The sequence below is a fragment of the Hibiscus syriacus genome, unplaced genomic scaffold (assembly GCF_006381635.1).
Source record: "Hibiscus syriacus cultivar Baekdansim isolate YM2019G1 unplaced genomic scaffold, ASM638163v2 tig00002793_pilon, whole genome shotgun sequence".
In the NCBI taxonomy this organism is placed as follows: Eukaryota; Viridiplantae; Streptophyta; class Magnoliopsida; order Malvales; family Malvaceae; genus Hibiscus; species Hibiscus syriacus.
The window spans coordinates 313,902-458,080 of NW_024061944.1; the positions used below are offsets into that span (position 1 = coordinate 313,902).

At 34.6% G+C, this 144,179-nt stretch overlaps 6 protein-coding genes, 2 long non-coding RNA genes and 2 pseudogenes across 12 annotated transcripts; 6 read left to right on the plus strand and 4 right to left on the minus strand.

Annotated features, from left to right (window-relative positions):
* Nucleotides 1–15,469: 15,469 nt before the first annotated feature.
* On the plus strand, nucleotides 15,470–16,738 carry LOC120150001 (dof zinc finger protein DOF2.1-like). The gene is made up of 2 exons (XM_039162703.1): nucleotides 15,470–15,583; nucleotides 15,898–16,738. The coding sequence occupies exons 1-2, from the start codon at nucleotides 15,557–15,559 to the stop codon at nucleotides 16,618–16,620; spliced, it is 750 nt and encodes a 249-aa protein (XP_039018634.1). The 5' UTR covers nucleotides 15,470–15,556; the 3' UTR covers nucleotides 16,621–16,738.
* A 6,000-nt stretch (nucleotides 16,739–22,738) lies between these two features.
* On the plus strand, nucleotides 22,739–39,301 carry LOC120150050. Its single transcript, XR_005518499.1, has 3 exons — nucleotides 22,739–22,750; nucleotides 32,920–32,928; nucleotides 39,159–39,301. It is a non-coding gene; the product is annotated as an uncharacterized LOC120150050 (long non-coding RNA).
* Nucleotides 34,553–36,374, plus strand: LOC120150013 (tetraspanin-3-like). 2 transcript variants are annotated; one of them, XM_039162719.1, is made up of 3 exons: nucleotides 34,553–34,587; nucleotides 34,675–35,205; nucleotides 36,015–36,374. In XM_039162719.1, exons 2-3 carry the CDS (start codon nucleotides 34,693–34,695, stop codon nucleotides 36,357–36,359), a joined length of 858 nt encoding a protein of 285 aa, XP_039018650.1. In that variant the 5' UTR covers nucleotides 34,553–34,587; nucleotides 34,675–34,692; the 3' UTR covers nucleotides 36,360–36,374. The 2 variants fall into 2 exon arrangements, with proteins under 2 accessions (XP_039018650.1, XP_039018643.1); XM_039162712.1 differs by lacking the exon at nucleotides 34,553–34,587 and having other exon boundaries at nucleotides 34,603–35,205.
* LOC120150028 (phosphatidylinositol transfer protein 1-like) lies at nucleotides 36,578–39,506 on the minus strand. 3 transcript variants are annotated; one of them, XM_039162731.1, is made up of 12 exons: nucleotides 39,385–39,477; nucleotides 39,171–39,289; nucleotides 39,047–39,077; nucleotides 38,818–38,966; nucleotides 38,470–38,561; nucleotides 38,348–38,355; nucleotides 38,178–38,249; nucleotides 37,835–38,002; nucleotides 37,380–37,475; nucleotides 37,091–37,216; nucleotides 36,721–36,906; nucleotides 36,578–36,683 (listed from the first exon to the last, which is right to left on the minus strand). In XM_039162731.1, exons 2-11 carry the CDS (start codon nucleotides 39,188–39,190, stop codon nucleotides 36,838–36,840), a joined length of 831 nt encoding a protein of 276 aa, XP_039018662.1. In that variant the 5' UTR covers nucleotides 39,191–39,289; nucleotides 39,385–39,477; the 3' UTR covers nucleotides 36,578–36,683; nucleotides 36,721–36,837. The 3 variants fall into 3 exon arrangements, with proteins under 3 accessions (XP_039018662.1, XP_039018674.1, XP_039018668.1); XM_039162743.1 differs by lacking the exon at nucleotides 39,171–39,289 and having other exon boundaries at nucleotides 39,385–39,506; XM_039162737.1 differs by lacking the exon at nucleotides 39,385–39,477 and having other exon boundaries at nucleotides 36,721–36,913; nucleotides 37,104–37,216; nucleotides 39,171–39,363.
* Nucleotides 39,507–58,430: 18,924 nt separating this feature from the next.
* Nucleotides 58,431–59,850, plus strand: LOC120149252. The gene is made up of 4 exons (XR_005518462.1): nucleotides 58,431–58,562; nucleotides 59,368–59,444; nucleotides 59,536–59,607; nucleotides 59,684–59,850. It is a non-coding gene; the product is annotated as an uncharacterized LOC120149252 (long non-coding RNA).
* Nucleotides 59,851–60,645: 795 nt separating this feature from the next.
* LOC120149352 lies at nucleotides 60,646–64,199 on the minus strand (annotated as a pseudogene).
* Nucleotides 64,200–66,642: 2,443 nt separating this feature from the next.
* LOC120149361 (vicilin-like seed storage protein At2g28490) lies at nucleotides 66,643–68,365 on the plus strand. Its single transcript, XM_039162167.1, has 5 exons — nucleotides 66,643–66,967; nucleotides 67,048–67,229; nucleotides 67,312–67,392; nucleotides 67,481–67,855; nucleotides 67,943–68,365. Exons 1-5 carry the CDS (start codon nucleotides 66,643–66,645, stop codon nucleotides 68,363–68,365), a joined length of 1,386 nt encoding a protein of 461 aa, XP_039018098.1.
* A 31,233-nt stretch (nucleotides 68,366–99,598) lies between these two features.
* On the plus strand, nucleotides 99,599–115,149 carry LOC120150056 (E3 SUMO-protein ligase SIZ1-like). 2 transcript variants are annotated; one of them, XM_039162769.1, is made up of 17 exons: nucleotides 99,599–99,855; nucleotides 100,011–100,048; nucleotides 100,682–100,762; nucleotides 100,875–100,917; nucleotides 101,527–101,599; nucleotides 101,834–101,996; nucleotides 102,861–102,991; nucleotides 103,968–104,036; nucleotides 104,188–104,275; nucleotides 104,364–104,439; nucleotides 104,701–104,774; nucleotides 105,013–105,120; nucleotides 105,347–105,508; nucleotides 112,630–112,734; nucleotides 112,824–112,904; nucleotides 112,975–114,184; nucleotides 114,474–115,149. In XM_039162769.1, the coding sequence occupies exons 2-17, from the start codon at nucleotides 100,025–100,027 to the stop codon at nucleotides 114,608–114,610; spliced, it is 2,625 nt and encodes an 874-aa protein (XP_039018700.1). In that variant the 5' UTR covers nucleotides 99,599–99,855; nucleotides 100,011–100,024; the 3' UTR covers nucleotides 114,611–115,149. The 2 variants fall into 2 exon arrangements, with proteins under 2 accessions (XP_039018700.1, XP_039018693.1); XM_039162762.1 differs by having other exon boundaries at nucleotides 99,599–99,851.
* A 333-nt stretch (nucleotides 115,150–115,482) lies between these two features.
* LOC120149368 (auxin response factor 4-like) lies at nucleotides 115,483–115,970 on the minus strand. Its single transcript, XM_039162169.1, has 2 exons — nucleotides 115,755–115,970; nucleotides 115,483–115,663 (listed from the first exon to the last, which is right to left on the minus strand). Exons 1-2 carry the CDS (start codon nucleotides 115,874–115,876, stop codon nucleotides 115,483–115,485), a joined length of 303 nt encoding a protein of 100 aa, XP_039018100.1. The 5' UTR covers nucleotides 115,877–115,970.
* Nucleotides 115,971–133,803: 17,833 nt separating this feature from the next.
* On the minus strand, nucleotides 133,804–135,805 carry LOC120148961 (annotated as a pseudogene).
* Between the last annotated feature and the right edge of the window lie 8,374 nt (nucleotides 135,806–144,179).

The window sequence follows — 144,179 nt, forward strand, 5'->3', positions numbered from 1 at the left end:
TTCTATAGCTTATGATGTATATTTATTTTTTAAATAAATTAGTAATATTTTTAATATATATTTATTTAATTTTTTAGTAATTTAATTTTTATTGGATATTTTATTTTTGAATGCTTTAATATTTTTTATATTTTAAATTTTAAACTTAATTTAATTTTTATTTTTTAAAAAATAAGTCTCTAAACTTAAAAAATCAATCCACCTCAAACAATACTAAAAAATCAATTTAATTTATTTGTCATGTTATTCGTCGCATCAACAGTTACCATCAATTCAACATTATAGATTGTCGTATTAACATCGTAAAGATCAAGAACGAAAAATATTGACTAAAAACATATTAAATTTTTTTAAGCTAAAATATCATATTGATAAAAAATAATTCGATATTCACATTATTTAAAAAAAAAATACAAAGCTTCATGTACCTTTTTGTCATGAAAATATAGTTTATTAATAAAACATATTCTTGTCGCACTGTATATTGAGCTAAAACTAGAAGATGATTTATTAATTACAGCCATAGATATTCTTTGTACTGGGAAAGCTGATTGCTGGATTCTTAGCTTCAGCCAAGATGCTACCGTTCTCCATCTCTCTCTATCTCCGTGGCACAGTTTTCCATTATAACTTTAACTTTTTCTTTTTAAATTATTATTACTGTATCATTATAATAATTATTATTAAAATTGTTATTTTGACTGATATAAAATTGACCAGTCAACACACTTGACTGATCTGTCCCTATTGGAATGTGATGTATCCACTTGTCTCTCTACCCTTAGCTCCCGTAGCCCTACCGCATTATTTCCCCCCTTAATTACCCTTAAATCCTAATTAATCAGCAAAACTCACTGACATGAAGGTTTTTTTTTACAATAATTGAAGTTAACAAATTTCCGGCATTTTTACCCAAACATCACCCAAATATTATAATATTACTTGTCGAATATCGTTTTTCTAAATTTTATCGATATAACACATTTTTTATAAGGTGAATTACGTGAAACGTGCTTTTGCTTAGGTGAACCGAATACGCATTTTCTAGAGCGTGCCTTACAAGGAAAATGTTGACATGGTACCATGAGGGAAGGCGTGTTTTAAGAGACACACCTTCCAGGGTACACATCATATTCTCTAAAACCATTTTAAAAAATATATTTAAAAAAATGAAAAATAAAACTACAGAGACTAACATTGTAATTTAATACATATTAATTCTATAAGTTGAAGAGTTTAATGGGGTTAGTTTATATAGGTATATTGGAGTGTTTAGGTTATCTTACTTGACAATGTGGGATAAAAGTTAAAAAGTCTATTCATTAACTTTTTTTAATTCTTTATCTAATGAATATACTTATTTGTTAATTTAGTTTTTATCTTACATTTACAAGAAACATAAAATAAGCACTCAAATATACTTAAATAAACTAATACCGTTAAGCTCTTTAACTCGTGGAATTTATATGTAAAAAAATTTAAAGTATATTTTTTAAATGCTTTCTTGGAAGGCGCATCCTTTGAAAGCGTCTTCTCATGTGGTGTCATGTCAATATTTTTTAATCGGTAAAATTTGATGTTATATTAATGTCAACTCATGTAACGCGCCTTATCAAAAAGGGAATTAGATCGGTAAAATTTGGTTAAGTATATGATAGATAATAATAAATATTTTGGTGATTTTTTTTTTTGAGTAAAAACGTCCAAATTTCCCAACCAGTTATATAAACATATCCAAAATAAAGAAGAGGTAGAGGGGTCAATCATTGTCCGGTTATTGTCTGACAGAAGATGACATGTTAGAATTTTGGTTGGAAACATTGATTTTCCCGTCCATCCAACGATCTTCTTCGCCCATAAATAAGATAATAAATTTAAAATTAAATCTGAAGAAAAGAAAAAGCTGTGGGATGGCTCTATTTAGATTGCTTAGACACTTGATTGATTGATCATCATTTTCAGTGGATGGATTGCATGGGGATTCCAAGTCTCTCTTCCTACTGTTTCCCCATTTCCTTTTTCTTTTATATATATAGAAATTTACTATTTCTTTTAGCTTAAACCCAATCATAGTACAGATTTCGGATTAAAATTATATGATTAAAATTATATGATTTAATTTTATACCTCAAATTCGAGATTTCTTAAGCAGACTTAAATGGATAACATTGGAAAATTTTTATTATTTTCTTTAAGAATTAATGATGAAATCTGGCTCGATGAACTCTAAATTATATTAAATATATGTTTTAAAAATTCACAATTATTTGACAATAAATAGTCAAATATTTTATAGTTATTAAAGCTCAAACCTAAAATCTGTATGATAACAACCATATCTTTAACCACTGATGTCACTTGATTCATGCAATATGAACTCAATAAATATATTTCTTTGATTGCAAATATTTAAATTTAATATCTTAAACCTGAAATAATATTGAAATAAAAAAAGATAGTTAAATCTAAATTTTATGTAATCTATATACCAAAAATATTCTTTTAAAAGATATAAATTCAGCTTTAAACGTCTGGATAAAAAATTATGAATGAAAGTCTCCACTCAAAAACCAAATTATGATGAAATTCATGTTTCGGTCACAATAAAAGTAGTAATAAAAAGTAAAAACAAGTTTTTAGTGGGTTTTTTTAGTTTATAGCAGCGTTTTTAAGCGACGCTAAAAACACTATCAGCGTTAGTAAGAGCGATGCTAAAATGAACGTCGCAAAAGTTAGCGGCGTTTTTTAAACCTAAAATGCCGCAAAAGGTCGAGTTATATAGAGGCGTATGTTCTTTAAAACGCCGCTATATGTTGTGATTTATAGTGACATTTTTGTCCAAAAATGCCGCTAATTATCCTATCTTTAGTAGCATTTTTGCCGCTAATTCTATTGTTTTTAGTGGCGTTTGTAATACAAAACACCGCTATATATTATGATTTGTAGTGACATTTTTATCACAATCGCCGCTATTTGTAAAAGTTTGGCATAGGCAAGTTTCATTGGGTTGCTCTTCATTGAACCCGTAAATTGTTGATCATCACTATCTTAATCCTTAAACTTCAATTAATGCTAATATAATACTATTTTACTAACGAGTTTAAATGTAACACCCCCAACTCATATTCGACCCGAATACAAGTCCGAGATGTTACATTGACTTTTCAAACTTTGATTCTTAAAGAAAAACCCCGAGAATTTAAAACTTTCATTAAAACACAATACTTTAATTTACATAAAAGAGACCACTTAATACGAAATCGACCAGAGCATTCGTAATTAACCACTTATTACATACCAACACTCTATACACAACAAAATACCTACTTTGTCAATTACTTCTGATCTGATTTCTTAGTAATGTTGTTGTCCATTCCACTTCTATTCTGAATCTTCTTATTTCTTGGTACCTACGTGTAAATCACTTACACGCTAAGTCATAGACTTAGTGAGGCAATAAATGAATATGCAACAATATCTTCATGAATATGCATTCTTACCATTTCCTTCATGACATTTCAATATGCATGTATCTATTACACAATAACATATATAATCATATCATGCATGTACGAAACTTACCTTCTTGTACCACTTTCACTTTACTTTGTATTTCAATTGCCCATGTATATTATTGAGAATAGAGGTATGTGAGTACATTGAGGTTGTGCACTAATGCTGTCACCACAGCTCGTATCAATTCCCTCATGGGGCACCGAACCTTAGTTCAGTATTCGTCCCGAAGGACTGTCATATATGTCCCGTAGGACCACTACATCCCGAAGGACTATTATACCCTCGACTCTTGGCATGCCAATTACACCTATAGCTCTCATATCGTATACTATGGGCATTATTCTTATATTTCATATGTTCATGTACTCATGTCATTTCTCTTGTGATCATGTAGCTCCTGTCACTTACTTCATGTCATGTTCTCATATCACATATCATATCACATGTGTATTTGAATCTATTCATATATATATACATCATTTATCTAATCACATGAACATATATATGCCTTATGCATGTATTACAATAATTATCATGTATGCATGTTCACAACAACTATTGTACTATGAAAATCAATATAGGGATTAGACTTATCACAAGTCTTATTCCATTATACTATACATATAGTATGCACTCACCTTAGCTTTGCTTTGATTCGATTCTAATCCTTTGATCGTTCCGGAATAAGCTTACTTTTAGTATCTACATAATCACACATGGATCTATATCAGTATTATAGCTAATATACTCTAATGGTTCACTCTTTAGATTAAGATAAATGCCAATTTCCTGTTTTAATGAAGGTATGCATCGATGCACTACTTGTGCATCGGTGCATAAAATGCATTTGATGTTTTATTATTAATAGAATGCATCGATGCACTAATTGTATTCGATCTTTTTATTTTAAAAGAGTGCATCGATGCACTACCTGTGCATCGATACACCTTCAAACAATTTCTGGTTTTTAACCTTGATGAATCGATGCACTATGAATATGCATCGATGCACTCTGCCCAAAATCCTCTTTTTGAACCCGAAAATTCATTAATTTTGGATTAAATCCTTCATGTTTAATCCCCTTTTTCATTCTTAACTATAGTGCACATCCTTAAACCAATTTATACTCATTTATTTCATCTTAAACCTTCAAATCTTATTCCTCATATGTAATTCAAGAATTACATCAATAATTCAACATATTTGAATTCCACTTTTAACACTTTGTATATCTTAACTAGATTGATGACAAGTCAAATTTAACTTCCAATTCTAGTTATGAACTCTATTCCAAGATTTCATTTATGAACTTCAAATCTTAAATCTCTCCTAACTCCATCATCCTTTGATGTTAAGATAACTTAAGCTTTCCTTAAGCTTAGTTATCATCTAATAATCAAAAACCAATCTTAAATTTAACAATAAACTCAAAAATCAGAAATCTTACCTTTGCTTTGGTTTACACGCACAAGGAAGAAATAAGAAGAAGAGAACTCTGGAAGCCTTGGGTGTTTTCTCCCCTTCCACCCACGTGTATCCTTATATATATATACTTATCCTTTCTTTAATTATTTTTCCTTGCCATTACTCTATTGTCCTTCCACTCCATCTTCCTTTCAATTCCATTCTACACAATAATTTACATGTAAATCTTTATACTATTCATATTTTATTTTAACCACCAAATTCTGGGACTTTACAATTTAATCACTAACCCGGTATTGAGGATGTTATAACTCTCCCCCTTAAGAAAATTCGTCCTCGAATTTTCATTATGCAAAGAGGTAGGGGTATTTAATCCTCATGTCCTCTTCACGTTCCCATGTTGCTTCCTCTACTTTGTGATTCCTCCACAAGACTTTAACCAATGGAATAGTCTTGTTCTTTAGTTGCTTGACTTCGTGAGCTAATATTTGAACAGGTTCTTCCTCATAAGTTAAATCTGGTCGAACTTCAATTTCTTCAGTAGTCACAATGTGGGATGGATCAGATCGATATTTCCTAAGCATTGAGACATGAAAGACATTGTGTATCTTTTCCATTTCAGGTGGCAAAATTAGCTGATATGCTACTGGTCCTACTTTCTTAGTAATCTCGTAAGGTCCAATGAATCGAGGACTCAACTTTCCTTTCCGTCCAAACCTCAATACTTTCTTCCATTGAGACACTTTCAAGAACACTTTATCTCCGACTTGAAATTCAATCTCTTTCCTTTTTAAATCAGCATACGATTTCTGTCTATCAGCTGCAGCTTTCAGATTATTCTGAATTACTTGAACTTTTTCTTCTGTATTCTGAATCAATGCAGGACCAATAACTTCTCCATCCTTAAGTTCATACCAGTTCAAGGGCGTACGACATCTTCTTCCGTATAGAGCTTCATATTAAGCCATTTTGATGCTTGACTGATAACTATTGTTGTACGCAAATTCAGCAAGTGGTAAATACCTTTCCTACGATCCTTTGAATTCAATGACACAAGCTCTTAGCATATCATCCAGAATTTGAATAGTTCGCTCGGATTGACCATCAGTTTGAGAATGAAACACTGTACTGAAGTTCATCCGAGTTCCCAATGCTCCATGTAATGACTTCCAAAACAGTGATATGAATCTAGGATCTCGATCAGAAACTATGGAAATAGGTACACCATGCAAACGTATAATCTCTCTAATATACATTTCCGCATACTTATCCATGGAGAAATTAGTTCGTACCGGAATAAAATGGGCTGACTTAGTCAATCTATCTACGATCACCCAGATTGAATCCTTTTTGTTCGGAGTTAAAGGTAACCCCGTCACAAAGTCCATCGTTATATTTTCCCATTTCCATTGAGGAATTAAAATTGGTTGTAACAATCCTGACGGAACCTGATGCTCAGCTTTGACTTGTTGACAAGTCAAACACTTTGATACAAATTTCGTAATGTCTTTCTTCATTCCCGGCTACCAATATCGACTCTTGAGATCCATATACATTTTGTTTCCTCCCGGATGCATTGTCAATGGACTAAAATTAGCTTCCGTTAATAAATCATTCTTTAATTCATCATCATCTGGAATTACCAATCTTTCTCGATAATACAAGTTCTCATCAGATTTAATCTTGTAATTCGTACCCTCTCCATTCTTTATCTGTTGTATCTTCTTTAAACACTTTCCATCTTTAGCTTGCAATTCTTTAATTCCATCTATCCATGCTGGCTTGACAGTCAGTTCTGCACAGATTGCATCATCTTCTCTTAACGATAATCTAGCATCAAGAGCTCGCAAAGCTGCAAATATCTTTCTACTCAAGGCATCCGCTACCACATTTGCCCTTCCGGAATGAAAATCAATCACAACATCATAATCCTTTAGAAATTCCACCCATCTTCTTTGTCTTAAATTCAACTCTTTCTGATTCATCAAGTATTTTAAGCTCTTGTGATCCGTATACAAGTAGCACTTTTCACCATACAAGTAGTGACGCCAGATCTTTAAAGCAAACACTACTGCCGCCATCTCTAGGTCGTGTGTTGGATAATTCTTCTCGTGCAGTTTTAGTTGTCTCGAAGCATAGGCCACCACCTTGCCTTCTTGCATTAATATGCATCCCAAACCACAATGAGACACATCACTATACACTATAAAGTTCTTGCCAGACTCGGGTTGAACTAACACTGGAGCTTCTGTAAGAATTTTCTTTAACTTTTCAAAACTCTCTTGACATTCTTGAGTCCAAACAAATTTTATTTCCTTTTTTAATAGTTTAGTTAGGGGTAATGCTATGATCGAAAAGTTTTTAACGAACCTTCGATAATAACCAGCTAACCCCAGAAAACTTCTAACTTCTGATACATTCTTTGGAAGTTCCCTCTCCAGAATAACTTTAATCTTTTGGAGATCCCCTCGAACTCCTTCTGCAGAAATTACATGTCCGAGGAATGTCACTTCATTTAACCAAAATTCATATTTAGAAAATTTAGCATAAAACTTCTTGTCTCATAAAATCTGTAAAACAATCTGTAAGTGTGAACTATGATCTTCTTCTGACTTTGAATATATTAAAATATCATCATTAAACACCACAACAAACTGATCTAAATAAGGTTGGAATATCCTGTTCATTAGATCCATAAAAGCAACTGGTGCATTCGTAACTCCAAACGACATCACGATAAATTCATAGTGACCATATCTTGTTCTAAACGCCGTTTTTGAAATGTTTTTCTCTTGAATCTTTAATTGATGATAACCCGAACGTAGATCAACTTTTCAGAACACTGAAGTTTCCTTTAATTGATCAAATAAATCGTCAATTTGGGGAAGTGGATACTTGTTCTTGATGGTCACTTTATTGAGCTGTATGTAATCGATACAAAGACGCATTGATCCATCTTTCTTTTTAACAAATAGAACTGGAGCACCCCAAGGTGATACACTTGGTCTAATAAACCCTTTGTCTAGTAACTCCTATAATTGAATCTTTAATTCTTACAACTCTTTTGGAGCCATCCTGTATGGTATCATTGCAATGGGCATTGTTCCCAGTATTATCTCAATCTGGAATTCTACCTCTCTGTCCAGAGGTAAAGCTGGGAACTCTGCAGGAAATACATCGGGAAATTCTCTGACTATAAGAATTCCTTCAATCCCTTTCTCCTTGGTTCTAACATCCATCACATTAGCAATGAACCCTTGACATCCTTGTAGCAATAACTTCTTCGCCAACACTACTGAAATTAAATTTGCCAATGGATTTCATCCTTCACTAAATACCACCACATCTACCCCTTCTGGACTTCTCAGCGTTACTCTTTTCAATCTACAATCGACATTAGCGTAATAACGATATAACCAATCCATTCCCAATATCACTTCAAATTTGTCGAAAGGTAATTCCATCAGATTAGGAGGGAATTCAATTCCTTGAATTCGTATGGGACATCCTAGACTCACCATATTTACCCGAGCACTGTGTCCTAAAGGATTCGTCACTATCACCTCATTGCTAGTAGTTTCTAATGGAATGTTCAATTCTCCCACTAACTTACTTGTAATGTATGAATATGTAGACCTCGTATCAATCAATACAATAACACCTTTGTCAAACAATAGAAAGGTACCTATTATAATATCTGGGTCATCACAATCCTCATTGGTCTTGAGGTTGTACACTCGAGCAGTGGAGTGTATCTCCTGTTGAGCAGATGATTCCGATTAGCTTCTTCCTCTGCCTCTACCTCTTCCTCTCTGGCCTGCAAAAATAGATCTCTCTGGCTGTGTATATTCACTGGTTAACATTGGACAATCCCGAACAAAATTCCCAGCATCCCCACATCTAAAGCAGACTCCAGAAATCATCCGACATATCCCTGAATAATTCTTTCCACAATGTGAGCATTATCTGGCTTGACTCTGATTAAATCTCCCAGCTCCAGATCCCACTGACTGAGTTTGTCTACCTCTCATCTGATTTGATCCTCTAGCGAAGGATGCCACTGACTCTGATTTAACTTGGGGTCGAAAACCAACATCTCTGCCCCTTTTTGATGGTGCGAAACTCGAAGAAGCACCCGTTCTTTTGACTGTCTGAGCTCTCAAATTTTCAAACCTCTCGTTCTGAGCTCTTTCCAGAGCCTTGGCACGGTTGACTACCTCTTGAAACGAGGATAAATTCAAGATAATTAACATTTCCTTCAATCGAGGACATAACCCCTCTACAAACCACTCACAAGTATCCTTCTCCGTAAGAACTAGCTCGGCAGCAAAGCGGCTCAACTTATTGAATTCACACTTGTACTCATATACAGTGTGATTTCATTGCTTCATATTCATGAACTCTTGCTTCATTTGACGAACAAATTGATCTCCGATGTACTTATGCTTGAATTCTTCTAAAAATAATGACCACGTTACTTGGGCGTTAGACATCCTCAATGAAACATTGGTCCACCAGATCCTTGCTTGTCCTCTCAACAAGGAAATTACTCCATCCATCTTCTCAGCATCGGAACAATGAAGTCCCGTAAGCATGACCTTCACGTCATTAAGCCAAAGTTCCGCAGTAACAAGACCTTCATCGGCTTCCCCTCTAAACTCTAGAGCTCCTAATCCCTTCAACTCTTTCGTAACATTCATTTTCGTAGTTAAAGTAACAGGAGGTTGGAAACGCGTCAATACCGTGTCTAACGTTCTAAAGAATGATTATTTACAGGCATTCCAGAGGATGTATGTTCTTCACTCTGCCTAACCAGGGCATGTGAATTACTGCTTTCAGTGGGTCTATCATCTCCCGCTTTATTCCTAGAACTACCTCGTCCGGACATATATAAAAATACAACCATATAGTTCTATTAGCAAAACAACATACTTACTATTCCATCAGATCAGAAGTTTCCATTATTTTGTTGGTATGTATACATTATCAGACACTCTAGACTCCAGTTTATGCCGAGAATCAACTAAACCGTAGCTCTGATACCATTAAATATAACACCCCTAAGTCATATTCGACCCGAATACAAGTCCGAGATGTCACATTGACTTTTCAAACTTTGATTCTTAAAGAAAAACACCGGGAATTTAAAACTTTCATTAAAAGATAATACTTTAATTTACATAAAAGATACCACTTAATACAAAATCGACCAGAACATTCGTAATTAACCACTTATTACATACCAACACTCTATACATAACAATATACCTACTTTGTCAATTACTTCTGATATGATTTCTTAGTAATGTTGTTGTCCGTGCCACTTCTATTCTGAATCTTCTTATTTCTTGATACCTACGTGTAAATCACTTACATGCTAAGTCATAGACTTAGTGAGGCAATAAATGAATATGCAACAATATCTTCATGAATATGCATTCTTACCATTTCCTTCATGACATTTCAATATGCATGTATCTATTACACAATAACATATATAATCATATCATGCATGTACGAAACTTACCTTCTTGTACCACTTTCACTTTACTTTGTATTTCAATTGCCCATGTATATTATTGAGAATAGAGGTATGTGAGTACATTGAGGTTGTGCACTAATGATGTCACCACAGCTCATATCAATTCCCTCATGGGGCACCAAACCTTAGTTCAGTATTCGTCCTGAAGGACTGTCATATATGTTCTGTAGGACCACTACATCCCGAAGGACTACGTCCCGAAGGACTATTATACCCTCGATTCTTGGCATGACAATTACACCTATAGCTCTCATATCGTATACTATGGGCATTATTCTTATATTTCATATGTTCATGTACTCATATCATTTCTCTTGTGATCATGTAGCTCCTGTCACTTACTTCATGTCATGTTCTCATATCACATATCATATCACATGTGTATTTGAATCTATTCATATATATACATCATTTATCCAATCACATGAACATATATATGCCTTATGCATGTATTACAATAATTATCATGTATGCATGTTCACAACTATTGTACTATGAAAATCAATATAGGGATTAGACTTATCACAAGTCTTATTCCATTATACTATACATATAGTATGCACTCACCTTAGCTTTGCTTTGATTCGATTCTAATCCTTTGATCATTCCGGAATAAGCTTACTTTTAGTATCTACATAATCACACATGGATCTATATCAGTATTATAACTAATATACTCTAATGGTTCACTCTTTAGATTAAGATAAATGCCAATTTCATCTTTTAATGAAGGTATGCATCGATGCACTACTTGTGCATCGGTGCATAAAATGCATTTGATGTTTTATTATTAATGGAATGCATCGATGCATGCCTTATGCATCGATGCACTAATTGCATTCGATCTTTTTATTTTAAAAGAGTGCATCGATGCACTACCTATGCATCGATACACCTTCAAACAATTTCTGGGTTTTAACCTTGATGAATCGATGCACTATGAATATACATCGATGCACTCTGCCCAAAATCCTCTTTTTGAACCCAAAAATTCATTCATTTTGGATTAAATCCTTCATGTTTAATCCCCTTTTTCATTCTTAACTCTAGTACACATCCTTAAACCAATTTATACTCATTTATTTCATCTTAAACCTTCAAATCCTATCCCTCATATGTAATTCAAGAATTACATCAATAATTCAACATGTTTGAATTCAACTTTTAACACTTCATATATCTTAACTAGATTGATGACAAGTCAAATTTAACTTTCAATTCTAGTTATGAACTCTATTCTAAGATTTCATTTAAGAACTTCAAATCTTAAATCTCTCCTAACTCCATCATCCTTTGATGTTAAGATAACTTAAGATTTCCTTAAGCTTAGTTATCATCTAATAATCAAAAATCAATCTTAAATTTAACAAGAAACTCAAAAATCAGAAATCTTACATTTGTTTTGGTTCACACGCACAAGGAAGAAAAAAGTAGAAGAGAACTCTAGAAGTCTTGGGTGTTTTCTCCCCTTCCACCCACGTGTATCCTTATATATATATACTTATCCTTTCTTTAATTATTTTTCCTTGCCATTACTCTATTGTCCTTCCATTCCTTCTTCCTTTCAATTCCATCCTACACAATAATTTATATGTAAATCTTTATACTATTCATATTTTATTTTAACCACCAAATTCTGAGACTTTACAATTTAGTCACTAACCCGGTATTGAGGATGTTACATTAAACCTTGGGTCTGATGGCATTATTTAAGGAGCTAGTCATGACAGTTATTATTTTGCAGTAACCAAAAGCCTAGTTCTCTTAAGCAACATTTTTTTCAGAGCTAGACAATATGAAGGTAAGTAACTTATTAAAGAAAACAATTTATCATCATTAATCGTACATGATATATTTAAAGAATATTAAGTTCAAAGCTAACAAACTAAACTTTCGTAGCTTTAAAGAATATCTTTGCACTCCTTGGAGCCTCCAAAGCTTTAAACAGCCTGAAGTATATGAGAGAAGATTGTTCAGTACATTATAAGGTATCAAGTGGAGCACATAGCATTGCATAACTTAGAACTAGCTCTTACCAAGTTCAAGGATTGGTGGAGAAAATTTCAAATCTTGAAATGCCACATGATATTAAATAATGAAAAATTAGAATCTTGAGAGCAAACATAACTTGGTAAAGAAGAGGGCAAAGTCATCCAAATGCAGGAAGATTTTGTGTACCTTGTAAAAAGAGCAAAAGTAACAATAGGTGCAGATTAAAAGGAAAAGAAAATTGACAAAGAGCAACTGCTTCACCAAAAACTGCAGTTGCTTCTTCAGCAACACCTAAAATAATCAGACATAAAAGTATATAAATATGAATGAATATATGAGAACAATCACTAAATGGTACTAGAATAGGAACACATGAAAAATGAAATATTGCATGAAATAAAATCAAGCCAAACTAAAAGAATCTGTTGAGTAATTTAAGTGGCAATTCACAATACATGAAAATTTTCAATCCACCAGTCAGCAATCCAGCAATCAACAAAGCAAAATTTGATATATAATAGAAAAAATGGCACTATTTCATTAAAGAAATTTCTCAACTACTGGAGGGAGATATATTAGTAATCTAAAGCATACAATCATCAAAAGATCGGTTAAGAACTACTGGAGGGAGATACAGTATATAGAAATTTCTCAACCTTTGATCGTAGAAAGAGTTGCAGTTAAAGTACAAGTGAAATAGGGCGACTAGAAGTTACAAGGCGCTCACTGAAACCCAGAATAACGAATAAAATTATGAAAGGCAAACATAATTAAGGACAATCTCTTTATTATGAAGCATATTGGAAGGTCAAAAGATAGATGGGTAACCTTGATTAGAGCATTGACTGCAACAATTATTTGTTGGATTTTAGCAATTTGTACAGTAAATTCTTCTACGTTCAACCCTTTTGAATTCATTAGTGTGACCTCAACCTGCGATATAAACCATATGACTAAAATGAAGCCAGAAAAATGTACTAAAACAGCAATCAGCTACCTTGCTGACCATATTAGAATATTGTGCTAAATAGTTAAAGGTTTCACAGTGCAGATCAAAACCTGTAAATTAACAATGATCATATATATATATATATAAATTGGTAACCTAACCTACAAAGTTTCTTGGGTTTCTTAGTAATGAACGAATGAAAGCACTGCCATTAAGGGAAGTGTCGAACAAGAAATGGTCACAAAAGCCATTTGACGCAGAATCAAGACATAGAGGGTAACTTAACAAAAACATATATATTTTTAAAATTAATGATCCAAATTCAAATTTCAGAATTTAAAAATTACCTCGACGGTGATACAGAGGCCACGATGGCCAATGATACTTGGAAAAAGGACGGGATCCTGATGGGCGTGGCGGTGAAGGTCACGACGGTGTCGAACGACTCCAATCAACAACATATTTGTTGGGTCTTTACAAACGGCGGGGAACAGAAAATGTTAGGAAAAATAAAAAGTGAGATCGGGCTGAAGGGTTAGGGAGATAAAACTTTTAAAATTTACGACATTTTTAAACCCATACACCGTTAAAACACTAAACTATTACGACGTTTGATATAAAAAAATGCCATAAAAATATCAAACTATTGCGGTGTTTATAGAAAAACGCCGCTATAGTACTACTCTATTTCGACATTCTTGAAAAACACCACTATTAACGAACCCTATTGCAGTATTTGTATAAAAAAGCCACTAAAGTATCACTATGTCACGGCATTTGTTGAAAAAAGCCACTATGGATGAACCTTATTGCCGCGTTTGTATAAAAACGTCGCTAAAGTACTAATCTGTCACATCGTTTGCTGAAAAAAACCACTATCCATGAACCTATTGCGGCGTTTGTATAGAAATGCTGCTTAAAATACTACTCTGTCACGGTAGTTCTATACAAAAACGCCAGAAAATTTATCATTTTGTGTTTTTTAGAATGTAAATTTCACTATATGTTTAAAGCTAGTGATGTTTACTTTCAAAAAGCCGTTAAAAACACTGTTATAGAATAGTTTTGTGCAGTGAAATGAAATTTGTTTTTATAGAGATTATTCAAGCTTGACTTTATAGGTAGCCTAGCTCATGAACGTGGTTGATGAACCTATTGAACCGAGCAGACATCTGCTGCTTAAGATCGGACTAAATCAAAAATATACTAATAATAAATAAATTTGTATAATTCACTATAGAAATGATTCGATTTAAAATAAATTGATAAAAAAGAAACTCATACTAGAAGAAGTATCATTATTTATGGGGATATTTGATTTGGATGTTTTCAAAACAATGGTGCCTTTTTTTATGTTTTCGAAACACGAGGTTTATGCTATACGTGTCCATGTTTTTGTGTGCAGGAGTGATTTGAATAGCAGAGATTTTCAGGGGATCGAATATGATTTAGGACAAGAGCTGCTGTCGGGTGGTCACCACCTCGTATTTTTAAACACGTTCTATCATAAGTTTAGTTTAAACAATTATTTTACAATTTTAATATTTGTATTAATATACTAGTATTAGTCCATCAAACATTTATTTAAATATTTAAAAAATGGAGGGACCATGAGTTAAAATATATAGAGTCCTGAGAGTAGTGAAGAGTGAGGAGTGAGGAGGCCTGAGTCAGATGGACCCCACATCATTGTCGAATCCACGCGAGAAGGGACCCACAAAGACAGGCCCCCAAAGGCCATAGACTACCTTAATCTTAGCTAGAATTTCCTTTCATTGTTTCAGATCATAATATTAAAATGAAATACGAAAATTAATATAAAAATATATAATATATATTTATGGACGTTCAAGACAATCATATACTCATCTCGTACGGGAAAGTCATCATGACAGTTCTGAGGGATTTTTTTTGAAAAAAAAAACTAATTTATTGATCATTTCTTTACTATCTCTCTCATCGGAAGGTATAGTTGAGGCGCTAGCCTTCGCTTTATATATATTTACCTTTACTTTGCTTGGAGTTGCTACCAAACACAACTTTCTTCTCTCTTCTTTCATACTAGGATTATTATTTTTTCTCTGCACTACTACTTCTTCTTCGCTTGTTTAAACAACATCCGAGTTGGATGAATGGATCCTTCAGCCAGACAACACCAGGTATTATGTATTCTGATTGCGACAACTGTTTTTACTTATGTTTTTAACCATGTAATTCCTGCTTTTATTAAGTATGGGAGCTTTTTCTTCTTCTTCCTTTTTTCCTGGTTTCTTCTTGTCTGAATATATATTCCTAAAGATCTGATCTTAAGTTACTTCTTATTTTGTTTATGAAGATGAAATAAATGACATCAATTTTCCAATCAATCAAAACATTACCAAGTATTATTATACAGATCTGATTAAGAGCATCAATTATTTATTGTAATAATTTGATTCAATATGCTGAATTAATGTTTTTTTTTTAATTTCAGGAGATGTCTAACCCTTCATTGGAAAACATGTCGGTTAACTCAAAAGGACAACAAGAGAGAAAACCAAGGCCACAACAGGAACAAGCACTCAAGTGCCCAAGATGTTATTCCACCAACACCAAATTCTGCTATTACAACAACTACAGCCTTTCTCAGCCAAGGTATTTCTGCAAATCATGCAGGAGGTATTGGACCAAAGGAGGAACATTGAGAAACGTTCCAGTGGGTGGCGGGTGCAGGAAGAACAAAAGATCATCATCATCAAAGAGAAGCCAAGATCAACCATTAACCCCCAATACCAACCCACTCATCACTACCCACCTCCCACCTTTGAATTACGATACAAATGACCTAAGCCTCGCCTTTGCCAGGCTCCAAAAACAACCTAGTTTTCCATTAGGGTTTGATGAAATCGGAAACCCTAGCATGAACAGCAATCCCGCCATTTTCGATGCACTCAGAAACAGTTTCCTTGGAAACCAGAACAACCTCCAGAATTTTTACTATGGGTTCGGATATGAAAACTTTGCCGGAGAGGTTGAAAACATGGGGTTTAACGGCGAACTTATGGTACCGCACAATAACGATGAAAGGAGTACTGCAAGCACAGGTACAACAATGAAGCAAGAGCTTTCCATGGCTGACTTTGATTCTGGGAGAGGAAACTGGAACGGCAGCTTCAATTCATCTTGGTATGGAATGGTTAATAGCCCTCTAATGTAGTTTAAAAGAAAAATATGTGGAGTTCTCTTTTTTGTTTGTTTGTTTTTTAAATGTATGAAAGCAGCATATTTTCAGTAGTTTTTTTGTTGTGTACTTAGGAGCCAGAAGGGAGATTTGATTCATCAGAATCATCAGTAATTCCCATGTTCTTTTTTCATTATTAGTGCTGCCATTTTCATTCTATTATTGGTTGATAAGCTAATGATTTCCAAATTTGTTTGCTAGCCAATAAAGGGAATTTTGCAGACCATGCTAGAGGGAAAAGAGAGAGAGAGATGTTTCAATGTTTGTCTGTTAGGTCTGAAGAAACATATGAAAGTTAAGTTAGTTTGCTTTGAATCGGTTGATGTTTCCTAGATATTCTGTCATCATGGCCCCATATTACTCTCAGTTTCTGGTACAATCTAAGAACAAACAACAGATGATTCCATTCACATTATCCGTAATTGATTAATTAATTAAAGTTGGATTATGATCTCTCCTAAGATTTCACTAAGACGATGAAAAGCACTAATCCCAGACAAAATCTTACTTAAGATACGGTCGATCGCCTAGATAGAGCAATTGTCAGAAAATTAGCCTGGGAATTGTACTAAAATAATATTTGTTTATGGACTTCAATCACAGTAAAAATTTTTGACCTCTATAATTTCTATGATACTGTACAGGGAAGCGCGACCTCCTAATTTAGTTTACTTCATTTGTTTTTGAAGTGTTAGGATTCGAACTCTAAACCTTACTTAAATGATTTAGTATTTTATCCCACCAGATTAACTAATTATTTATTGTTATATTCTTTTATTATGTTAGCGTTAAAGGTATTTATCCTTTATTGGAAAAGTGTTTACTTGTTTCTTTATATTTCTAGTTAATTAATTGATTTTTTTTATCATTTTCTAACAAATATTGATCTTAGGGTATGAATGATATAAATTTTAAAAAGTATTTATAATAATTATTTAAATCAATCATCGATTCATATTTTAGGGAATGAATAAAATAAAGTTTAAAATCATTATTATATGCTTAATTTTTATTTTAAAATTAAAAATATCAATTGGAATAATCCAATGAATAATCACCATTAGGACATCTTAATACGAGTACGGACACCGCACATATTTTCAGTATCATTCCTTTGAAACCGATTCATAACAAATCCAGATTTTTGATTTAATTTATTATAATAATATAATAATATAATAAAATAAGGAACTTAATTGATTAAAATATGAGTTTATGTTTGTTGCTTGTTAAATATCCGTTTAAAGCTGCTGTTTTTGGATAATATTTTATGCTTTCGTTCTTCAAAGAGAGATGGGAAAAGGTTAATTAATTAATGTTTTATTTTATTGTGTCACTTTCACATATGCCTGTAAACGAATCTAATGTTGAGGGAATTGTTCGACGGAAATTTGTTTATGTTCGTTTAATGGACATGAACAAGATTTTCTGTTCGTTTAATTAAATGAACGAACGTGAACAGATGGTTTGTTTGTTCATAAACGCTCGTCAACGTTCGGTAATATGTTCGTTCGTTTATGTTCGTTTATGTGTGTTCATTTATATTTAGCCCAATCTCTCTAGACCCATTTAAAATATTAAAGCTCAATAAATTGTAATATGTTACCCATAAATATTTTAAAATTCAATTAATTTCATATAAAAAAAACTCATAACAATTAAATATAATATAATCCTAAAAGAAAAAATATATATTTTCATTTATGTTCGTTTACGTTCGTTTATGTTCATTTATTATGTTCGTTTACATTTGTTCGTTTATGTTCGTTCATTTGTGTCTTTTTATCATTTAAATGAACGAGCATGAACGAACATGACCAAGAAATTTTTTGTTCGTTTATGTTCGTGTTCTTTATTTGTTCGTTTAAAATTAAACGAACGAACATAAACATACCTACTTTCACACTACAAAGTTGGGCCCGATTTAAATTCTTCATGCCCAAGGGGTCAGGTTTAAAGCAATAATAACTGTCGTCTAATCGGTTAGATTTTAAGGTTTATTTAAATAATTATTTTATTTGGTTTGGGATTCGTATTTTGAATTATCTGTTAATAATGTTGAAATGATAGGAAATATTTAGAGTTACAAAACTTTTTTTCCTTTGAATTTGTAATGTATTTTATATAAAGATGATAATTGAGTGAGATGGGTCGATTTTCAGTTGTTTTTGTATTCGATCAAAAAAAATGAGACTCTTAATCTTATCTACTTCGAATAGATATTATATTTCATTTTTGCACGAAACAAAGGAAAATAAGAATTTAAAAGAGGCTTGGTAAAACCATTGGCCAATTGAAAATGTCCATGCACATAATTAACGCAAATTGACCCATTCACAACTTGTTCTCGAACAAAGTGAACGTCAGGCACAACATGTTTAGATCGTGCATGAAACACATGATTCACACTCATCGCCATTGCACTGGTACTGTCACTCCAAACAATCAAAGCCATCGTATTCTCAATACCCATATCAACAAAGTAATGCTTGCAACCACATAAGTTCATACACTACATCAGCTATACCGTGATTCTAAGCCTCTGACGTAGATCAAGATACAAATCGTTGTTTCTTTGAACACCAAGAGATAAGATTATATCCAAAATACACACAATAACTCGACAGAACGTCGATCATCAGAATTGCTCGTCCAATCTGCATCCGAAAAAGAACATAATGAAGCATCAGTCTTCGAAGCACGAAATAACAAGCCATATTCCATCGTGCCGCTTAAATAACACAAAATTCGTTTAACTGCTAACCAATACAACTCACATGGTTGATGCATGTATTGAGCAATACATTTAACATTAAAAGAGATATCCAATCTAGTATGACTTAGATATAACAATCCACCAACCATACTACGATACAATTGAGGATTGTCAAGAGGACAGCCACCATCACGAGATAACTTGGGAGAGGATAACATCGGCGTAGGAACAGTCCTAGCATAACTCATACTTGCACGTTCCAACAATTCACAAATATATTTTTACGTTGATTATGAAGTAACACTCCTTCACAACGATCAACTTCAAGACCAAGGAAAAAGTTCAATTCACCTAGATCCTTCAATGAAATCTCTTTCCCAAGCAATTGTACAACCTCCTCAACTAATTCATCACAATTCTATGTGATGACTATATTATCCACATAAACAAGAATAAAGGCACATCGAGTATCATTGTGTCAAACAAACAAAGATTCATCCGCTTTGGTTCCAACAAAGTTAATACTAAGCAAAAAGGATCGGAGCTTAGCATACCAATTACGAGGTGCTTGCTTCAACCCATAAAGAGTCTTTTTTAGCTTATACAACGAACGCTCCTCATTGGTAGACTCGTGCTTAAAACCAGGAGGTTGAACCATAAAAACATCCTCAACCATGTCACCATTCAAAAAAAGTAGTGTTCACATCTACTTACGAAGTTTCCAATTACTTTGAACCGTCAATGACAACACCACATTCACAGTCTTAGTTTTTACAACCGAACTAATTAAGTCCTAAAAATCTTGTCCAAGGACTTGGGTAAAATCCTTTGCCACCAGTCTCGCTTTATGACGTTCAATCGAACTATCTAGATTTCACATTATATGAAAGAGTCACTTGTACCCAATCGGAGTACTGCCTTCATGTAATGGTACTAGCGTCCTAGTGTCATTATTAATTAAAGCATCATATTCGACAACTGCAGATTGCTTCCATTTGGGAACAACAAAGGCTTGATGAATCATCGTTGGTTCAAGCTCTCCACGACCAACTACTATATCATGAAAAACCTTCGGTTTAAAAATTCCATATTTGCTCCTTGTTATCATAGTATTAGAATTAAATGGCAGAATGGAAGAATTGGCACCACTTCCACCCACTTGATCACAAACCGTGTCAACGTTGGAAATAAACACCAAAGAATTGGTTACCATGTCAAATGAACAAAGTGAATCCTCAAGCCCAGGGTGAACAACAACATCAAGGTCTACACAATAACATTATGATGATGAAGGTCAATGATCACCTCACCACTCGAGTCAACTGCCTCCTCACCACCCAATTCTACGGTTACCTAACCACCCGGTTCAACAGCCACCTCACATACCGAGGCAACAACCACTTCACTACCCAGCTCAAGAGCCACTTCATCAACTAGTGGAGTACAAGAAGAAACCGACAAAACACCATTATCAACAACTCCTGATGGTGTTAGGTATGACTCATAAATATATTGAGAAAGTATCGTAGTGGGGGTTACGATTATGTTAGTTGGAGGCTGCGGCCTCGCGATATGGTACAGGGTTATTTTTGTAAATATATACTAGGGTTTATTTATTATAAAAGGAGATGTAACCTAAACCTATGAGACATTGAATTGAATAAAAATTCTAGCGCCGCCTAAGGCATCGAGGACGTAAGTATATTGCTGAACCTCGTTAAAATTCTTGTATTTTTCTTTTTCCTTTACCCGATTATTCAACAATTGATACCAGAGCTCAGGAGCCAAATTCGAAGCTGCAAAATTTGATGGTCAGGGTAACTTCAGACTTGTATTAATGACTAGTTGGGATTTGCTTTTAGAGCAAATGGATGTTAAAACTGCTTTTTTGCATGGTGATTTAGAGGAGCAGATCTACATGCAGCAGCCTGAAGGTTTCACTCAACCTGGAAATGAGCATTTAGTTTGTAGATTGAAGAAATCTTTGCACGGGTTGAAACAGTCTCCGAGACAATAATACAAACGGTTTGACTCCTATATGATCAAGATTGATTACAAGCGATGTGAGTATGATTGTTGTTCTTTTATTTTTTTGTTATTGTATGTTAATGATATGTTAATTGATGCGAAGAATATGGATGATGTTATCGGTTTCAAAACTTTATTGAGTCAGGAATTTGATATGAAAGATTTAGGTGCTGCAAAAAAAATTCTTGGAATGAAAATTTACAGTGACAGAGACTCAAGGAAACTGTGGCTATCTCAACGGGGTTATGTTGAGAAAATGCTAGAAATGTTTGCGATGAGCAACGCAAAGCCAGTGAGCACTCCATTGGTGAATCACTTTAAGCTCTCATCAGAACAGTGCCCTAAGACAGATAAGGAAGCTGAAGATATGGCAAAGGTTTCGTATTCTAATGATGTTGGTTACTTGATGTATGCAATGGTATGTACTCGTCCTAATTTAGCTCATGTTGTTAGTCAAGTTTGTAAGTACATGTCTAACCCTGGTAAGCAATATTAGGAAGCAATCAAGTGAATCTTTAGGTACTTAAAAGGTACTGTAGGACATGGAATTATTTTTGGTAGTCAGTGGGATAATCCTTTGGTTGTAGGATATGTGGATTCAGACTATGCAGATGACTTGTATAATAGAAGATCTACGACAGGGTATGTCTTTACACTTGGTGGAGGGCCTATTTGTTGGAAGTCTACTTTTTAATCTGTTATGGCATTATCTACAGCTGAAGTTGAATACATGGCAGCGGCTGAAGCAGCAAAAGAAGCTTTATGGCTTACTGATTTAGTGAAGGAGTTGGGTGTTCAGCAAGGTGGAGTTCAGTTGTTTTGTGACAATCAAAGTACTATTCACTTGGCTAAGAATCATGTATATTTTGCTATAACTAATCATATTGATGTAAGGTTTCACAAGATCAGAGAGTTGGTTGCATCTTGAGAGATTTTGTTTCAGAAAGTACATACTGATGAGAATGCCGCTGATATGTTCACCAAGCCAGTTACGACAGACAAGTTCATATATTGCTTGGACTTGTTGAGTGTTTCGAGTTGTTAAAGAAGTAAGGTAACCCAACCCACATTGAATGTTTCCTAAGGGGCAGGATATTCACCAATGTGGAGATTTGTTAGGTATGACTCATAAATATACCGAGAAAGTCTCAGAGTGGGGGTTACGATTATGTGGGTTGGGTGTGCGGGGTTGCGACCCCGTGGTATGGTATAGGGTTATTTTTGTAAATATGTACCATGATTTATTTATTATAAAAGGAGATACAACCTAAACCTATGAGACATTGCATTGAATAAAAATTCTAGCGCCGCCTAAGGCACCGAGGACGTAAGCACATTACTGAACCTCGTTAAAACTCTTGTGTTCTTTCTGTTTTCTTTACCCGATTATTCAACAGATGGTGACCAAGACAAATTTCTCACGATGCTCATTATTATTGGGCAACAATTGTTCCCCTTGATCCGGTTGCAACAAGAACCAATAGCCTCACGCAACATATTTCCAACACTAGGCTCAACAAAAATGTCAACATTCGAACCACCTCTAGAAGAAGTGCCCGAGGAACCAGCAGCAACATTGGTAGCAAAAGGAAATATTGTTTCATCAAATACCACATGCCAAGATATATAGACACACTTATCGTTCGCCAAACAACAATACCCTTTGTGATTCAGACTATAACCTAGGAACGTACACGGTTATGATAGGAAATTAAACTTGTGAGACTGAAATGGCCATAAACAAGGAAAATATCGACAATCAAATACCCTTAAGTGATCATAACTCGACACCTCACCAAACATTTTCTCGAAATGAGACTTACCAAGAAGAACCTTAGTAGGTAAACAATTGATTAACTGTACAACTGTCACAACGGCATACAACCAAAATTTCAAGAGCAATGAAACTTGAGCCAACAACGTCAAGGCCATATGCACCACATGATGATGCTTGCGCTCAACAACCCCATTTTGTTAAGATGTATGGGGACATGTAACATAATGGATGACACCAACATCTTGAAGAACTTTGGACAACCGATGATGCTCGCCTGCCCTATCGCTCTGAGCTTCCTTAATACACACACCAAATTGAGTTTGAACTATTTGTTGAAACAAGAGAAATGCACCCAACGTTTGAGGCTTATCACGCGACAAGTAAACCCACACATATCGAGAATAAGCATATCTACAAACGTAATGTAATGCCGAAACCCATTAGATGATATATAAGGAGGAACCCCAAAGATTCATAAACACCAATTAAAACGATACATCATACTTGGTTTGTGATGCAATAAACGACAATCTATGATTTTTTCCCATTTGACACGTAATACAAAGTGTTTTATTCAACGTATTCCGAAGAACATATTACAAGAATTACACACTCTCATTAACACATCATGAGAAGGATGTCTAAGTCGCATATTCAATACTTCATAATCCATGCTAGTTGCACAAGAAACATGTGATTTAATACGTCTATCCTTCGAACAAGCTAAAGTAGTGTCAAATTCATATAAACCTTCAACCTCTCGTCCTTCAAGTAACACCGCATCAAATTCTCTATCATAAACAACACACTGTTGAGCATGGAACTCCAAAAATACCTCGTTGTATCTGGCAAGCTTAGACTCCGAAAGAAGTTTTCTAGTAACATTGGGCATATGAAGTAAATTATTCAATTGCAAAGCAGGAGTAGATGTAGCTAAAGAAGAACGACCCACACTAGCAATATACAACCCTTTACCATCACCATTGACAAGCTTATCGGGACCATGAAAAGTTGTGTTATCCTCAACAAGTGTAGCTTCGATGGTAATATGATGCGTTGCCCCAGAGTCAACATATCATGAGGAACACTGATTACTATTGTATGGAGTGGACGTAGTACCTCGACCATATTAACCAACCAACGCAGCATGAGAAACCCCATCACCCCTACACAAGAGTAACCACGACCCACAACATTAGTAGCAAAAGTGCACGTATTCACCGAAGGATTTTGAACACCATGAGAAGAATCACTCAAAGCAATCGTGGCACCAACACCCGGACGGAAAGTACTGATCAAACCGATACCAACATCAGTCAACCAAGTGACCAAGCTTTCAACAAAGATGGCATTAGAACCTATTACAGCCACGACCAATCACTAATCATACTCACCATGCACCCAAATGACCGCACACCAGCTGGCACTAGTTGGGATCCACACTATAACAAATTTCAACAACTTCACTCAGCACACACCCCACCTCACTCTTTTAATATTTGCTTAACATATATTAATGATATGTTTTGGTCTATAAAATTTTTGAAATTCTTCTTCTCTATATTTTAAAAGTTCGTCGTTAACGTAAAAATTTGTCTGTACTACCTACACTGAAAACACTTGATTCACTGTAAAAATTATTTGTACAACAGACTTTCCATAAATTATTTTGAGAAAGATTAATTACACTCAATATTTTATCTTACACAACTTGCTACTTAATTATTTTTTGGTACATACAACTTACTACTTAACTAAATCATGTAAAAGATGAACGAACAATAAACTTAGTGTATAAAAATATTCTTTTTCACTTTAAGTATCTATAAAATATTTTTCGCTAAATATAAGAATATAATGTTTTCATTATTATTATTTTAAGTACATAATCCGTCACGGTTGTTAAAAAATCGTAAGTCATTCATAAAGTCACACATATTACGTTTTTAATTTAAAAAATATATATTTTAAAAATAAAAAAATACGAAAATACGAAAAAATCACCCAAAACTTTAAATTCCTAATTTCAAATTTTCATTACAGCCATCGTCGGTCGCTGCCATTACTGCCGCCGCCGCTACAGAACAGAAACCCACCCATCGCCATCATCCGCCAAACCCCAAAACCGATCGTGTTATGACAGGAGCCAAAGCATTAGGGATGAGGGAGAGCAATTAGAACTGAAAGGACAGCAATCGGGGATGAACACGGGATAAAGGGAAATAGGGTTAGGGCTAATGGAATTGGGAATAGGAGGGAATAGTGAGATAATGAGAAAAGAAATTACGGGGGCACCTATACTCACCGGGACAACATTGAGTCCAAAAGAGAAGACCTTGCCCGGCAGCAGTGACCAAGATGGAGCCTAGTAAACAATGGAGGAGAGAAGCCCAACTAAGCAAGCACGTGTAGCCCAGTTACAGCAAAGAGGCCTGCCAGGGAAGAATGACAAAATTAGTTATCTATGCCAGAATGATTATTTAGCAATTGACAACATCAACGTATCCATGATTTTGTGTTAAGGAGATAAATTTAAATTTAAAGGAAGAACTTAAACTTATAAGATTCAATGAGTGAAAATAAATTTTCAACAAAAATTATATAAAAATAATTTAAAATATATGATAATTTTAAATTTTCAAGGGAACAATTATCCATCTATTTTCTCGATCGATTCTTAACTGATAGTACAACGTAAATGAATAAAGTAAAGAAGATTTTAGTCTTTCTAAATATCATGATATAACATTTCCTTTTTATCATAAACGTAAATGAATAAAGTAAAAAAGATAAATTATTTTTTTATTAATTTAAATTTTAAGTTTTATCATAAGTATATTTATGATCTAACTTGTTATTTAATTTATTTAATTATAAGGAATTTTGTCCCCCCTAAAGTTTAGCTTGATTTTGTTGATAAGAGAAAATTAATTAAAAATATCTAATATAAAATTCTTTTCATTTTAAATTAAGATTTATAAAAATAGTATTATAGTTAAATTATTCCTAAAAGTTCGGGTTCGAACATCAATGAGTGCGGAAAAGATAATTGAGCGTCCATTATCAAATGATTGAGAATATTTGGAATATATACTAATTTGTAATCCCTTGGTTTAATAAAGAAACTTATTTAAGTTGTAATTAAATTCTCTATAATTTGTATTTTATTAAAAATTAAATAAATAATTGTTAGAATATTATGCTAATAACATGGAGATTTTTTCTGTATATCGTTATATTGAGTTATGATGTATTTGTAAAACTTTATTTCTTGGCAAAAGTATAACTTTATTAATAGAATAATCTAAAGTTTCATTAAAGGGACTCCAAAGCAATTTTCCTATTACTTCTAATAATGTTTCTTTAATATAGATGATAAATTGATAATTATACATTTATAATTAAATTTACAATTCCATGAGATATTAATAAGTTACAGATTTATTCGTAAAAAGAAAAATAGCGTGCGAGTGATGGGGTAGGTTTAGGGATGGGCCGACCATAAAATTTTACGATCCGACCCGATCCGAAAATATATAACTTTCATCCGACCTAAGCTCGAATTATTTTTTTGAGATAAAATTCGAACCTGACCCGACCCGAAATAATAATAATAAAATTATTATTTTATTCAATAAAAACAATGATTTAATTGAAAAAATAAATATATAGAGGGATATTATTGTAATTATTTCTAAATATATAAGATAAAATAATATTTTTTCCAATTTGGGTCGGATAGTTTTCACCTTAAACCCGAATCTAACCCAACCCGAACCTAAATATTTTTAAAAATCCAACTCGATCAAATCAGATCGAGTTAGAATCCGTCATATTCGAGTCCCATGCCAATCCATAGGTAGGTTTGGATAGAGGTCCACCACGTTATCCATTAATGATAGATGCTATTTTGTTTCGTTCAATCAGACCACATCCGAATCTTAACCGTCCAAAACTGCCACATTTTGTAAGTCACCCTCTACTTTCTCAATTTTCAAACTAACCGCCCCTAAATTATACACATTTTGAAGTTTTGACATTATAATAGATCAACAAAAATAAAAATAAAATAATTATTTTTATAATAAATTTTTATAACATTATATTCAAAACTAATTAATTATTACATCAAATATTAACGATTATATGAAAACTTCCAGTGACCTCTCGAAGAAAATAGAGCCGAGAAAAACCCCTTAATAAAATTTAAATTTCTTCACCGTCAGATCTCACATGGAATGGAGCTTCATACAATTTGTTGAGTAATTTCCAAGTAACTCACTTGAAACGTTTATATGGCAAGTCATCAGTAGCTTTACTCAAACTACGTCACAAGATACCTACTCTAAAGTCAACGAAGCAATTTCCTTTTCCAAGAGTCAAGAAAACAATCTTTCTTATATCAAAATAAAATGATAACTGTTATCTTCACTTACATCACCGCTTCAATTCTTGTGATTAACTTATAAATTTTTATTATTTAACTTTCACATTTTTAATCATTCCAATTTATTTTTTAAAATTTTATTACATAAATTTTAAACCATTATTGTTCTAATCATGTTGTCATTAAATAACTAATAATATTATAACATAAAAAAAAGAAATTCATAAATATATTTTAAATAGACACACATATATTAACAACATAAATCTTTTATATGTGACAAAAAAATTAGATCAGTAAAATAAAATTTGTAATTAAAACAACATCACTACAAGTTCATATAAAATTCAATTTTTTCTCTATTTAAATTTCATTTGTCAGTGATAAATAAATCTTAATTTTTGGAATGTAAGGGGTGTTAATAATGCCCTTAAGCAAGGAAGAGCAATGAAGAGATTAGAGAATCTTGGTGTTGATGTAGCCTGTTTTATGGAAACTAGAGTCAGAAGAATAAATAAGTCTAAGATGTTTACTGTTACTTATGAGGAGTGGCATAATGCTGCAAATTATGAATACATTGATGGTGGCAGAATCTGGGTTTTGTGGAGGAAAAGTCTGGTTTTTTCAGTATTGAGGGGGTGTGACCAAGCCCTCTCGATCATAGGGGATGTGGCTGGCCACAAAGTTGTTATAACAACAGTTTATGGCAGTAACAGTTGTCAGCAGAGGAGGAATTTATGGGAGCATTTGAGGTCTCTGGAGAGGGAGATTGGTTCATGTCCTTGGGTGATTGGTGGTGACTTCAATGCCATTTGCCAATGCCCAAGAGAGCTTTGATTTTTCCACTTTGGGCTCACATGTTTCACTCGACATAGAGGAATTTCAAGAATGCATTGATGACTTGGAGGTGCAGGACCATCCTTATGTGGGTCCCTTTTTCACTTGGTCAAACAAGCAGGAGGGATCCTATCTGGCTAGGAAACTGGACAGGATCATGATTAATACTCGGTGGCTGCTGGATTTTTCAGACTCCTATGCAGAATTTAAGGCTCCTGGTGTGTCAGATCACTGCCCTAGAATCATTTGGACACAGAAGGGTATTCAGGCTCACAAGCCAAAGCCCTTCAAGTTCTTCAATTGCTGGACTGCAAATGAGGAATATTTGAGTAGTGTGGAGGGTTCTTGGTTGGATAGTTGTGGGGGTAACCCAATACAGGTGTTGTTCACTAAACTGAAGAGATTAAAACATGTCCTAAATGAGCTGAACAAGAAGTATTACTCTGATATTTCTGCCAGGGTTGTTGCTAGGAGGGCTGAGCTTGAGCATATCCAATTATCCAACCTGGCTAGTTCTAGTCAATCTGGAATTGAAGAGGAAAGAAGAATCCAGGTAGATTTGGTTAGCCTGGAAACTACTGAGCTGGATTTTTATAAACAGAAAGCAAAGATACATTGGCTGCAGGATGGGGATAAAATACCAAGTTTTTTCATCAAAAAGTTCAGGCTCACAAGAAGACAAATACTATAAGGGTTATCAAGAATGATGCTGGGCAGTATCTTGAAACCTTTGAAGGAATATCATCAACACATTTAGAGCCCCTCAGTTAAAGGCTGCCAACCTGAGTGGTTAAGGGACCTTCTGAATCATTCCTTGCCTGCTAGAGCTTATAATGTAACATCCTCAATACCGGGTTAGTGACTAAATTGGAAAGTTTCAGATTTTGGTGATTAAAAAAAAGAAGAAATGAATAGTATAAAGATTTATATGTAAATGATTGTGTAGAATTTAATTGAAAGGAAGAAGGAATGGAAGGGCCAAAGAGTCATTTGCAAGGAAAATTAATTAAAGAATGGATAAGGATATATATGAGTACAAGTGGGTTGAAAAGGAGAGAACATCAAAGGCTTCCAGAGTTCTCTTCTTCTTCTTCTTTCTTCCTTGTGCGTGTGAACCAAAGTAAAGGTAAGATTTCTGATTATTGAGTTTCTTGTTAAATTTAATATTGAGTTTTGATTATTAGATGATAACTAAGCTTAAGGAAAGCTTAAGTTATCTTAACATCAAAGGATGATTGAGTTAGGAGAGATTTAAGGTTTGAAGTTCTTAAATGAAATCTTGGAATAGAGTTCATAACTAGAATTGAAAGTTATATTGACTTCATCATCTAGTTAAGATATACGAAGTGTTAAAAGCGGAATTCAAACATGTTGATTTATTAATGTAATTCTTGAATTACATATGAAGGATATGATTTGAAGGTTTAAGATGAAATAAATGAGTATAAATTGGTTTAAGGATGTGTACTAGAGTTAAGAAGAAAAGAGGATTAAACATGAAGGATTAATCCAAAATGAATGAATTTTCGGGTTCAAAAAGAGGATTTCGGGCAGAGTGCATCGATGCACATTCATAGTGCATCGATGCATCAAGGTTAAAACCCAGAAATTGTTTGAAGGTGTATCGATGCATTGGTAGTGCATCAATGCACTCTTTTAAAATAAAAACATCGAATGCAATTCATGCATCGATGCATAAGTAGTGCATCGATGCATCCCATTTAATAATGAAACATCGAATACAATTGGTGCATCGATGCATAAGGAGTGCATCGATGCATCCCATCAATAATAATACATCGAATACCTTTTATGCACCGATGCATCAGTAGTGCATCGATGCATACCTTCATTAAAAGATGAAATTAACTTTTCTCTTAGTCTAAAGAGTGAAACATTAGAGTATATTAGTTATAATACTGATATAAATCCATGTGTGATTATGTAGATACTAAAAGTAAGCTTATTCTGGAACGATCAAAGGATTAGAATCGAATCAAAGCAAAATTAAGGTGAGTGCATACTATATGTATATTATAATGGGATAAGACTTGTGATAAGTCTAATCCCTAAGTTGATTTTTATAATATAGTAGTGGTGAACATGCATACATGATAATTATTGTGATACATGCATAAGAAATATATATGTTCATGTGATATGATATGTGATATGACATGTGATATGAGAACATGATATGAAGTGATATGAGATACATGATCACAAGAGAAATGATATGAGTACATGAACATATGAAATATAACAATAATGCCCATAGTATACGATATGAGAACTATAGGTGTAATTGGCATGCCAAGAGTGTAGGGTATAATAGTCCTTCGGGATGTAGTCCTTCGGGATGTAGGGGTCCTATGGGACATAGATAATAGTCCTACGAGACGAATACTGAACTAAGGTTCGGTGCCCTATGAGGGAATTGATACGAGCTGTGGTGACAGTATTAGTGCACAACCTCAATGTACTCACATACCTCTATTCTCAATAATATACATGGGCTATACAATTGAAATGCAGATTTACAGTGAAAGTGATACAAGAAGGTAAGTTTCGTATGTGCATTATATGTTATCGTGCGATAAGATACATACATATTGAAATGTTATGATCAAATGGTAAGTATGAACATTCATAAGTTTATTGTTGCATATTCATTTATTGCCTCATTAAGTCTATGACTTAGCGTGTAAGTGATTTACACGTAGGTACCAAGAATCAGGAAAAGTGAAAATAGAAGTAGCACGGACAGCAATACTACTAAGAGATCAGATCAGAAGTAATTGACAAAGTATGTACTTGGTTATGTATAGAATGTTGGCATGTAATAAGTGTTAATTATGAATACTCTGATCAATTTTGTATTTTATGGTCTTATGTAAATTAATGTATTTTGTTTTAATGAAAGTTTTAAAAATTCCCGGGATTTTCCATAAGAGTCAAAGTTTGAAAAGTCAATGTGACATCTCAGACTTGTATTCGGGTTGGATATGAGTTAAGGGTGTTACATATAGGGTCCTGATTAAGGACATTTCAGATATGGAAATTAAAGAAACCTTGTTCAGACAGGGGAAAGACAAAAGTCCAGGGCCTGATGGACATGCATCTTGGTCCTTCAGGACTGCTTGGGGGATTGTTAGCAGGGACTTCATAAGTGTTGTGAGGTATGTTTTTAATACTTCTTGATTATTATCAGCTTTTAATGCAACTACAATTGTCCTAGTGCCAAAATCTTTGAATGTTTGTATCACTAGGATCTTGGTCACTAGATTGGCCCAATTTTTCCCTGGCATGATCTCAGCTAGTCAATCAGCTTTTGTCAAGGGTAGAAGCATTACTGATAATACCCTTTTAGCTCAAGAGATTGTTAAAGGATATTCTATGAAGAATCTTTCCCCTAGATGTGCAATTAAGATTGACTTGCAGAAAGCTTTTGACTCAATTAATTGGGACTTCATTCTTAATGTTCTTGGAGCTATGGGACTTCCTGCTAGGTTTTGTGATTAGATCAAAGCTTGTGTTGCATCTCCTAGCTACTCAATAGCTTTGAATGGTAGCCTAATGGGTTATTTAAGAGGTGCAAGGGGTGTTAGGCAAGGAGACCCTTTGTCTCCTTACCTATTTGTCATGGTCATGAATGTGCTCTCATGCTTGCTTGATGTTGTAGTTAATAATGGTGTCTTCAAATACCATCCTAGGTGAAAAAGAATATCTCTTACACACCTATGCTTTGCCTATAACTTATTACTTTTTTGTTCTAGCTCTATAAACTCACTGTTGGGAGTTGTAAGTGTCCTTGACAAATTTTATGAGATGTCTGGACTAAAGTTAAATTATTCTAAGACTGAGATTTATGCTTGTGGGATGAATGATGATGTCTTAGAACAGATTCAAAGAGTAATTGGATTTTGAATAGGCCAGCTCCCTGTTAGATACTTGGGGGTGCCCCTTGTGACCCGTAAGCTCTCGGGAAAGGATTGTTCTGCCCTTTTGGTGAGGATTAGGGATAAGCAGAGACAGTGGTCAAGTAAGAAGCTAAGTTTTGGTGGGAGGCTGCAACTCATTAAAACAGTTCTATTTAGCATCTTCAGCTACTGGAGCAAGCAACTTGTTTTGCCAAAAGGTGTGATACAAGATATTGAAAGACTTTGTATGCAGTTCTTTTGGAAAGGTAATGACACATCATCTAGAGGAGCCAGGGTTAGTTGGAATCAAGTATGCTCCCTTAGATCTGAGGGGGGTTTAGGGCTTAGAAGGTTAGTTGATTGGAATAAGACCTGATGTTTCTTACTTGTTAAGAATATTCTTACTGATGAGGGTTCCTTGTGGATAGCATGGATCAAAGCCTATTGTTTCAAGCATGAGGATTATTGGAGTGTTGGGAATAAATCTCATTTCAGCCGGATACTTAGGAAGTTGATCAAGCTTCGCGTGGAGGCCAGAGTTCTGTTTCTTGTTTTTGTTAACTGGGCACAGGTTAAAGGTGGTTGGATATGGGACAAAATCCGAGAAAAGAAGGAAAAGGTGATCTGGCATCGCCTAGTCTGGTTTCCTGCTCATGTCCCTAAACACTCTCTGATCACTTGGATGGCAATCCTTGATAGGCTTTCTACAAAGGATAGATTGGCTAGGTTTGGTGTGGTGACAGGCCTTGGTTGCAGACTTTGTGGAACTGGACTGGAATCAAGAAATAACTTGTTCTTGGAATGCTCTTAGTCGAAAGCAATCTAGGACTCTATTTTGCGTGCTTGTAGGCTACAGCAGCAGAGTTTTAGCTGGGAGGACATGCTTGGCTGGATGTCTTGCAATTGGAAAGGCAAGTCCCTGTTAGTCCACATTCTAAAACTAACATGGACTGGATTCGTTTATTTTAAATGGGAAGAACGCAACCATCGTATTTTTAGGGGATTGTCGCGTTCGCCTGATACAATTATAGATATTATAAAGGGAGTTGTTAGAACAAAATTGTATATGTGTGATATAAATAGAGTGGATAATGTAAATAGGCAATTGTGCATTGATTGGGAACTCATGTAACTGGTTGTATTTGTAACTTGTAGCAGCTTGCTGCTCTCTTTGGATGAATAGATTGATTATCCCAAAAAAAAATCTTAATTTTTCTTACCAAAATTCTTTTATCCTCTTAAATATAAATATAATATTTTTTAATGAAAAATACCTTAAATTTTATTAAACAATAATTATATATGTTATCATATTTAGTGTGTAACGAAAAACATTACTATAATTTATAGTTATTTGATTTTTAACTAAATCATCTTATGTAATAGTTTAATAATTTAACTGAAAATTGCATTGATTTAGCTTTTTTACTTATCGGACTTTCACTGATTATTCACCGTCATATTTTACTTATAATAATTATAAATGTGTTTGTTCAATATGTATAAGATAAAACGTTGTTTTTTATTACAACAACATAGCAAAAAGAACTAATTAGGAATCAAACGTTCCTTTTGAAGTAACATATCAATTTTCGTCGGTGGTTCTGAGAAAAACATAAAACCGACTGCTTTATCTCTCCCAAAAATTGTCAATCCATCAATAACGTTGTTCTGCTCCCTTTGACTATGACAAAAACATCGTTGATGATGGGCTTCCTCTCCATATACGGTTGTGGGAAAAATAATTTTCCCATAAAAGTATCCATTGAATTATTTTTTGAATTAGAATTTTTATTGGTATGAAGATGTCGTACACTCTTCGAATCTTTTTCATTTGTCTGAAGACGTCATGCAGTCGTGGAGTCTTCTCCATTTGCCTAAAGACACCATACAATCGTGGAGTCTTCATATTTAACTTGAAGACGCGTGAAACACTTGACATCTTTTTCAGTTAGTACTATGTAATTCACCATAGATTGAGAAATAATCCCTGGGTTGGATTATATTAAAAAAAATTTCACCATATCATTTACTCATTCATTTTGTCGTTGATGATGCTTTCTTTGACTAACGAGTATATCGTTTTATATATTTAAAAAATTAAAATAGTTTTTTTAGTAATATACTAAAGTATAAGGGTCTTCTTGTCATTTCAAAACATCCACGTGTCGAAAACCCAAAGCGAGTACTTTCCTTAATATAACCATCAAGCATATATAAAATAAAATAAGAAACGCCCTGCATCGAACAAATCCATTCCATTTCATTAACTTCAAAGCAGCTTCCTCTCTCAGTAGAAAAGAAGACCCAAAAACAAAATCCTGTAAAAGAAGCAGATTACACTTCCAAAGAGATCAAATCGGAAAGAAAGAAAAATAGTAAAATGAGAGCCAGCAATCACTTGATAGGGTTACTAAACTTCTTAACGTTTTTGTTATCAATAGTAATCTTGGGTGGCGGAATATGGCTGAGCAGCAGAGCCAACAACACCGACTGTCTGAAGTTCTTGCAGTGGCCGTTGGTAGTTATCGGAGCGTCGATCATGGCGGTTTCCTTGGCGGGTTTCGCCGGAGCTTGTTATAGGAACACCTTCTTGTTGCGGCTTTACCTCTTCGTCATGTTGTTCATCATCGCGGCGCTCTTCGGGTTCGTAATCTTTGCGTACGCCGTGACTGAAAAAGGGTCGGGTCGGCCGGTGGTGAACAAAGGCTACTTGGAGTATTACTTGGGGGATTACTCGGGGTGGCTTAAAGACCGAGTGGTGGATGAACAGTACTGGGCTAAGATTAGTTCTTGTATTAGGGACTCTAAAGTTTGTGGCAAGATGGGAAGGAGTTTTAATGGCGTTTCTGAAACTTTTGACATGTTTTCCATGAGGAAGCTCAGCCCTATCCAGGTATGCAACATTTTCTTGCACTAAGATCCCATTATTCGAATATCGGATAAAAAACTATTTTTATTTTTTAATTTTAGTAAGTTTTTTTCAATAAATTGTTTATGATATATATTAGTAAGGAAGTCATTTTAATTTTGATTAATATTAGTTTTAGTATTTGTTATGGGCAATTGTTTAAATGATTTTTTATCATCGAATTTTTTTAAATTAAAAAGTATTATTAATCTTATCAAATTGTTATAAAATGATATTTTATATTATAAAATATTAGTAAACTTTGATAAATTTAAAGACTATATTGAGGTTCATCGGCTGAGTACTAGAAAAAATTAATAAGCTGTGTTTGATGATCATATATATATATAAGTTAGTTTTAATTAATTTTTTAATAAATATTAAACCCTTTAAACTTGTCAATGTTTACAATAAAATTTAAAAATATATATAAAATAATTAAAAAATCCTTTTCAAATCGCTATTCTATTAAACACCATTATTTTTCATATTGTTGATAATGATATAAAATTCATTGGAGGGTGACTCATCTGGCCTGGTGTTAAACATTAAATCTTAATAAATGCTTACACTGAAATGAAGTTAATATATGATTAAATGATGCCATAAGTTAAATCGAGTTTGAGGGTCATTCATTCATTTAATTTTTGGTGCGTTAATCGATGTTGGATTTTGTGCTAATTATAATACTTTCCTTTGAATCTAATGCCACTGTACATCCATCTTGAACCGACTTTAGAATCTGAATTTCAAGTTAAACCGAGTTTAACCATCGAAACACGTTGTGTCTGTAGTCTGGTTGCTGCAAGCCCCCTTCAGACTGCAGCTTTGTCTATGTCAACGAGACGCTATGGGACACCAGCGGAATGATGATCGGAACCGACACCGACTGCTCCCGATGGAGCAACGACCAACAGCAGCTGTGCTATCAATGCGATTCCTGCAAGGCAGGCGTGCTGGGAAACCTGAAGAAGAGCTGGAGGAAGGTGTCGGTGATCAACATAGTCGTGCTCATCCTTTTAGTCATCTTCTACGTCGTCGCCTGCGCCGCTTTCAGAAACAATAAGAGGATGGACAATGACGAACCTTATGGCGAGGCAAGGATGACAAAAGCACAACCAAGCAGGATTCAGCTATAGAAAGCATCTTAGGAACATTTTAAACACGAATGGAGGCCTTTCCTTTTATTCAGGAAAAATTTATCTATGTGTGCATGTATTTGTGATTTGTGTATGGTTTTTTGGTTTTAGAATACCATTTTATGCCTTGTTTGTGTTTAGACAATCCATATATCAGTCGTTTTCAACTATATATGATAAAAAATGGGTAATGTAATGCTTTTTTTTTTTACAGTTTATGATAAATAATAATTAAAATTAGTATAATTTCTTATAATAAGAAAAAAATATGAATGGCACATATTTCCACAAAATCTAATGTAAAACTTTGGAAAAAAAATGTAAACAATGAAGCTCAATGTTCACTGTCATTACAACGTAGGAACCCCGGTTTTGGGTTTCTGTATATGGTTGTTCTTTAATCCTTTCATGTATCTCTCAACAAAAGAACACGGTATCTGCTTCAAAGTCATGTCTTTACCACTTGCTGTAAATGAGTTTAGCTGTTATCGGGAAAGCTTGACTCGCAATCCTCAGTGTCTGTCAGCAAAATCGGCTTGCCAATTTTCTGTTTAAATGCAAAGGATACCGGTCAATAAATAGGAATCGATACATGCAGACAATGCAGATAACAAATTTTCTTATGAGATTCAGAATATTTCCCCAAATGAAAGGTTTCTAACAGTGAAGAAATGCACAGCAATCACCATGTTCTTCAAAAAGCTGAGCTCCTTAAAATAGAGGAGTCTAACCTGATTTAGTAAGCAATCACCTTGTTGTGCTTCAAGTTCACTTAGTTGTTCCATTGTCATCCCAAACCATTCATCAATCCAACGAAAACAATTCCGGTGACTTTCCACGAAGAGAGCTCTTTCACCCTACATAAGAGATACATGATACAAAATTACTACCGGCTTTAAGTATAAGTGAGCGAGAAGGACTATGGATGCTCAACACTTCCAACAGTTGATTTTCCTTTGATTAATTTTTTGAAGATCAACGAATAGTACATCTAAAGATTGAGGTCTTAAGAAATTTTACCGCTAGCAAAGCCTGCTCAAGTTTACAACCGAATCCCCAATATGGAGCATTTATTGTAACCAATTTATACGCTGTCATTACTGGATCACATTTGTCCTGCAAATATCAATATCACATATGATCTTTGACAAACTAAATTTTGGTTGAAGATGTAACAGATAATTAGATATGGTCCGAAAGATTCCATCAATTAGATCCATTGTTGCATCAAGGCTGAATATCTTTTCTACACAAAAATATATCAAATGTCACATGAATACTATTTAGAGTACCATGCAAGGTTCGTGACTGTGGATTTAGGAGAAGATAAAGGAGACAGAGGGTGTGGAGAAGAACACAAATTCCATGAAGCGCTAATAATTGAAAAAACCGGTGCAGAAAGATGCATTGAGTTGCTTCATCTATCTATGCATGTATTTATTAGATGATTGACTTACAGAAGATAAAATACCAACCTGCCATCCTTCCAAAAGTGGACCGCGGCCGGTTTTTTCAGATTTGAATTTGGTAAAGTCAAAATCACAACTTCCAACCGCATAACTCCAGTAATCTGTTGTCGGTGAAGTGATATCGATGGATTCTACCTGTCTAGCTTTCAGTTGTTCTTGATTTAAACCATGCACCTGTTTGCAAACCTCGCAGTTAAGAGATGCAAAAATACAATTGAAAGGACACTATGCAACTTTCCCTCAAATTAACACTTCCAAAACATTCCAATGATTAATGCCAATATTAGATTCTGGGTTGGATAAGAACCTTACAGAAAATCTAATTAAAATGACTTTCAAAGAAACTTACATTTTCGGATTTGCCATTGTTTTCCAGATGGACTGTTTCGATCGTGACACAAAGCTTGGCAAAGTAAGGGCACTGCACAAATTTGAGACATATGAGCATGCTTTGACAGGAAATAGTAACATTTGACATTAACATCCAGAAAACATGTCCAAGTGAAACCGAAGAGTTACCTTGATCACTGGGAAATATGATATCCATTTTGTAAACAACAGAAAGATAAATGTTAATATAACTTATACAATGAACTCAAGCAACGATAGGTATGGGGGATGATTGCAACGACATTGCGAACCTGTTTTACATCTTGGGTATGCATTCCAAGATTCCTCTTCCATGACGAGAGCAGCTTTAGGTGCTAAAGTCGTAAGCCAAGAAGGTGCTTTGCTGTATAAATTAGTGCAAAAAAAATAAGAAATCAAATAGACAACAAAATATTACAGTATTCCATCTCAATGAATGTTAAGCAGACAAAGCAAAGGCCATAAGTCATACATGCATAATGCAAGCGAATTTAGATAATTTACCAATATAATGTAGCAATGTATAGGAACACCAGGGGATTAAGAAACATATATTTGCTAATGGTAAAGATTCATTTAATTAATATGATCTTGGAAAAGCGAAGGTGATAAAGAATTACCTCTGCAAACGGTATAATTTGGAAGTGTATTGACCTTTTCCATATAAATCATCTTCAAAAGGTCTTTTCTCCAAGACTTCAACGCCTTCAGCCTCATTTGTACTCTGCTGCTGCATCTTCAATACCATGTACGCTTGAGCCACTCGATACTGCAAAACAAAGGGAAGGTAAGAAAACCCCAGAATTCAACATCTTATTTCAATCCCAAAATTTAAAACTTTGAATTTACCTCTTCCAAGGACATAGGCATCACAATTCGGCTTCAAGGTGTCCCCACAAATAAAATAAAATTCATCAGTTAGAGCAAAAAATAAAGAAAAATAACAACGAAACAAACCCAGGAAAACACATACAATTCCTTCACTTGAACCATTTTTCTTCGATTATCAACCTCCTGGGCTAGTTGCAGATAGATTCAAAGAACAAAAAGAAAATGTATGGGTTTTCTTTTTGTCTTTCTTTTGTTTTTTGCCTGGGAAAACAAGCAGATGGGGAGGTAAATAATTAAAGGAAGATAAATGGTTCTGGGTCAAGGAAGACAATTAAATTCTGATGCTTCGAGAATGCAAATAAGGGAATGGCCAGCGAAATATAGCTTGAGGTGCGGATTATGGAGTGGACACCTGGTCATCTCCCAATTACCTTGGCCTTGCCTTCCCATCTTCTACTTCGAGTTTTCTAATTTTAAAGTTTACGAAAAAGGAAACGGCGTCGGATTCTACCAGAAAACGAGGGAAGTGCAACGTAGAATCGATCCGACCGACCGCTGTATTTTTTTTGGTGTTTGGTCGGCCGTGAGCCCGTGACTTATTTTTGCAAGTGGCTAAAGAAAGAAACTTTTTTCCTACGAACATAAGATCGTTTATTATTTTTGGACAGTGATTAAAATTAAGAATATATTGTGAAAAAAAATTAAAGAATGATAATACTTTAAAAGGTTTAATTAGAAAATAACTCTCTAAATTATACCGTCTTTTTAGATAGGTGTTCAATTTTTTTAGATTCATCTAAATATCTAATATTACAAATGTTATCACTTTAGATACTTTGACTCATACCGCTAAAAGACACATGTCACGTTCTTATAATTATAAAATTTTTATTTAAAATTAAAAAATTAAAATATTATTATGTTTAAAATTAATAATTTTTTTAAAAACTTTAAAAATATTCCAAAACTTTTAAACCATAATTTCAACTTCATAACTTACTATGGTCGTCGTCCTTTTCTGTCAATGAATCTCCACTTGACCTCACACCTACTCGACGACCCATAACCCCATAAAAAATCACCAGAACAAGAGTCAATCAACATGTGTATCTAATGAACCCAATGCTACAAATCGGGATCCTGCTAGGGTTAGAGATTTAAATATTTTAGAGATTTGAGGTTTTTTTATAATTTGAGAGAAATTATAATTATTTTTTAAATATAATATTTTTTTTATTTTTTTAAAATAAAAATGATCAAAAATAACATAATATGATACATGTCACGTATCAAAGTTTTTTAAAGGACGTTACAACCGAGTACCTGAAGTAATATTTATAATGTTAGACATTTGAATGAATTAAAAAATATTTAAACACTTATTTAAGAAAGCGATATAATTTAAACACTTATTTTTTTTAATTAAACCCACTTTAAAATTATCGATGAAGTTTAAATATATTCTTTAATTTAGTGAAATTCTTGAAATAATAATATAATCGCTCAAAAAATAACTACTCAATATGAGATAAAAGATTAAATTATACAAAATTTTATTTACTTACTTTAAGAAATAAACTTAATTTTTTAATACATTAAACGTGCTTAACTTTTCATATTAAAAAAATTCTATAGTAGTTAGAAATAATAATATAATTGCTCAAAAATAACTACTCAATATGAGATAAAAGATTAAATTATACAAAATTTTATTTCATAACAGAATTTAATCATGAAGTAGTATTTTTCATCTGTTTGACTGAAAAGAAACTTTTGTTTCTTCTGATTTTCTATACAACAGAATATCGAAGAATGGGCAGTCAGTGGCATCGGATAAGGACAATACCTGTCCCTGGATATCTTCGAGAGGTTCAGACGATATGGAAGAAGCGGAAAATACGTGGAAAATAAACAATACGATGGGTATAACTTTTCGGGATAAGAAGAAGGTGTTTGTTGATAAAGTAGTCAAGTTGAATAAGGAGAGAAAGAGGAGGAATGGGAATTAAGTCTCGCTTCGCTTGAAGGTAATTGTATCTTTAATTAATGTTTGAGCTGGTAATAATTTCTTGGAATGTAAGGGGGTTGGGCAGAAAGGAGAAGGGTAGAGCAGTGAGAAGATTGATTGGTGAGAATAAGCTGACTATTATTTTCATTCAGGAATCGAAATTGGAGTCAATGAGGCCGACATTATTGAGAAAGATTGGGGAGAAGTATTTACGGGGAGTGGTAGTAGTGTCTTCGATTGGTACATTAGGGGATTTGATAAGCCTGTGGGATGAGAATGTATTTATTTTAAAGCAACAACATATCCATAGAAGGTTTATTACGATTCGGGGAGAAGATAAGGAAGCAGGTGTTCAAGGTTTTTTTATAATTGTTTATGGGTCGTCTGTCGAGTCCGAAAAAGAAGACTTTCTTATGGAACTTATGGTTTTCATTGGGCAACTATATGTTCCTTTCTGTATAGGGGGCTTTAATGTGTTTCTGAATCGTGAGGAGAAAATTGGGGTGTCACAGAATAGATATTCGATGCAGTTGTTCATCGATTTTATGATGCAGGTAAATTTGATTGATTTACCGTTATTGGGTAGTCGCTTTACGTGGAGTAATAATAGAGAAGCTTCTATAGAGATTAGATTGGATCGATTCCTTCTAGACTGTCAGTTTACTGCAGTTTTTCTAAATCTATCGCAACACTTACTCCCAAAATCGCTGTATGATCATAGTGCTATTATGTTGGAGAATAGAGGGTATGATTGGGGTCCAAAGCCCTTTATATTTTTTCAATTATTTGCTCGAGGAGGAAGGGTTTCAAGAAATGATGGAGAAAGAGATAGAGAATACACATATAGGGATAAGGGAAAAAAAGGTGTTATGGGCATTCTCAAAAAGATAAAAAAGTCAATAAAGGGGTGGTCTAGCAATGATTATTCAAAGCAAACGAGGTCGATTCTAGAGTTGGAAAAAAAGTTGCATGAGATGGAGGTGGCTTTACAACAGGGGACTGTGGTGGCTTCAAGGGAAGAAATGCTTAAAGCAAGAAGGGATTTGTGGGATCTGTACAGAAAGGAAGAGCAAATTTGGTTTCAAAAATCTCGAGTAAAATGGATTAAAGACGGGGATAGGAACTCGAATTATTTTTATCAAAGCGTTGCGAATAGGGGGAGAATTAACACAATTAAGTACTTAAGAAAATATGGCAGTTTGATTTCAGAACCAAAGTAGATAAAAAACACAATCTGAGATTTTTTCAAAGCTGCCTACAATCAAAAGAACACCCTAGATGTGGCGTCAATTGACTTAAATTTAGCTAGGATCTTGAAAGATCAGAGAAGCTTGTTGGAAAGACCCTTCTCGGAGGAGGGGGTTTGGGAGGCTATTGCGTAGACAGATAGTAGTAAAGTGTCAGGTCCTTACAGTTTAAGTATGGGCTTCTTCTAGAATTTTTGGCCCAAATTAAAGCCCGAAATAATGAGATTCTTCAACGATTTTTTATAGGGGAAAACCGGGATAATGGAATAAATCATTCCTTTATTACGCTCATTCCTAATAAGTTGAATCTGGAGGGGTTAGACGATTACAAGCTGATAAGCCTTGTGGGGGCTCTTTATAAAATGTTATCAAAGGTGCTCTCTAGGAGGTTAAGAGGGTGTATCAATGATGTAGTAGGGTCATCGCAGTTTGTTTTCATCCCGGGTCGACATATTATGTATTATTCTTTCTTGGCAAATGAAGGTATAGACCACTGGAGGAGGAAAAAACTTAAAGGAGTGGCGTTTAAAGTAGATTTCAAGAGGGCTATGATTGTGTCAATTGGGGGATGTTGTTAAAGATTATGAAGAAGATGTAATTTGGTATGAGGTGGTGCTCATGGATATTGAAGTGCACTTCGACGGCCTCTTTCTCTATTTTAGTCAACGGATCTCCGACGGAAGAGTTTAGGATTTATAGAGGGCTTCGACAAGGGTGTTTATTGTCCCTATTGTTATTTAATATGGTCGGGGAAGTGCTAAATTTGATGATGTCTAAGGCAGTAAAATTGGGGCTTTTTCGCGGATTTGAAATCGTGAAGGTAGGGAATTATTTCATGTTATCACATCTAGAGTTTGCAGATGATATGCTAATCTTCTACAATGCCTCTTTGGGTCAGCTGAAGATTGTTAGTAGAGTGCTTCGCATTTTTGAGTTAATGTTGGGGCTGCAGTTGAATTTGGGGAAAACAGTATTGTTGGAATTAACACGGAAGAGTTTGTTATGAAGGAATGGGCAGACGAATTTGGGTGTTCTACGGGGGAGTTCCCAATTGAGTATATGGGTCTGCCTCTCGGTGCGAGGAAGAATTTAAATGTGCTATAGGAGCCGATAGTTCAAAGATTCTACAAAAAATTAGCAGGGTGGAAAGCGACTTCCTTGTCTCTAGATGGGAGAGTGGTGCTAGTGAAAGCAATGCCTAGCTCATTGCCCATTTATTATCTGTCAATTTTCAGAATTTCAGCTCAGGTCTTCAAGACTTGAAGAAGCTAAATTTGATCATGGCCAAGTTTTTGTATTGAGAGCCAGAAGAGAAGAAGAAGATTCATTGGGTTAAATGGTCAACTGTGTGTCTTTCTAAACATTTAGGAGGCCTTGGTATTTCAAATATGAATTTACTGAATAAAATACTCCTTGGGAAATGGGCTTAGAAATTTACGACGGAGAAGGACCCTTGGTGGAAAAGATTAGTGTGTAGCAAGTGTAATGTAGACCCAAGAGCGATTCAGATTGAACTTATAGCAACGAATAGAGCATCCTGGATTTGTGTTGAAAACATTTTGATATTTCGATATAACAAATTAAGTTAAATGAATTTTAAGATTTTCCAAAAAGATTTTCTAAGTATATTCGATATAATTATACGAATATCAAAATATTACTCCAAATCTTTCAAATGTCATTTTTAATCTTTAATCAAGTGTAAAATTAAGTTTTAATCTTAAAATAATTTCAAAACGATTTTACAAAATATTTCGAACCATTTCAAAGCCAAAAATTCCAGATTGCTCAGAGGGAACCGATTCCCCCCAAGGGGTACCGATTCCCCCCTGAATGGTTTGGCTCCGAGAATTCCAGTATGCTCGGAGGGAACCGATTCCCCCCAGGGGGTACCGATTCCCCCCACTGTTCAACGGTCGAAATATTTGAATTTTACACTTAGGGAACCGATTCCCCCTATGGGGTACCGATTCCCCCCACGCTCCAAGCTGTTTTATTAATTGATTTCACACTAAAACGGCTATATTATCTTCATTAATGATCCCCAACGTTCAGAAGTGATTCAAGGTGTATTTAATCAAGCTTAGAAGCCATTGATAAAAAAACAAGAAACATCAAGCAACTAGAATCAAGAGAGAATCAAAGAGAAAACATCAAACCTCAAGTTTGAGATTTTCAAGCCTATTTTTCATTCAGTATTCATTTTGCTTTCAAGAACACTTATTGTGCTCAATTGTATTCATTATTGAGTGTTTTTTTCTTTGTTATAGAATTGTTCAAACAATCTACCTTGTGAGGATTTCCTTGTAAGTTTGCAAATTTGTATTATTCTCTTTGGGAGAGAGTGTTCTCAAGAATTAAGGGTATAATTTTTGAGGGTTTGTAAGGTTACTCTTTGTCCTCAAAAAGAAAGACAAATTAGTGAATTTGTGGAAAATCCTTAGTGTCGATAGCTAAGGTAGTGGACGTACTCTTTGATTGAGAAAGTCGAACCACTCTAAATCGCTGTGCAATTTCTTTCAATTTTCTGCAAAAGCTTCCACAACAAATTTTATTGCCAATTCACCCCCCCTCTTGGCCGATTCCGTCAATCAATTAACTCAATAATTGGCATCAGAGCCTAACTCATTTGAAGGTTTAATTGCCTCTTGAGTCGATTCGGGAAGAGTTACATCGATAATCAAAGTCATCAATGGCCTCTACTTCAAACTTCGACTCCGGTCTCGATTTGATGCCCGTCAACAAGCCTCTTTTCTTCAATGGGGATAATTATGCCTATTGGAAAAATAGGATGATGTACTTCATTCAAGCAAGTGACATGGGAGCATGAAATGTTGTAGAAGAAGGATACTTCAAGCCTCTCACTCATCCAAGATTATGGAGTGAATGAGAGACAAAAATGTTCCAGCTCAACTCCAAAGCCATCCATATCATATTTTGTGCTCTTGGACCAGATGAATACGGAAGAGTTTCATCTTGTACAACTGCCAAAGAAATATGGGACAAACTTCAAGTCACTCATGAAGGTACCGATGAGGTAAAGAAATCTAAAATTAGTATTCTAACGCATAGCTATGAAAATTTCAGGATGAAACCAAATGAAGATATCAAAGCTATGATGGATAGATTCTCAACGATTGTCAATGGTCTCAAATCATATGGAGAGATCATTTCAAATGAAAAGCTTGTGAGGAAGTTAGTCTACTCCCTCCCAAAATCGTGGCAATCAAAGAAGACGACAATCATCGAGTCTAAGGATCTAACGTCCTTAACTCTTGAAGAGCTAATTGGTTCACTCCTCATTCATGAAATGATGTTTGAAGATGAGGTGGACCTTGATAAGATTGAAAAGACACCAAAGGAGAAGGAGAAGAAGAAAAACATTGGAGTTGCTCTCAAATCCACAAAAAATGAGAGTGATTCGGATGAAGATGACGATGACAAGGAAATGACATTGTTTGCCAAACGGTTCAAAAAAATGATGATTCCTTACCGAGAAAGAAAATTCAAACGAAATGAAGGCCTCAAAAATGAACCAAAAGAGAAGGACCCGATTATTTGCTATGAATGCAAAAAGCCGGGGCATGTCAAATATGATTGTCTACAATTGAAGAGAAAGGGTCAATCAAAGAATAAGCACAAGGCTCATATGGCTACATGGAGCGATGAAGAAGGTTCCGATGAAGAGGAACAAGAAGTAGCAAATTTGTGCTTGATGGCATTCGGGGAAGATTCTAAGGTAACCTCTAACTCATCTGATTTTGATGATTTATCCTATGATGAGTTATTATAGGAATATAATGGGTTGGCTTCGGATTATGAGAAATTATTTTTAAAATATAAAAATGATGTTTCAAAATTGAAAAATGAAAATAAACTCATATCCAAAACCAACAACGATCTTGAAAGTAAAATCAAAGATTTGCAAATCAAACTAGAAGAGTTTGAAAAGAAAAATTTGGATTTACAAAATTTACTTTCAAAGGTCAATGATGATCATCAAAAGAAAATTGATGATCTTAAAACTTCTTTTGATAAAGTTGGAACAAAACGTTTTGAAAATGGAGAAAATTCAAAATCCAACTTTGTTAGAAAAAGTTTTAAAAACTACAATCATAGAGGTCCCCAAAGAACCTCTAATGGAAAAATCATTAGAAGTATATGGGTTCCTAAAGAGCTCATTACTACTAAAGATAAGGATATCCTACACAAATGGATACCTAAGGAGACTAGGATTTTTGGAAACTAATGAATATGGACCCAAAAGAATTTGGGTACCAAAAAATTAGAAATTAATCTATGTTTGTAGGAAAAGGAGCATTGCTACAAGGCACGGGAAACAAATCCAAATTCATGGTACCTTGATAGTGGATGCTCAAGACATATGACCAGAGACAAAAATCGGTTCATTGAGCTTAACGCCAAAAATAGAGGAGAAGTGACTTTTGGTGATGATTCAAAAGGTCACATTGAAGGTATTGGTACTATTAGTAATACCTCTTCCATACAAATTAAGAATGTTTTATATGTGAATGGATTAAAGCATAATCTATTGAGTATTAGTCAATTTTGTGATAAGGGATTCAATGTCATGTTTGATATTAATGGTTGTAAAGTCATTGGCATTGCATCTAATCAGATTATGCTTGTTGGTCATAGAATAGGAAACATATACATGGTGCATTTAGATTCTATTGATATGACTAATTTGTGCCTAATTGCTAAGGATGAACACGATAGTTGGTTATGGCATAGGAGACTAGGACATGCTAGTACGAGTGTTTTGCAACGGCTAATTCAAGGTGATTTAGTTCGAGGGTTGCCTAAGCTTAAATTTGATAATGATAAAATCTGTGATGCTTGTGCTAAAGGAAAACAAAAGCGAGTTTCTTTTAAATCCATTAATGACGTATCAACTAGTAGAGTATTACAATTGATCCATATAGATCTTTTTGGGCCAACTAGGACTACTAGCTTGGGTGGAAAACAATATGCATTTGTCTTGGTAGATGACTATTCTAGATATACTTGGGTTCTATTATTAAGTACTAAAGATGAAGCATTAGAACAATTCATCACATTTTCAAAAGTAATCCAAAATGATAAAGGTTACTCTATAACTAGTGTTAGGAGTGATCATGGCACTGAATTTGAAAATCTTGGATTTACTGAGTTTTGTAATTCTAATGGTATTAGTCACAATTTTTCAGCACCTAGAACCCCTCAACAAAATGGAGTTATTGAGAGGAAAAATTGAACTTTAGAAGAAATGGCTAGAACCATGCTTTGTGAAAATAATTTGCCAAAATATTTTTGGGCGGAAGCCACAAATACTGCTTGTTATGTTGTAAATCGAGTAATGATTAGGCCTATTTTAAAGAAAACTCCATATGAAATATTCAAAAATAAAAAGCCTAACATTAGCTATTTTCATCCTTTTGGATGTAAATGTTTTGTTTTAAGCAACGGTAAAGAAAACCTTGGCAAATTTGATGCTAAAAGTGATGAAGGAATTTTTTTGGGTTATTCCTTAAATTCTAAAGCTTATCGAGTATTTAATAAAAGAACTTTAGTTGTAGAAGAGTCTATACATGTTGTTTTCGATGATAATCCCCTTTCGAGGAAGGATTCTTGTGTGAATGATGATGTAGGTATTATAAATACAAATGAAGTTAGACATGACGTTGAAAAACCATCATCAAAGGAAGAAACAAAAGATGAGGTAACTCATGATCCTCTTGAGAATCCAACCATTGAAGAAAGGGAAGTATCTTATCCAAGAGAGTACAACTATGTCAATGATGGTGAGATTATAGGTGATCCATCCAAAGGGGTAACAACTCGATCTTCTCTTAGAAATATTTGTAATTATGTTGCATTTATTTCATTCATAGAGCCTAAGAATATTAAAGAATCATTAAAAGATGAACATTGAATTATGGCTATGCAAGAAGAATTAAATCAATTTGAGAGAAGTAAAGTATGGACATTAGTTGAAAGGCCTAGTAATAAATCTACTGTAGGTACTAGATGGGTATTTAGGAATAAGCTTGATGAGAGTGGTAATATAGTGAGAAACAAGGCTAGACTTGTTGCTCAAGGGTATACTCAAGAAGAGGGCATAGACTATGATGAAACATACGCTCCCATAGCTAGGATGGAAGCAATTAGAATGTTATTAGCATTTGCATGTTTTTATGAATTTAAATTATATCAAATGGATGTTAAAAGTGCATTTTTAAATGGTTTTATAAAGGAAGAAGTGTATGTGGAACAACATCCAGGTTTTGAAGATTCAAAATTTCCGGATCATGTTCTTAGATTGACAAAAGCGCTTTATGGTTTAAAACAATCTCATAGAGCTTGGTATGAAATATTGTCAAACTTTTTAATTGAAAAAGGTTTTTCAAAAGGGAAGGTTGACACTACATTGTTTTTAAAGCATAAAGGTAAAGATTTATTAGTAGTTCAAATTTATGTTGATGATATAATATTTGGTTCTACTAATGATGTTCTTTGCCAAGAATTTTCTAAGCTAATGCAAAGTGAGTTTGAGATGAGCATGATGGGGGATATCTCATTTTTCTTGGGACTCCAAATCAAGCAAAGAATAGATGGCATCTTCATCAATCAAGCTAAGTACGTCAAAGATATGCTCAAAAAGTTTGGACTGGAAAATGGCAAACCTCATGACACTCCAATGAGCTCTTCAACAAAGCTTGACTTAGATGAAGGAGGTAAATGTGTAGATATTAAATTATATTGGTCAATGATTGGCTCTTTGCTTTATCTAACTGCAAGTAGACTGGACATTATGTTTAGTGTTTGCTTATGTGCTAGATTTTAATCATGTCCTAAGGAATCACATTTACTATCTGTTAAGAGAATCTTTAGATACCTTAAAGACACTCCTAGTTTAGGACTTTGGTATCCTAGAGACTCTAGCTTTAGTTTGCATTCCTTTTCTGATGCAGATTATGGAGGATGCAAATTAGATGGGAAAAACACCTCTGGTACTTGCCAATTCATTGGAAATATGCTGATTTCTTGGTTTTCAAAGAAACAAATTGTGTTGCATTATCTACCACTGAAGCCGAATACATTTCAGCTGGTAGTTATTGTGCACAAGTTTTATAGATGAAACAACAACTTTTTGATTATGGAATTGAAGTAGGTACCATTCCTATCAAGTGTGACAATACTAGTGCTATTTGTCTCACTAAAAATCCCATCCAACACTCTAGAACTAAGCACATTGAAATAAGACATCACTTCATTAGAGACCATGTCACTAAGGAAGATGCAGTTCTAGAATTTGTTAATACTTTGCACCAATTAGCGGATATCTTTACAAAACCTTTAGACAAGGAAAGATTTTGGACACTTAGGAGAGAATTAGGTTTGACCAATCTATCTTCACTTAGTGTTTAAAATAATTTTAGCATTTTTTTAGACTAAATGAAAAATGCTTAGAATAGTAATTTTTTGATTGCATTCATTGTTATTAGTTAGGGGGAGTTTATGATTCTTGATGAATATTAACTTTATGTTCAAATATAGTTTAAAGATTAATTTGATTGTTTGAACATGATTAATTTTTCATTGTCCGATTAATTCTCAATATATGAGTTGTCAATACCACTAGAGAAAGTTAATTCAGCATTTTGTGTGTTAAAAATCGGATTTTAGCATTTTGGTACAGAGGGAATCGATACCCTCATGAGGGAACCGATTCCCCCTTTGAAGGGAAACCGATTCCCCCTAGGGGAATCGATACCCCCCTGGGGTTCTGGAATTTAACACGGGTAGAACACCCAAAAATCCTAAAACCCTTTTCTTTCTCTCATTGTCGATGTTCTTCCCCTCTACTCTCTCAAATCTCCATTTTGCCTCGAATCAACGATTTTAATCGGAATTCACTTCAAATATCATCTTCTAAACTTGCTAGCATCATTAAAATTGTGCAAACAACATCAAAATCCACTCAATCTCATCTTTCAAGGTAAATTTTTCTAAACTCTCTATTTCATTGATTTTGAACATAGGACTAGTTTTAATTAGTTCTAGATAGAAATGGTGATCGGGCATTGATTGTTTAGTGATTAGAAACTAGATATTACAACTAATTTCATAAAAAAACACAAGAATTTTCCAAAAATTTTGAAATTTTTGAAATAAAAAAATATTTTTTTTCAAATTATTGTGTTTTAATTGAATTATGTTGTTGTTATGAAAACTATACATATATTGTTTTTCAAAATCTTGTTTTTCAATAGTTTTCAAAAACTTTGCCCATTAGGATTGATTTAGAGAACCTTGAAATATTGAGGACTCAATTGAGTTTTGGGATTGATTGAATTGCATACATGTGTTTTCTAATTTGCAGGTTATACATTCTATTTCGATTTCCTAAACCATGTCCAATCCTAAACGTGCTAGGTCATCATCTAGTCGCTCACATCGTCAACCAAATCCACCTCCAAATCCTCCTCCTATTCCTGAAATTCCAATTCCTAATCCTAATCCAGTTGATCCCAATTTAACTATCCAAAATTCATGCTTCAATCATCCTGGTCCCAGAAATCATCATTTTTGGTATTATCAATATTTCGACTCTTACAAAATTAGAGAAGAACGTATCCCTTCTCGTCAAGCTATGTTAGATATTAATTTTAAATATCTTCCTCTTTTACAAGAGTGGAAATTCGATAAACTTTGTGACCTTGAACCTATAGTTTACCATCAACTTGTTCGCATCTTTTATTCTAATGCTGTTTGTGTCAAAAACCGAGCTCAAACTGAGACCATAGAAGTTCGTTCCTACCTCCTAGGACAATTCTTACATATTAAATCGGCTTACATAGCCAAGGCATTAGGATTAGATAACGATGGTATTTCAAATGAAAAATAAATTTTAGGTTCTCGTTATAAAAGAAGGGATAGTGCGAGTGTCTTAGACCTTCATGAATGTTTTCTTCACCTAATGATTTCTTGGTGGTTTCGACCATCCGAAGGTCGTCATTCTACTCTTAGAGCCTTGGATCTTTGGTGGTTAAATTGTTTCGAAAATAGTATTAAAATAAACCTACCTCATATCATTTTTGCTGAAATTGTTGAAACCGTAAATCTTGTTCCTAACAAGAAACTCTGTTCATCTCTAGTTTATGGTTGCATTTTGAGTAATCTTTTTACTAAAGCCGGGCTTAGAGTTGGTCTAGATGCCTCCTTTCCTCTAAAGAAACAAATTAATCTTCTTTCCTTAACGAGAGCGGGATGGATAAAGGATAAGGAAATCAGTGAATGGGTTCGATCTTCTTAAAATACTTCGGGAGCTAGTTCTTCACGAGCTCCACCAGAAGCTGACGATGATCCCGAGCTTGAACAGTTAATGCGAGACATCGATGAAGCTGAAGATGAGCCCGAGGAGCAAGCACAACAAATGCATCAAATGCCTCCATATTTTTAATCTTTTATGGAGACATTCGATTTCCGATATGCTACCATGGATTCGCGCTTTACTTCTATAGAGTCTCATTTATCCACAATGGGAGCTCAACAATTAGAAATTCTCTGAGAGATGTGCACAAACAACGCTTCGATGAATGAACGTATTGATGCACTCTCACATGAGATGGCTGCTATGTGAGCTCGTTTTCCTCCTCCCGATCCGGATGTTTGATTCTGTGTTTAGCTTTAGAACTTTGAACTAAAAGATTATTGTTTCAACATTTTGAATATTTTGGAATGTTTGATTTTGTGGATTGTTAGACTTTGGATTTGTTTGGATGTTTAAATTTATATATTTGGTTTAGTTAAATTTATTGCATCATTTACATCATGTTAGATATATGACCAATTTTGCCATATCACATTGTTTATGAATATTGATTATGAAACTAATGGCTAATGTTTCTCTTGATTGTGATCTTAGCAGCTTAAACTATAATCAAATTGGCTAAATGATTTTAAAAACCTTGTTTAAAATCTTTTACGAGTCTTTTTGATTTAACAAAAAGGGGGAGAAGTGTTAAATGTTTTAAATGGGAGAAGTGTTAAAGTAAGGGGAGTAATTTTTCAAAAACGTCGTTTTTGATTTCAAAATCTTAAAATTATTAAAATGTTTTGTTATATCAAAAAGGGGGAGATTGTTGAAAACATTTTGATATTTCGATATAACAAATTAAGTTAAATGAATTTTAAGATTTTCCAAAAAGATGTTCTAAGTATATTCGATATAATTATTCGAATATCAAAATATTACTCCAAATCTTTCAAATGTCATTTTTAATCCTTACTCAAGTGTAAAATTAAGTTTTAATCTTAAAATAATTTCAAAACGATTTTACAAAATATTTCGAACCATTTCAAAGCCAAAAATTCCAGATTGCTCAGAGGGAACCAATTCCCCCTGAATGGTTTGGCTCCGAGAATTCCAGTATGCTCGGAGGGACCCGATTCCCCCCACTGTTCAACGGTCGAAATATTTGAATTTTACACTTAGGGAACCGATTCCCCCTATGGGGTACCGATTCCCCCACGCTCCAAGCTGTTTTATTAATTGATTTCACACTAAAACGACTATATTATCTTCATTAATGATCCCCAACGTTCAGAAGTGGTTCAAGGTGTATTTAAGCAAGCTTAGAAACCATTGATCAAAAACAAGAAACATCAAGCAACTAGAATCAAGAGAGAATCAAAGAGAAAGCATCAAACCTCAAGTTTGAGCATTTCAAGCCTATTTTTCATTCAATATTCATTTTGCTTTCAAGAACACTTATTGTGCTCAATTGTATTCATTCTTCAGTGTTTTTTTCTTTGTTCTAGAATTGTGCAAACAATCTACCTTGTGATGATTTCCTTGTAAGTTTGCAAATTTGTATTGTTCTCTTTGGAAGAGAGTGTTCTCAAGAATTTGGGGTATAATTCTTAAGGGTTTGTAAGGTTACTCTTTTTCCTCAAAAGAAAGACAAATTAGTGAATTTGTGGAAAATCCTTAGTGTGGATAGCTAAGGTAGTGGACGTAGACTTTGATTAAGAAAGTCGAACCACTCTAAATCGTTGTGCAATTTCTTTCAATTTTCTGCAAAAGCTTCTACCAAAATTTTTATTGCCAATTCACCCCCCTTTTGGCCGATTCCGTCAATCGATTAACTCAACAATTTGGAAAGGAATTCTGAACAATTGCGAGAAGGAGGATGAGTTTAGGCAGTGTTTTCAAAATAATTTAAAACTTCATGTTGGGAATAGTGAATCTGTAAGGTTCTGGTTAAACAACTGGTTGGGTGGTTTCCCTCTGAAGGTGCAATTTCCGAGAATGTTCGCGTTAGCAGTTAATAAGGTGGGAACGATTGCCGACTTTAGATGTCGAGATTAATCGGGATGGTGCTGGAACATTCTTTTACGAAGAAATCTTGTTGATTGGGAGGTTGAGAATAGACAGAGCTAGCATCATTGTTACATAATATTCATTGCTATGAGAAGAATAATGATAGATGTTTATAGCAGGGGAATGAGAGGGTATTTATTCAGTAAAGTCTTGTGTGAGGCTATTGTATGATAGACAGACTATTAATTTTAGTAGGACGAAGAAGGTTTGAATAAGGTTGGCACCCCCGAGAGTGGAAACCTTTGTATGGCAAGTAATTCATAAGAAATTAGCTGTCAAATCAGAGCTTGTTAAGAGAGGCGTTGAAGGTGTGGAATATGTATTGTGTCCTATCTATCGACTTGAAGTAAAAACCATTTCGTATTTGTTGGTAACTTGCAAGTTTGTGTGGGATATTTGGTGGTCCTTTTTGCGGCTTTGGAATGTTACAGCGGTGATGCCATGTAATTCGGAGGACCTTATTGTGGCTTGGATGGAGTTAGTTTGTTTCTCTCCCATTTGGTCGTTAATACCAGGCGCGATCATGTGGCCAGTATGGAAATGTAGGAATGGATTAGTTTTCAAAGAAGGTTCTTTCGATTCAGTGTAACTGGTATTTCTAAGCAGTTTTAGATTGGTTTCTTGGTTTGTGGTGAAATTTCTTGATGCGAAGAAGCAATTTGATAGCTTAGTGAGCAATTCATCCTTGGCGGATATTCAATGGAAGATTAAGAAGGTCATACCCTCTCACCTGCTTAATCCACCCTTCCCTCAGGTTTTTTTAAGATTAATATTGACGGGCCAGTGGAGAAGGAGTGGTTTAGAGGGGGTATTGGCGGTCTTATTCATGACTCGAATGGTAAGATGTTAGGTTCTTTCTTAGAAAATGTGGGACTTGGTCCTCTTATATTGGCTGAATTGATGACAGTTAAAGCAGGATTAAGATTTTTCTTTGGGAGGGATTGGGGATCTAAAGGAAGATTGATTCTGGAAACATATTGTTTGAAGGCATTAGAGTGGATTAAAAATCCTAGTTCTTGCCTAGCCTTGTTCGAATCTTTGGTAAAGGAAATTTGTACAGTGGTGGCAAATAAAAATGTTATCCTAAGGCACACTCAGAGATGTTGTAATTGGAAGGCTGATGAGCTTGCAATGTCGGGTATTGTGTAATTATGTGTAGTTTTTTTTTTACTATTTTGGTATGTTTAGGAAGTTTAAGTTGTAATAAAAGGTGGTAAACTTGTTCCAAATAAGGAGGTCTTAGATGAGCTGGCAGTTTAAAGTGGGTTGTTTTTGAGGTTGTATTTTAGTTATGTATGGGTGTATTGAACTTTGGATGTACTTGGTTTTACATGAATAAAATTTTTGAGGTACTCTTTTACTCCTTCCAATGTTCGTCAAGCTATTTTAGTAGCTTGATGGTTATGAAGGAGGTTTTTAATGAGACCTCCCATTTTTATCAAAAAATCTTGATATGGTTCACAACCCTCGCTTCAGTTAGACAAATATTAGGAATGCTACTTCCATGTGTGTATGTGTGGAATAAATTGTGTGATTAATGTTTATCAGAAGGAAATTGTATAACATGGTGCAACGAGCATTCCATAACATTTTGTTTGGTCAACGTGTTCCACCAATTTAACTTCTGTATCTACTTTATCCATTTGGAGCATGAATGCCAAGAACATTATTTATTCCTTGTGTTTATCAATTATTGCATAGAATCAAAATTTTAACATTGACTTGTAAGCTGGCAAATGTTGGTATCTCTTTAGCATTTTTTTTGTTTGCGATATAAATTAGATGATTTACTTTTAAGAAAAATCTGTTGTAAACAAACCTTTCTTGCTTTTTCCGATTTTGACAAGTTACATTGGCACTTCAAAAATGGAGTGCTTTATTTGGGGGTTTAATCGAAGTACATTGGTTAGATGATGTGTTATTGGTTTGATAAGAATTACTTGACGTGATCGAGGTTATGCTATTTGTATTAACATGATGATATTGGCCCAAAATTGCTGATGAGCGCAAGAAAAAACCCTATTCTATAATTCTTGCTGATAAGAATACACCAAATGAGAAAGTTTGGGAATAGGCAAGCCCCATTGTTTGACACATTTTTACTGTGCACGTTTTCAATGGAATTAACAAAAGATAAATATGAGTTTGGTTTGACAGCAGCTACTTTAGCACTGTATTGTCAACTTTTGATAAGGAACTCGTCCATCATATGCTTAATATTCATTGTCATTTTCTTATTTTATAGCTTACCATTAGATTAACAAATTTTATATCCTCACTCATCTCGATCCTTCATACGAAGCAAAGCCTTATTATATCCTATATGCAAATGATGGTATATCTTGATTCTTATATTTATCATCAAAAAGTTTATATGGATGAATCGACACAGCTTGAAAGATTAGCTACCCCAATGTGATTACATTTTGATATTGTCCTGTATATGATACAAGAAATACTAGTCATAAATATACATATTATAGATGATATTCATGCCTTTTAATGGAGAATATATTCGCTCGCAATTGAATCGGTTAAGAAGTTGATTTAGTTTGACTTGAGGTATCTTCTATGTCAATAACAATCACAAATCTCCAATTCCCTTTGTCTTTAGTTTGTTTGTTTGATTATGGATGTACTAAGGAGTTTTGTTATTATTAGTATTGTGTCACTGCCCAAATAAAGCAGCAGGGAAGTAAACTTATGATTTGGGCTTTTGAAAAAGTGAAAGCTTATGAGATGTGGCTTAAGGCTTCCTTAAAGAAACCGATGGAGACTGAGAGCCATAGAGGGAGAACTGGTTTTAATTACTGGTGGAAGGAAGGCTACCCAAAAATCAGTAATGGGTATAGATATGGCTGCTTTACCGTATACATTGAAATCTTACTAGAGAAGATCCATTGGAAGAGGTTTGGATCTTTATTTTGCACCCACAGTCAGGTTATTGATGCCTTCATTCCAACCAAAAGAAATTCAAAGGGGGTTCGATTCGGGTTATTCGCTTTGCAACAATTGGAGAAGCCAGGAAAGCGATCTCAAACATGAATGACTCTCGCATTGAAAGTAGCAAAATTAGAGTTTCTTTGGCTAAATACAATCCAAGACATTCTTTTTGGAGAAAGTCTTCGCCAGTTGTTCACCAAAAGCTTGACAGGGAAGTTGATACAAGAAATAATCTCTATACAGTAGACGATATTGTTGAAGAAACTAAACTTCAAGTGTTGGGTAACTGTCTAATGGGGTGGTGCAAGAATTTTATCAAAATCGACAATCTTGCTAGCCAAATGCAAGACAAAGGACTCACTGGTTTCTCGTTAATGAGAGCTGCTGGGAATGTAGTTCTAATGATATTTGAGGACTCTGCTACGTTGAGAAGAGTGAAGAATGAACAATCAGAGACTCTTGCAGAGTGGTTTTCTAGAGTTGAAGCTTGGTCAGAGAGTCTAGTGGTGGAATGCCGTCGAGTGTGGGTAGTTTGCGAAGGGATCCCTTTTCACGCTTGGAATTGGGGTACTTTCAAGAACATTGCAGCTAGGTGGGGCAAATTATTAGCAGTTGACAAAAGCTCTCAATTTCCTTATCTTTTGATCGGACAAAAATTCAAATCCTCACAAAGACTAAAGCGAGAATTGATGAGTCGTTGGGTTTGAAGGTCGGTGCTAATTTTTTAAAATCATGGTGCTTGAAGTTGAGTCTTCCTTCAAACCAAAGTCTTGGATCCCTGAGGAAGTCGATGATTCATTAGATTTGATTTGTTCTCTCGGGGCAACGTCGGAGAAATATCTGTCAGGATCATCGGTGTTCTCCTCATGTTTAAATTGTCCCGTCGAAGATGTTGCAATTGAAGTTGCTAACATAGAAAAGGTTTCACTCATGAAGAGTGCCAAAAGTGATGAGAATCCGAGTAACAAATTTGGTGAGGATGATCTTACTAAAAGCGGGTGTGCCAGTGTTAGGTTAGAAATGTCTCATTCCAATTGTTCAAATTCAGAGTTTCACTTAATGGGGATGTAGATCAATCAAAATTAAATATTGTGGAGCATCTAGTTAATAAATCATTTGACCATTCTGATGGAGTTAGCCCTAGAGCCTCGAAAGATGTTCTTATGATAGGTCTCATTACTTCTCATGGTTTATCCGGTGACGCAATACAATTAAAGGAAGATACCCCAACAATGCCCCCTTTCCCTGGAAAATTAGGAAAAAATCACATGGTGAAGAAATGCAAGCAAAAGAAAAGAGTTCTGAATTAAGTTGCAATGACACATTGATTGATGGGAAGGAAGTGTGGTTTTGTTTCATTGAAGATAACTTTACGAGCTGAACTGTTTTGGTGATTTTGGATCGTGATGGTAATTTGTGGAGTTCCCTTCAGAGGCGGATGTTTTCGTTATAATGGTTGCAGGTGTTGTTTTTCTGTATGTTATGTCATTATGTGTTGGGTTGTTTTTTCTTTTTGATGGAGGTTTATCTTAGGTATAGGGTGATTGTCTCTGGATTCTTGTTGTCGAGGAGGCGAGAGGTTTAGGTAGTTATGGTTTTTTGTAATGGTGTATATCCCCATTTGAGGGTATTCCGTATTTTCATATGTATTTGGTGTTTTATTCAATGAAATATGAGGTACACTTTTTTTCCTTCCAATGTTCGTTAACATACTTCTTAGTATGTGGACGAATACGAAGTGAGTTTTTAAAGAGACCTCCAACTTTTATAAAAAATAAATAAACTTATGAGATGTTTTAATTTTCTGATTTTGCTATAATTACGTAAGAGTTAGTTTTTTAGGACTTTACAAGTATTTATTTGACTGTCCTTTTTGTATATGCCAGATTGAAAACATGAGCCATAGCACCAGAGCTTCAGCTGTTCCTATCATACCTGATTCTGAAGGTTATATCTTATGCCAATAAATTCCCCCTCCCACTCTCCCTTGTCTGTTGTAAAAGTTAAATCATCTATTGTTTGCTGGTCTGATATATTCTGTCTGCGTATGGTTGTCTTAAAATTATCCTTGCTATTTCAAATCAATCTTCTAATTTAGGGTGGTATACAGATTAACTAATCCGCAGGGGCGGAGCATATAAGGAGCCAGGCTCCCCCAAAATTTGGAATATGACCGCTCAATTTTTATTTTATAAATTTCCTTTAATATATATAATGGCTACCCCAAAAGTTTCAAAAATTTATCTTGATGTCTGTTGAATTACTTTTCTTTTTTTATAATTTTATAGTTGGCCCCCTCAAAATTCAATGTCAAGATCCGCCACTGCTGGTCTGTTTCTTTTGTTTGGCCTTAGTGACAAACAAATGGGTTAGAATCGGTCATTTCATCATTCAAGTTGTTTTGCAAAGGTTGGGTCTTGGGTTATTTAATAATATCCGATACCTTTTCCTTCCGAGGAAAGGAACATACCTTTTACTAGTCCCACTCTATGTAGGACTAGTAAATTGAAATTTTAGAAGATTATTATATTCATTTAACTACTTGGATTAGTTATTAAAAAGGTAAAGTCAATTTAACTCTCACGCTCTGGTTCTAGTTCTGAAATTGACTATTTAGGGCGCCAAATATTGATGTTAAATGGTTAATACAAATATTTTTGTTACTATGATCATGTGTAACATAACTTTCTCCAAAAGGAAGAAAAGAAAACAAATTATTTCAGTTTAGATAAATTCCTCCATCAATTTGCAGGGACCGATTCAAATCCATTTGCTCTTGATGCATCAGCTGTTCTCATGTTTCGTGTGCTTCGGTGAGTCAATCATCCGGTACTTTACTTTCTTTTAATTTAATCGTTACGTAAACATCATTCTCGCAGTTGTTATCATCTAGATGATACTCAAAATCTTTAAATTCTAGGGTAATCTTGACAAGTCATCTCCAAACGTTGGCTATGTCATGCTAATGTTTTATCACCTTTATGATGGAAAGGTACTTTATGCTGTCCCAACTTTGGTCTCAGTCTTGTTCGACTTGAAAAATATCTAACAACTGCTCAAATACTTAGAGTCGCAAATATTTAGAGGATGAATTGGTTGAACGTTTTGGCTGTCTTGTCAAGATGCCATTGCTGAAACCTGACAGGTGAGAATATTGGCACCGAAACTACTTAGCTACTTTAATAATTATTTTACTCTAACAAACGAGGAACCATCAAAAAGAATGAGGGAGACTAGAAATTCTTGTACATAGGAAGGAAATAGTTATGAATGTTACATATCTTAGTATTTATTATTTAATTTACACCATCTTGAAATGCTATAACAATATTAATATATGTTTTATTTATTTATGTATCTATAATTATTTTTTATTTATTTTTTCTTTGTTTAAAATAGATAAGATAATTGTGGTTATGAATATTTTTACATGTCTACTTTTAAACTTATCTAACTATATTAAATCCCAATCTTATGTTTATGCTTTTTTATAATTTACGGTGATTATAAGGTATTATTTGTTCATAATTTTTTTTAACTTGGGCATATACACTTTATAGATTATTAATTGGTATTCCTATTAAAATTGGCTGGACATGATAAAAAAAAAACATATTACATTGGTGACCATTGAAATTTTAGGCATCAGTAAAGATTGTGTTTGGCTGAAAATAATTTTAAAATTAATTCGTCTTTAAATTAATTATATTAACCAAAATATATTAATTGTAACATAAAAGTAAGAAGTTAAAAAATTAGATAAGTGAGATAACTTTTTAAAGTTAAGGAGGAAATACGTTTAAAAAAGTTGTAGGGATAAATTGATAAAAGAAAAATAATACACTTTTAAGGGATAAACAAGTTTTTAAGCCTAAATGAGAATACAATAATATCTAAACTCATTCTAATGTGAAAGTCATTATTTATAATGAAAATATTTAAAATTCATAAAAATAATTAACTGTACGAATTACAACAATAATTACCTACATCGGAGGAAAACTTTAGAGCAATTCTCTCAACCAATGAATGGTTAGGCGTACGAAGTAAACAAGAAAATACAGAAAGAAGCTATTTATACAACTTATGCTTAAGACAACATCATCGCATTTAGGAACTCTCAGAAAATATCATCTCTAGCTTGAAGGGCTGTTATGATCAGAGTTCGAAGAGGAGCTACGTGGGCTATTAGGATTCGGGTTTCGAGGGCAAACTGACAATGCCGACACTTCCAACGTTCTTCCTCCGGGGTGTAGCTTGCTTCTCGTTCACCTAACCAGAGCTCGAGATTGTTTTTAATTTGATTTTTGAGCCATTCGGGATCGTATGCAAACTGGTCTTCACCCAGAATTGACTGATCTTTTTGTAGTTCATCTCTGCTTCAAAGCAATCACGTAACGCTGTTTGTGAAAAAAGTCACATGTAACTAAATGTTCCCTTATGAACTAGGATTTAATGAATACCGGTTTTGCCAAGTTGGTTCATGCGGATGCAGTCACTCTCAGAAGGTAGAATCTAGCAAATCAGGGTTTGAGATCCAGCATCAGCAACTCTTTCCTTATTTTCATGTTATGAACTACTTTGCAACAAAAAAATAATATATTCTATATTATAAATGCAACGAAGTTCCCCCCATACCAAGTTCATTAAAGCAACTATAATGTCTCTTACGATTTACGATAACAAGCCATGCATTACCAAACTGATTCAAGCCTCTTCGATATGCTCAAATTAAGTTGAATTATCATAACCTAAATGTAATCATGTCATAAATATAGGCCTTCATGCATTAGTAAAACAAACATATTCATCTACCAGGGCAATTTTTTCACTTACCTCAATACTAGTCGGTCGTGAGAGGAGGGAAGCATGCTACATATATTTATGTAGTATTGAATCATGTCATCAAGTGTCTGCGCAGCAATTGAAGGGCAAGAAGAAACCATTTGGTCAGATTTGATGACATGAAGGTATATTAGTTACCTTGATTATTCTCCAGTCTTAACTCTCCGTTTCACCCTTCACCATGATGCACAAAATATTTACATTTATTTGTGCACAGCAAATTAACCCATCCACGAACTCAGATTTTAGCTTAGTTAGCTCAGGCAGGTACCTTTAAGAGATAGCTCATAGTAGGTCTGGGATTTGAATCCCCAAATTCACAATCTTTTTCGTTATCCCAAAACTATGATCCGACCTCCTTTGTACCAACCCATCCTCATTGATGAATAAGAGTACAAGACTCCAGAACCAAAAGATATGAATAGAAAGCATTGTAGATTTTGGGAATCAACATGATGGTACATCAGCCTCTAAATACCATGGTTATTGCAGATTGAATGGAAAAAACAAAGATATATTAAGTTACCTTAGCTGGAAAACCTGAATTAACAGTTCTCTCTCTCTGATATCCTCCGATAATATGTAGTTACGGTTCAACGAAAAGAAATCGAAAAACTGTTCGGAAGGGAAGCTATCTGCAACCAAGGTATCCCACAAATACTTGTAGCACATTAATTGAAGCCTGCAACAGAAAATAAGTTCGATACTTAGATTTGTGAATTCTTGAGAAACTTGATAGAAGCGATTTAATAACAGTGGATAAAATTGCTAATGGCTAGTCATTGTAAAATATACATACCTTCCATTTCTCCTTTGTTGTTCAGAAGGAAGGGAGTCTAGTACACGAGTCTTCATGTCTACTATTATTGGGTTCCTATCACTTCCAGTTTCAGGCATTCGCAACTCATCGATAATACCTACCAACCATATGCCTTCCACAAATCCTACTCTGATGTTATATAAGCAACAAAGTCCATTACTAGGGAAATTAAAATGAAAACCAATAGCCAATTTTCATTAAAATTACTATTCCAATATCTGATCTGAGTTTTACAAAGGTTTTGATCTAGACTGCCCATTGGTACATGCTTAAGAGAAAAAAATCATCTAACCAGTATCTGAAAAATCTTGAAATAAGAACAAACTGTGTTGCTTTTACTCCAAACACAGATCCAAACATGAGAATATGAACATGACCCTCAAACGCCTTTTCATATACATAAAAAGAATTGAACGTACATACCCGAGTTCAAGTAACATAGGAATCAGAAACAAAATCTTGTTAAGTTCTTAAAACCACCTTCTTAGACTCAATTGGTCAGAAAAAACTGATGTGAAAGGTTTAATAACCTAGAGATCAAGCACAACCTGTTGTTCTTTCATGCAGAGTAAAATTTTTCCCAGGGCCAAGAGTTATCTGAACTCTGACCGAGATAACACAAACACTTGAACTTACAGTGGTATCTCACGTGTCAGTCCTTCAAATAGTAATTGATTTGCACAAGTTATGAAGTTAATGAATTTTAAAGCCCAGCTATCTTTGACTGACTCCACACGAACTTTTAATTTTTTAACAACCTGCAAAGGGACTATTAATGTCAAAATACTTACATTAAGTGTACCAAAAGGTAACAAATGGTTGACAATGAAGTTCAAGAGAGGATTACCAAAATGAATGAAAGTAAACGCAGAGCCATGCGTTGGCAGAATTCCATTCAACTCAAGTTTTGTTATTCAATTGGACAATTAACTAGGACAAATCGAGGATAAGGAGAACATCTGGCCTATGTTACCCGTAGTCGGAGCAAGTTCCAGATATGTACATGTTCAATTTTTTCTTAATTTTTAAAGGCTCATATATATATATATATATATATGTGTGTGTGTGTGTGTGTGTATAGAAAAAGTGTCGAAAACAACTGTAGGACACTAATTCTTTAACAAAAATGAAGAATTTGGGTAACACAACAGTTGATATACAATACACACTATAAGGAAACAAAATTAACTATTAAATTGAAGAGAAAATCTAGCCCAAGTTTGAGAATATGAAGTAAATGCAAAAACTAAAATGAACCTAACTGAGACATACCAAATAAGCTAGACAAACATGTAAAAACTAAAAGCGGTCATATTTAAAGGAAATCTGAAAACTCTGGAGCTTAAAGGAGTACCTCTTCTTCAAGTTCCACATGGCGAGCCTTTCCAGCTTTCATAGCTTTTTGTTGTTTTCCGTTTGCCAGAGACGAGGGAAAATTCCATTTGTTTTTCACACCATTCCTACGAAAGATTTCTATTCAGTTATAAACTAAATTTCGAAAGCAAACCAAATACATATTCTAAAAATCCTAGAAAATCAAAAACAAAATTCAATACCGTGGCAGTAATATCAGTAACCCATAGCGCCCGTTTCCTTCTAAACCGATGCAAGAAGGGCTGGGCGATTCTAACCCTCTTCTGGGTATTCTTCAAACTGTCGGAATCCTCTATATCAAGCTCACTGGAACCATTTAAAGCTCGTTTAGATAAGAGGGTGATCGACTGGATCATTCTCTTGTTGGTTTGAAAGCGGGAACTGGGTGAAGAAGAAATGGAGAAGAAAGATAGAGTAGAACGAGTTGCAGCACAAGCTGCTTCAATCAGAACCATCTCTTCTTCACTCAATAACTCGATTGGGATAGTAGGAATCGTTTCTGGCTCGGAATTTGAATTCGGAGTGGCTTTAGACGACGCAGTCATTGTTTATTTTGGACATGACGAGTTTTTTTGTGTGGAGAATGACCGTTGGATTTGTAACAAACAAAAAAAAAATCGTTGCTTCATATTTGCAGTTTGGTAATATATTTACTATTACACTCAATTTTATTTTAATTTTATTTTCTCTTATTTTACTCATCGTATTTTTAATTTTTTTATTTTATTTATTAAACTTTATATATTAAATTATTTTATTCAATCTACCGTTAAAAAATATCGAAATAACATCATTTTAAAAAATTAAAATATACATAAAAACAACGTCATTCTGAATCTTCTTATTCCCTTTATTTTTTCTCTACATTATAAATAAAGTAATTGGTTATCGTCGTCGGCCACAACGTCACTTTTAATTTCAATCACTATCTACCGTCGTTGGCAATGGTCGTTCAGTCTCAACATTCATGGGTCGGTTCGTCTCGACCCCTAAGTCTGAATTTGGTGGTTGTTTAACTAGAAAATGTCTCAAAATTAGTGAATATCGATTGAAACATTTCGGCTTTCTCATTTTGAATCTCCAATTCGTGGAGTTCGAAGCAAGTTCTGACAAAATGGAGGTCGGATTCGGACTCAATGTGTCAAAGTAGAACGACCTATGAAATTTGAGACCGAACAATCACCATCTATGGTGGTCAATGGTGACCGACAGTGACATCCGACCGTCTTCTGTTTTTATTTTACAGTTGGGTGATCAAAATAGGAGAGTGAGTAAAATTCAACCAGGAATGATGTAATTTATCCTTTATATTTTCAATTATTTTATATTAAATAATAATTAAAAATAACACATCATCACAACGTTAGAGAGATAACGGTAAAGTGAACAAAATGATTCAATCTGTAAAATTTAGTGAGCAAATTATAAAGATTAAAAGTGCATTGAGTAAAATAGAAGATAGAGTAAAGTTAAATGAAAAATGGTGTAATTTACCCTATTTTATAATAAATGATTTTTTTCCTCGCAGCAAAGCTTGCTTCAGTTTTGGGTTTGCTTCGCTTAGTAATGTCGTTTTACACTTTTTTTTTTTTATGTTACACCTTTTTATATTATAAAAAAATGGTTGGCCCTTATTCCCATATGTAATGAGGTAAGGGGGAGGTAGGATGGTAGATTGCCCCCAACGTCAGGTTGAGAACAACTTCCATGGAAGACCTCCGAATTATGAATTGCCCACCATGGGACTCGATCCCACGACTCCAAGGTTAAGAGCCTTGTGCTCTACCAACTGAGCTGGACGAACAACTCTATGAAAGCAATTTCAGATAGGGCCCAACCGATTCGAACCGGTGACCTCTTGATCTGAAGTCTAATGCTCTGCCACTGAGCTATAGACCCTTACTTTCCACCTTTTATATTATATGTAGCTTAATATAAAATCATATAAAATCGTTTTAGTCCTAAATAATTTTTCGTTAAAAATATATGTCTAACGTTTTCTCTGTTATCAGATGACCGTACATTAACTGCTGTTTAAAAATCTCATTAAGTGATACGTGTCATATTTTGATATTTTTTGAATTTTTAAAAAAAAAAATATTTTATACTAAAAAAAAAAGCAAAGTTTTGACCGTGTGTTTATCACCCTCTCCTCCCCCTTTTCTTCTCCCTCTCCCCTACCACAGTCAACTGCCACGACGGACCAAACAACAAACTATCAACCACCACATTCGATCAAACGATCGATTACCATGATCGATCTAAGTAATTTTTATGATTTCGAACCCTAAAACAAAAAATTTCAAATCATACCATTTTGGGTGTTCGATCAATTGCGAAAACATGGGGGTTTTGGTCGTGGGCGGTTGGCCGACCACAAGTTGTTGGGTGTTCGGCCGATTGACAGTGTTGGTGGCGACCGACGGTGGCAAAGTGATTAAAATGAAGTTTTTAAAAGTTTTGAGCTTTTTTTAAGATTTGAAAAAAATTAGATTTTTTTATATTAGATTTTTTATTTTAAATAAAATTTCCAAAATTATCAACACGTTTCACTTAACAGTGAGATTGTCGGGCACCTAAAAATATAACGGAGAAAACTTTAGACACCTACTTTTAGCGAAAAATTTTAAGGTACTAAAATATTTTTAGAATCATAATTTAGACATTTATTTTTATATTAAGCCATACGTATTAATTATAAATGTAATTTCAAAAATTTTAATTTTTTTTATATATACATGAATTAAATCAAAGTTAAAAGATAAAGTAATAAAATGGAATTGGATCGTTAAGCCTAAAACATATACATCTAAGCAGAAGACCCTGTCTTGCAAATAACTGATATTTCTCACAGAATTTTAAGCCACAATTCGCCTGCTAAACCGGTAAACCATGGATGAATTGCACGCGTCTCCCTGCATTTCTCTGCACGCCCTCTACATAAACCAGTTTGATTAACTCGGTTCAAAGCAAAGCAGCTGTTAGAGGATGAAAATAGGAAAAACAGAGAGCTTTTTGCTGCTGGCACTTATTATTGGCTATGGAGCAGCAACAATGGCAACGGCGACGGGGTTCAAAGTAGAGCAAGACGAGATAGGTGAAGGAGGTAGACAAGATGAAATGTTCTTGTTGCTAAACTCAGAGCCTGTGATGAAATCCGATGCCGGAGAAATGAGGGTTGTGAGAAGCCATGACCATGAAGGAAGAATGATTGTTGAGAAACCAATGCACATTGGGTTCATTCAAATGGACCCCAACACCCTTCTCCTCCCTATGTATCTTGATTCCAGTTTGATCCTTTTCCTTCGTACCGGTATGCCAGTTTTTGTCTCCTATATTTTTATCATAAAATTTTGCTTCTGTTCCTTTATATTTACTTTGGAACCGTTGCAGGTGAAGCAACGGTAGGGTTGATCTACAAAGATCACATGGTGGAGAGTCAACTTAAGGTTGGAGATGTATATCCTATCCCAGCAGGTTCAACGTTCTACATTTTGAACACAGGGGAGGACCAAAGGCTCCATATTATTTGCAGCATTGATCCCTCCCAGAGTCTCAATTTCGGTGCTTTCCAGGTATGATACTCTCTGATTTTCTCGAAACCCGGGTGCGTGTTTCAGTTATTCATATATATCTAAACATTGGTATGTATTTCAGTCTTTCTTTATCGGCGGCGGAACTTATCCGTCATCGGTTCTTGCTGGTTTTGGCCCTGAAACTCTCTCGGCAGCTTTCAACGTAAGCAACATACATTATTGCTATAGGCTATAGCTACCATTGTGGTGGTGCATTGATCTTTAACACAATATTGGCCATGGTTTTACAGGTCTCGGAGTCGAAAGTGAGTCGGATTTTTAGCAAACAACAGGAGGGACCAATAGTGTATTTGACAAACTCTCGTGGACCAAACACCTGGAAAAAATTCTCATTACTTGAGAAACAAGAAAGACTAAAACAAGTGAAGAGAATTGTCCAAGGACAAGCCGAGGAAGAGAAAGAATGGTCATGGTGGAACCTGGTTACCGATGTTTTCGGAACTCAAGACAGTAATGAGAATCATAAAGCTCCAATATCTTACAATATATACAACAAAACCCCTGATTTCAGGAACGACTATGGATGGAGAGTTGAACTTGATGAATCCGAATATAGGCCTCTCAAGCACACCGGAATTGGCGTTTTCCATGTCAATCTTACCCCGGTAATCGATCTCAAAAGTTCTTTCTGGAACACCGATGGAAGTGAAATTCGTTGATGATAACTCATGAACGACATTCTTAAATTTCAGGGATCGATGTTGGCGCCGCATATGAATCCGAGTGCGACGGAGTACAGCATTGTTTTGAAGGGAAGTGGTAGAATCCAGATAGTGTATCCAAATGGAACTTTAGCCATGGATGTCATGGTGAAAGAAGGCGACGTGTTTTGGGTACCAAGATACTTCGCTTGCTGTCAAACCGCATCGAAATCGGAAGCTTTCGAGTTTTTGGGATTCACAAGTTCATCATCGCAGAAGAACAGGCCTCAGTTCCTTGTGGGGAAAAATTCCCTTCTTCACACTTTGAACAGCCTTGAACTTGCCAATGCATTTGGGGTCAGCAGGAAAAAGATTAGACGTTTGATCAATGCTCAACGAGAATCTATGATCCTTCCTTCATCATCGTCTCCATCAGCCGATGATGATGAGAAGAAGAAGGCAGTGTCATTTTGAGGCGATTAAATAACTTTGGGAGTGAAATGATTCTGGTTTTTATTATAATAAATTTTGAAGATTAGTTTTGGGTTTAATTGATAAGGATGTTGGTAGCTTGCAGACTAGGAAGGTTTTCCTGATTATTCTCAGTTCAGTAAGTGTTTATCAATGAATTTTCCATTAATTAATAAAAATCAACTTCTTTTTCCTTTTCCCATCAATGATCAGGTCACCTATGACTCCTATTTTATTTGTTTTAGTGCCTATTAATGAGTGAAATCTAATTAAATTTTGATTTCATCTTTATAATTTAATTATTTTTTGAAATTTTGATTTAATTAAACAACTCATCCCATATAATTTCATCTTGATTCTATCTTTGACAAATCTTACGAAACACATCTAGACATGTGATAGAATTATGATAATTTTTGTTAATTTCATTTATATGTATTAAGTTATATGAAATAAAAATATTATTTTAACGGATAAACATACAATCATTCATACCTTGTTTATCAGAGAAAATATTTATGCATTTAGCAAATTAAATTTTTGTAGGTATAATTTAATAACATTAGTAACCAAAAGTTATTTTAAGTTTCTTTTAATTATGGTTTAATTGAATAGAGTATTCGATAAACTGTTTGTGAATTATTGATTTATTCATATGATATTCATTTAGTAAACTTAATAAACGAGTATGAATGATTTTTAGGGTTAACTACACGAATGATCACCTATATTTGTGTTTTGTCCACTTTCGGTTATTGATTTCAAAAAATATAAGATATGATCACTTTCGTTTTAATTTAATTAAGATGATGTCATCACAAGTTAAATGTCGTTAACAATTAACAGAATATGGGACGTGATAGTTGGTATAATTACACATTTGGTCATTGTTATTTACATATTCTCTCAATTTTGTCATGCTTTTAAATAAATTTTAAAATAAAATATATATTTTTAAATGAAAATAAAAATAAGATATTTTTAAATTAAGTTAATAATAAAATATATTTAATAACTTACTATAAGAATTTTTTTTTAAGTTAATATGTATAAAATATTATGAATTTAAATATTTATACACTAAGATACAAAATATATACACCATATTGTCTACTGATTAGTGATTAAATTAGTTAATATTTTATTGATAATTACTCCTTGATTAGTCGATTTTAGTTGTTGATGTGGGCATTTTCGTTCATTTTCTATGTAGGACAATAAATTTTAGAAACGGTGTTAAAAGAGATGAAATTTTGTAATTTTTAATTTTCTGGAATCAAGGTCGACTTAGTGGGCATGACTTTGGGCATGATTGCGACTTACGTGGTGTCTAATCAGCATCTTCTAAAAGGTCCAATCAACATTTTCGTAAAGACGGGAGACTCAGTCGTAAATTCAAAGTTTAAATTAGGATTTGTCTTTGTTTTTAGGATTTAATTCAAACAAATTCTAAGAATTATATGTTATCATTTCTACTACATTTTTAAGATTTTAGGAGAGTATAAATACCCCATCAAGGCAAGCTCAAAAGCATCATCTCTCATATCTTGAATTCTTTTGTTTCTTCTTTTAGTTTTATAAAATTTATTTTCTTTTTTACTTTCTCTTTTCTTTACTTTTCCTTAAAAGTTTTCTTTACTTTTGAATGCTAAGTATGGCTTCTATTATGCTTAGCTAAGATTTTCATAAGCCAAAGGCTGAAGCGATGACTCAATTCTGATCGTGAGAATAGAAAAACACCTCATACCCTTCTAATTACATTTTCAGTTTTCTGGAATCAAGGATTGACAATCAACCATCCTTTTATAATTGAAAACATTTTCTTTTCAAAAAATACACGTTGTATTGATTGCAATTTCGATTAATAGTTGGGAGATAAGATCGACTTGTAGCATATTCGATTTCCGGTATTCAAAGTTTAAATTAGGATTTATCTTTGTTTTTAGGATTTAATTCAAACAAATTCCAAGAATTATATGTTATCATTTCTACTACATTTTTAAGATTTTAGGAGAGTATAAATACCCCATCAAGGCAAGCTCAAAAGCATCATCTCTCATATCTTGAATTCTTTTGTTTCTTCTTTTAGTTTTATAAAATTTATTTTCTTTTTTACTTTCTCTTTTCTTTACTTTTCCTTAAAAGTTTTCTTTACTTTTGAATGCTAAGTATGGCTTCTATTATGCTTAGCTAAGATTTTCATAAGCCAAAGGCTGAAGCGATGACTCAATTCTGATCGTGAGAATAGAAAAACACCTCATACCCTTCTAATTACATTTTCAGTTTTCTGGAATCAAGGATTGACAATCAACCATCCTTTTATAATTGAAAACATTTTCTTTTCAAAAAATACACGTTGTATTGATTGCAATTTCGATTAATAGTTGGGAGATAAGATCGACTTGTAGCATATTCGATTTCCGGTAAACACACTTAGCAGCAGTCCGCTAAGGGAAACTGAAATTAGGTTCAATTTTCATCGAGACGATATAATCTGAGTCAAGTTTTTCTAAAACTAAAACGAAATTTGTATTAAAAAACTATTGTCGCAGTTAGTCAACATAAGGATCGGGATCCAAAGATTGATTTTGGATGATCAATTTACTTGAGAGAAAAACAAGTTACAGGGGTTGGGTCCTATAGACTGTAACCGACATGAATCCGAAGTTAAGATCCTATTCAATGATCAACGAAATTTAGGCAAAGCTAAAGCCTAAGGCTGATTTTATTTCATAGAATTTTAATCTTTAGTTTCTTTAAAATTGTTTTCTTTATTATCTTTAGAATAAAATTGCATTATTTATAAACTATCAATAAATCTCCCCCTTCTTTATTTTTTTTGCAATTTTTGCCTAGATCAGAAATCAAGAACCAAAATTTTGACAACTTCCTTGGTCTTTGCGGATTGACCCTTACTATCCCTATCCCTTTTTTTATTTTCTTTTATTGAGATTAAGGATAAATTATTTGACATAGAAATGACGCGTGTCAAATTGGTACTGTTGTCGGGGACTTTGGCAAAAGTTACTAATTTATGTTTTTTTTGATTTATGACCAGGCAAAATTTAGGTGCATTAGAAGAATTTGATCTAGAAATCAAAGCACGATCTAGAAATCAAAGCACGAGCTAGACGAATCCACAGACAAACGTTTCGAGAGAAAATAAGATAATGACAAGAATAAGATCTCAAAGAATCAATTGACGCAACACTCTATAAATAATGAATTCCACGTAAGAACCATCAATCGCTAAATCAGCTTCCACATCTACCGTCACACCTAATGTCGATCGCAAATAACCGAAACTGATGGGCGATCACACCATTCGCGAGTTAGTCGCGACCCCTGCGGTTCAACAACCTTTCTACATCATTTTTCCTCAAGCCAAAACTCAGTTTCAATTAAAAACGAGGTTGATTCGTCTTCTTCCTATCTTCCACTCCAGTGAGAATCTGCATAAACATCTTACATAGTTCCTATGTTATGTTCCAGCATGAAACCACATGGAGTATCCAAAGACCAAATTAAATTACGAGGTCTTTCATTTTCTTTATCGGGCTTAGCAAAAAAATGGTTATTTTATTTGCCTCATAATTCAATTAATACATATGCTTATTTAAATCGTATTTTTGACCAATTTTTCCCAACAACAAAGGCAAGCGAATTGAGAAAAAACATCTTGGAAATTAAACAAAAAGATGGAGAGTCATTTTACAACTACTGAGATCGATATTGCTAGTTAAAGAGCTATCGTCAATATGACCCCAAACACATCAAGGAAATTAATTTCGACAATGGCAGCCAAGTCTCAATAGTTTGGCTCTACAAGTGAACCCATTCGATGAGTTCACGAGGTAAGTATCGTTTCCCTTGAAAATAAGATCGACAAGTTAACTGACGTGGTTAACGCCCTTTTCATAGGTAAAATTAGACCAGCAAGAGTATGCGGGATATGCACGATGTCGGATCATCTGACAGACTGCTGCCCAATGCTACAGGAAAAAAATGGGCACACGAGTTAATGTTGTGGGGAATTTTCCGGGACCTCCCCAAAGGACTTACAACCCTCACATAAACACATATAATCTGGATGGAGAGATCACCTAAACTTTAGTTATGCATAGAACCCAAGGCCTAATAAAGGCTATCAATCAATACCACCTCCACAACAACTTTATCAATCGCATAGATCATTACTCGAGTCAATCGTTGAGAAATTTGCTCTATCTCAAGGGAAGTTCCATAATTGCATTGATTCACACTTACAATAAATAAACAAGCATATTAGTTAGTTGACTCTGTCTATGGGGCACTTGAAATCACAAGGTAAAATTTCCTCTCAAACTGAGATGAACCCTCGGGAAAATGTAAGCTCTATCACCCTCTAAATCAGAATAGTTGTTGCACAGCCACTCCTAGAGGAGTTTAGCGCAGAATCCATAAAGAAAGATGAAGTATCGATATCCCAGATGGAAGAAACAACAGTTGACTCAAACTCCTAGAAAAGAAATAAAAATGGCGCAGAATCCTAGAGAAAGAAGAAAAAAGATTTACAATTTGATCCAACACCATCTCCCTATGATGTTCCACCTCATTTTCCCTCAAGATTTATAAAAAAAGACAAACAAGCCTAGGAGAAAGAGATCTTGGGTGTTTTCTGGAAGGTAGAAATCAACATACCACTTCTTGAAGTAATCCGGAAGGTTTCGAAGTATGCCCGATTTCTTAAAGAACTCTGCATGAAAAAAAGAAGGCTTGTCAGACATAAAAAATCAATTTAGGATGTTTCCATAATTTTTCAGCGAAGGCTTCCACCGAAGTTGAAGGACCAAGGTATGTTCGTTATCCCATGTAAAATTGGTTTGGCATAAAACATGCAATGTATGATTTGGGAGAATCCATAAATGTGATGTCTTTATCCTTTTATAATTTACTCTCTGTTGAGATATTGAAAGATACTAGAATGACGATACAGTTGGTGGATCACTTAGTAATTTATCTTGAAGGAGTTTTGGAGAACATCTTAGTAAAGGTAAATAAACTCATCTTTTCGACTGATTTCTATGTCATTGACATGGAAAACAATTAGACAAATACTTATTCTAAAATTCTCCTTGGGTGATCTTTCCTTAGTACGACATACACAAAGATAACGTACGAAGCGAAATTCTTACAATAGAATTAGACGGTGAGATTGTTAGATTTAATGTGTATAAAGTGATGTGGTATCCTGATAGTGTTCAAAGCTTAAATTTTGTTGATGTAATTGATCCTGCAGTTGATGAATTTATAGAAACTAATTTTTTTGATGATTTGTGTAGGGAATTGGGCAATTTTGATTGGGAAGTCAGGGAGTTCGAAAAACAATTCTATTTATTCGAATAAACTTATTTCATCTTCAAATTCTAAAATTTTACCTTCTGTTTTGTAGGCTCCTCAAATTAAATTGAAGCAATTATCGGATCACTTGAAGTATGCATTTTTTGGGGAAATGACACTTTACCAGTGATAATTTTAAACAAATTAACGAAAGACGAGGAACAATACCTTGCGATTGTCTTGCACGCGCACAAAGAGGCCATAGGGTGGATTATCGCTGACATTAAGGGACTTAGTCCCTTGACTTGTATGCACAAGATCAAGATCGAGGAATGAGCTAAACCATTACGAGAAGGACAACGTCGGCTGAATCCACCAATGATGAAAGTGATAAATAAGGAAATTCAAAAGCTTATTGATGCGATTGTTATCTATCCAATGTCATATAGTAATTGGGTAAGTCTGGTCCATGTAGTTCCTAAGAAAATCAGATTTACGATAATTGAAAACTCGAAAGGTGAATTAATTCTGACTAGAGTACAAAAAGGAAGGCGAGTCTACATTGAATACAGGAAGTTGAACTCTTTAACTAGAAAATATCATTTTCCTCTTCCTTTTATAGATCAAATGATAGAAAGATTAGCCGGTAAAACTCATTATTGTTGTCTTGATGGATTTTTAGGTTTCTTCCAAATTCTAGTGGCTCTAGAATATCAGGAAAAGACGATTTTCACATGCCTCTTCAAAATGTTTGCTTACCAGAGAATGCCTTTCGGACTTTGCAATGCACCCGCCACATTTCAAAGATGTATGCTTAACATCTTTTTGGATTACATAGAGAAAGGAATAGAGGTCTTTATTGATGATTTCAAAGTTTACGGTAACACTTTCGATAAATGCCTTCTTAATTTAACTAATGTATTGAAACGATGCCTAGAATTCAACCTCGTTTTAAATTGCAAAAAATGCCATTTTATGGTTGATAAGGGGTTGATTCTAGGACATATTATTTCTTCTGATGGGTTTACGGTCGATAAAGAAAAGTATGATATTATACACCCACTCCCTTACCCCACAACGGTAAGGGAAGTACGTTCTTTTCTTGGCCATGCAGGATTTTACCGTAGGTTCATCAAAACTTTTCAAAGATAGCGCAACCATTGTGTAATATACTACATAAAGATCAAGTATTTGATTTCAACAAGAATGCAAGGAATCATTTAACATTTTGAAAGAGAAGCTAATATTGGCTTTGATTGTATAACCGCCAAATTAGGATTATCCTTTCAAGCTTATGTATGATGCCTCAAACACTAGTGTTGGTGCAGTTCTCTATTAATAAGTCAGAAGAGTGTCGCACATCATTACTTATGCGTCCCATACCTTATATCTGACTCAGAGAAATAACTCTACCACCGAAAAAGAACTTTTTGTTATATTTGCCTTAAAAAATTTAGATGGTGTTTTCTAGGAACTAACATTATTGTTTATTCTGACCATGAATCATTACGGTACTTGATGAACAAAAAGAAAGCGAAACCGAGACTTATCTATTGGATTTTGCTCCTTCAAGAATTTAATTTGGAAATCAAGGAAAAGAAATGATACGATAATTTCATGGCTGATTACTTAAGCTAAATTCTTCTCTCCACGACTGAGCCACTAATTAAAGAAGAATTCCCGGAAGAACATTTAATGTTGGCGCATAGAGGAACGTCTATATGGTTCGTCGATATGGTAAACTATTTAACCACAGGTAAAATACCATCAGATCTAGCAAGAGAAGAAATTAATTGTATTAAGAAGGAATCCTGGACATTTTGGAATATCCTTATCTTTGGAAGCACTACTCTGATCAGGTAATCCGATGATGCATCACCGAAGATGAGGTAAATTCGATCCTAAATTTTTGTCATTCATATTCCTATGGTGGTTATTTTGGACCAAAGCGAACAACTCACAAGATTTTAGAATGCATATTCTTTTGGCTAAATATTTTTAGAGAAACTTCTATTCACTACAAAACGTGTGAAAAACTTCAACGAGCAGGTATATAATTCTTTTGGCAGTATAAATGAAATGTCTTTAAATCTATTTCATAATCTAATTCATATTTGTTAGATTTTCGATTTATGGAGAATCGGTTATATGAGTCCATTTACTTCTTCATTTGGAAACACGTATATAATTCTTGTTGTTGATTATGTTTCTAAATGGGTAGAAGCTAAACCTACCTATAATAATGATGCCAGAACAATTGTGAATTTTCTGAAAATTTTTATTTTTTTCTAGGTTTGGCACACCACAAGCGATAATAAGTGATCGAGGTACCCATTTCATCAATTGGATTATCGAGGAGCTCATGAAGAAATTTGGAGTGACTCAAAGAATTACCAAGGACTACCATCCGCAAACAAATGGGCAAGTGAAAGTCTCTAATCGTGAAATTAAGGTGATTCTTGAGAAAATTATCAAACCGTATCGGAAAGACTGGAGCATTAAATTATCCGATGCATTATGGGCATATCGAACTGCTTATAAAGGCTCTATCGAAATGTCACCTTATCGACTTGTTTTTGGTAAACTGTGACATTTGTTGGTTGAACTTGAACATTGAGCTTATTGGGCGGTCAAGCAATGTAACATGAAAAATAGAAGCAATCAAAGAAACGCGAAAGCTACAAATTCAAGAATTGGAAGAAATCCGAAGAAACGCTTACGACAGCTCTTAGATATTTAAAGAAAAAACAAAAGAATTTCATGGTCGCAAGATTTCCTTTAAATCGTTTACTATTAATCAAAAAGTTTTACTGTTTAATTACAAACTTAAATTTTTTTGCAGGCAAGCTTCAATCAAAGTGGCTAGGACTATTTACGGTGACTCAAATATTTCCTCATGGCATGGTGAAATAGAAGATAATTCATGAGCCCATTTTAAAGTGAACGACCAAATATTGAAGCTATATTATGAAAACACTCCGGTCAGATTAGTCGAGGAGATCAAATTGGAAGAGCTTGTGCTTTAAAATTGGGTCGTCGAGCTATCGACGTTAAACAATAGCTCTTGATGGGAGTCAACCCATTTTTAATTTTTAATTTTATTCATTTTTAATTTTTATTCGTAATTTTTATTTGATGTTTGGCTTATTTCAATTTTTAATTTTATAGGTACCCCATTAATCCAAATCAAGTTCGAATGAAGTTTAAAGCTGGAAATTAATCTAATGAGGCGAAAATCTCTCCCCTGAGCAGCAAATGATCGCATGGCATCAGTGGAATTTCTCTCCAAATCCTTGTGCGCACCGTTTGATTAACAGGCGCACATTAGCAACTTTCCATGAGGTCGGCGCAAGGTAACACAACCCAAATCCAACATTTTGTTTCTTTGCTGCCTACAAACATTTTTCTTCCCCCCCCAAAACCCAACATTCTTTTTCAGCCGCCAACCCTACCCAATCCCACGCGTTTGTAACTCATCTTGGACCCCACATTTCCTTTTCAAATTCTTCTTCCATTTGACCGGTTGGAGAATTTTAACCCCAATTAAATTATTCTTCATTCCCTTTTAACATATAAGTTTCCCAAAATAAGAAACCAAAACTTTCATTCTCCCTTCACTCATAATTGATTGACCCATTCCCTTCACTACCTCGCTAACCTTCTTGCTCCGTTGTCGCTGCTCCGATTAGATTTCTACCACTGTACACACCATCTCAGTATTGATTTATCCTTTTTCACCCTTTGTTCTAAGAATGATGCTCATAAGAAATCAAAGTGACAACCCATCTCGGCCACTGGTCACTCTTGATGGCAATCGTAGCCGATTCAATGCCCCGCTCGTCTTCGATATCCTAAGCAGCTCTGACTCACTGCTGCAACTTGTACCCGTGCCCGCTCCTCACTATGGTGACCAGTGCGTACAACAACCGCGCCCACCTTCTTCACTATCGATTCATGTTATAATCGAACACTCTAATATTACATCTCCCTCTTATGAGTTTATGTTATTTTTGTGCGGTTCTACCAATCCATCTGGATCGCGACAGAATCGTCCCCCATGGTCGATAACACATACTATCCATACTGCACCAACGAGTTCATGCTCTTAGTCCATTTCGAACATTGCTCGTCATTTTTCGCTCATTCGACAGTGCTTGAACAACCCGAGGTAAATTTTGAACCTGTTGAAATTGAGCCTTTACTAATGTGGCATCCCATGTTTGTTTTTTTAGAAGATTTTAGAAGCAGTTTTCCTGCCAAGGCTCTTCCATCGCTTGCTACCAATTGTGCGTCACTCTCTCACCAGTACTTCAGGCAGCCACACGCTTCACCTCTTTTCCATCAGCTCGAGCACAACCCCTATGCCCTACGATGGTGAGGCTAAATACCCACACTCCTCTGAGCATCATTGATACGGCCGCACTTATCTCTTTCTCCGCTACATACACCAAATGTGACACTACGTCTTGCTTAAGTAAGGTCGAACTATTTTTCTTGTGAAGAATGAAAATGGGTGTGAAGGTAAATTTGGGCTTTTGGTTTGCCCACACCTTCAAGCGTGTTGTGTGCTCTGATTGCCCGATCCTTCTTGGCCCTTATATTACTAACCTAGCATCACATTTATTTACATTAACGTTTGACACTAACCATTTTACAAATGATTTTGCAATGGACCTATAAGATGGCAGGTGTTTGGACTTAATGAGACTCTTCGTTGGTACTCCTGATGTGTCGCACATTGTTCCTCTTGGTACGATTACCCAGTGCAATGCGATCGTATTTCTTCATAGGGCTCCACAACCCAAGACACCGAAAGAGCACCCTCCATCAGATGTGCACAATGAAATCCATGAAGTGCACAATTGCCTTGATTCCATCGAGACCAACCTTGCCAAGATTGTCTCCTACCTTTAATTGGGACCTTTCCAACATGGGCATGGCCATGACCACAATCGTCATAAATCTGGGAGTATTTTCATCCTCTCTCTCTTTTGCATTTTATTTTTCATATTAGGACAATATGATTTAAGTGAGGATAGAATTAGAAACCGAATTAACCTTTGCTTATTTTTTGAGATTGAAATTGAACATCTTCTTGGTTTAATTGTTGAAAATATTTATTGTCTATATCTTGTTTAATTTAATTTCCTTGCATTTCTTTGTAAATTCAATCTTTTTTTTTATTTAGGATGCATGATAGCATGTCATGACTAATTTATGTAAATTTCTTGGCAATTTTATGAATTCGTTAGTTGAATTGATTTCATGATTAGTAATTAACCTTTCATGTGAGTTTTTAAGCCTAACGATCATATCTTTTATTCTTGCTCTTTGTTTTAATTGAGTGTGTCAAACTAGTTAATTGCATTCTATAACTTGTAGTGTAATGCTTATTGAGACTACATCAATTAAATTTGATGCTTTAGTGTGATAGAGGCTTTAGGATTAAACCAATTTCTCTTCCAAAAAATTAGCCTACCTTTCTCTTTATTTTCTCCCTTAATAAACCAATTTGAGCCTTAAATCATTTTTCTTTGTTCACCTCATCATTAACCCGAGCCGAATTTCTTTGTTTTTATCCCTCTTTTTGTTACCCTTTTCAAGATAGAAATAATCTTATTTCAACACAAAAGAAAAGAAGAGTGCGAAAAAAAAGAAAATTTAAAATTGTTCAAACTGTGCATAAAAAATAGTTTTGGTTTGAACAGTACATGAATACAGTGCAATTTAGTTCAAATGAGTAGAAAAAAATAAAGTTTTGACTCGAATAGCAGAGAAAAAAATACTCAAATAAAGCTATTCAAATAGTAAAAAAATCTAGTTCTAATCAAAAGAAAAAGAAAGAGAAAAAGTTCGAGAAAAAATAGATGATATCTTCTTTTGCTTCCTTTAGATTAAATTTATGGAACGAGATTATTTTCTTCTTGGCTTTTAACCCAATTATTTGGCCTTTATCCTACCCAAACCTTAACTCCGTTACAACTCGTTTAAGTCCCCTTGATTATTGCATCATATTCATATTTAGTAGTGGATATTAGATTTAGCTACAAGCCTATGGTAATGTGTTGATTAGTTTAGGTCTGAGCGATTTTTTTCACCCAAAACACTTTGAGTGGAATGAGTGAATCAATGTGAGGTACTAAGTCTTGAATTCTTTGCAATTGACGAATAATTGAAATGCCATAGTTTGTTTACATTTAATTTGATTTTTCCTTGCTTGATTGATCTTGAATTTCTACATTTGCTTGGTTCAATTTGCTTATAAATTTTGTGGAATAAGATATGACAACTTAAGATTTTTGACATATGAACTGCGAAATGCTTGAGGACAAGCATTGAATAAGTGAGGGAGAATTTGATTAGTGATTAAATGAGTTAATATTTTTTTGATAATTACTCCTTTATTAGTCGAATTAAGTTGCTTATTTGGGCATTTTCGTTCATTTTCTATGCATGACAGTAAGTTCTAAAAACAGTGCTAACAGAGATGAAATTCTTTAATTTTTAATTTTCTAGAATCAAGGTCGCCTTAGTGGGCATGACTTTGGGCATGATTGTGTCTGATGTGGCGTCCAGCCAACATCTTCTAGAAGGTCTAGTAAGCATTTTCACGAAGATGGGAGACAACCACAAATTCAAAATTTAAATTAGGATTTATCTTTGTTTTTAGGATTTAGTTCAAACAAATTCCAAGAATTATTTGTTATCATTTCTGCTACATTTTTAAGGTTTTATGAGAGTATAAATACCCAATCGGGGTAAGCTCAAAAACATCATCTCTCATATCTCAAATTCTTTTGTTATTCCTTTAGTTTTATAAAATTTCTTTTCTTTTTACTTTCGCTTTTCTTTACTTTTCCTTAAAAGTTTTCTTTACTTTTGAATGCTAAGTATGGTTTCTACCATGCTTAGCTATGTTTTTCATAAGATAAAGGCTAAAGCGATGACTCAATTCCAATTGTGAGAATTGAAAAGCACCTCATACCTTTTGGGTTACATTTTCAATTTTCTGGAATCAAAGATTGGCAATCGGTCATCCTTTTATATAAAAAATGTTTTCTTTTTAAAAAGTGCACGTTGGATTGATTACGATTTTGATTAATAGTTGGGAGGAATGATCGACTTGTAGCACATTCAACTTCCTGTGAACACACTTAGAGGAGATCCACTAAGGGAAACTGAAATTGGGTTCAATTCTCATCGAGACGCTATTATCAAAGTCGGGTTTTTCCAAAACTAAAAAGGAGTTGGTATTAAAAAAATGATTGACGCGGTTAGTTCACATAAGGATTGGGATCCAAATATTGATTTTGGATGATCGGTTCACTTGAGAGAAAAACAAGGGTTGGGCCCTATAAACTGTAACCGACATGAATATGAAGTTAAGATCCTATTCAATGATCGATGAAATTGAGACAAAGATAAAGCCTGAGGCTGATTTTATTTCATAGAATTTTCATCTTTATTTTCTTCATTTTCTTTAGATTAAAATAACTTTCTTTATAAACTATCAACAAATCTCCCTCTTCTTTATTTATTTTGCAATTTTTGCCTAGATAAGAAATCAAGAACAAAAGTTTCGACAACTTCTTAATCTTTGCAGATCGACCCTTACTCTCCCTGTTACTATTTTATATTTTCTTTTATTAAGATTAAGGATAAATTATTTGACATAGAAAAGACGTGTGTCATCTACTTTAGACTAAGCAATAGTCGTAGCTTAATGGTTTGATACATGTTTAGTTTCTTAAGTGACCAAGGTGTGAATCTTTTTTGCCTCAATTTGCTTTCCTTTGTTTTCTTTCAACTAGAGGGTGACACATGTCACTCTTTGATTGGTGAAAATAATTATATTAAATTAAAATAAAGTTATCCCTTCAACCTATAGTGACACATGATATCATTCGATTGGAGGATAAAATTTATTAAAAATATGACTAAATTGAGAGAATAGGTAAATAAAAGGGACCAAATGTGTGATTATATCAAAATATTTAATATTTGTTAATGACAGTTAACTCTAGGTGGCATCATCTTAATTAAATAAAAAACAAAAGTGACAATATCTTATTTTTTTTAAATCAGTGACCAAAAGTAGACAAACTACAAACATAAGTAATCATATGTATAGATAACCCCATTTTTTATATTTATTTAATAGACAAACGAACAAAAAATAAATGTGTGTTTGTTTCATTTATATTCACGAACAAGCTCGATTCATAGCTTGTTTATAAGCTCATTTACCAGGGTTTTTTTCCTTTTATTTTTTTACAATTTAAATATTGATATAGGTATGAACTAATTATATAATTTCACCATTTTTCTTTGGCAAGTAAATTAAAAGGTAAAAAGAGAGTGTTCAAGGAACATATTCACGAACGTTAAATAAACATGTTAATGAATATTAAACAAGCATGTTTGAGAATGTTAAATAAGTATATTCACGACACACTAAACAAATCGAATATGAATATCTTCAAAAATAAACAAACACGATATTAAAAAGGAGAAAATAACCTCAGTGACCAAAAATCCTAAATAATATACGATTTTGACCAACTTTTTTTGGATTTGCGAAAATGACCAACAAAATCGCAATGCGATCTCTAATTCGTATTGCGATTTCCACTATCGCAAATTCGCGTTGCAATAGTTGAAAATCGCGTTGCGATTTTCCATTTCGCGTTGCGATAGTTGAAAGTTGTTGTTGCGATAGTCTACAGTTGTCGTTGCGATTTTCCAAATTCGTTGCGAAAATTCGTTGTGATAGTTAAAAAAAAGATTTTGTTTCTTAAGAATTTTCTCTAAAAAGATAGTATCCGCGCGGACGTGTCGAAGACACGTATTACCACGACCACGACTCGACCCGACCCGACTATCGCAACGCGAAATGGAAAATCGCAACGCGATTTTCAACTATCGCAACGCGAACTGGAAAATCGCAACGCGAAATGAAAAATCGCAACGCGAAATGCAACGCGAATTTGCGATAGTGGAGATCGCAATTCGAATTAGAGATCGCATTGCGATTTTGTTGGTCATTTTCGCAAATCCAAAAAAAATTGGTCAAAATCGTATATTATCTGGGATTTTTGGTCATTGAGGTTATTTTCTCTATTAAAAAGTTAAACAAACATGAACTAAACATAAACATATTAAAAACAAAAAAAAAACAATACAAATATAACTTTATTTATTTAATTTCGATTCATTTATATACTTACTCCTAATATTATCTATATGATAAATGTCCCATGGACGATAAATAAAAAAATGGACCGTATTTTGCTTTTATTTTTATATCTCGTCAAAAATTAGTAAACAAGTATTGTTTGACAAAATGAAACAAATTATAGGATATGGAGGAAAACAACTAAATTGTTAAAAAATTAAGGGTAAATTACACCATTCCTCATTGAACTATATTTTTCCTCTTATTTTACCCACCATACTTTCAATTTTTCTAATTTACTCACTGAGCTTTCGAATTACTCATGTTTTGATCACTCTAAATTATTTTTATTATTATTTTTGTATAACATGACAATTTTTTATTATTTAATATAAATAATTGAAAATATAAAATAAAAACAAAATGTGGTCGAACACCACCGTCAATCGCCGTAGATGGTGGTCGTTCGATCTTAAATTTCATGGGTCAATTTGTCTCGACCCCATGAGTTTGAATTTGGTGGTTGTGTAATACTCTAAACCCAATTAGGCCTAAAGTGCCACATTGGGTTGTCGAGACAACCCCTGGTTTTCAAAACTATTCATTCAGTTTCGAAAACTATTCATTCAGTTTCGAAATCTCCTTTTATGGCTAATTAGGCCCAATTTCAACCCAATTAAGCCCAACGACTAAATTATGAAATCCACGGGGTTCGCATGCCTCTCGGGTAAACCCAAAACTACTAACCCGAAAATTAGGGGGTTACAAGTTATTTCACCAGAAAATATCCCTAAACCCATATCTCAACTTAAACATTTCAAATTCCTCACTTTTAATCTATAATTCACGGACTTCAGAGCAAGTTACAACAAAATAGAGGTTGAATCAAACTCAATGTGTTGAGGTGAAGTGACCCATGAAATTTGAGACCAAACGACAACCATCTATGGTGGCCGACAGTGGCATCCGACCACATTATGCTTTTATTTTATATTAAATAATAAAAATGCAATGTCATACAAAAATAATAATAAAATAAATCAGAGTGATCAAAATAAGAGCAATTTGAAATTTCAGTGAGTAAAATTAGAAAAATTATAATGAGTAAATTAGAAAAATTATAAGTACACTGAGTAAAATAGGAGATAATATATAAGTATGTAAGAAATGGTGTAGTTTACCCTAAAAATAATATCCTTTTAATTTCTTTTATTAAAATTGCACTTAACAAACTTTAATTATAAAAAATAGTATATATTTATGCCAAGAAGAAAACACACCTACGTAGCAACAACTTACTTTTCCTTAAAAAAAACAGCTTTATTTACGTGGCAGACTTAAGATAAAGTCGATGTTAGAGAAACAACTCATTTGACTAGCTACGTAAGCAAAGATTCTTTCTCGAGAAAGAGCCTTTCAAAAGGCACTACCACCAAAACGCATTTTTGCCCTTGTGATAAGAGTATGTGTTATTTTAGAAAATAAATAATTTTTTAGTACTATTTAATAAAAAAGAATAAAATGATTGAAAAAAAATCATTTAGAGTGAGGGTAGAATTATTTTCTCAAGTAGTGTGATTGTTACGGTGTACATTAAGGGTCAATCGAACGATATAACGTCTTTTGGAAGATTCCCAAATTACACGACGTCTTTCTTCTAACTACATGCATACCCGTAAGTTTATAACACTACAATTTTATTAAAAATATCCCATCGTTCAAGGAATAAATCTACAGTGAGTCACACATTGAAATACATTATTAATCCGACACACCGAAACATACCACTAACTAAATTTTCTTATTAAATAAATGATAAAATATTTAAGGAATGCTCCATGATTAATCCACTAATTTTATAGGATAATATTTTTAAATAATCACTAAACTATGTTAAACTAATATTTTAGATATCAAAATTATATAATTGATATTAAACTTTAATTTTTTAAAAATAAATATGATAATTTTAACTGTCACTAAAGGCGTAAAGTGATCATTTACACCCTCAATTATAAATAAAATTTTATTTTTTTATAATTTTCAACATTTCTAAATAATAAATCTAAAAAATATTTTAAAAAAATGTATAAAAAATCACAAATTTATTTTTAAAATTATGAATTATGACTTTAATGAATTTTTTAATTCATCAAAATATTTTATAAATACTTTTTTATTTAGTTATGATTAAATTTATAAAATTAATAATTTATAATTTTTGACACCCAACAATTTCAATTATTAAAAAGCGAAGTCATGTCATTCCTATCTATTTCTTATTTCATGCGAATGTCACTTCTCCCTAAAAACGTTTACAACAAAATTGAAAGACTCCTTTGGAACTTCATCTGGAGCTCATCTTCAACTGGTTCTAAGGTCTCCCTCATTAACGGCGATTCTGTTTGACAACCTCTACTTTGGGGGAGCCTTGATTTTCATCGAGTTTTTAACCACAACAAAGCTTTTATCATGAAGGTTGGGTTTACCTTCATCACTAAACCGAACACTTTGTGGGTTTAATTTCTGCGCACAGAAGTATAAAGTGTTCGATAAAATTTCGTTAGACATTTATTGTAATGGCAGCTCCTCCTTTTGGCGCTCTCTCACCAAGGTTAGGCCCGAGCTCATCCCCAATGTTGCATGGAATCTAGGCAATGACAATCAAATCTCTCTCTGGAACGACATTTGGGTTCACTCCCTTGGACCCTTACGTGATCATGTCCTCAATCATGACTACATAGAAGCGTTTACCTGCATATCCGATCTCACCGACGAGTCTGGGAATTGGAATATCGATATTCTCAATTACATTTTTACTCCAACTGATATCCTCATATCCTCTCCATTAGATATCCATTTACTTCAGATATCGAAGATGTCTGCTACTAGAGATTGGGTACCAATCATAAGTTCGAAGTTAGCGTAGCTTACAGGGTTCTTGTTTCCCACTTTTGGAATGGACCCAATCTTGTATGGAGACACTATTGGCATCTCCCTATCCCTCAACGGATCCGTGTTTTTATTTGGATAGCCTCTCAACAGAAAATCATGACTAATCTGAAGCGTTTCAGACGTTCATTGTCTAGCGAGCTCATTCTACTCGGGAAACCAATATTCAAGTGTTGAGGGATTGTTCCTATGAAGCTGTTGTTTAGCACAAAATGCACCTTTCAACCTCCCGGCCTCACTTTTGAACCTCTGATCTTCAAGACTGGCTTTACACCAATATATATTCTCATGTCGGTTATCCTTCTTGGAATGACCCGGGCACTCATTGGAATCTCCTCTTTGCATCTCTTCTCTGGAATATCTGGAAAAGCAAAAATGAATTTGTATTCAATGGCTCCCCTAACTCCACTGCTTACATTTCCAAAAAAAGTGTTGTTTGGGCAAATCACTATAATCAACACTACTCCCCCACGAACCACAATGATAGACGTGAACAGACTGAGCCTGCTTGTTGGTTGAACCCTCCACACGATGGATAACTCTCAGCATTGATGGCTTTGTTAACACCTGCAATCGCAAGAACTCGATTGGTGAAATCTTTCGAAATAAAAGCGACTCTTGGATATTCGGTTTCTCTCACTTTATAGGCATCACAAAACCATTACAAGCCGAGCTTTGGGCTATACATAATGGTTTAAACATTGCTTGGTCCCTTAGTGTTGAATTTTTACAGGTTCAATCAGACTGTTCCTTGGCTGTGGCTCTCATCAACTCTCCTGATGCTCATACCAGCAATCACTCTTTGGTTCGGGCCATTGACTCCCTTCGACGCCGTGGATAGGCGACTGAAGTCACTTGGATACCTCGTGAAGCCAACAAAACTGCTGATTCCTTAGAAAAACTCAGCTCTCAACAGTTATATGACCTCACCATTTATGACGATCCCCTGAGTCAATCACCCATCCCCTTTCTCTGGATGTTGCCACTCCCACTGCTCCTTTTATGAAGTTCTTTTAAATAGTTTGTTCTCCTTTCGATTAAAAAAAAGCCAAGTATTTTTTTTGTTAAGTAATATGATTCAATTATTTAATTTTAAATGTAATTTTAAAATGTATTTATAATTTTAAAAATAAATTTTAAAATTCAAAATATTTTTTACAAAATATTTTTTTTAATTTTTTAAAAGAATTTTACTTACGAATATTTAAAAATATCACAAGAAAATGTCAGTCACATTGAGGATCAAAGAAAATATTTTTTTTATCAATTTAAAATGTCATATCATCTCTTAATATATTTTTTAACAAAATTTAAAGTTTAATTCTTATTTCATAATTTTTTTAAAAAATTAATCACTAAAAATACTATTTTATCATTGTTTGATGATCATTTCTAACTTTATCATATTTTAATTTAGTTCGTGATATATTTCGACGTGTCGCCTTAATAATATGTTTCGATATGCGAGTAAAATTTTTCTTCGTTCAAACATCTTTTTAAAGACGTCGTATAACTCGAATGACTTCTAATATATATTATAACAATTATTCTATCTCATAAAATAGTTTCTCTCACACCCCAATTAAAATTTTCTTCCTAGACGTTAAAAAAATAAATTATCAAGTAAAACCTTCAATTTTTTGGGTTATAAATAGGGGTATTCAAAAATACCCAATCTAGATGACTCAATAAAAAAATCCGGGTACTTTTTTTAAAATAATTTTAAGTTTCGGGTCAGATACTCAGCCCGACATTTCTCTGGTCGAGCCCGGATCACAAAATTAATTTTTTTAAGTATCCGGTTACATTTATATATATATATATATATATAATATTACATATTTAATTATTAATAATTTTATATATTAAATTAAACTAAAAAAAATTGGATATTTTTTATTTATATTATGGATTATCGGATTTTGTATTTCAAATTTTTAAATTATATGCTTTATATACTAGAGTATGTAATTAAAACATTTAAATTTGTGTTATTTTTTTAAATTAATAATTTAAAAACAATAAAAAATCAAATATCTAATTACTCGAATTACGGTATCTATAAAATTCAAATACTCGATTAACAAATACCCGAAACATCCGGACCGACTAATCAAGTACCAAAGATCCGAATACACGAAACTTTAAGTACTCAAAAATCGGTACCTAGATTTCAACACCCCTTGTCAGAAATTGCATTAAAGGATAAAAAGAACAAATTCCAGCATATGGCAAAAGAGAAAAACTTCTGGTTACTCCTTTAATTTGTATAATATTAATATATTAATATTTACACGTCATTGATGGTCGCGTTCTTTCTTATTGTGGTATTAGCAAGTTCTACCATTTTCACTCAAATTGAAAATATTAGATAAAACAATAAGAAAACATGTTTAATAATTTGAATACTGTAGACTCCAGATTTTTGTCCTCATCCTAACGACCCAGCTCATCTAATTTTGAATAACTTGCTGCCTCAAAGTCTTGATGCCACCACAACTCCCACTTGCTATTGTCGCCCAACCTGACTACCACAAAAACACTTATCACTTGTTTTCCTGCCAATGCCAACTCACAAAGATAAAGATGGATATGAGATCCAATCGAAATGATGATCACACCACAAGTTGTTATTATTTTATGGAAAAGTTATGTAAAATAAATGCTAAAAAAGCCTAATGAAAATGATCAAAAGGAGGGAGAAAGTTGGCTTGTAAAATCGATCAGGGGAAGGGATTCCAGGCGTGAGACCCATGGGAAAATAGCATTTGGTCTCTCAAGTTTGGTAATCACTGCAATCAGGTCATATAATGAAAGTACAACATTCCATTTTAAGCTCTTTATTCATTTCGTGTTTTATTTTAGTCCTCTAGTATTTGCTATTATTTGTTTTCATGTTCATTTTCTTGGCTACTAATTTTGAATATTCATATTTTGGTCCCTCATTATTACTAAAATATAACTTTATGCAATTTATGTTTTGAATATTATGTTTATCTCCATATTTATTTTAGTCAGCATCTTTAGTATTTTAGTACTGGTGGTTTATTGCTCATTAGATCCTTGTTATTTTGTTTGTCTATCATCTTAAAACATTACGTGAATTTTTTTATGACTTATCCATGTATATATGTGTGTAGTAATTTTTACGTGTATATTTATGTTGAATGTTACATTGTTATACATGAAAGTCCATCATTTCTTTGTCGACACTTGTACTTCTTGATATGATCTCGTAGCAATCAAAGTAGGATTAGAGCCTAAAAAAAGTTATTCGGGTCGTAGTTTTGGGTATAAAGGAAAAAATAATTCTTAACACCAATCACTTCAAAGTGAATGTTTGAAATTTTCAAGGATATTTCTTCTACTGTAATGTTCCGGTGTGCATGGTTTCTTTATGTATTGATTAATTATTTTCATATTATTTATTAACATTAAATTAATGTAATAAATGTGCGTTTATTTATTGTTTAACGATCCTTGTGTATACGTGTGTGTGTATATATATATATATATATATATATATATATATATTATGTGCTTAACTATATGTTACTATAAGCATTTTTCTGTGTTTTATGCACACTGTTTTAATATATTTTGGCCTTATATTATATTTTTATGCATATTAATTATTTCTAATTTATTTTCTCTTTCATTCACTTTTATTTATTTATTTATTTTTATATTTTGATCATTGATACTAACTCTTTGTTTTTTGTTGGTTTTATTTTTTACTTTATTTATGATTTTTTAGGGATAATTTTAATTGATCAAAAGGTAAATAATTATGATCGAATATTTAAATTTCAATTAAAATGTAATTTTCGCAATTAAGACAACCGATAAATTAAATGGTACCGAAAGGGCAGTTCAAGGGTGCTAATCCTTCCTTGACTGTAACTGACTCCCGAATCTGACATATTTCTGGTAAAACGCAGATCAGGTAAGATGGTATCCGATCAACCAAATTTTTTACAAAAAATAAATGATCGGTGGCGACTCCAACATATTTTATTCCAAGTCGAACCCAAATTCCGGGCCCACCCGAAAGGCGGTTGCGACAGTTTGGCGACTCCGCTGGGGACAGGTAAGTGAGTCAGGCCATAATTAATTTTCGGTTATCTTTTTATGCGAAAATAATAAATTTTAATTTTAATTTATTTATTCGATTCCAATTATTTATCTTTGATTATTTTTCAAATAAATAGTTGTGCTAACGTTTTCAGTGATTTCAGATCTTTAACCTTTTCCATCTAAGGCTCTATACCCGAGCTCTGAAGCCTTTTAAGTGGGGGTGAAAGCGACACCTTCGTGAGAATTTATTCTCCGTGCGGGCCTAGCAAATAACCTTCGGGATTCATATACCTTATGTCTTCGTGTGAATTTATTCACCGTGCGGGCATAAGGGAATGTGTCCTCTCGAGTTTAACTTAGTCCACACAAGCTTGTAATAGGCTTAGGACTAAGGGTCTAGAAAGCCCAAGGGGGCACCGACAAGGAGAACTCGGGTATCATTTTTTTGAACCTAAACCGGGAGAATACAAGGAATTAGAGCCCACCCCAAAACCTCATTTCAAACCTTAGACTATTTTGAGATTATTTCATGCTTTACTTTCTGTTCAAAGCATGCGAACTAGATACCATGCGGTTAGGATTAATTTCTTGTAAGTACATCTTTGTGGGTAGAAAGTATGTTTGGGTAGGATTACTATCTAATAAAAGCATGATCGGGTAGATATCATGACTGGGTAGGTGTTTTATTCATCTTTGAATGATATTTTTATCTGTACCAATTGTCTTAACTGTACTAACTAATTTCATTTTTTTGTTTGCTTACACTAACTTATCTCTCTTCTTTTGTTTGTGTCATTTTTTTCGTTATTCTCTACATTCATTTTCATTGTCATAACATAATGCAAGAGGTGTTGATCCATAAAAACGTGTTCGTTAAATGTAAATAGTTTGCATTAATGGACAAAGGGGTTGTAATACAAGAGATGAAAATACAGATGACAGTTTATAAGGCGACTATGTGCCACATTCAATCCAGAAGACGTGATGCCCACAATTGAAGAGCATATCACTCTGCTGTATTATAAAGGACTCAGAATGAACCGGGTCTACATCAAGCACAATGAAAGTCTATCTTTGAAGAACTGACTGGTAGAAGTTACAAGGGCAAAATGAAGGTTACTGATCTTAGGAGTCTTTTCAAAGACAACAATGGCAAAACGATAGCTGAAATTGGAGAGCATTGCAAGAAACATACAAATGAACTTCACATAAGTCCTATCAATTGAGGGCTCCAATGACGTATTCGTTGGGAACAGGTTCAACAAAAGACAAATGCCAGAGATGTAGTCATTCGAGACTTCTTGGACCAGTACAAAAAGTAACTCAACATTTGCACAGTTCATCCAGAGAAGCCAGAGCGGTTCGATAGATTATTCAACCGGTGACAGAAGAAGGCAGAAACTAGTCAACATGTCAGAAGCTGTCATAATATTTTTATCTCTTAAAAGATAAAACACTTTTGTCCCAATAAAGATTATTTATAATAACAAACATGCTTTCGGATCAATGCCTCGAGCATTTCATGCATTTTTGCATATACATTTCATTTTTAAGCATTTTCATAAACATTAAATTTCTTCATGGGGGATTCGATGCAGTGTTCTTAATCACGTGACACCGCATGGAAGAAATATTTTAACAATCTGAAATTAGTATAGTGGGAGCCTGATCAGCTGATTGTAGGGCCAAGCCTGTCAGGATGATCTGAGAAAAGAGTCTCAATATCCTAAGGGCTACGGTGTTTAAGCTGCGTACAATTACCACATAGGAAGCTCCAGACATTCCTCTAAGAATTGTAAGGCATTGAAATACAAGATTCAAAACCTGATGGATTCAGGGGCATGAACAATCGAAAAATGGGGCATTGCATCTACCATTTGTACTAAGAACATTGTTTTGTTTGAACACGTTTTTAATCTTTCATGTTTGCTTAATAACGACTGAATTTATGCTACCTTCTAAGTTGAAATAATTGAGCAAATTTAATCTTTAGTTCTTCGAATATTAAAGGAATTGAGGATTCTTTTAATTCTTCAAGAATTATAGATTTTTGGCATACGGTAAGATCAAACATTTCTTATCCTGTTCAAAAAAAAATCCCTCGATTATTTACCCAGAATAATCCATGAAGAGTCGTACCGATACCTTTGAGTCAATAAAGTCACACCATTGTCTTCTTCCACCCAAAACCAACATTTTTTTACCAATAAAACCTACAGACGTTGAATGTTCACTTGAACATGAACCTTCATACCAGAATAAACAATGTGGGGCATCTCGAAACAGTCTTCTGAGGACGAACCTGAGCAATTGAGGCATACCGGGAGCAATTGAGGCATGCCGGGAGCAAGAAGCAGAAAGGAGAATTACTTCGAAATGATTCTATCATGCATTAATTACATTGTTTTCATGTGAATAAAACTTAATCCTGAAAATCTATCCCCCTAGGGATACCTCTTCTGCGAAGACTTTTGTGTTTGAGATGATGAACGGCTTTGTTTCATTTATCCATATATGTATATATATATATATATCCTTTGTTGTCCCATTTTGAGCCTATAATATTTTTCTTCTGATTCAACCCTAACCAGGGATCACCCTACACACTAGGGGGTAAGGTGGAAGAAATTTTCTCGCATAAGTGAAAACATCAAATCAGAGGAGATACTGAAAGGTGAACCAAATGCCAAGTGCGAAGATCAAATCAAAGCAAAAAGAAAAGCAAAGAACAAGAATCAAAAAGAAAAGAAGCAAAAAAGAAAAAACAAAGAAAAAGGGACGAGAGTCGACTCAAATGATACATCGAGCATCAAACTATGAGATTGATCAATCACAATTATTCCTGAATCACTTCACTCGAAGATCATATAACATCAAGAGAGAGACACATACGAGCAGGTTCAAATTGAGCAATACATGATTGACGACATCATAATGAATTGATTCTTGGTTCAATACCTTGAAACACTTGTTTGGGCCTATTTATCATTTTTCTTTCATAACCATGAACCATAGCCTACATTACGTGACTTGAAAGTCCTTTCTAATCATACATGAATTTCTGAACAGAATAGAATATCTTCAGATTTCATCCCGTCCATCAGGATTAATCTTTATTTGCAAAAAGTTTTCTAAAATCTTTAATGCATGATAGAGAAAAAATAACAAATGGGGGTTCAAGACGTAAATTCTGAATGACGTCTTGAAACCAAAGGAGAATTCGAGTTGAAAACCTGAAAAGGTGGCTTGAATGTAAAAATTGTGCAGCTGAGGCAATCACACAAATTCCATAATAAGGCATTGCACAATGCGTGACCATAAGAGCAGGGAGCCGGCGAACACGTCCAATAGAGGAGCATACAAGCTACCCCATCATATCAATGAACATCAAAGGAATAAGAAGACCAAACCATTGACCAAACAAAATAACCTGAGACTTTTTTATCATTTCCTTACCATTTCCCAAATATAGCTTTGATCTTAACACTTGTCAAATAACTATAATTTATTGAAGGATTAACAATGTAATTAATTCTTTGATGTCCAATGAACTCTAGTTTTATGATTCGTCTAAATTGTGAAACCTAGAAAGGGGCAATATTTTCAAAACTTTTGATTAAACATTTTTCAAAACTCTTCTAATACATTTTCAGAACTTTTGAAAATAAATGAAGAAGAAAAACACTTTTCAAACAAGAAAATCTCTCTAGAATGGATCTTGGTATTTGACATATGGCTCTTAGACACAAAACTCATGTTTAGAATCAGTGCTGAAGTAAGAAATAAGGAACAACGGGGCATCTTTAAAGATTCAACAATAAATGTTGGGGTATATTTGGAGATTCAATATTGAATATTGTGGCATATTTGGGGATTCAACATCCTGATGCAAACGATCAGATCTTCTGAAGGCATTTCCTCCACATGTAGGAAAAGCAAGACAAAGCACGAGGAGATAAAACTAATTCATGTTGCATGCATCTTAGACATACTTAAGATCATCACATTCATCATTTTTTATACATATTTTTTGCAGCTTTTAGATTCAAGTTTCAACTTCAAGAAGAAAGATACTCAATTCAAAAGCACATTTAGAAATTGATGGTGGGTGCTCAACTTCATAGCGAATGAGCGTCTGTTAATAAACAACTTTTCAATTTCATTCAGAGTCAATTTCAACTTCACACCGAAGGATATTGTACTCAACAAGCAATTTTCCAGTTTCATTCAGAGTCAATTTCAACTTCACAACGAAGGATATTGAGCTCACAATTTGCTCGAGAGTATATTTCAACTTCACGACGAAGGATATCTAACTCGAAGCCAAACTTCACAACGAAGGGAATCGTGTCCACTCGCAACAGCATAAGCTTGGATTTCAACTTCACGACGAAGGATATTCAAGTCAAGGCTCAACTTCACGATGAAGGGGTCATCCGCGATTTCAACTCCACGACGGAGGATATCGTACCCACACATCCACGATTTTAACTCCACGACGGAGGATATCGTACCAACAGATCCACGATTTCAACTCCACAATGGAGGATATCGTGCCCATACATTCACGGTTTCAACTTCACAACGAAGGGAATCGTATACACGAGCAGCATCCATCTCTTGATTGGATTTCAACTTCACGACGAAGGATATCCAACTCAAAGAGTGAGTGTCTGTCAATAAACTTTCCAGTTTCAGAGCCAATTTCAACTTCACGGCGAAGGATATTGGACTCGAAACAACACAAGCTTGGATTTCAACTTCACGATGAAAGATATTCAAGTTGCTCAACTTCACGACGAATGGGCCATCCACAATTTCAACTCCACGACGGAGGATATCGTACCCACGAATCCACGGTTTCAACTTCATGACGAAGGGAATCGTACACACAAGCATCATCTATCTCTAGGTTGGATTTCAACTTCAGGACGAATGATATCCAACTCAGAGATGGAGTGTTTGTCAATAAACTTTCCAGTTTCATAGTCAACTTCAACTTCACGACGAATGATATTGGCCTCGAAACAATACAACTTAACTTGGATTTCAACTTCTCGATGAAGGATATCCAATTCAAGGTTTAACTTCACGACGAAGGGGTCATCCACGATTTCAACTTCACGATGAAGGATATCGTGTCCACCAGCATCAATGCAACCCTTGGATTTCAACTTCACGACGAAGGATATCCAATTCGAGGCTCAACTTCACAATGAATGGGTCATTCACGATTTCAACTTCACGACGAAGGATATCGTGCTCATTTGCACCTTAGCTCAAGGCAAGAAGGGTTATCTGCTAACAAAAGACCTTCGAGTTCGATTATACTCAGCTCAAAGGCACATCATTTGTAGTATAGCTTAAGTCGAGAAGGGCTATCTGCCAACCAAAGACCTTCGAGTTTGACTACGCTCAGCTCCAAGGCACGTCATTTGCAGCATAACTCAAGGCTAGAAGGGTTATCTGTCAATAAAAGACCTTCGAGTTCAATTATATTCAACTCAAAGGAATATCATTTGCAGTATAGCTTAAGTTGATAAGAGTTATCTGTCATCAAATACCTTCAAGATTCGATTTCATTCAGTTCCAAGGCACGTCATTTGCAGCATAACTCAAGGCTAGAAGGGTTATCTGTCAACAAAAGACCTTTTGAGTTCGATTACACTCAGCTTAAAGACACATCTTTTGCAGCATAACTCAAGGCTAGAAGGATTATCCACCAACATCAAGACTTTTGAGTTTGATTTTATTCATCTCAGAGGCATATCAACTGCATGGTAGCAACGAGGAACTATCTTCTGGAAGAATTTTCAAGCTGAGGTCTTTAATCGAGAAGAAGACCAAGGCCCAATTCCATGCCCAGTCTGAAGCCCAATTACAGTTACTCCCCAACAAATGTATCAAGTCTCAAAACAAAAAAAAAGATCGGACAAAAACTGGTTGTCTTTTTCGTCTTTGCCCTATTCTTGTTAACACAAGAATGTGCAAAGAGGGGCAGCTGTAGACCCCAGATTTTTGTCCTCATCCCAACGACCCAGCTCATCTAACTTTGAATAACTTGCTGCCTCAAAGTCTTGATGCCACCACAACTCCCACTTGCCATTGTCGCCCAGCCTGGCTACCACAAGAACACTTATCACTTGTTTTCCTGCCAATGCCAACTCACAAAGATAAAGATGCATGTGAGATCCAATCGGAATGATGATCACACCACAAGTTGTTATTATTTTATGGAAAAGTTATGTAAAATAAATGCTATAAAAGCCTAATGAAAATGATCAAAAGGAGGGAGAAAGTTGGCTTGTAAAATCGATCAGGGGGAAGGGATTCCAGGCGTGAGACCCATGGGAAAATAGCATTTGGTCTCTCAAGTTTGGTAATCACTGCAATCAGGTCATATAATGAAAGTACAACATTCCATTTTAAGCTCTTTATTCATTTCGTGTTTTATTTTAGTCCTCTAGTATTTGCTATTATTTGTTTTCATGTTCATTTTCTTGGCTACTAATTTTGAATATTCATATTTTGGTCCCTCATTATTACTAAAATATAACTTTATGCAATTTATGTTTTGAAATTATGTTTAGCTCCATATTTATTTTAGTCAGCATCTTTAGTATTTTAGTACTGGTGGTTTATTGCTCATTAGATCCCTGTTATTTTGTTTGTCTATCATCTTAAAACATTACGTGAATTTTTTTATGACTTATCCATGTATATATGTGTGTAGTAATTTTTACGTGTATATTTATGTTGAATGTTACATTGTTATACATGAAAGTCCATCATTTCTTTGTCGACACTTGTACTTCTTGATATGATCTGGTAGCAATCAAAGTAGGATTAGAGCCTAAAAAAAGTTATTCGGGTCGTAGTTTTGGGTATAAAGGAAAAAATAATTCTTAACACCAATCACTTCAAAGTGAATGTTGGAAATTTTCAAGGATATTTCTTCTACTGCAATGTTCTGGTGTGCATGGTTTCTTTATGTATTGATTAATTATTTTCATATTATTTATTAACATTAAATTAATGTAATAAATGTGCGTTTATTTATTGTTTAACGATCCTTGTGTATATATATATATATATTATGTGCTTAACTATATGTTTACTATAAGTATTTTTCTGTGTTTTATGCACACTGTTTTAATATATTTTGGCCTTATATTATATTTTTATGCATATTAATTTTTCTAATTTATTTTCTCTTTCATTCTCTTTTATTTATTTATTTATTTTTATATTTTGATCATTGATACTAACTCTTTGTTTTTTGTTGGTTTTATTTTTTACTTTATTTATGATTTTTTAGGGATAATTTTAATTGATCAAAAGGTAAATAATTATGATCGAATATTTAAATTTCAATTAAAATGTAATTTTCGCAATTAAGATAACCGATAAATTAAATGGTACCGAAAGGACAGTTCAAGGGTGCTAATCCTTCCTTGACTGTAACCGACTCCCGAATCCGACATATTTCTGGTAAAACGCAGATCAGGTAAGATGGTATCCGATCAACCAAATTTTTTACAAAAAATAAATGATCGGTGGCGACTCCAACATATTTTATTCCAAGTCGAACCCAAATTCCGGGCTCACCCGAAAGGCGGTTGCGACAAATACAAGTATTTAACTTTTAATAAAAAATATTTAAATTATTATACACATATTCTTTTTATTTTATCTAATTCAGCAGCATAAATTCAATTATAAAATTAAAGGAAAATAAAAGTTAACGACAAAATGTGAAATTTCAAACTATGAGGTCGATGATCAATAAATAAAAAACAAGACTAAAATTCGATTAGATTTGTTTTTTATCTCATAGGAGTAAGGATGACAAACGGGCGGGTCGGGTGCGGATATCCCCTCCCCTATCCCCATACCTACTTAATATTTTTCAATTCACTACCCGCCCACCACCCATGATGGGTAAAAATTTTCAAATATACACCCGCCCACGCGGATACATTCTCAAATCCATCCCCACACCCACTACCTACCTAATAGGGAATGCATCATATATGTGTGTATTGTTTCGTAATTCAAGCTCAGGCTAACGATCGTTGATAACTCAGTATGGGGCTTGCAGACCATGTTTTGCTTGAATAAATATGTTAGGCAATAAACTTCTCGTATCTTCGGCTTGCTTTATAAATTATAACTATATTATCCAACAAGAAAATCTATATTATATTAGAAAAGAAAGAAAACTATGTTTTTTAGTAAAACATGAAAGGGCAATTGAATTTCACGTATATGATTTAAGGACATTATATATTTATATTTCCCTATCATCTGCTTTCTTTGAACTAAACTATTCCATCAAAATCATAAGAAAATATCATCAAATTTAACCAAAACAAAAGCTGAGAACAATTAAGTTTTGTCGAAGAAAACTAAAATGATTTAAGACCTCCTAAAATAACAGCTCTCCAGAAAGGAGAATACAACATAGACCATTTTTAAATGAGCAAAAAAAATTACAGCCTTTTAACCATAAACGATTAGACAATCATATCATTACAAATATTTCTCTTCATTCTATTTACTTTCATAAATAAATGAAAAAGATGTGGGTAGAACATTCATTTACTCCTCTATTTATATGCTAACAGTAAGAAAAGTAGTAAATTTGGTGTTTTATTTCAAGATATAGTTTAGGAGGTGCCTAAAACATGATTCTCGGTAGAGATTAAAAGCAAAAAAACAAATAACATTACTATACTGAACTAAAGAAGCTTATTTGACACATCCAAAAAAAGAAAAGATGCTTACTTGACTCTATATAAATTTTTTATGTCATTATTTTAATGAAAACTCTACAGTTAGTAAAAGATAAAAAAATATAAATTTAATTTCGGGGATAAGAATAGGGGAAAGTAATATAGCACAAGTAATACATTGAATCTCTTGACACTTAATTCTATTCAGTGGCGTTAAAAATGGAGGTTTGAGAAGCAACAATATAACTCTGTTGGCCTAAACGTAGGTGCTCAGTGACAAGATACTGATTTGCAGAACATTAAGAAATTAAGCTTAAAACAAACATTGAGATGAATCTAAAAAATAATTAAAAATTATTACGAGCAAATAAAAATTAAACTCTTAAAACGAAATGCAGAGGAGCTTAAAACGAAATGACTACGGAAATGACTCTTACAAAAATTAAATTTCAAGTAAAAAGAGAAGAAACATACCTGAATAAGCTGTAGAGTGAAGACCAGAGGTTTGAAAGATCGGCGTACTAACAAGAGGTTTGAAAGAAAAAAATTTATGCATTAACTTATCCATAATATTTGATTAAATTATAAGTTATATCTTATACAATATTAAGATTTATAAATTAGTCTCTAAAATTACACCTAAATTCATAATGATCCAAAATTTAATATATATTTAACTGAGTGGACGGATGTGGGGCAGGCAGATGCGGGGTAGATAAGGTCTCAAACCCATTATCCGCCCACTACTCACGATGAGTTCCAATTTCTAAATCTACACCCGCCCAAGACCCACTAAAATTATACACATTTCTACTCTAATTAGAATAGACACGATACAAAATCCACAAAATTGTACCCGTTTACCATCCTACATAAAACGCCATTTCGATTTTCTTTCTGGCTTCCAGCCGGTCAACCTACATTTAATTGCAGTCCAATCTTGCCCAAATAATAAAACAACATAAAGAAAAAAGAAAAAGAGGGCGTGGGTTACAAATTGAACACGGCAACACGCAACTTCACTGAAAGCCGTCAAAAAACCGGATTTGATAGCCGGCGATAAGTCCGGTCACTTTTGTAAATTTATTTTCTTTCAAAAGGTTACTTCGTTCTGGTTGGGACTGCTTCGCCCAGAAGGAAAAATCAGCGTCTTCCACCCTCCGATCCATATTTCCCCATTTTTATCTTCAATTCATCAAAATTTTCCCTTTTACTCATCACCAGAAGCTTCGTAAGTTCGTTTAATCTGGTCGTTTTGATTCTCTTTTTCTGTGGATTGATTGATTGGTCCATTTAATTTAATTTAATTTTGGTTTTGATTATGTTGTTTATTGATTCGTAATTTTTGAGTGTTTAAGTTTTTTATTACTGTTTTTTTGTTTGTCTGCAGACTGTGAACTGAACATGGATTTGGTTGCCAGTTGCAAGGTATTTAACTTTTTATTTTTATGTATATATATATTTTTTATTTACTATTTTGACTACTCCTGGAGTTTTTTTTTACATATGACTTAGCTCTTTAAAATTTCCGCTAAGAGTACATTTTTGTATACCTTTTTGGGGATTTTTTTACCAAATTTAATACCTTTTTGGGGATTTTTTACCAAATTTAATAAACTGGGTCAACTATTGTCCGTGATCTTTTTTTTTTGCACCGTAATTTTGATTTTTGGGCTGCTGGTAATTGTATAAGGAGTTTTCTCCTTATGCAACATTTGGTACGGCTTAGGTGGCTTTGTGAACCTAGTTTTGAGTTTGCAAGTAAGTTAAGCTTACTATGTATGCATTAGTTGGTTTCAGCTTCTTTTTCCTGGTGGAATCTGTATTAATTGTGCACACGGGAGTGTTTAGTTTAGTGTCACTCAGCTTTTCTAACTCCATTTTATGCAGCCACTTAAATAATGGGATTTATATGTTTACCACGGTAGTCTCTTTAGCTGTATTTTTTAGTAGATAAAGTGGTATGTTTCTAGTTGCTACTTGTTAAGATTGATGCCAACCTGTTGATGTTTTCCCCAATTTATATGTTGAGAGGTTAATCAAAATGATAATGCCTTGTAGGATAAGTTGGCATATTTCCGAATAAAAGAACTCAAGGATGTTCTCACTCAATTGGGTCTCTCAAAGCAGGGAAAGAAGCAGGTGGTAGCTAAAGATAATGCATTTTAGTTTGCTTTCAGTTATTTGCATTTTTATTACAACTTGCACCTTCATGGTGTATGATTATTTTTACCTTTGTATAATTTCATTTTAGGACCTTGTTGAGAGGATATTAGGCGCCCTTTCTAATGAACAAGGTAAAAAATTATTCCTCGTTTAAATTGACAATATATAATTACCATAGTCATTTCTTGGGCTACTTTATCTTTCAGTCATTTATTATTTCTTGTATCACCCTGCTAGCCTGAGATGTAGTTTGTTAGAATGCTAGTATTTAGTCGTTGATATACTTGTGTGTGTAACATACTCAGAGTTATATTGTCAGACATTTAATATATATAAGCTGTACAGTGGTATGAGTTTCAGCAGTTGGTAGAATTAATATTTTAGTCATTTTTAATGGAGGAAAATAATTATGAAGCTGTTTTCTTGCCTGATTTCAATGTGGATTCGCTGGATTCTAGATATGATAGTACTTAACCATTTTATTCATTCATTTCATTATGATATGATTTATTGTTGCATCCAATGGCATTCTAAACTTTTAGCTTCATTATTAGTGTTTTATTAGTGCAGTGTTTAGGTGAGGGAGGGAGGGAAGGGGTTGCATTCAAGTATGTTGTCAGTAGAATTGTATTATTTCCTGAATTTTGTTGTCATTAGATTCTAGATAGTTCAAAATTGGCCCTTATAATTTTGTTTAATATGTTCAGAAACTGAGCATAATTGGATTTGTTCTTTCCCAGTTGCGAAGATGTGGGCAAAGAGGGCTCTTGTGGGGAAGGAAGATGTGGCAAAACTTGTTGATGACATTTACAGGTTTACTTTACATTTATGATTTAGCTCTGCTGAAGGTTTGATGAAAACACTTCCGTGGAATTAATTTTTTTTTCTTTTTCCATGTGAAAAAGTTACGACTTACCATCGAGATAAGATGATGCTAGTGCATCTATTTATCCATTTGAAGATTATTCTATGCTTTGTATTACTTTTATTTCCCCTCTAAATTATCTTTTTTTTTTTTAATTTCCTAAGTGTATTTCTTGTCCTCAGGAAGATGCAGGTTTCTGCAACCACTGAATTGGCATCAAAGGGAGAGGGCATGTCAGACAGTAGTAATGTTAAAGTTAAAGGGGAAATAGATGAACCTGTTAAATTAGATATTAAAGTTCGTTGTCCCTGTGGAAGTTCATTGGAGACAGAGAACATTCTCAGGGTGATGATAATGAACTTATTGTTCTTTGCCTCACTATTTTATTTTAATGATGATTGATCTTACAAGTGTGATTGAAGTGTTGGGTGGCTACCTTTTGTAAGTGTCAATGTCATGTTGCTTTATTTATGGTTGTGATTTTATTCCTCCTTGATTTGTACACTTTGATGCAAAGTTTTCGTATTTCTATGTATCTTAATGAATTAAATGTTAACTTTGGGGAAACTGTCTAGTAAAAATTATGGATGTATCTCACGCAAGAAAAAGATGGAAATAGTTAGTTGGCAATGTCATTGTTGGATTTGCTCGGAAACCCGGATTTATAGATTCAGACACATTAAATTTCTAATGGATTTTCTTTACCTTAAGAGTCTTGTGGAGCAATTCATTTCCTAAAGTTGGCATCTACCATAACAAGTAGACATCTTTTCCGGTTGCCTTTGCAATAATAGGTATCATATGAATCCATGTTTTGGAAAATGATGAAGCATTTGATTCGTTGCATTTGATTTGACTTGACAACATATCCCCTGATTAATGCCAGCCTTTCATGCTTATGTACTTACATATGAACCTTGTGCTGATGGAGTTATATGAGCTACACTGCTTTTGAACTTCTTGTTCTAGTGCTGCATTTTTAGTGATTATTGTTATAGTGATGTTAAGGAATCATACTTTTGTGGTCAAAACATATTAGTTTTGTTCTTAATTTTGGTCCGCATGATATGCTCTTCTCCATATTGAGAAGATAATCATGGATTCTGAAGATGACAGTTTTTGTTATCCACTACAACATTGCCCTTTCTTCTACCTTAAACTGAATTGCTGTTTTTTTCTTCTTCTAATTCTTCCTTGCTCTGACAATAGTGTGAAGATCGAAGATGCCAAGTGCGGCAGCATATTGGCTGTGTTGTAATCCCAGAGAAGCCTATGGAGGGAAATCCACCACTTCCTGATCAATTTTATTGCGAGATTTGTCGACTAAGTCAAGCAGATCCGTATGTCTCTCCCTGTTTATTTGTGTTTTCTTGTGTGCATGTGATTACTTCAAATTGACCTTGAAGCTATTGGCTGGTTTATGGTTTGGTTATAATATTGACATTCAATATCAGATATAGAAATACACCAATGTATTTATTGTATTTCATATCTAATTAAATGTGTCCTGTCTTTATATTCATCTTGCAATATTCACATGAAAGAAACTAATGGTGCAATTTGGTTGGATAAAGATTGACTACTGGTTGAACCCTTGTGATAGTCAGAATATAAATTAAGATTCAGTACTTGTAAGTATCTGCTTGCTTTTGTGCCACCAAACTAAGTAGGCAAATGAAAGGAAAAATAGATTAGTTTGAGAAAAAGTAGGAGCTATTCTTTTTTGGTGTTCGTAAAATGCAATATATTTTTTTAAATGATCAATCTTACCTCCCCCTTACCCCATACATATGGGAAAAAGGGACAGCCATTTTTTGTGATAAAATGAGGGATATTTTCTTAGTTTTATGGTTTATTATTATTATGGTTATGTACTCTAATCATGGAGTTTGTATATAATATCTCAGTGATATGATTTAGTTGGTGGTTTTACACATTAATAGTAAAGATTAGGAATTGTGATGGGAAATATATAAAAGAACCTTCGATTTCCTGTTAGGAATTCTTTTAAAATCAAAGTACTGCTTGTAGCTATAGGATTTTTAAAAAGGTAATAACTCTACCACTGAATAAGCATTATCTAGTATTTTAATGCTAACTGGATTATATATTTTTTCTATAGCAACCTTTACAGCATGCAACAATACTTTGTATTTGCATTGTACTTCCTATGATTATATGGATGCATCTAGGGAATCTTTTACTGGACATAAGTTAATGGGTTCTCAAATTTTGTTCAATCTATTAGACCTTGATATTTAATCAAAAAAATTTATGTTGCATTATTTTAATCCAAAATGTCTTTCCCAATTGCAGTTTTTGGCTTACTATTACGCACCCTTTATATCCAGTGAAGTTGGCTATTACAAGTATCCCTACTAATGGGTGAGTGAACTATATGAAAAATAGTAAATTCTCTCTTCCCCCATAAACATCCAGTGCATTTATGTTAACACTGTATGCTTTATATGTAATGCTTAGTGACTTTTCCCTTATTAGTTTGTTAGTTTAGTAATTCAGATCCACCATTTTACAGTACAAATCCAATGCAAAGTGTGGAGAAAACATTCCAAATTACGAGAGCAGACAAGGACTTGTTGATAAAACAAGATTATGATGTCCAGGTTGGTTTGTGTAAAAAATATTAAGAGTTTGATGGTATTGGTTTTGGTTATCTATCTTGATTTTTTTGTTTCTCATCTTGTCAAATAGGCATGGTGCATACTTCTGAATGACAGAGTTCCATTCAGGATGCAGTGGCCTCAATATGCTGATTTACAGGTCAATGGTATGGCTATTAATGTTTTTCTTTTACAACGTAATTGCTAGCTACTGTTTATTGCACTTGTCATTGAGAAGCATGCTTAGATATAAGAAAAATAAGAAAAAATATAGGAGCATGCTTGGTTTTTTCCCTCATTTTTCTAATTGAAACATTGTTGCTAACATCTTGTCCTTGAGTATTTTCTATGCATGTCTCGATTTTGATATTTTACGTGTAATCAATTTTTGGGCCTACAAGTGACAGACTGACAATCGTTTTAAACAGGTGTACCTGTTCGTGCTATTAATAGACCCGGCTCGCAGTTGCTTGGGGCTAATGGCCGTGATGATGGTTCAATTGTGAGTTTCTTTCCCTTCTATGAACAAGATGAATTTTGGTTTTACTTTTTACTTTTGATGTATATGGAATCATATTTTCCCTAGAATTAACCTTTACATGCACAAGAATGTGATTGATATAGGTGGAGAAGCTGGCAGGCCAGATTATTGCACTTTCCTTGTAATCTTGTTAATATTTTTATATGTTACAGAACATCAATTCTCTAAGCACTTGTTTCATTATCTGTGCTTTTGTCAGATAACTCCATGTACTATAGATGGAATTAATAAGATAACTTTGACTGGATGCGATGCTCGTGTTTTCTGTTTTGGAGTTAGAATTGTTAAACGTCGAACTCTTCAACAGGTATGATAACAACTTCAAATATCTATGGTTGGAGATTTACCCCTGAATTTCGTACATTGATATCAAGTTTTAACTTGAGATAAATGATAGTTGAACCACTAACGTTAGTATTATGCTAGTTCTATGATTTGAAAAGCAAATTACTCCATTTCTGTGCAACTAAAACTTACCTATCTATATTTGGTGTTCTTTGTGTTCATTTCATATTTCTTGTGGCATGGCCTAGATAATTAATATGATTCCAAAGGAGACTGATGGTGAACGTTTCGAAGATGCTATTGCTCGGGTTTGTCGTTGTATTGGTGGTGGAACAACAACAGACAATGGTGATACTGACAGTGATCTAGAAGTTGTTGCTGAATTTTTTGGAGTCAACCTATGTTGCCCTGTGAGTCATTAGTAGTAGTTTACTATCAAGTGTCATCTTTCTTATGTTGAGGATATTTAATGTTTAATTCTTGGGCATCATTCTTGAAATATTTGATCAGTTCATATTGTGCCTTGTGGTATTTGTGGATCATATGCTTCTAAGTATCACTTTTGTACCAGTGAAGTTGCTATAAAATGTCTATAGCCTAAAAGTGAAGCATCTAATGTTATGTGTATTTTGTAGCCAATTCTAGTTGAGGCTATAATGTCAAAAAAATGCACTTAATCCTTTATTTAGGTGCTGCTGCTATTTATCTTGCTTGTTTATGTAAAGTTGCATGTGTTCCCATCCAACCATTGGAACCAATACTATAACAGGCTTGTTTTGGTGAACTTCAGACCTATTTGACAGATTTATTAGTCTACATGGATAATATGTGTTGTCATATTCTTTTGGTTTGTTCCAGAAAGAATTTAACTTTATCATAGCACCATTTGGGTTCCATATATTTATGTGCTTATCCTATGACCTTTTTTAATGTTATTTTTTTCGCTTTGTGTAGCATGTTTACATATACATCCATGTCAACTGTGTATTTATTCTAAGTTGAATCTAACTTTATCATGTAAGAGGGGATAAGTCTCCTTCCTCATTGTTTTCTTCTACAATGTTGAGTGTTAATGGGATTGGAGAGCGAGCATGAGAGACAACAGTAGAGACGGAGCGATAGAGAACTTGAAAAGTCACTCTTCCTCCGGTGAGAAATGGACAACGTTTGTGGATAATCTGAGCAAGAGAGTTTCAAGGTGAGCATTAAGGGAACTATTTCATTATCAGGGTCCAGTCGTTAGGGTCTTTATTCCAAGTGTTAAGAACAAACCAAAGTACAAAGCCTCTACGTTCGCATTTGTTCAGTTTGCTAATGAGGCTGGTTTGAGGAATTCTATTGAGAATGTCAATGGAACGTGGATTAATGGGAGGAGAGTCTCAGTGGGGGCTGCTAAATATCAGAATTCTCAAAGAAGGGCAACTGATGCAGGTAAATCCCAGGCGGAAGCAAAGAAGTCAACTGAAGGTGAAAAAAGGAGGATTAGATAGGGAGTCGAGTCTCCGAGAAGTATAAGGGATGACAGATCTTACAAAGAAGCACTGGTCTTGGCTAGAAGGTTGAGGGATGAACCTGAAACCCGGGAGAATTGAGGGGGTAAAATGCAAGCTGCAACAGGGATGAGGAATGTTTGGGAGATGCGTATCCTTCCAGATGAGTCGAGTTGGATGAAATGCTCTTTAATAGGGATCGTTAAATCATCCTTTGAGTTGGAATTGGTGCAAAAGGCTTTGTCCAGTGATGGAATCGAAGTAAAGGTCCTAGCTGGGGTTATGCATGGAACTCTTGTATTATCACTTTCAGGTCGGTTGAGGAGTTATTGAAGACGTGGAATAATAAGAAAGATGAGTTGTTTTTCTGGTTTGACTGGCTGGCTCCCTTTCTGAATGAAGATGGAATCCCAATGGCGTACTGCTTGATTGAATTGTATGGAGTTCCACTTTTATGTTGGCACGAATCGTTCCTGGAGAGGCTTGCTGGGAGGTGGGGGTTGTTGGTTTGCATTCAAGAGTTTACCAAGAATAGAGAGGATTTGTCGGCGGCGAGATTGTTGGTGAGGGTGGCTAGCCCTTTTGACATTCCGAAAATGATCACTTTAGGATCATATGGGAGATCCTTTAAGGTGATAATTAAGCTAGGTTCGGTGTTCAAAAAACCGAGTGATTTTCTAGGAAAGGCACTTGAAGGGGCTTCAGATGATTTTTTGAATGAGGATGCATCGCCGGAGGATGAGGACGGTGGTCAAACGATTTTGGTGGAAGATGGAATTGAATAGTCATTTGAGGAAACACGAATAAGGGTGGACATGTGGCTTGAAGAGAGAAAAACAATTGGAATTGAAGGCGGCAGTGGGGAACAACAATCATTGATGCAGAATAGAGTTAGAGAACTTATTAATAACGGGGTTTCAGATCTCCTTGATATTGGGAGAAATCCTATCGGGGACTATGAGGGTCTTGGTCTGAGGAATATTATGAACCCGACTTTTAATAAACAATCCCAATTTGAGGAAAATAGTGAGCCCAATTCTCCCATTTTGAGAATTAAACCTTCTGGGCTTGTAGTGAACATAGCTCTTTGTGGGTTTGGTAAGCAGAGATGATCGGGCCTTGCCTCAAGTGGATTTGGAGCGGGACGAATTTGAAGGACTTCAGATCAGGGCTGATAATCCGATAGGAGGTGGAGATGCTTCAAATAAAAAATGGTTTTTTACGTGGGGGAGGAATTGTTTTAGGAGGATTCGATAGTCCACAACATAGGGTTTTAATCGGAAGATCTTCATCCCCTCTCTCGAGTCGTAGCTGTACAAGAAGTGGTACAATGGATAGGACAGAGATGGTGTTCTATGACAGAGTGTATAGTAGATCAAACAAGAAGAAGATCAGAGTGGAATCGGAGGTGGAAGGCTCTCTGGTGAAAGATCCTGAAGCGAATGAGGAGTTAATGTCCACTTGGCAGGTTAGCAATATGATGGGTATAACTTTTAGGGGAGGAAAGAACGCCTTTGCCAAGAAATTTTCGGAGATGAGTAAAAGCAGGGGTATGGATGGTGGGAATTAATCTCACATCTTTGTATCAGGTGTAAGTTTTGATGTTTCATGGTAAGGTTATCGTGTGTAACGTGGAACAATAGGGGCTTGGGGAGGAAGGAGAAGGTAAGGGCGTGAGGAGTTTTGTTATCAACAGGAAACCATCTGTTTTATTTTTGCAAGAAACTGAAGTGGAATTGGTGAGACCAGCTATGTTGAGAAAGTTACGGGGAGGAATCTAAGTGGGTTCGTTGTGTCACATTCAGAAGGGTCTTCTGAAGGAATTTTGAGCCTATGGGATGAAAATTGGTTCGACTCTCAGGTGCAAGAAATTTCTAAACGGTTTGTGGCAATTAAAGGAAAGTTCAAGGACAACAAAGACAAATGTTTCTTTGTCAACGTGTATGGCCCTACTGTTGAGTCGGAGGAGGTTTTTTTTGAGGAACTGCTCAATTTCATGGGTGCAGTGGATTGCCCCTTGTGCATGGGAGGCGATTTTAATTCGTACTTGTCTCAGAAGGAGAAAATTGGAAAATCTCAAAATTTGCGTTCATTGAGGTTATTCAGGGAGTTCGTTTTTCAGGCTAAGTTGGTGGATTTACCATTGGCTGAAGGAAGCTTCATGTGGAGTAACAATAGGGAAGCCCCTTCTTTTGTTAGACTTGATCTGTTTTTAGTGAATGCTAATTTTCTGGTGATGTTTTTAGATATTGTTCAGGTGTTACTCCCAAAGTCATTATCGGATCATAATGCAATTGTGTTGGAAAGAAGTGAGGTTAATTGGGGTCCAAAACCCTTTAAGCTATTTAACTATCTTATGGATGAGGTGGGATTTCAAGACATGTTGGAATCGAAAATAAAGGAGGTGAAGAGGGACAAGAGGAGAGGAATTGAAAATATTCTCAAAGAATTAAAGAAAGCAATCAAAAGCTGGTCAACCAGAGTCGCTTGAAGCTGCCCAGAATGATAGTGAATTTAGAGAAGTCTATTTCTGAATTGGAGGCAGAAGCACAACAGGGGTCTTCTTTGGTTTTGATGGAGTCCATTACGAGAGCTAAGAAAGAGTTGTGGTCTTTGTGTAAAAAGATTAACAAATCTGGTTTCAGAAATCTCGGGCGAAGTGGATTCAGGATGGCAATCGGAATTCAAGATATTTTCACTAGTGTGCTTTTAATAGCGGAAGGGTTAAAGCCCTAAAGTTTTTGGAAGTGGATGGTAAGATGGTTTCGGACCTGGATCAGATAAAATCTAGCGTTCTTGGGTACTTTAAGAAAGCATACAACTTGAAGCCAACATTAGAGGTGGTGGATATGAACCTGCCTTTCACTAAGCTAACCAAGGAGCAGTGTTCTTTTTTGGAAATGAGCTTTTCGGAGGAGGAAATTGGGAGGCAATTGTTTCGTCGGATAGCAACAAGGCACCAGGACTGGATGGTTTAAACATGGGGTTCTTTAAAAGATTATGGTCGTCTTTGAAGGAGGACATATTGAAATTTTTCAATGATTTTTACTCGGGAAAGAAGCTAGGAAAAGGTGTGAATCACTCGTTTATCACGCTGATTCCGAAGAAGTCTAATCCGGTTGGCTTGGAGGGGTATAGGCCCATTAGCTTGGTTGGAGGATTGTATAAGATTTTGTCGAAAGTGTTATCAAGAAGACTAAGGATGTGTATAGATTCGCTGATCGACCCTTCTCAGTTCGCGTTTGTTCCAGGGAGGCAGATTTGTGATTGCTCCTTTATAGCAAATGAAGGAATCGATTACTAGAGGAGGAAAGGGTGGAAAGGTATTGCTTTTAAAGTGGACTTCAGAAGATCTTACGATTAAGTTGATTGGGCGATCTTGATCAAAATTATGGAGTATATGGGGTTCGGGCAGAGATGGCGTTCTTGGATCTTTAAGTGTCTATCCTCAACATCTATTTCAGTTTTAGTAAATTGATCTCCTACAGAAAGCTTCAACATATCTAGGGGATTACGCCAAGGATGCTCATTATCTCCGTTGTTATTTAATTTAGTGGGAGAGTTGCTAAACCTTTTGTTGTCGAAGGCGGTAAAGTTGGGTTTGTTTAATGGATTTCAGACCAGTTGCGCTAATAGTTCTTTCTCGTTCTCTGATCTGCAATTCCCTGATGATTTGCTAATTTTTTGTAACGCACCAAAAGGCCAATTGAAGAATATTAAGAGTATTTTTGTTGTCTTCAAGATGTGTACAGGGCTGCAGTTAAATCTATCGAAGAGTAAGATATTTGGTATTAATTTGGAGGAATCAACTGTCAAAGAATGAGCAAAATCAATTGGGTGTTTGGTTGGGTTTTTTCCGACGGAGTATCTTGGGCTCCCCTTTTGTTCCAGGAGGAACTCGGAAGCTTTATGGGAGTTGATTTTTTCAGAAATTTTATCAGAAGTTGGCTGGGTGGAAAGCAGCGATGTTATCCCTTGCTGGAAGGGTTGTTTTAGTGAAGGCTGACCTAAATGCGCTGCCGATTTATTATATGTATTTGTTCAAAATGCCTTCCGGTGTTCGAAGAAGTTGAATTCAGTTCTGGCTAATTTTTTGTGTGGGAGCTCAGCTCAGAAAAATCGAATTCACCGGGTGAATTGGTCGACAATTTGCAAACAAAAAGATTACGGGGGTTCGGGTATCACAGATTTAAATATGATGAATAGGGCTTTATTAGGGAAATGGGTATGGAAATTTGGTAGCGAAAGGGAGTCTTGGTGGAAGAGGATGGTGTGTTGCAAGTACAATTTGGATAGAAGGTCGATTTTGTTGGATAATAATTTGTCTTCCCATTCTTCTTGGCTTTGGAAGGGAGTATCAATAACTTTTGGTCGAATGATGCTTTTGGTCTTTGCTTCCACAGTCATCTTTTGCAAGTTGGAAAGGGAAATTTCGTTCTGTTTTGGCACGATAGATGGCACTGCAGCATTTCTGAAGGTGAAATTTCCCAGGCTTTTCGCCCTTTTGGTCAATAAGGATGGGGCTATTGCGGATTTTGGTTTTATAAACAATGGGAGATGGTTCTGGGATATCCAAATAAGGAGAAATCTACTGGATTGGGAAGTTGATCAATGGATTGAGTTATTGTCGATGTTGGATAATGTTAGTATTGGATCTGTCGCTGATGATTGTTGTGTTTGGAGGAGAGGGTGTATACTCGGTTAAATCGTGCATTAACTTAGTTTATCATCTATCCGTTCCGGATTTGTCTTGGTCGAAACTTGTTTGGGTTGGAATTGCACCTCCCAAAGTGGAGACATTTTTATGGCAGTTTTTTCACCAGAAGATGGCTGTTAAATCTGTTATAATTAGAGGTGGTGTAAGTGGGATCAAGGATCCTCTTTGCCCCGTTGTGTGGTTTGGAGCCCGAGTCTATTTTTCATTTGTTCTTCTCGTGCAGTATAGCTTGGGGAGTATGGGTGTGGTTTCTAAGGTTGTGGAATGTATATACAACCTTGCCTAATAATCCCAAGGCGTTTATGTATTCTTGGTTTGATTTACTTCCGAAATCTGAGATTTGGAAATTCATCCCGAGTGCTGTAATGTGGATTGCATGGAAATGCCGAAACCAAATGGTTTTTAAGAATGGAAGGTTGGATCAAACTCTACTGTTTTTTCTTGGCCAGATATAGGGTGCTTCTTGGTTTTCGGCAAAGGAGTCCAATTTCCCTTTTCTCCTAGATTGTCTTGTGGGAGATCTAACTTTGGCTGATTTGCACATTGGTCTTACGAAGAAAGTTCCTTGCTCGCCCTATTGGTGTCCCCCTCCACTGGGTTTTTTTTAAAGTGAATGTGGATGGGGCTGTAAGTTGTGATTGGAGGTACAATGGTATCAATGGACTTCTTAGGGATGCTAATCATAAGTGTTGGGGTTCTTGTATGCGTATGGACCTGGCCTCCGATTCTTGCTGAGCTCAAAGCAATTCAAGCTGGTCTGAATTTTTTTTGGATTCAGAGTGGATCGAGAAGGGGCGTCTTATCTTGGAAAGTGTCATCCAATGCTTTGAATTGGATTAAAAATCCGGAAGCAAGTCCTGCTGCTTTTGTTCATCTGGTTCAGGAAATTGCCAAGCGCGTGTTGGATTATAATGTGATTATTAGGCATGTTCAGAGATGTTTTAATCCGGAAGCAGATAGTTTAGCTAAGTCGGGCATGGGGTAATGTGGGGTGCTTCTGGTTTGTTGTGTAGATTGGGTGTTTTTTGAGGGTAGAGGTTTTGTTTTGTGGGGAAGGATTGTATTTAAGATGGGTTTTACCCTGGATGTATTTTCTGTTTAGTAATAAAATTTGGGCACTCTTTTTCTCCTTCCAATGTCCTTTGAGATACCTATGTAGCTTGACGGTTAAGAAGGGGGTTTTTTAACGAGGCCCTTTTCCTATCAAATAAAAAAAAAAGTGTTAATGGGATTGGACTAACAATATTTCAGTATTGCACCCTTCTTGGATTTGCTCTAAATCTAATTATATCTAACTTTCTTTTTTTATGTTTTCCTGTGACAGATGAGTGGTTCAAGAATGAAGGTGGCAGGAAGGTTTAAACCTTGTGTTCATATGGGTTGTTTTGATCTTGAAGTTTTTGTGGAGCTGAACCAACGTTCTAAAAAGGCAAGCAACTATTATAACATGTTCATTTCCAGTTATAAGTACCAGTATTTTGACTAGCATTTGTCTGAAGAACGTGAATGTGATTGCAGTGGCAGTGCCCCATTTGTCTGAAGAACTACACATTGGAGAATGTTATAATTGATCCTTATTTTAATCGCATCACATCCAAAGTGAGTGCCTTGTGGTTCTCTATTTATGTAGATGATATCTGTGTGATAATGTTGATTATCCGTGATTTAGATGAGGAATTGTGGAGAAGATATTACAGAGATTGAGGTCAAGCCTGATGGTTCTTGGCGTGCAAAGGTTAAAAGTGAAAGTGAGTGCGGAGAACTTGGTGATCTTGCACAATGGCACTCTCCTGATGGCACCTTATGTGGATCTGGCAGTGCTGAGGTCAAGCCAAGAGCTGAAACATCGAAGCAGGTCAAACTTGAAGGTGCTTCTGAAGGTCATACAGGTTTGAAACTTGGTATCCGGAAAAATCGCAATGGATTTTGGGAAGTTAGCAAGCCTGAAGATTTGAACACCTCTTCTGGTAGTAGATTACATGAAAGGGTTGAACAATACCAGCAAAAAGTTATCCCTATGAGCAGCAGTGCTAATGGAAGTGTTAAGGATGGTGAAGATCCCAGTGTGAATCAGGATGGTGGTGGAACTTATGACTTCACAAGCAATGGAATTGAACTTGATTCCCTGCCTCTGAACATAGACTCAACATATGAGTTTACCTATCAAAATCTAACTGGACCAGCCGGAAATGCAGAAGTTATTGTTCTTAGTGATTCAGATGAAGAGAATGAAATATTGATATCACCTGCTACTGCCTATAAGGATAATCATATTGATGTTGCTGGATTTAATTTTCCAGTTGCTCCTCCTGGAATTTCTCATCAATATGCAGAAGATCCATCTCTCGGGTCTGCAGGTAGTTTGGGTCTTTTTAATCCTAATGATGAATTTGGCATGCCTCTATGGCCATTACCTCCAGGAACACAAGAAAGCTCTGGGTTTCAACTATTTAGTACAGATACAGACGTCTCAGATTCCTTAGTTGGTCTGCAGCATAATTCTCTCAATTCTCCTCCATTGATGAATGGCTATACAATGGCTCCTGAGACAACAATGGGATCTGCAACCCTTGTTCCTGGTTCCATTGGTCAGACTGATATGGATATGAATGATAGCTTGGTTGACAATACCTTGTTTGGTGGAGAAGACCCCTCTCTCCAGATATTTCTTCCAACCCGTCCTTCAGTTGTATCACCACAGTCAGATTTGAGAGATCAAGCAGATGCATCAAATGGCCTTCGGACAGATGATTGGATTTCGCTTAGGCTTGGAGGTGGTGCCAGTGAAGGTCATGGGGATTCAGTCACTGTAAATGGATTGAATTCAGGGCAGCGAATTCCTTCTAGAGATGATGCTTTGGGTTCTTTGGCCGACACCGGTTAGTTTCCGTCTTCTTTTGAAGATCTAGTGCTGTATCTTATGCTTGAAAGTTTCCATATAACAGAAAGCGAATAGGAAAGGCTTCAAGCTTGTTCTATGAAATTAGGGAACATCTCAACGCCAAAACATTATTTATATAATTAAAGTTAAATAAAAATCTTTAACAAAAATATAAATAAGCTTCTTGTTCACATTATATCTGTTGTAATATTCTTAATACACTCTGCTTTAGCATTGCCTAGCTCAACCTGTTGTTTGATAACTGGTATTACCCACTCCTTCTGCAGCTTCTCTGCTACTTGGCATGAACAACAATAGATCTGAGAAGTCGAGTAGGCAAAGATCAGAGAGCCCTTTCTTATTTCCTCGGCAAAAACGTTCTGTAAGACCGAGATATCTTTCTATTGACTCAGATTCTGAGTAATTGGAGTAGTTTGTCGAAAAATGGCCCTACCTTGTGAATCATCTTACGAAGAACTGTGGTGATCACTCATGAAGAAAGTTCTGGCATTTCAGTTCAACATGAAATGTAAATTTGCAGAAGGAAAGCTCGGCTAAAAACAAAGAAAGTTGGCTACAGGGAGGTTCTACTACATTCGAGTTCCCAATTTTTTTGGTTAAATGGTGAGCATGAGGCTTTTTATACATGTTAACATTGCGCATTCAATTGAGCAGCTTCTAATTTATGCCTTGTAATTGGGTTGTTACCATCTGCTTCACCCACATTGAATACCTATTAAATTGTACAGTGTATGATTTACTCTGACCAAATCGGAATTTTGATCCAATGGTTTAAAACCCTTTGGATGCAGATGGGGGGCTGGGGAGGGAAAATTCAAAGATCCACCGTTTTGCCTCTGTTTTAAAAATGTCAGGATCAAATAGCCTCTAGGCTGAGACTAAAATTCCAGTTATTTGTAAGATGATATTTGATCAAATCGAAGCCCTTAATGTTGTATCCATTAAGCTTATGCACTAGTTTGTATGATCAATATTGGCGATCCAATTTATCCATTGTATAATGTCAAGCGACCCTGGTGTTGTAAATTGATTGGTACCACTCAGTATGATTCGGGTTTAAAACAACAAGCATATTAAGTGGATATTCAAGTGGGATCATCTCCACATTTCTGGCTTTTAGAAATGAACTAGTACGAGACAATGCATGGATGAAGCATACATTGTTGATGATGAGTAACTTCAATTGGCAAACACCATAGGACCAAAAAGGTCGCTTTTTAGCTATCAATAATACTTGATAGATAGCTTCAGGATTTAATAGCAAAACACTGATCTTCATTCCCTTATGACTGGTGGGGAGCAATCAGGCAGCCCCACTGAGGAAGACTTTGATGCTTCCATTATCACTGCTGCTTCTTCCAGACAGCTTTGAGTGTCATCAATGCCCATTCCTAGGCTCATCTTAGCCACTTCTTGTGTGTATATGTGGATCTTTGATACCACATTACAAAATTCTCTGCAAACACAGCGAAAAATTCATCATAGCAGCAAAGATATTTTAATGCAACAAGCTTGATAGCCAACATAGCAAGGAGCGTGAGACTTACTGCCATGGATCATCTCCAACCACCATTACATCATTCTCACTGTCGGTGTACAAAACTCGCCACCCTTTACCTGGATCACTGAGAAGACCTTCCATACTGAAAAGACGTTCTAGTGCAGTCATTAAGTCTTCGTATCCATAGAGTCTTGAGAGATCAATGGATCTTCCAACCAAGCTGCCCTGCTTGTGAACCTTCAGTCAGTCAAGTCAAAGTCAGTAGGAGACTTGTCACACCTCAATAGGGTTAGATTTCTTTTAGTTTAAATATGTGAAATGATATGAAATTGATTGGCAAATAATTATTTTATCATATCATTATACTATTAAACAAATTGAGAATACTATAATAGGTGGAAGTGGACAAATTGTTGATTTGGCATTTCATAATTGAAAAAATAAATTATTATACGAACTCAATCATGAAGACAAAAGTCTTTGGAGTCTGACAGAGAAAACAATTATGATTCATCCTTTCGGTTTGTAATTCGATTGTTTTCTTTTATTATAATCTTGGTGCACCCAATAAAACATATAGTAAAGCAATCAACACAGCTTGGGTATATACTTAACTATCCTAGCATTCTTTGATGGATATTAGAAGTTGCAAGGAACCCTGAACTCATGCGTGAATTGATGCAAAACACTGACAGGGCTATGAGTAATATTAAATTCTCTCATGAGGGGTTACAGAAACCATGCTCGGCGAACTGAACATGATTGTTCAACAAGGCGATGATGAACTCAAAAGCAAATGTGTAGGAGATTGCTGCCCTAGGAACCTGAAGTCCACCTACGAGATCGGGAAGCGATTCGTTAAGAAGCTGGATTCCGTGACGAGCTGCTACGTAAGGCGGAGCATTTCTACTCAAACTCCGCCATCGTTTTGAAGCTACCACGTAACCGGGTTCTAATGCCCGAGTGACCATTGGAGAACACTGTTAGCTTGGATTCTGCGGTTGAGAAGGCATGAGAAGCAATTGAGAAGACACGGGAAGCAATTGAGAATGAAAATGATAGGACCATTAGATTATGTAGACAAGGCGGTGTGGGGAAGACGACCCTTTTGAAGAAAGTCTGCAATGAATTCCATAGGAGAAAGAAAAAAATAATAAAAACAATGAGGAAACAAGTAAAGAAAGTATGGGTGAAAGAAAGTCTGGAGTGAAGTAATAGTAAAGCACGTGGGTTGTGGGGAATTTTAGATATCATGCAAAAAAGGGTAAACCACAAGGTATGACATCCAAGTTTGGTGAGATCTTTATCTTGTCTCTTAATTTCCAAGTGGTTATAGTTATGACATAATAGTTTTTACAAGATCAATTTAGTCCACGATGTTAGTAATTAAATATTACTAGCTCTTCAAGTTTTAGTTATGCAAATTGGGTTTCCAAATTATTATTTCAATTCTAATAAGCTATCTTTATGGAGAGGAAAATTATTTGGATACGAGTTAGTAATTTTGATGGTCTGAATCGAGAGGAAAATATTAGAAGTTGAATCAAAGATCGAGGACGTTCGAATGGAATTTAAATGGTCGACCAGTATGACACGAAAAATCGAGGTAATACTTTACTACCTCTTTATGCTTTATGGAACATGTTGATATTGGTAAATGCATGAATAAGATAATGTTGGTCACTTTTGTGGAGTTAAATAATTTATTCACTCTATATGAATGTGGTAGAAATTCTGTAACTGAATACAGATCGAATGACTAATATAAGAGATTGAGGAATTGTTCGAATTAAATTACAAGTTTGTGATTAGTGATAATAAAATCAACAGTGGATTTGTAACTTATATTTTATATCATCAAAGGTTACATGTTAAAGGTACTTGGATGGGAAATTATGAGAATATTTTGATGAGGTAAAATTACAAAATTACTCTTATATTGGAAAATGACAAGAATTGTCCCTGGAAGTGGATTAATAAATCTGAAGTCATATTGATTTGATAAATATATTGATGTGCATAAGAAATGTTAATTTTACTTGGAAATTATGGATAACCGGTTTTTAACCCCAAGAGGGTTTATGCAAGATACTAAAAGTTTGTTAAAGAATCATTTCAAAATCAGAGAATGTTCGAGGAAACAACTAACCATAGGATCTCTAAATTATAAGTATGCTCGTTAAGAGTTAATACCGAAATCATCTGATTAAGAAATTACGAAAATACTCTTGAAAGGTAGAAATAGCTCGAGTTGACCCTGAATGAAAAAATACTTTGAGGATTTGTACTTAACTCAATGAATTACGGATTTAATTGTTAAGATCCTGTCTTTGTACAAAAAATTTCTGATAACCTGTTGGTAACTACTAAGAAGACAATTGATCTGAAAATCTTCGAGTTAAGAATAAATTATCGAGGGTGCTCTTTTGTCAGAATTATTTGAAAGGTCTGGAATAAATGATAAGTTGGAGTTAAATAATAAGACAGAATTGAAGGAAAAGATTGAAATACACCGGATCTATAAAATGACCAGAATACCCCTATAATGAAAAAGACTCAAGAATATTACCAAGTTCAGGAATGATTGGATATCCTCGAGCTCTGAAAAGAATGGAATGAAACTGAGCACCAGAATGACCAAAATACCATTATAACCTAAAATTAGTAGAAATGTTGGATTAATTAAGGAATCCAAATAAACATGGATGTGGTACTGTTCTTAAAAGTTATAGATCACATATTAAGCCGAGCAATCAATGCTAGTGTATATGTCAGTACCTGAAATGTATAGATGTTACTTGAATGTGTGTTCGTCTTCTCAAGTGTGGTTCGATGATAATTTTGAAAGTACTCAGCTCAACTAAACTCTAGGTCGCATTCGATAATAAGAAATGGATATTTGTAGACAAATCAACCACGAAGACCAAATTAAATTAAACGGAAGTACAATATGTATCTGAAATTCAGAAACGTCTGGATTATTTGGAAAGCTATGAAGCAACCGAGATAGACTTGACTGATAAACGAAATGACTAACCTCAATGACTGATGATTAAATAGCTGATTAGATGAGTTTGGGAACACTGTTGAACTTACATGATGAATTATCCTTATGGGTCATAAAACATGAATCAAGTACGTATGTATTTCCTGATATCGTTGAAATATGGAAATGAAATAAAGACTATTGAAAGATCTATTTAGCAATGATTTCAAAGATGATTTATTGGCAAGAATTGTTAGTATTAAAGAGTAAATACTCTGAAAAACCAGTAAATTGACGGGTCGACATGCATTAGTTCTGAGAGATTGTTCATTTCGAATTGTTCGATAAACCGATCGATTAACATGGATTGTAAATGTCTTGAAGCTTCGTTTCTCTTTTATTAGCTCAAATCACTCTAGGCATTCTGGAACACTTTCCTAATGTACCCGAAAATATAGTGGGATTCTAAAGTATCAACCTTGTTCCTGGAATCCGATCAAATTTCTCGAGTTTCATGTTGTCCTTATTGATAACGATAAATGCCTCTGAAAAATATATGTGGATACTCTAGTGTGTTCCAAATGAATTACATGACAGTTTTATATGTTTTGAAATGAGTTTAGTACAAGTATTGATTTACTAGTTTATGAACCATGGCAATATGGTAAGTGATTTATGATTATGGTTTTATCGAAAATATAAATTGTTTCTCATTTATGAAATCACGGAAACTACTGGTTTATGAATTATGGTTTTATGTTTCACTGGTTATACTCGAACTGTTTTACTGGGATATTATATGGGTAGACTAGAGGTACAGCTCTGATCAAGCTGGAAATTTCTTACGGACCTAAGGGAATCTTTGGGTTGGCTCTCAGGCCCCAAGGCACTCCCTTGAGTTAATCATGGAACTACTTATAGTGTACAGGTGGAAATCAATTATACGGTTTACTTCATTATTATGATCATAGCATATTACTAGATAACGGTCCATATATTACGATTTATGGCTAAAATTGATTTCTACTGGATTTGTATATGGATAGAATTCTGGAGTATGGAGGCACAACCCTGATCCAACTGGCCTTACGGACCTAAGGATACCCTTGGGTAGGCCCATGGGCCCCAAGGCATATTCTTAGGTTGGCTCCCTTTACTGTGTGCTTAGGGTAAGCCCTACGAACGTAGTTTTGGGGAACTGCATAATGGAGTTTGGTTGGAGGGTTCCACTAGGGTTTTTAAAAGATTTATATCTTTTCACTGGTTTTGATTGGAACACACTAGACATCCTATTCGATCTCCTAAAAACATGATACTATGAAATATTTCCAATGAACTGAGATATTCATGACTTCTATTTGTTGAACTACCAGTAGAACACCAGATTATTCCGAAAACCGATATACGTTTGAGTAAATAAGAAATGATATGGCTTTCCATTTATCGGCATGTCTTGCAGCATCATCTGGTAGTTTTGTATTACTGAGCTTTTCGAAGCTCACTCTATTACTCACCATTGCAGGTTAAAAGAATTGTACCAGTACATCTATCAACATCAGCAAAGGAGTTCTTTCGGTGTTGCTTACAGAATATGGTACATATTATTAGGGGGCATGTAATTGAATTTTGTTTTCTGTACGAGTCTGAAAATCTATTTTATTTTTTGAATATTGATACATGATTTTATAAGTTTACATGTTATGATAAAAAGTTTTAAATTTTTCCCTATTTTTACGGTGGGTCGCTCCTGTGGCCCTAATGTGACACTCCAGATCGGATCAGGTTATCCGCATCGATCTGAGGGGGGTTACATTTAGTGGTATCAGAGCTTTGGTTTGAGTCAAAATTTTCAAGAAAGACCGGTCGGTCGAATTTCAAAAAGATGCATGATCAATACATACCCCTAGACTGCAATCGTACCTCTCTGAGCCGGAACTCTAGGGCTGAGTCTCTATCTATAACGAGAAAACCGAATTTTCTATCCGTTAAGACTATACTTGTACAAAAAGAAATACCCGTAACATCTGTCTAAATGTTGTAAAGTACCTTATGAGCCATGTGAGAGTTAATTATCCGGAAAATGCTGACTCGACTCCGGAAATGAAATTGGGATATGCTGCTGCTCTATGATTCTATTCTCATGACTAAGACTGAATTGATTCCTCAAAGAAATTTTTGTTTGGATTCTTTTATTGAAATGAAGAAAAGATCTGATAAGAATGTATGTTCAACTGGTTAAGGATTAGTAAAGAACTCACATTTTTGTAAAAACTACTTAAAAGATATGAAAGAATTGATGGAATTTTCATTTCTGCGATTATGTGACATGAATGAATTTCGAGGACGAAATTCTTTTTAAGAATGAGAGAATTGTCACACCCCAATATGGGGTTAGATTTCTTTTAGTTTTAATATGTGAAATGATATGAAATTGATTGACAAATAATTATTTTATCATATCATTATACTATTAAACAAATTGAGAATAATATAGTAGGTGGAAGTGGACAAATTGTTGGGTTTGACATTCCATAATTGAAAAACAAAATTATTATATGAACTCAATCATGAAGATAAAAGTCTTTGGAGTCTGACGGAGAAAGCAATTATGATTCATCTTTTCGGTTTGTAATTCGATTGTTTTCTTTTATTATAATCTTGGTGCGCCCAATAAAACATATAGTAAAGCAATTAACACAATCCGGAGCTTGGGTATATACTTAACTATCCTAGCATTCTTTGATGGATATTAGAAGCTGCAAGGAACCCTGAACTCATGCGTGAATTGATGCAAAACACTGACAGGGCTATGAGTAATATTAAATTCTCTCATGAGGGGTTACAGAAACCATGCTCGGCGAACTGAACATGATTTTTCAACAAGGCGATGATGAACTCAAAAGAAAATGTGTAGTTGATTGGTGCCCGAGGAACCTGAAGTCCACCTACGAGATCGGGAAGCGATTCGTTAAGAAGCTGGATTCCGTGACGAGCTGCTACGTAAGGCGGAGCATTTCTACTCAAACTCCGCCATCGTTTTGAAGCTACCACGTAACCGGGATCTAATGCCTGAGTGACCATTGGAGAACACTGTTAGCTTGGATTCTGCGGTTGAGAAGGCATGGGAAGCAATTGAGAAGACATGGGAAGCAATTGAGAATGAAAATGATAGGACCATTAGATTATGTAGACAAGGCAGTGTGGGGAAGACAACCCTTTTGAAGAAAGTCTGCAATGAATTCCATATGAGAAAGAAAAAAATAATAAAAAAATGAGGAAACAAGTAAAGAAAGTATGGGTGAAAGAAAGTCTGGAGTGAAGTAATAGTAAAGCACGTGGGTTGTGGGGCATTGTAGATATCATGCAAAAAAGGGTAAACCACAAGGTATGCCATCCAAGTTTGGTGAGATCTTTACCTTGTCTCTTAATTTCCAAGTGGTTATAGTTATGACATAATAATTTTTACAAGATCAATTTAGTCCATGATGTTAGTAATTAAATATTACTAGCTCTTCAAGTTTTAGTTATGCAAATTGGGTTTCCAAATTATTATTTCAATTCTAATAAGCTATCTTTATGGCGAGGAAAATTATTTGGATACGAGTTAGTAATTTTGATAGTCTGGATCGAGAGGAAAATATTGGAAGTTGAATCAAAGATAGAGGACGTTGAATAATTTTGATAGAATGGAATTTAAATGGTCGACCAATATGACACGAAAAATCGAGGTAATACTTTACTACCTCTTTATGCTTTATGGAACATGTTGATATTGGTAAATGCATGAATAAGATAATGTTGGTCACTTTTGTGGAGTTGAATAATTTATTCACTCGATATGAATGTGGAAGAAATTCTGTAACTGAATACGGATCGAATGACTAATATAAGAGATTGAGGAATTGTTAGAATTAAATTACAAGTTTGTGATTAGTGATAAAGAAATCAGCCCTGGATTTGTAACTTATATTTTATATCATCAAAGGTTACATGTTAAAGGTACTTGAATGGGAAATTATGAGAATATTTTGATTAGGTAAAATTACGAAATTACCCTTATAATGGAAAATGACAAGAATTGTCCCTAGAAGTAGATTAATAAATCTAAAAAGTCATATTAATATGATAAATATATTGATGTGCATAAGAAATGTTAGTTTTACTCAGAAATTATGGATAATCGGTTTTTAACCCCAAGAGGGTTTATGCAAGATACTAGAAGTCTGTTAAGGAATCATTTCAAGATCAGAGAATGTTCGAGGAAACAACTAACCATAGGATCTCTAAATTATAAGTATGCTCGTTAAGAGTTAATACCGAAATCATCTGGTTAAGAAATTACGAAAATGCCCTTTAAATGTAAAAATAGCTCGAGTTGACCCTGAATGAAAAACTACTTTGAGGATTTGTACTTAACTCAATGAATTACTGATTTAATTGTTAAGATCATGTCTTTGTACATAAAATTTTTGATAACATGTTGGTAACTTCTGAGAAGACAATTGACCTGAAAATCTCCGAGTTAAGAATAAATTATCGAGGGTGCTCTTTTGTCAGAATTATTTGAAAGGTCTGGAATAAATGATAAGTTGGAGTTAAATAATAAGACAAAATGGAAGGAAAGGATTGAATTACATCGGATCTGTAAAATGACCAAAATACCCCTGTAATGAAAAAGACTCAAGAATATTACCAAGCTCAGGAATGATTGGATATCCTCGAGCTCTGAAAAGAATGGAATGAAACTGAGCACCAGAATGACCAAAATACCATTATGACCTAAAATTAGTAGAAGTGTTGGATTAATTAAGGAATCCAAATAAACATGGATGTGGTACTGGTCTTAAAAGTTATGGATCACATATTAAGCCGAGCAATCAATGCTAGTGTATATGTCAGTACTTGAAATGTATAGATGTTACTTGAATGCGTGTTCATCTTCTCAAGTGTGGTTCGATGATAATTTTGAAAGTACTCAGCTCAACTAAACTCTAGGTCGCATTCGATAATAATAAATGGATATTTGTAGACAAATCAACCACGAAGACCAAATTAAATTAAACGGAAGTACAATATGTATCTGAAATTCAGAAATGTCTGGATTATTTGGAAAGCTCTGAAGTAACTGGGATAGACTTGACTGATAAACGAAATGACTAACCTCAATGACTGAGGATTAAATAGGTGATTGGATGTGTTTGGGAACACTTTGAACTTACATGATGAATTATCCTTATGGGTCATAAAACATGAATTAAGTACGTATGTATTTCCTGATATCGTTGAAATATGGAAATGAAATAAAAACTATTGGAAGATCTATTCAGCGATGATTACGAAGATGATTTATTGGCAAGAATTGTTAGTATTAAAGAGTAAATACTCTGAAAAGCCAGTAAATTGACGGGTCGACATGCATTAGTTCTGAGAGATTGTTCATTTCGAATTGTTCGATAAACTGATCGATTAACATGGATTGTAAATGTCTTGAAGCTTTGTTTCTCCTTTATTAGCTCAAATCACTCTGGGCATTCTGGAACACTTTCCTAATGCACCCGAAAATATACTGGGATTCTAAAGTATCAACTTTAAATGTCTAGCTAGATCGGTTAGTAATCGATTCTCCTCAATAGAACCTTGTTCTTGGAATCCGATCAAATTGCTCGAGTTTTATGTTATCCTTATTGATAACGATAAATGCCTCTGAAAAAATATATGTGGATACTCTAGTGTGTTCCAAATGAATTACATGATGGTTTTATATGTTTTAAAATGAGTTTAGTTCAAGTATTGATTTACTGGTTTATGAACCATGGCAATATGGTAAGTGATTTATGATTATGGTTTTATCGAAAATATAAATTGTTTCTGATTTATGGAATCACGGAAACTACTGGTTTATGAATTATGGTTTTATGTTTCACTGGTTATACTCGAATTGTTTTACTGGGATATTATATGGGTAGACTGGAGGTACAACTCTGATCAAGCTGGAAATTTCTTACGGACCTAAGGGAATCTTTGGGTAGACTCTCAGGCCCCAAGGCACTCCTTTGGGTTAATCATGGAACTACTTATGGTGTACAGGTGGAAATCAGTTATACGATTTATTTCATTATTATGATTATAACATATTACTGGATAACGGTCCAGGTATTACAATTTATGGCTAAAACTGATTTCTACTGGATTTTTATATGGATAGGATTTTGGAGTATGGAGGCTCCAACTGGCCTTATGAACCTAAGGATACGCTTAATGTTCTTAATGAACTATACTCGGCCTGATATTGCTTCTTTTGTGAGTAGACTGAGTAGATATACTCATAATCCGAGTGGTGAGCACTGGATTGCTCTTAAACGCTTACTGAAGTATCTTAAGGGTAGTTTGGATTGGAAGCTTGAGTTTGTTGGCTTTCCTGCAGTACTGGAAGGATATTGTGATGCCAACTGGGTTTCTGATAATGATGAGGTAAGCTCTACGAGCGGGTATGTTTTTACTTTGGGTGGAGCAGCAATCTCGTGGAAATCATCAAAGCAGACTTGTATTGCTCGTTCTACTCTGGAGTCAGAGTTTATAGCTCTTGACCTAGCTGGGCAAGAAGCCGAGTGGCTCAGAAGTTTGTTAGCAGATATTCCGTTGTAGGGAAGACCGACTCCTCCAGTTTCATTATTGTGTGATTCACAAGCTGCGATATGTGTGGCTAAGAACCAAGCTTACAATGGTAAGAAAAGACATTCGTATAAGACATGAGTCAGTGAGACACTTAATAAAGAATGGAGTGCTCTCTTTAGAGTATGTAAAGTCGGAAAGGAACCTAGCAGATCCACTTACCAAAGGGTTAAGTCGGAAGCTGGTCCTAGATTCGTCGAGGGGGATGGGTCTAAAGCCCATTGATTGAGGAATTCATGGTGGATACCCAACTTAGTTATCTAAGTTCCATTTGGTCAAACGAAACCATAGAAAGACTCATAGTGCACATTCCTACTGCTTATCCCTATGATGAATAATGTGCATGCCCAGAATGAGCTTAATTGTTCTTAATAAATTCATAGCACAAGCTTTGGGTGGTCTTAGTGAGAAAGACTTGATGAATTTACCGATTTTAGCTGAATATCTATTCTTAATAAGTTCATAACCAAGAGTGAGTGGGTAGGAAATGATGAACTTACCTACATAAACGTTGAGTTTGTTAAACTCTTAAAAAATTCAAATCCAAGTATTTGGATGGTTCTAGTGAGAAGGACTTACTGAATTTACCAATAAATGAGGTTGAATATTTATTCTTAATGACTTTTTAGCCCAGAGTTTGGGTGGTTCATTAATAATGAACTTTAAGAAAGTCAACATACCCTTTGTGAGGTTGAGCTATCATAAAAGCTCTTAATTATTTCATATCCCTTTTTCTAGCACACTTACTAGAATCCTGAGGTAAGATGGCCAAATATATACTTTGTATATATATATCATACACATCAAGGCTCAGGTGGATGAAGGGGTTAGTTGTGTGTTATGAGTTTACCCTGATCTTAGAAAGTTCCAGACTAGTTTCACTTATCTAAGAGAATGATTGCTCATCATCACTATGTACTAGTTTCAGATACGTTTACTAGTGCTTAAGCAACTAGTCTCGTTATTGATCTTCTGGAAAGTCTGTTTTCGAGTTTCAGAAGATTTCTTTCGCATTAGTGGGGGAATGTTGGTAATGCTCAATCCCACATAGTATTGGAAACACTATTGGGAATGGTATTTAAGGCTTGGCTTTCCCACTTGCTTGTTGAGTGATAGAGAACAAGGGGGACTCTCGCGCACCACCGCTGCCGTCCGTCCGTCTCATCTCGGCTCGTGGTCGTGGTTATACGTGTCTTCGACACGTATGCGCGGATACTATCTTTTTAGAGAAAATTCTTGAGGAATTTCTTTTTGAAAGAAACAAATGGAAAATGTGAAAGATTTCAACTGATATTTATAGGCTGTTGAGGAATGTTTAAATTTCAAATGATAACAACTGATTTATGAGTTATCAGAAATTAAACAGTTTTTTCCTAAATTAAATCAAAAATGTTAAAATGTATCTAGACTGATTTCTAGCTTTGTACAGAGGAGACAAGCTGTTAATATCAGGAGTTACAAGAGTTATTTGATTTAATTCCAGGGGTTACATGATATAATTTCAGGAGTTATAACAGCTGAATAATGATGCAATGAACCTGGACTATTTTTGAGTCAGGTTTATCTAGACGTTTCAGCTATTACAAAAAAAGATATTTAATCCTGAAATTTTATTGACGATATTAACCCTATTTCTAGCCTATAAATAGAGAGTTATATTCAGCTTCTCAACTCACTCTCAAACATTCACAATTCACTTACAAAAGTATTTTCTACAGTTCTCTCTGTGAGTTCTCTCTGAGTGCTTTCTAATCAGAAGAGCAATACCACCAACAGTGCACTCCGATTTTGGGTGTACGGAATTCGGAGCGACCGTGTTAACCTCGGGGGACGGTCCGCCTACTGCAGCGATTACACACATCGGGGCGAATTCATTTTAAGGCAATGATTTTTTCCACGACACGGTTTACGAATTTGTTCCTTTTAATTACTGTTTATATTTTCAGTCAGTGCTAACGATGTAGTTTTGCAGTTCATATATCCAACAATTTAGAAACGAATTCTATATATTGCAATCATGTCAACACCTTTGAGCAAACTGATACCCGATCTTTCCAAGCTCGATGCACTTGATGGAAAGAATTATAGAAGGTGGTCCCAAAGAATCCTGATATTCTTCGAGCAACTTGATCTTGACTACGTCTTGCTCAAGCCACCACCTACCATGCCGCCAACCTCAGCTGTCGGTAATGATACGGATGTGGTCCTCAATGATGATGCCTTAGCAATCGCCGCCGTCGCTCTCGCTACCTACGAGAAATACGAGAAAGACAACAAGACGGTACGAGGACATCTGCTCAGCCACATGTCAAATAAACGATTTGATATGTTCCTTAGAGAAAGGAGTGCCAAGGCAATATGGGACACTCTCGACAAAAAGTATGGTGTGGACGATGCGGGCATCAAGAAGTACGTTGTTGGCGAATGGCTCAAATTCCAAATGACATACTATAAGCCAATAATGGATCAAGTCCATGACTATGAGAACTTAGTCGTTGACATCATCGCTGAAAGGATGCAAATGTGTGAAGTGTTGCAAGCCAATGTAATCATTGAGAAGCTGCCCAAGTCCTGGTCCGACTACCGCAACTCTCTTAAGCATAAGAAGAGAGACATTTCGCTTGAAGAACTTGTGGGTCATATGAAGATTGAAGAAGCCAACCGTTTAAAAGATAAGCTTACTAATTATATGGGTAATTTATCTTTTAAGCTAACTTGGTTGAGTCTAAATTTAAGATCATGAAACGTGGGAATCAAGACAAGAAGACGAAACCACAGAAGGCTACCAAATTCAAGAAGTCAGGAAAGGCCAAACCGGAAGGAAATACGTTTAAGTGTTATGTATGCGGTTTACCCGGCCACAAAGCTTACCAATGCCAACACCGCTCAGACCGCCGAATGACAACAAGCCACAGATGTACGTTGTAGAAGAAGATGATGAGATCATTGCTGCGGTGGTCTCAGAAGTTAATCTGATGGAGAACAGTTTAGAATGGGTAGTTGACCCTAGCGCTTCGAAGCATTTCTGCGCAAGGAATGAGTTTTTCACCGAGTTCGAGGATGGGAACACTGGTGAACGTGTGTACATGGAGAACTCTAGTAGTTCTGAAGTGCTAAGCAAAGGCAAGGTTTTACTCAACCTGACTTCTTGTAAAACTCTGGCTTTAAATAATGTTCTGTATGTACATGCCTTGCGTAGAAATTTGATAAGTGGTGGGCTTCTGAATAAGACATGCATTAAGTTAGTTTTTTAGGCAAATAAACTTGTACTTTCCCGAAATGGTGATTATGTGGGGAAAGGGTTTTTAAGCAATGATTTATTTGTCATAGAAACTCAATTTAATGAAAATAAAGCTACCACTTCTGCTTATATTGTTGAATCCATTGATATGTGACATGCTAGATTAGGACATGTGAATATTCATGCTTTAAAGAAATTAATGAATATGAATGTTCTGCCTAAACTAGACACAACTAGCTTTAACAAATGTGAGATTTGTGTAGAAGCTAAGCATACTAGACCTCACTTTAAAGAGTGTTTCTAATAGAAAGACTGAACTGTTAGAACTCATTCATACTAATCTAGCAGATTTTAGAAACACTGAAAGTAAATGAGGAAAACACTACTACATAACTTTTGTAGATGATTATTCAAGATATACAAAAGTTTATCTCCTAAGAACTAAAGATGAAGCTGAAAGCTTCTTTCTTATTTATAAGGCAAAAGTAAAAAATCAGTTAGATAGGAGAATCAAACGGGTTAGATCTGATAGAGGTGGTGAATATGGATCTAATTTCTTAAAAGATATTTGTGAAAAGAATGACATAATTCATGAAACTTCATCCCCCTATGTTCCTCAACATAATGGTATAGCCGAAAGGAAAAATAAAACTTTAAAAGAGATAATGAATTCTTTACTAATAAGTTCAGGGTTATCTGATAACATGTGGAGGAAGCCATTTTATCGGTAACTCATATCTTGAACCGGGTTCCTCATAAGAAATTAGATTCTACCCCATATGAATTGTGGAAATGATACGCTCCTAATTTACAATACCTGAAAGTGTGGGGGTGTCTGGCCAAAGTGGGTTTGCCAGACTTTAAGAAGTCCACCATCGGACCTAAAACTGTTGATGCAGTGTTTATAGGGTATGCTACGAATAATGCAACATACAGATTCATGCTTTTACAAGATTATTCTATTTGTGAGTCAAGGGATGTTGTTTTCTTTGAAAATACTGTTCCTTTAAAGGAACCGAGAATGAATATTGAAACACAAATAGAATATATTCCATCCACTTCTAGTAATCCTGCTAGGTCTTCTGAACAAATTGATTTCGAGCCTAGAAGAAGTAAAAGACAAAGAGTTTAAACCTCTTTTGGACCAGACTTTATTACTTCCTTTATTTCTGAGATAAATGATTTAGACTCCATTTCAGATCCTATAGCTCAAATTTTTCTGTTAGATGAGGATCCTAAAACTTTTGAAGAAGCTATAAGATCTATCGATGCTAATTTTTGGAAAAGCGTTGTTAATGATGAACTAGAATCGATAATGTCTAATCATACTTGGGAATTAGTTGACTTGCCTAAGGGATTCAAACCAATCTCCAACAAATGGGTCTTCCGGAAGAAACTAATGCCGTATGGTTTCGGTACAAGGCAAGGTTAGTCATCAAAGGGTTCACTCAAAGGTTTGGTTTAGACTATTTTGATACATATTCTCCCGTTACAAAAATCTCAACGATTCGTGCATTATTTGCACTAGCCTCTATTCATAAGTTGCAGGTACATCAAATGGATGTTAAGACTGCTTTCTTGAATAGAGATCTAGATGAGGAGATTTACATGGAGCAGCCACTAGGTTTTGAAGCACCTGGTATGGAAGGCAAAGTCTGTAGACTCAAAAATTCACTCTATGGACTTAAGCAGGCTCCTAAACAGTGGTATGAGAAATTTCATAAAACTATTCTTAGTTTTGGTTTTGTTGTGAATTGTTCGGATGCTTGTGTGTATTCGAAGATGTTTGAAACTGAATGTGTTATCATAAGTCTTTATGTTGATAACATGTTGATTTTCAGTTCTAACATTGAGTCCATTAACAAAGTTAAAAATTTCTTGTCCACTAAGTTTGAGATGACAGATTTGGGAGAAGTAGATGTAATCTTAGGAGTCAAAGTTACCAAAACTGAGAAGGGATTTTCTTTATGTCAAGCACATTATATAGAGAAAGTGCTAAAGAAATTTGACAGTTTTGATGTCGTCCCTGTTCGAACTCCTTATGACCCTAGCGTACATCTAGTTAGGAATAAAGGAAGTAGCGTTTCCCAAAGTGAATATGCTAAATTAATCGGAAGCTTAATGTTCTTAATGAACTATACTCAGCCTGATATTGCTTATGATGTGAGTAGAAGGAGATATACTCATAATTGAGTGGTGAGCACTGGATTATGACCCTAGCGTACATCTAGTTAGGAATAAAGGAAGTAGCGTTTCCCAAAGTGAATATGCTAAATTAATCGGAAGCTTAATGTTCTTAATGAACTATACTCAGCCTGATATTGCTTATGATGTGAGTAGACTGAGTAGATATACTCATAATCTGAGTGGTGAGCACTGGATTGCTCTTAAACGCTTATTGAAGTATCTTAAGGGTACTTTGGATTGGAAACTTGAGTTTGTTGGCTTTCCTGCAGTACTGGAAGGATATTGTGATGCCAACTGGGTTTCTGATAATGATGAGGTAAGCTCTACGAGTAGGTATGTTTTTACTTTGGGTGGAGCAACAATCTCGTGGAAATCATCAAAGCAGACTTGTATTGCTCGTTCAACTATGGAGTTAGAGTTTATAGCTCTTGACCTAGCTGGGCAAGAAGTCGAGTGGCTCAGAAGTTTGTTAGCAGATATTCTGTTGTGGGGAAGGCCGAGTCCTCCAATTTCATTATTGTGTGATTCACAAGCTGCGATATATGTGCCTAAGAACCAAGCTTACAATGGTAAGAAAAAACACATTCGTATAAGACATGAGTCAGTGAGACACTTAATAAAGAATGGAGTGCTCTCTTTAGAGTATGTGAAGTCGGAAAGGAACCTAGCAGATCCACTTACCAAAGGGTTAAGTTGGAAGCTGGTCCTAGATTCGTCGAGGGGGATGGGTCTAAAGCCCATTGATTGAGTAATTCATGGTGAATACCCAACTTAGTTATCTAAGTTCCATGTGGTCAAACGAAACCATGGAAAGACTCATAGTGCACATTCCTACTGCCTATCCCTATGATGAATAATGTGCATGCCCAGAATGAGCTTAATTGTTCTTAATAAATTCATAGCACAAGCTTTGGGTGGTCTTAGTGAGAAAGACTTGATGAATTTACCGATTTTAGCTGAATATCTATTCTTAATAAGTTCATAACCCAGAGTGAGTGGGTAGGAGATGATGAACTTACCTACAGAAAGGTTGAGTTTGTTAAACTCTTAATAAATTCAAATCCAAGTATTTGGATGGTTCTAGTGAGAAGGACTTACTGAATTTACCGATAAATGAGGTTGAATATTTATTCTTAATGACTTCTTAGCCCAGAGTTTGGGTGGTTAATTAATAATGAACTTGAAGAAAGTCACCATACCCTTTGTGAGGTTGAGCTATTATAAAAGCTCTTAATTATTTCATATCCTTTTTTAAAAGGTGATTTATATTAAGATAAACTTGATGAAATAACCTATGTAAGTGAGAAGAGTTAGCCGCCTTCTATGAAAAATGTTGGGTCATTTTTCTAGCACACTTACTAGAATCCTGAGGTAAGATGGCCAAATATATACTTTGTATATATATATCATACACATCGAGGCTCAGGTGGATGAAGGGGTTAGTTGTGTGTTATGAGTTTACCCTGATCTTAGAAAGTTCCAGACTAGTTTCACTTATCTAAGAGAATGATTGCTCATCATCACTATGTACTAGTTTCAGATACGTTTACTAGTGCTTAAGCAACTAATCTCGCTATTGCTCTTCTGGAAAGTTTGTTTTCGAGTTTCAAAAGATTTCTTTCGCATTAGTGGGGGAATGTTGATAATGCTCAATCCCACATAGTATTGGAAACACTATTGGGAATGGTATTTAAGGCTTGGCTTTCCCACTTCCTTGTTGAGTGATAGAGAACAAGGGGGACTCTCGCGCACCGCCGCCGCCGTCCGTCTCGTCTCGTTTTGGCTTGGCTCGGCACGGCACGGCACGGCTCGTGGTCGTGACTAGTTTCACTTATCTAAGAGAATGATTGCTCATCATCACTATGTACTTATTCCAGATACGTTCACTAGTGCTTAAGCAACTAATCTCGCTATTGCTCTTCTGGAAAGTTTGTTTTCGAGTTTCTGAAGATTTCTTTCGCATTAGTGGGGGAATGTTGGTAATGCTCAATCTCACTTAGTATTGGAAACACTATTGGGAATGGTATTTAAGGCTTGGCTTTTCCACTTTCTTGTTGAGTGATAGAGAACAAGGAGGACTCTCGCGCACCGCCGCCGCCGTCCGTCTCGTCTCGTCTCGGTACGGCACGGCTCGTGGTCGTGATCGTGGTCGTGGTAATACGTGTCTTCGACACGTACGCACAGATACTATCTTTTTAGAGAAAATTCTTGAGGAATTTCTTTTTGAAAGAAACAAATGGAAAATGTGAAAGATTTCAACTGATATTTATAGGCTGTTGAGGACTGTTTAAATTTCAAATGATAACAACTGATTTATAAGTTATCAGAAATTAAATAGCTTTTTTCTAAATTAAATCAAAAACGTTAAGATGAATCTGGACTGATTTCCAGCTTTGTACAGAGGAGACAAGCTGTTAATATCAGGAGTTACAGGAGTTATTTGATTTAATTACAGGGGTTACATGATATAATTTCAAGAGTTATAACAGCTGAATAATGATGCAATGAATCTGGACTATATTTTAGTCATGTTCATCTAGACGTTTCAGCTGTTACAAAAGAAGAGATTTAATCCTGAAATTTTATGGACGATATTAACCCTATTTCTAGCCTATAAATAGAGAGCTATATTCAGCTTTTCAACTCACTCTCAAACATTCACAATTCACTTACAAAAGTGTTTTCTACAGTTCTCTCTGTGAGTTCCCTCTGAGTTCTTTCCAATCAGAAGAGCAATACCACCAGCAGTCCACTCCGGTTTCGGGTGTACGAAATTCGGAGCGACCGTGTTAACCTCGTAGGACGGTCCGCCTACTGCAGCGATTACACACATCGGGGCGAATTCGTTTCTAAGGCAGTGGTTTTTACCACTACACGGTTTAGGAATTTGTTCCTTTTAATTATTGTTTATATTTTCAGTCAGTGCTAACGGTGTAGTTTTGCAGTTCATATATCCAACATCACTTACCAACCATATTTCATTTCTTTATTTTTTTGTCCAAATGCCAGTCACTGCCTCAACCTCGAAGGAAACAGAAACTTACCTTGGACAGTAGAAGACATGAAACACGGTTTTGGTGGATATTGCATTAGTCACCGGAGACAGAACATTTGGATATGAATTCTGGTCTGCAATAACTGAATCAGGAAGACCGTTTCTTGGTCGAACAGCTCTTCTGATTCCCAACCTCAGCTCCCCATCTTCACCCCTACAATGTAGAGAATAGATCAGTGAACTTCAAACAACTAGGCAATGGGAAGACATGGCATAGCACTCCCATTACATTCCCTGTGTAAATGGGTATATATGATTCTCAAGTATCATAACGTATTCCAGTCTATGATGGTTGTACCATTTGAATGAGGAATCCAACTTCCTTTTATAAACTTTCTTTTTTTACCAATTTCTTACTATCAATATGGTGTTGTGCTCTCCTAACTGTTTCATATGCATCATTTGATATATTTATCAATAAAAGTCATGCAAACCTCAGAAAGAGCACTGCATCCCCAGCAATAAGATTCTTTTGACTCACGAAAATACTCCAACCGGTAGTAAGGAGATGTCGCCTCGGTTGACCTAAATTAATAAACATTAACACAACATTCTAAATGCTATCAGAAATGTCAAACTCTGCTACAGTTACCCCTATATATATGGCGAAACCTTCACTCAACTCCGTGGAGGTCTTTGGCAACAAGCTCTTGTGAGGGCCTTGTCAGTTTATAATCCTGAAATTAAGGCAAACACCATTACATCTACAAGAGGTTCCTCGGATAAATAAACAGCAAGGTGAATATCACATAAGGGTTTATAAGTATAAAATCGCACCAGCCGAGGGAAACAGTCTTCGGCAGCTCTACGAGGAACAGAAAACCCTCCATGGGTGCTAGTGTCTGAAGCTGTTAATGTCTTGCAAAACATGTGAGGAGTTGGTTTCGACGGAGGTCCACCGGCATCGCCATCCACACCTAGTTCATCTGAATGCTTACCCTCCAAATTAGGCTCTCCTAACTGCAGAAAATCCCAAACTGGAAATCACCAAAACTATATTTACGCTGACAGGAATTCATTCATTGAAATGCTAATCAAGTTGCACTTTGAAACCTCAATTCCACATAAAACTAATACCAAAAAGATGTCAAAATTTCTTAAAGAACATACGAGTAAACAACACCCAAATATTCTAAACCAATGAAAACAACTGAATCAGCAATTATGGTTTAAGTTAAGAATTATAATACCTCCCGTTGAGGAAGTAAGGTGACCTGCGTATACACTTCATCATTCTCCTTATTGGCCTTAATGACAGAAAACAAAAGGAGACATCATATTTGAAGGAAAACTAACGTTATAATTAGGAAGAATGCAAAGACGCACTTCAATGTAGAAAAGAAGAAAAATTGAGTTACTTACTAGAAGCTGGACATGCATCACTTTGCAAAAGATTTGGGGAGGAAGATTAAAGGTTTTGAAGGGAGAGAAAGTAGAGGCAAGGGCAAGTTGTTCCAAGTGACCTTGAGGGAAATAAACAACAACATTTCCCTTTCGGGGAAGCGAAGTGAGAGGACCAGCACAAGCATGCCAAAGTTCCAAAAAAGTGGAAGATGAACAAGGAGCAGTTGAACCTGAGCTTGAAGAACATGGGGATGTTGATGAAGATGTAGAAGAAAAACAGTAAATACAAGCAATAGCTTTTTCACATCCCCCATTGCAAAGTACAGTCTTCTCCACCTCATCCACTGCATGATTCAGATCAATTTCCATGAACAACCCAAATTTTACTTTATTCTTTCCTCCTCAGTGCAAGTACAAACGAATAACCAACCACCTCCTCCAGTAAAAAAAATGACTGGAAAATTTTAGGGAAAAAAATGCGAGTAATTAAAAAAAACAAAGGTAGCCCATAAAGATGAAAATACTATATATGAAGTGAAGTTAAAACATTGCGGAGAAATGTTTTTAAGCAACACCAGCAAAGCTAAACATGGGAAGAATGAAAGAAGAAGAATGGAAAAAGAAGAAGAAATTGGTGTTTTTGAAAGAAGAAAAAAGGGTGTCAAATAATAACAAGAAGGAATACAAAGGCATGATTCCAGTTACTGAGAAGGGGGAGCAGCACAGCCAGACGTAGACAGTTGCTTACAGTAAGCACAGCAAACAAAAAGGCAACATAAAGGCTTTTGGACTTCAAAGATATGAACCAAAAACTGTGTTGCTGAAATAAAAGTGATTTGACTAAATTGACACCCTTTAATCGAATATGTGTCTTTTTAAAACCGTTTGTTTTATATTTCTCAAAGTGGCACTCATTCGGTTGAGGTAGCGAAAGGCGCATCCCGGGGACGCACTTTACCTGGTTTTACGTTGAGTTGGATGCCACGTGTGAAATGCGCATCCCCGAGGACGCGCCTTTCATTAAATGTCTTAAATGCTCATCCGATTTTTCTCCAACTATCCCTCCTCCTCCCTTATATAAACCAACTCAACCCCCCTCATTCTTCACACCAAAATCTTCTTCTCCTTTCTTATATAACTTAAATTCTCTAAATCTTTGAGTTTTAAATTTCTTATTAGTGATAAGAAATTTATTTTTCAGTTATTTTTTTAAATAGTTATTATATTTTATATTAATATAATTATATAAATATTATTTTTTATTAAAATAATATTTATATAATTATTATTTATTTAAATTTATTAATTAATTATTTTTGTGCTAATTATTATTTTTTGTCTACAGTTATAATGGAAAGTAAAATGCTGCTACGATTGGATGCTGACCATATCTCCAGACATTTTAGCGATATTGTAATATTTTTTTATAATTAATGTTAATATTTATTGTTATGTTTAATTTAAATTTATTATGAATTTATATTAATTTTAATTTTTTTTATAATGCATATTATTTAGGATAATGATCGTATTTTAGAGACATTTATTAAAAATCCACGTATACCGACACCGGAACGTATTTTGCCATTTTTGGCTTCTACCGGGTTTGGATATATTGCAACAATCATTGACGGTTGCAAACTTGAACATGTCCTAATTTCTACATTAATTGAGAGGTGGAGGCCCGAGACACACACTTTTCACCTTCCATGTGGAGAGGCTACAATTACATTGGAGGATGTCTCTATGCATCTGGGGCTTCCCGTCGACGGAAATATGATGTGTGGTATGGCGGATGGTGATTGGCAGTCAATGTGCATTGATTATCTTGGAGCTGCTCCGCCAGAGTTTAATGGAGGTAGAATAGCTTTATCTTGGTTGAAAGCTAATTTTGAGGTTTTAAATGAAAATGCTTCAGAGGATCAAGCAAAGGCATGTGCTCGGGCATATATTCTACGAATAATTGGAGGAATATTGATGCCTGACAAATCTCGCAACCAGGTGCATTGTATGTGGTTGCGGAATCTGATCGATTTTGATGAAGCTGGAAGATATAGTTAGGGCGCTGCAGTTTTGGCATTTCTCTTTAGAGAAATGTGTCGGGACGACGAATTATAAGAAAACTACTATCGGTGGATGTCTCCTGCTTCTGCAATCATGGGTGTGGTTCCGCATGCCATTCTTATGCCCGATCGTGAATGAACCATACGTATTCCCCTTATTGTTGAGGTAATTATCGAACTAAATTTTGATTTAAATATTTTTAATTAAATATGGTAATTTTAAGTAACGCGGTTTTTCTTCCTTCATTCAAAATATTTATTTGTACATACAATAGGAGTCATGTTGATACTTACGATATATTATATGGAGATCGTTGTCATTCCATTCCGTCTTCGAAAAAATCAGTTGATGTAGGCTGTGTGCTTGTACTCAAACTGAGCTTGACTTGAGGACATGTTAGTTTGTTATGTCCCTCACCGTTGCAGTACCCACATCGCCTAATTTTCTTCTCGACCTTGTTCTTCGGCACTTCTTTTCGCTTGCGTTGTTTTCGTTGAGGGTCACGAACATTGTTTACTACAATGCTCTGGTTGACTGAATGATTCAAACCAAACAAGTTTTCTAATTCTTCTATTAGTTTTTTCATCTCATCTCTTGCGGTTTTTGAAAGACTCGTATGTCTTTGATGCAATGTAGCATAACCTACTTGACGTTGAACGTAGAGCAGCGAACCTTGCCATTTGCATCACTTCTGGAGACACATTCAAATCAACATAGCTGGGTGCAGAAGCCTTCGCATCATTAGTCCACCTACTTTGAATCAAAGTCCCGGGAAAATATGTGTAGTCCAATTGCTTCAAATGTGAAGTTGATGGCGACAGAAGTCCAACGGTCTCGAATTTTTGCAGGAGCAAATTAGAGTTTTCATACGAGAATCAAAACTAATTTCAAATTTCCTTTTTTTTTCTGCGTACTTTGACAAAATATAATATTGACATTCATCTGATAAGGACTTAATCTCTGCCTCAATCCGGTACAATGTCTCCCGTATAAGTTCATCTTGGAACACGAAAAGATTCGCGGGTAAAAATCGCAGCGGCATGGCTTTCAAGGTCGACCAGTTTTGTGATCTGGAAGGGCTTCGTATGGGAAACTTAAGTAATCCGCTTTCAACTCGCTCATACGCATTCTACTAATTCCATCTTCAATTGCACGAACAACATCTAAATATGTCTTCTTGTGTTTCAGTGCAATATCTAGTGAAGCATTCATAGACTCGCACCTTTGTGTTGAGCGAATATTGGCAAAGAAATGACCGGTTAGATATGCTTGTGCCCATAAGTGTCGTGTATTTCCCTTCTCAATCACCCATGGATGCTTTTGGACGTTGAATTCTGAAACAACCGAACGACATTGAATATCAAATTCCTTGGTTGTCCACCAGGAAGCCATGCATTTTGAGAATGCTGCTGTAAACTTTGGGTCACCAATGTTAGCTTGTGCATTGCGAGAAAGATGCCAAGAACATAATCTGTGCTTAGCATAAGGGATAACAGATTTGATAGCCCTCTGCATTGCCCTATCCCCATCGGTTACAACGGAAATAGGTGATTTATTCATCATGGCTTCTAAAAAAATCTGTAGCACCCACTCGAAAGATTGAGACGTCTCGTCAGCGATTATGGCAGTGGCAAACACAATTGTGTTATGGTGATGATTGACACCAACAATAGGCATAATTGGTCGACCATACAAATTATCTTTGTACGTTGTGTCGAACGTAATTACATCACCGAAGCATGTGTAATCCGATCTCGATGTAGAATCCGACCAAATAAGATTATATAATGCCCCCGATTCGTCTACCGAGTATGTCATAAAAAACCCGGGATCATCATGTTTCTTATAATCAAAGTAGGTAATAAGCGCATTCACATCCCCATCGACGATTTCCTTTGCTTTACCTCTTTGAAGTGCATTGTAGAGGTCTTTATGTGTAAATCCAACATTATGATAGTCCCCTGCCTGCTGCGTTAAATAGTTCATTAATTGTGACGTGCCAACACCGACCTCTTTCAATGTTGTTGCCTCATCGATATCAGCCTTACTTACAGCTCTATTAGAATGCATAAATGGTGTCATAGCAGGTGTGCACAATGCATGATTATGTTTCTGATCAGACTTACTTATAACCCACTGATCGTTTGTATTTGTTGCTGTAACTACGACTCTAGCCTTACATCCTGTTCTTGTGACTGGCGTATGAGCACGTTGACGATCAACAATATTGACTTTTGATACTCGAAACCCTTCTTTGGAACAACAAAATTCTTGTGTCTTCACATTCCCTTCCACGTCAAGCTGTGTTGTTCCCTTACGTGCACTAAGCCCATGTTCCCGTGCGAATCCCTTGTAAAAGTGCCAAGCTTGATCATGTGAACAGAAGAGCTGACCAACCAATCTATCAGATTCATCAACATTATGTACTTCATGGCATTCCTCGGTTGGCTTAACATTGTCTACATCAGTATTATCCATGGCAAAAATTTTGTTGTGCAAGTTCAGTGCTCCAGGAGTTAATGGAGATGTAAGCAAAGGTTCATTTTGAACATGTTTCAGTCATGCTGCTTTCAATAGGATGTGGCATTGGTAGTGGTAGTTAAAGGGTGGGTACAACATTAAATTCGCAGTACATATTTAGGTATGTACAATAACTACAAGTATATTATCATTAATTTAGGTATGTACAATAACTACATATTTAGGTATGTTTGTTAACTACATATTTAGGTATATATACTTTGAGTGAGTTTTAAGATATTAATTTAGTAATTATAGGCGTCTAATGATTGATTTTTTACGTTACAGTATATATTATTATTAAATTAAAAACAATAAACATATATATTACATATTTATTATTATTTTTGGTTAATGTTGTTAAATTTAAATTCTAAATATTATTTTATAAAATATCAAAACAATCAAATAATTTTTTGTGTAAATGAAATTATTAAATTATATGTAGGTGGAAAACATGAAACACTGTTAAAAAATTGAAACATAAATTACATAATTTTTAAAAAAAGTATCGATCCTTTTTATAAAAAGTATGGACACTTTCAATATAATAGGTAAAAATATGATGTAATAGGTAGCGCTTATATAATGTAATAGGTATCGTTTATATAATGTAATAGGTAGTGGTTATATTGTAAAGTATCTATCCTTTTTATAAAAGTGTCCATACTTTTTTCACTGTGGAAAACATTAATTTAAGGTTATCTTTTGAGTGAGTTTTAAGATATTAATTTAGTAATTATAGGCGTCTAATGATTTTTACGTTACGATATATATTATATTAAATTAAAAATTCTAAATATTATTTTAAATATCAAAACAATCAAATAATTTTTGTGCAAATGAAATTATTAAATCAAAATTCAAATTGAAATTAAAAACAAATCAATTAAACATTGTTGTGGGTACATTATTTGAACATTGTTATGGGTACATTATTTGGAAAAATAATGTTCCGGACTTTGTTAGAAATAACTCTTTTTCATTGGATTAATTTCGTTTTTGTGGGTACATTATTTGAACATTGTTATATAAATTTGTTGTGTATGTATGTTTTGGTTTGATTATATTGTATGTATATTTTCATTCAGTTGAGATGGGTTATGTATAACAAAACAATCTATCTCTTCTATGCGAGTACCTTTATTCCAACCATCTGACAAGTGTGACAACTCCATCAACTCACAACTCAGCTTTGAACTCAATCAATATTGTCTTTTAGCTTGATGGTTCATAAAGCATGTTACTTGAACAGCATGAATCAATTATTCAATTTTCATGTTTAATTTAACACTGCATTTCAAATTCATTTCATATGTAATTGGAGTTTGAATTTAAATTTCAATTTGAGTTTGAATTTCAATATATATTTCGGCTCCACTATAAATATTAGCCCAAGCCAATATGCATGTTATCATTGATTATTCCTAATTTCCATTGTTTTTTTTCCAACGTTTAAACGCGAGGGAAATCTCGACCATTGTATTTTTTGGTTAACTTTAAAGCGTCAGAAACGTTTCGGGCGTATGATCTGGGTGGTATCCAAGAAATGTAACAAATAGCAACTAAAATCATAAGTCCGAAATGCTTCTGAGTACCACCCAAATCATAAGTCCGAAATACTTTCGATGCTCATCAAAATCCAAAGCTCATATGGTGCCAAGCAAAAGGAAATCAAAATCCAAATCTCATATGATGTCAAGCAAAAGGAAATCAAAATCTACAACTTGAGTTTGAACATTGATATGATATGTTCAGTTGTTATCATGTTGGGATTTTCGTTTTTGATTGCTTGGATAGTTGTTCTCTTGCTTCTTCAAGTGTCCTTAGCTTGTAATTTATAGCTTGGAATGTGTTTGATGTTGTATATTATTATTAAATTAAAAACAATAAACATATATATTACATATTTATTATTATCTTTGGTTAATGTTGTTAAATTTAAATTCTAAATATTATTTTATAAAATATCAAAACAATCAAATAATTTTTTGTGCAAATGAAATTATTAAATTAATATTGTAGGTGGAAAACATGGAACACTGTTAAAAAAATTCAAACATAAATTACATAACTTTAAAAGAAGTATCGATCATTTTTATAAAAAGTATGTACACTTTCAATATAATAGGTAAAAATATGATGTAATAGGTAGCGCTTATAATGTAATAGGTATCGTTTATAATGTAATAGGTAGTGGTTATTGTAAAGTATCTATCCTTTTTATAAAAGTGTCCATACTTTTTTCACTGTGGAAAACATTAATTTAAGGTTATCCTTTGAGTGAGTTTTGAGATATTAATTTAGTTATAGGCGTCTAATGATTTATTTTTACGTTACGATATATATATTATTAAATTAAAAATTCTAAATAATATTTTATAAATATCAAAACAATCAAATAATTTTTTGTGCAAATGAAATTATTAAATTAATATTGTAGGTGGAAAACATGAAACAATATTAAAAAAAATTGAAACATAAATTACATAACTTTAAAAGAAGTATCGAATTTTTTGTGCAAATGAAATTATTAAATTAATATTATAGGTGGAAAACATGAAACACTATTAAAAAAAATTGAAACATAAATTACATAACTTTAAAAGAAGTATCGATCCTTTTTATAAAAAGTATGGACACTTTCAATATAATATGTAAAAATATGATGTAATAGGTAGCGCTTATATAATGCAATAGGTATCGTTTATACAATGTAATAGGTAGTGGTTATATTGTAAAGTATTTATCCTTTTTATAAAAGTGTCCATTTTTTTTTCACTATTATTAAATTAAAAATTCTAAATATTATTTTATAAATATCAAACAATCAAATAATTTTTTGTGCAAATGAAATTATTAAATTAATATTGTAGGTGGAAAACATGAAACACTATTAAAAAAAATTGAAACATAAATTTTATAACTTTAAAGAAGTATCGATCCTTTTTATAAAAAGTATGGACACTTTCAATATAATAGGTAAAAATATGATGTAATAGGTAGCGCTTATATAATGTAATATGTATCGTTTATATAATGTAATAGGTAGTGGTTATATTGTAAAGTATCTATCCTTTTTATATAAATTAAAATTCTAAATATTTTTTATAAAATCAAAACAATCAAATAATTTTTTGTGCAAATGAAATTATTAAATTAATATTGTAGGTGGAAAACATGAAACACTATTAAAAAAAATTGAAAATAAATTACATAACTTTAAAAGAAATATCGATCCTTTTTATAAAAGTATGGACGCTTTCAATAATAGGTAAAAAATGATGTAATAGGTAGCGCTTATATAATGTAATAGGTATCGTTTATATAATGTAATAGGTAGTGGTTATATTGTAAAGTATCTATCATTTTTTTAAAATTGTCTATACTTTTTTCACTGTGGAAAACATTAATTTAAGGTTATCCTTTGAGTGAGTTTTAAGATATTAATTTAGTAATTATAGGCGTCTATGATTTTTTTACGTTACGATATATTATTATTAAATTAAAAATTCTAAATATTATTTTATAAAATATCAAAACAATCAATAATTTTTTGTGCAAATGAAATTATTAAATTAATATTGTAGGTGGAAAACATGAAACAATATTAAAAAAAATTGAAACATAAATTACATAACTTTAAAAGAAGTATCGATCCTTTTTATAAAAAGTATGGACACTTTCAATATAATATAATATAATAGGTAAATTTGAAATGCTATCGGTATAAATATACCGGTTTACTTATAAAATAGGTAAATATAAGCGTTACCTATTACATTATATACGCGCTACCTATTATATTATATAAGCGCTACCTAGTATGTTATTGTACTTTATAATATTTCCGGTTAAATAATATAACATAAACGGTCTAAATTTTAATCGATCACTTATTTAATCGGTCACGTCGTATATTAACCGTTTTTTAGACGTCGCACCGCAGAGCTACCCGAAAAATGGGGTCAACTGGGCGGGGGGAGCTTTTGGCAGCAACGATCGTGAGCGTGTGATAGTTGTTAGGACTCAGTGAGTCAGACTTCAGCATCAGCTCTTAACTTTTTTTTTTTTGGGGTGATCTCTCGTCTTGTCATCCTCTCTGCCTTCCTTCATTCATACGTTTCCCACGTCACATTTTTCAGCGCGTGAACCTTTAATTTATTTATTTTAGATTTGGCTAAGTTTCCTCGAACAAATTAAAAAAAAGGGTCAAAGTAGAAGACATGCGAGAATCGATGGCCTTAGCAGAGAAAGTGATGGGCTGCGCATTTGCCGCAGCATCAGGGGCCCCACTCCCCCTTTATTTAAGAATTTATTAGATAACTAATGTTAATTAGATATTATTAACACGCTTCAGGTATTAATCTGAATCAATCATCAATGGGTTTAAGTAATAATT

Excerpts from the sequence above, each read along its gene's own strand:
- LOC120150001 (XM_039162703.1), top strand. The coding sequence starts at position 15,557 with ATGGATCCTTCAGCCAGACAACACCAG. Across the intron at positions 15,584-15,897 it reads CTTCAGCCAGACAACACCAG|GAGATGTCTAACCCTTCATT; the intron begins GTATTATGTATT and ends TTTTAATTTCAG.
- LOC120150013 (XM_039162719.1), top strand. The coding sequence starts at position 34,693 with ATGAGAGCCAGCAATCACTTGATAGGGTTACTAAACTTCTTAACGTTT. Across the intron at positions 35,206-36,014 it reads GGAAGCTCAGCCCTATCCAG|TCTGGTTGCTGCAAGCCCCC; the intron begins GTATGCAACATT and ends TTGTGTCTGTAG.
- LOC120150028 (XM_039162731.1), bottom strand. The coding sequence starts at position 39,190 with ATGGTTCAAGTGAAGGAATT. Across the intron at positions 38,562-38,817 it reads AAATTATACCGTTTGCAGAG|CAAAGCACCTTCTTGGCTTA; the intron begins GTAATTCTTTAT and ends TAATTTATACAG. Across the intron at positions 37,476-37,834 it reads CACTTTTGGAAGGATGGCAG|GACAAATGTGATCCAGTAAT; the intron begins GTTGGTATTTTA and ends TGATATTTGCAG.
- LOC120149361 (XM_039162167.1), top strand. The coding sequence starts at position 66,643 with ATGAAAATAGGAAAAACAGAGAGCTTTTTGCTGCTGGCACTTATTATT. Across the intron at positions 67,393-67,480 it reads CTCTCTCGGCAGCTTTCAAC|GTCTCGGAGTCGAAAGTGAG; the intron begins GTAAGCAACATA and ends ATGGTTTTACAG. Across the intron at positions 67,856-67,942 it reads TCCATGTCAATCTTACCCCG|GGATCGATGTTGGCGCCGCA; the intron begins GTAATCGATCTC and ends CTTAAATTTCAG.
- LOC120150056 (XM_039162769.1), top strand. The coding sequence starts at position 100,025 with ATGGATTTGGTTGCCAGTTGCAAG. Across the intron at positions 112,735-112,823 it reads TGAACCAACGTTCTAAAAAG|TGGCAGTGCCCCATTTGTCT; the intron begins GCAAGCAACTAT and ends ATGTGATTGCAG. Across the intron at positions 114,185-114,473 it reads GGGTTCTTTGGCCGACACCG|CTTCTCTGCTACTTGGCATG; the intron begins GTTAGTTTCCGT and ends CTCCTTCTGCAG.
- LOC120149368 (XM_039162169.1), bottom strand. The coding sequence starts at position 115,876 with ATGACTGCACTAGAACGTCTTTTCAGTATGGAAGGTCTTCTCAGTGAT. Across the intron at positions 115,664-115,754 it reads GTTGGAGATGATCCATGGCA|AGAATTTTGTAATGTGGTAT; the intron begins GTAAGTCTCACG and ends CTGTGTTTGCAG.